This window comes from Danio rerio, chromosome 4, assembly GCF_052040795.2.
Source record: "Danio rerio strain M-AB ecotype USA chromosome 4, GRCz13ab, whole genome shotgun sequence".
Taxonomy (NCBI): Eukaryota; Metazoa; Chordata; class Actinopteri; order Cypriniformes; family Danionidae; genus Danio; species Danio rerio.
Genome location: NC_141024.2, coordinates 61902811 through 62046989, shown reverse-complemented (window position 1 = coordinate 62046989; position 144179 = coordinate 61902811). Strand labels below are relative to the sequence as shown.

At 36.8% G+C, this 144179-nt stretch overlaps 4 protein-coding genes, 2 long non-coding RNA genes and 1 other non-coding gene across 23 annotated transcripts in view; 4 read left to right on the top strand and 3 right to left on the bottom strand.

Annotated features, from left to right (window-relative positions):
- Positions 1 to 6714, bottom strand: part of LOC137491021 (NACHT, LRR and PYD domains-containing protein 3) — a 29608-nt gene extending 22894 nt beyond the window's left edge. For 3 of the 5 annotated variants that reach the window (XR_015483969.1, XR_015483970.1, XR_015483972.1), the window contains exons 1-3: positions 6641 to 6714; positions 5598 to 5692; positions 5239 to 5352 (exon numbers count right to left, since the gene is read on the bottom strand). Coding sequence is in view for 2 of the 5 variants with exons in the window: in XM_088650114.1 (XP_088506240.1) it covers positions 5239 to 5352; positions 5598 to 5692; positions 6466 to 6495 (239 nt within the window). In the remaining 3 variants the exon portion in view is untranslated. Of the gene's footprint in view, positions 1 to 5238; positions 5353 to 5597; positions 5693 to 6465; positions 6579 to 6640 lie in introns of those variants that run through there. The other 2 variants (XM_088650114.1, XM_088650115.1) reach the window with 1 other exon arrangement.
- A 2452-nt stretch (positions 6715 to 9166) lies between these two features.
- Positions 9167 to 39516, bottom strand: LOC147845138 (NACHT, LRR and PYD domains-containing protein 3). 4 transcript variants are annotated; one of them, XM_087249708.2, is made up of 12 exons: positions 39488 to 39516; positions 37123 to 37217; positions 36765 to 36878; positions 35624 to 35737; positions 32940 to 34835; positions 31731 to 31904; positions 31422 to 31595; positions 31062 to 31235; positions 30775 to 30948; positions 27686 to 27859; positions 26812 to 26858; positions 9167 to 22361 (listed from the first exon to the last, which is right to left on the bottom strand). In XM_087249708.2, exons 2-12 carry the CDS (start codon positions 37170 to 37172, stop codon positions 21835 to 21837), a joined length of 3618 nt encoding a protein of 1205 aa, XP_087105834.1. In that variant the 5' UTR covers positions 37173 to 37217; positions 39488 to 39516; the 3' UTR covers positions 9167 to 21834. The 4 variants fall into 4 exon arrangements, with proteins under 4 accessions (XP_087105834.1, XP_087105833.1, XP_088506207.1 ...); XM_087249707.2 differs by lacking the exon at positions 39488 to 39516 and adding an exon at positions 39439 to 39485; XM_088650081.1 differs by lacking the exon at positions 35624 to 35737 and having other exon boundaries at positions 19448 to 22361; positions 39439 to 39516.
- A 10579-nt stretch (positions 39517 to 50095) lies between these two features.
- Positions 50096 to 53690, top strand: LOC148682294 (uncharacterized). Its single transcript, XR_015943003.1, has 4 exons — positions 50096 to 50189; positions 52278 to 52762; positions 52855 to 52954; positions 53124 to 53690. It is a non-coding gene; the product is annotated as an uncharacterized LOC148682294 (long non-coding RNA).
- Positions 53691 to 72701: 19011 nt separating this feature from the next.
- On the top strand, positions 72702 to 104824 carry LOC110439513 (protein NLRC3-like). 8 transcript variants are annotated; one of them, XM_087249757.2, is made up of 13 exons: positions 72715 to 72788; positions 74948 to 75042; positions 76190 to 78127; positions 78267 to 78437; positions 79625 to 79798; positions 79901 to 80074; positions 80713 to 80886; positions 84178 to 84351; positions 86591 to 86637; positions 86930 to 87055; positions 103015 to 103242; positions 103323 to 103412; positions 103555 to 104824. In XM_087249757.2, exons 2-13 carry the CDS (start codon positions 74993 to 74995, stop codon positions 103737 to 103739), a joined length of 3531 nt encoding a protein of 1176 aa, XP_087105883.1. In that variant the 5' UTR covers positions 72715 to 72788; positions 74948 to 74992; the 3' UTR covers positions 103740 to 104824. The 8 variants fall into 8 exon arrangements, with proteins under 8 accessions (XP_087105889.1, XP_087105885.1, XP_088506261.1 ...); XM_087249763.1 differs by lacking the exons at positions 103015 to 103242; positions 103323 to 103412; positions 103555 to 104824 and adding an exon at positions 91514 to 92484 and having other exon boundaries at positions 72702 to 72735; XM_087249762.2 differs by lacking the exons at positions 103015 to 103242; positions 103323 to 103412; positions 103555 to 104824 and adding an exon at positions 91514 to 92484.
- Positions 104825 to 108499: 3675 nt separating this feature from the next.
- On the top strand, positions 108500 to 110053 carry LOC148682293 (uncharacterized). Its single transcript, XR_015942856.1, has 2 exons — positions 108500 to 108542; positions 109656 to 110053. It is a non-coding gene; the product is annotated as an uncharacterized LOC148682293 (long non-coding RNA).
- A 19618-nt stretch (positions 110054 to 129671) lies between these two features.
- Positions 129672 to 129753, top strand: trnas-cga (transfer RNA serine (anticodon CGA)). The gene has a single exon. It is a non-coding gene; the product is annotated as a tRNA-Ser (tRNA).
- Positions 129754 to 136561: 6808 nt separating this feature from the next.
- LOC137491033 (uncharacterized) overlaps positions 136562 to 144179 on the bottom strand; it is an 8352-nt gene continuing 734 nt past the window's right edge. The window contains exons 2-4 of one of the 3 annotated variants that reach the window (XM_087250168.2): positions 143996 to 144147; positions 138481 to 139527; positions 136562 to 138395 (exon numbers count right to left, since the gene is read on the bottom strand). In XM_087250168.2, coding sequence (XP_087106294.1) covers positions 138367 to 138395; positions 138481 to 139527; positions 143996 to 144080 — 1161 coding nt within the window. In that variant the 5' untranslated portion in view covers positions 144081 to 144147 and the 3' untranslated portion in view covers positions 136562 to 138366. Of the gene's footprint in view, positions 139528 to 143995; positions 144151 to 144179 lie in introns of all 3 variants that reach the window. The other 2 variants (XM_087250167.2, XM_087250166.2) reach the window with 2 other exon arrangements.

The window sequence follows — 144179 nt, the reverse complement described above, 5'->3', positions numbered from 1 at the left end:
TCAAAACGGAAAGGACAATATCACAACGAATGCTCAAAGAATGCTCAAAGAATGCTCAAACAGCAAGCATGTTTTTAATTAGATTGTGCCGTCTGTCATGTATAGCCTACCTATAGATCTGTTTTTTTTTTTTTTTTTTTTACTAAAGAAGATATATTATTTGAGTTTAGCACCAAAGCTATAGAAACTGCTCATTTTGGTTAATTTTGCCAACAGACTACCGCCGCTCGGTAAGCGAATGTTAACCGTTAACAGATTAATATTACAATATTATTTAATTAAAAAATGACGTGCATATTTTGTGACACATTAAATATTGCACTTTAAAATACTGATTTATTTTAGCATGCAAACAGCATACAGAACATAAAGCATCTTCACGCACCTGCGTTTCAGCAGCAAAACAAAAACAGAATAAATCAAATAAATCCTGGGGTCCATTCTTCGTACCTCGCTTAAATGATCTAAGATGATTTGGCAGATCCTGGATCTTTTCATCTCGATAACTGATCTCTTGCTAATTTGGTTCTTCAAACAAGTTCGCGAATCAGATTAGAATGTCTGGATAAACTGATCTGAGATCGCTGCGTGTGTTGTGAAGGACAGATCTATCGATCCTCGAAATCATGATCAGCAATGCAACGATTGGCTGATGGCACAGCAGCGTAATGACATCATCTGAATAATATTCATCTGATTAATATTAAGATTAATATTTTGAGCTGCAGGCTTTACACTTTCATGTGTCAAGTGTATTCATCATGTATTTCAATGCAAATCAGTGTATTTAGTTCTACATTTAGAAAAGATTTTCTTTATTATAGTAGCCGTTTTTTTAATCGGTGTGAAGAATAACTGGTTGTTTACAAAAGCATTTTCATATTGGTAAAGGCGTCTGCAACTTTTGTGAAGCATCAAATCACTGGCATATTAACTATCAAAACATGTTTATGACTGCATAAATGTATTATTGCTTTAAAAAAAGTCACATATTGTGCATTTCTATCATACACAATTTGTACTAAAGCGATCTAAAAAGTTCATATTAATAAGTTTTCTCTTTGCACCACCAGGTGACAGTCTTTGTACTTTTATTTCGAGGGTGCAGATTGCATAAGTTTTATTAATATGTATAACTTTATTTATTTTATTAATGACTATAACTTTATGTATGTAGTTAAAAAATATGTACCATTTTCCCAAGTGTATATAACTACTACTGTAAGAAAATATCAGAATTCGGAACATACTTTCAGTATTATCTTTGCTTGAACTGAGCCGATCTAATCCTGTTTATATGAATTGAACCTGCTCCCGATCAGGTTTGACCTAGCAGATCTGTTGCTATGACAACAACTCTCGGATCAGCTTTGAAGAACGAAACGATCCTCGATCGTGTTAAATCGTCAATATCCAAATCCAGCTAACTAATAATAGTAATCCACGTACGAAGAATGGACCCCTAACATCACTGAAATGACACATTTATATTACAAAACTAAAACACTGACTGAATCCTTTTTAAGAAGTGGCATTTGTCCAATTATGTTTTTTCTTTTTTTATATAAAAATAGGCTACCTCGAATAGATCGCTCCACAGAAAATATGCATTTAATTAATGCTCTGCTATTTTAAATGACAAAACCTCTGTAAACATTTTTAATATGAGTCATTAGTTGAAATATTATGTCTTAATTATGATTATGACTTATTTCCTCTGTCTCACTGGTGCTTCACGTGTCCTCGCGCTGCCTGCAATGAAATAAAATGACAATGAACCTTAAGGCTCTATGTTGACTTTTTGTTAAGTATCGGCTACTACATAGCATATAACAATTTTGTTGTTTACATATGAAATTGCATTTATTAATTTGCATACATGTGTTTTAAGCTGTAAAATGAAAGCCTCAGTTTGGTGCGAAGTTCTTATGCAAACATTAATAAAAACTTTGGATTTGTTTGATTGATAGATTAGGCTATGTAGGCTATTTACATTTTTTATTATATAAGAACTATTAATAACTGTAATTTTCCAAATGGAAAAAAGGTTGGTTTGTTGAACACTAAATCGTCGTATTTATTAAGTTTATGACGCGGCTCAGGCAGCACCAGTCAGCATCAGCCGCTGGTTTGTCAGCTCGTCTGTCAAACTGTGACCAGAAATATCCTTATTTCATTTTGCTTCTTTGACAAAAAACATCTAGGCACGTGTGGTTGCACGTCACTGTTCTGCACGCACTTTTCCATTCCAAAAACGGAAACGGTGTGGTGCTCTTTTTTTATGCCACTAGGAAACAACTGAATCAGCTGAGCCGTATGTGCGCGAGTGTTCCTGCCAATGTTGTTATAATTGTAATTTTTAATAGCATTATGATAGTCAAGATTCAATACAGCTTTAAATGACTTGAAACAGCAAAGTCTCTCCTCCATCATTAAAACCTCACTGTAGTCGTCTTGACAACACAAGCTTGACAACTACTGCTGTCACCACAAGGAAAACCCAGCCTCTGCTTTCATTTGATTGAAGACTGAAAAAGACACGACTAACAAGCTTTTTCCACTCGAGTGCACATAGCGCGCAACGGCAAAACGTTACTAGCCTAAACCATTCAGAAGATGCACCTGTCAGTCTCAACGCAAAAAAAAAAACGCTTTCACTGTGATAGGCCAATATATTAAACAATATTGTTTAATAGTTTAACTGATACTATTAAGCGGTTAGAAACCGCTTAGCACCCTTTCGGTTAACACCTAATCGGTTATTTTAAGCATCTCTAGTTGAGGGAAAAAAAACGGCACAGTATTGGATTCGGATACTCAGACTTTTGGTATCGAGATCAGATCGGTTCCAAAAAAATGCTATCGGTGCATCCCTAGTATCCATAACTAGGGCTGTAACGATACACGATATAAAATCGAAATCGCGACACTCAGATCTACGATCCTGTGTCGCGGTGTGATAAGGGAGAATCGCGACACACCCACCCCGTGATACCTTTCCAATAACGTCACCTGTGCCTGCAAAAGTTGAGCTAATTAACACTTTTTTTTGTTCGACATTACAAGCACTGCTCCGTTTAAGCCCTCGCAATATTTAGCCGGGAGAGCTCGCACGGAGCTCTTAGTAAGGGGCCGTCTGAATGTGTCAAGAATATCAAAAACAAAACCAACTTAACCCCGCTTGACAACCGACAACGCCAGAAACATTGCCAATGCTGTCAAAGCGGCCGGATTTTCAGCGCATATACGATGATTTGCTCACACTGTTAATGTGGCTGCGCAGAGAGGGATGGGCGTTCACCAGATGTCAGGTAACAGCGCAAACTTTTCTGTAACCGTGCTGTGCGCTTTCTGTTTGAACCTTTGAGAGTGCTGACTGACAGGTGCGTGAGGTCAGAAAACATGACGAAGCTTTTAGCTAAAATAAACACAGTTTCTATAGTTATACTTTATTTAGAGATAAAGGTATATGGCTCTGCATATAATCACTCTATCTTGCTGGAGTTCATAGCCGTTTCGCTTTACTTCAGGACGCATTAATGCCGCTCTGAAGGTCTAATCGCTGTTTTAAGTTATCCAAAGCTGTATGAATATACAAATCTTGAATATCACAATAGTATTTAATATTACAATTGTAACAACACAGACAGCAACACTTTTGCACAATCGATACCCAGCTGATTCAGTCGTTTCATAAGAGGACCGCGCCTCTTCTTTTTTCCTTGTCAACATAAAGGCAGTGAGGTGCGCCTCGTTTTCGGCCACTTGTTTAACTGCAAAGCATACTTAATTTGCGGGACGATAACGTATAACCCGTGCCTACAGACACATTTGCCAAAGAAGCAAAATGGAAGAAGAATATTGCTGTTTGATACAGACCTGTTGATACTAAACCAGCGCTTATGTTGACCTGGATCTGCGTAATAAACGCAACAAATAGGCTTTACTTTTTATTTTACAGCTTAAAGCATGTACGCAGATTAATGCAATATCATATTTAAACAAACTGTTTACAAAAAGTCTACATATGCACTTGAACCGCGAGGGAGAGAGAGGAAACCATAGGCTATATCAGGACATAATCTTTAAAATAATGATTTCTATAAAAATATAAAAATGTAAAGGTTTTGTGATTATAATAATAACAGCGGGGCATTAAATAAATGCATATTTTCCGTGGAGCAAGCAATTTGAGGAAGTCAGCTATTTTTATTTGACGGAAGAAAAAAACATATGATTGGAAAAAAAGCCTATGCCGGTTATTAAAAAGAATCAGTCAGTATTTTCGTTTTGTAATATAAATTAATTATTTAAGTGAAAATAATTGAGGGCAGTCCTATTTATTTTATTCATTTTATTTAGATTATTCTGCTCTTCTGTGCTAAACACTGCAGGTGCGTGAAGATGCATCTGTTCTTCTGTTCCGCTATTAATATATAAAAATAAATCAGTATTTTAAAATGCAATATTTAATGTGTCAGACACAAAATAGACACGTCAATATGTTTAATATAAAATTAATAGTAATCTGACCAGTTAACCTTTAATAACCGATTAATGAGCGGCGGTTGTCGGTTAGCAACATTAACGAAATGAGCATCCCTAGTAGCTATTTAATTTACTTTTTCTATGTAAGAGAACTTGATTGAAAAATAATTTTCAACATGCTTGAACCATCTACAAAATGGAGTTTAGTTCTGTTTGGTTTTTCAACAATATTTTGTTACAAAGAAAACAGAAGTGATATAGCTTTGGCTATTTATTTATTTTAGATATGGCTATTTATATTAATAATTTGCATAGTTAATATTGTTCTTTGATGTTTAGTTTATAAAGATTTTTCAAATGTTATTTAATTAAAAATAGTTTTAAAAATCTTTTTTTTCCCACCCCACACGAAAAAAATAAAATAAAAAATCGTGATATGAATCGAATCGTGGGTCAAAAATCGTGATACGAACCGAATCGTGGGTTTGGTGTATCGTTACAGCCCTATCCATAACCCTACCCAAAACCTAAACCCACCTTCTACCTCACTAACTATTAATAAAGCGCTGATTGGTTTGTTAACACCATCAATTGTGGCCTGAAGTGTAAAGTGGAGATCTTCAAGCACTATCCTGCAGAGCTCAGATACAACATCTAACATCTGAAACCCAACAGATCCACAACACTAATTACCTGATTCATTTATTATGAAAATACTCATCAGTTGCAGATATTAAAGAGATGATCTACCTGACAGCAGGTCCTGTGTTTCCACTCTTAAATTGTCTTGGTTCATCCATAGACTGGTCACTCTTCATAGACACACAGCTGGGCTCTGCTTCTGCTCTCTTCTGATGAACTGAACTAAAACAGAGAAGATTAAAGTTCAGCGCTGCACAAACTGAAGTCAACACAGCAGATTTACTCAACATTTCATCATTAAAACACTGTTTAAACAGCACTTCATGATACTTTTCATGATGATTTTACACAATCTTGCTGGTTGTGTGTGTTAAATATTCAGACAGATTAAAAACACAACTAACAGAGAGTAAATATAATATCCTGTAGAAAATAATCATATGAAATGTCAAGTGAAGGTCTAATACCTGCATCCTGTAGACAAATCCTGATCTCCAGCAGTGTGTGTGTTACCCATGATGGACCTGAAGAGTTTGATCTCCAGCAGAAACTCTAGAAGAAACTGATAAACAATCACAGATCTCCAGTCATTGATCAGCCTTCATAATTCAGCTGAATGCAGGAATAGATCAGCAGCTGAGACACTCAAATCCTGAAGCTCATCACGAGTAAACTAATGAAGAATAACAGCCTCATCCGTTTGCTTATAATAGCATCATACACACATTCACATAAAGCTTACAGGTTTTGTCCAGACATTAAAGATTTAAAGCTGTTCTGCGTTGGTAAATAATGAATTCTGGTTGTTTAAAACTGCAACACAACTAAACACTTTCACTTTCGTTTCTGAAGGGCGGTGTTGTGCCGCGAAATATTTACTCGGGATAGAGGTAAAGTTGGTTTTATATTCACACATTCGGACTTTCCCCTTAATAATATAATTTCATTAAAGTATTATTTTCAAACTTTAAATAGCGAAATCATATTAGCACTCAATGACTATCAAAGTACAACATTGTTCACAGTCAAATAAACAGTGTTAATGTTGTTTTCAAGCCACACTTGCATGCTAATTCCAATCGAATATTCAAAGTAACATGGTAAACAATATAGAGACTTCTAAATGAACGAATGTGCGAATATAAAACCAACTTTACTTCTATTTACTCGGGAACGCCCTGGCCGCTCATGCACGCGACCGTGAACGCGCAGACACTGAAATCAAGCGATCCGCGTCGAGCGGTGCTGTAAAGCGTGTTTTAAATGCGGGATTCAGCAGACATGATCATATTGAAGATCATAGGAAATATATTGGAGAACTTTGATTTAAGTTACTGAACAGCGACTCCTGATCACAGATTTCATCTCAACTGCGTCACATCAGGAGTTCAGTAATACACCCGCGCAAACACTCTGAACACAGCAGACAGGGACATGCGGGGGCCCAAAAGACATGCGGGGGTTCACATTCAATCACACGACATGCAGAAGGATACATGCAGGACCTTACATGAAGCAGTGTAAACGCTGGACGCGAGGCAGACTGTAAACACGACACACACCGCTTCTTCTTCTGCCTGTGTGTTGAGTCAGAGAGCAGAGCTGCACACCGCCACCTAGCTGTACTATAGATAGAAACATCAGTCCTACTCCAATATCAGAGATATTATGAGGCATATAACTGACAAGCACACAGGAATATATGATAACACATGTAACAGTCATACAAAACTGAGTGATGCAGAACACACAGTAAACAAGAGAAATGAACATATGATATATTTAAATGATTAGACTGTACAGATAATTTTCTTCATTATCAGAGAGGTTTTTAAAGCTTTCTTGTTTCTTGTAATTGAGGTCAAAAATTATAAAATATGTGTAAATCTCTACAGAACAAATTAAACGAGTGAGTAAGAGACTTTGTCTTGTGTCTTTGAAACTTCCCAAGCAAAATGATCAACTTCAGAGCATTATCGAGCGCATCATAGCCAGTTTTACAACTCAGAAAAAGAATCATGCACTCCTCAAAATTAATTACGCTGTAAAATAAAGCAGAAACCAACCCTGAAACCTGTTTCCAGAAATCATCAGAGAATTTACAAGTACAGAATAGCTGTAGAAGACTTTCAGGCTCAGTGTTACAGCAAGAGCATTGTGCTGAAATGTCTGATTAAATGTATTAATAAATATATAGCAGGGGTAACACCTGTCTAATCTTCTGAAATGAACTTCTTTGACCTTATTTGGGAGCAAATGGTATTACTTGTTGACCAAATATCATCTATAAAAGGTAAAGAGAAATATTGTTTCCATTTCAGAATGTCTTTGGGGAAACAGCGACTATTGTGAATGAGACATTTCCTGATGTGGAAGTTTTTACACTTTTGATCTGAGATACTGACACCACCAAGCACAGTGTTTGAGTTTGCTTTGAGACTGAGTTATAAGTCAGATGAGTTTCATTAAGTAAAATCTAAACTAATCTTGTTTTTTCTTTTGACGTAAGATTATTTTGCTTACCCCATTGGCAGATTATTTTGCTTGTTTTAAGGAAAAAGTCACTTAATATTGGCATATTATTTCTCAAAACAAGACAATATGTTTTGCTTGTCTAGAAAATGCTTATTGATTTAGGAATTTTTATATATTTGGACTAGAAACAAGACAAAATATCTAAGTAAGAAAAGCATTTTTTGCAGTGTAATGAAATGTTTTGGCTGTGGAAAATTTGGTGATTTGGTTCATTCTTGCCCTGGCGCGGTTGATCCTGCTCAGAGTGCTGTTTCTGACATTACACCTGCTGCAGAGACTGTGGCATCTCCTGCTGATGCTCCAGTCTCTGAGGTGGCAGTAGACTCTGAATCAAATACATTGACTCTGGCTGAAATTGTTGCAGGCGCTTCTGTTGTACCTGCTTCAGTTAATTCTGAGATAGATGGCATGAATGGTCACATTGTTACACCAGTATTGACAGAAAATATAGCAGTCACTGGAAAAAGCAACGAGGCTGGAAATGAAGCGGAAATGCAAACTGAGGCATTTTTCAAAGCTCCAATAAAGAGGAGAAAAGGCAGAGGTAAGATGACAATAACACAGGCCAAAGAAGACAAGAGCGAGACTGAAAGTGCCGTTTCAGACATTGAGAGCGATTCTTCAGACTCCAATGATTCAGGCTGCTCTTTTCTTCATCACTAAATGAGGATGAAGAGCAGCCAGTGGTGTACAACACTGAACAACTAACTCAGCTTTAAAGGGGAAACAAACAGACTGAAGCTGAAGACTATTGTCCAGATTCATCTGCTCTTATAAGAGATGTAAAGAGGTGCATGAAGGAAGGAGCTTTCTGTGATCAGGAAGTGTACCGTCTTAGAAAATCCCTGATAAAAATGAGAAAACAAATGCGTGAAGATGAAGAACAGGACATGGTGTGATAGCTTCTTCTGTTTTTGACTGCTTCTATCATTTATGAGAGACATTAAGATTGGAGCTCTACACTTGAATGCTGCTAGAAACAGTCAGAAGAGAATGTGTCTGTCTGAGTTTATAAAGATGAAACATATTGATGTGACCTTCATTCAAGAGTCTCAGAGTGCTTTATTTAATGAAATAGACTGGAGAACAGAATGAGATGCTCAAGTGTTCATGAGTCACATGTCCTCTAATAGTGGAGGAGGAGCTCTATTGCTTTCACAGCAGTTTTCACCAATTCTATGTGGAGAGAAAGAAATAGTCAAAGGATGTTTTTTTACAAATTCAAGTAAAACTTGGGAATATTTTAATGACTTCTTTAAATATTTACGCACCTACAAAAGGAGATGAAAGAATAGATTTCTTCAATGCTTTTAGTGCTGTCCTTAAAGATATCAAATCAGAAGAGTTTTTCATTTGAACAGCACAGAGAATGAGAAGAGAGATCCAAATCACTCAGAAACACATCCTGCTTCACTAAAAGTGCTTCCACAATTAGTAAGAGTGTTTGATTTATGCGATGTGTGGAGGAATGATCATCATGAAAATAGACAGCACACTTGGGCACATAGTAAGAATCATTTTATTTCAATGGCAAGGCTTGATAGATTTTACATGTTTCATTTTCAAGCAGATTGTGTCAAAGATTGTAAAATAATTCCTGTTGGGTTTTCAGATCACTCTTCTGTTATTTGTACTGTAATTGTTAATTCTGTGAAGATTAGGAGTGCCTATTGGCATTTTCATACGTTCCTTTTAAAAGATGAGACGTTTATTGAAATCTTTTCTTTATTTTTGGGAATTTTAAAGAAGAAAAACATCTTTATTCTTCACTGCAGCAATGGTGGGATTGTGGCAAGATTCACATTAAACAATTATGCCAAGAATACACTTTTACTGTCACTAAAGGAGTTCCTGAATCCATGAAGAAACTACACTCAAAAAAAATAGCTCATTAGGTTAACTCAATTTAATTGTGTGCAGGTTTTCCATCCAATAAGTATGCGTAGCCCTAACCAAAAGATCATTTACATAACGAAAAGTAATTGAGTTAGTCCAACTCAATTTTATCAAATATAGCCAAGCAAATAAAAATTCATTAAATTAATATAACTGATTTACATTCGTTCAACTAAATATAAATTAATTAATTGGAAATATTTATTTTTCATTTGATCCCCTGTTACTACACACACACACGCCAAACAGATTGTATCTTTTTTTTTATTATTGGAAAAACTTTTAGAAACACTTTTAACAGATCTTGCATCTGGTGTGAAGTAAATGTATCCCATGTTTTCGAAAGCATCAAACACGTTAAGGGAGTAGAGGCACCAGCAAATGATGCAAAATGTAAACATTCCAATAAATCTGAATGCTAGCTTGATCAACATTCAACTTAATTATAACATGGATTAAACGCACAATATATATATATATATACTAGTGACTAATTTGAATTGTAACAGACAGTTTTTAGTATCTGTCTGTTAGAGCCATATCTATTATGCAAATTGTAAAATATTATGTATAGTTATTGTTATTTGTTTATAGCATTTATATTGTCTACCATCAAAATAATGTTTAAATTATTACTGCATGCTTTAATTATGCCTTTGCTTATTGATGACTGATCACGTCATATCCTTGTTGTAAAGAGAGGAAGAGACGGAGTGATACAGTTTTTGACCGTCGTTCCATATTGTATCTTTATATAAAGAAAAATATTGTTCCAGCTTTGAAGAACAAATAAACACAAGAAAAGAATATACCGACTTGGATGAGTTCGTCGCGTCAGACTGGTTACTTAAAAGGATCATATTTCCAGCTTGGATAATGGAGTGCCATTATAACTAGTCAAAAACTTTGCTCCTAAGAAACGAATGCTTAAGAGATCTTACGGAAAGTATTATTTTTTGCTAACGATGTCTGATTGAGGATCGTGAACTTCAAAGGATCAAATGATCGCATGGATGCACTTTAATTATTGCACGACGCACACGGAGCATATGAGACATTGAAAAGTTCTGGCATGTGATTCTGTCAGTTGGAACATATTATCCAGGTAGGCCTACTGATGGAAAATTCTCTGGATACATGTTACATGTCGTGGGAAAGACTTTATGTCTGTTTTCTATTGTTATGGGCTTAAGTTAATGCTCGATGAATCAGCAAAATGGAAGATGATGATGCGTCACATTGCAGTGCCGATTCTCGCCACAGGGTGGCACCAATCGCTTTACAATCGGAGGAAAACCCCGATGCCAGGCCAAAAAGATTAATTCAGCTAACACAGAAGGCGGTTGATCTGAAGCTGCAAAATCTCATAAAGGAAAGAAGATCCAAACTTGGCCAAATTACCAAGTTAATGAATGAAATAGACAGTTTGAAAGATGATGACAAGAATTTGAATGAGGTTGAGGAAAAACTTCAGAAAAACTTTTCAGAGTTAAATAAAGAATTTAATTGCCTCAATACAGAATTGGGAGAGCTCCTGTCTGAGGAGGAAAGGAAAATAGATCATGATAATTGGTTTTGTCAGAAATCTGAATACATTAAAGAGTTTGTGCAACAGACACAAAAATGGATCCTTTCAACCAAAGATAGGATAGAAGCTTTTAACATTGGACCTGAAGACAGCGTTTCAATTGTTTCATCACAAAGACACAAGAAGAATTATGGATCCCTTGTTGGACGAAAGTCAAAAGCATCCAGCCACAGTTCAAGTTCTGTCGCTCACCTTAAACAGGAAGCTGAACATGCAGCATTATTAGCACGTGCTGCAGCTTTAAAAAAGAAACAATTCATTGAACAAGAAGTGGCAAAATTGAAAGCAGAACAAGAGCAGCTGGAGATGGATACTGAAATCGCTGCTTCTTTTGCTAAGCTCAAAGTATTACAAGACTTTGATATTGAAAATAAAAGTGAATGTCAATCTAAAAGTACAGAGATTCATCATAAAAATAAACAAAAAGATTCTTCCCTTGTGGAGGAACGCCAGAGTAAGAGAGACATTACATCACAGCCTTCTCAGCGAACCCACAGTACTAAAAACAAAAAAGAACCTGACAAAGACAGAAGTTCTGGGGAATTGGAAGGTAATTTATACAGAGTGATGCAACGACAGAATGACATTACAGAAATGTTTGTTAAACAGCAAAATTTGTCACATCTGCCCCAAAGAGACATTCCAATTTTCACAGGAAACTTGATGGAATACAGAACTTTTGTCAGGGCATTTGAACATGCTATTGATGTCAAAACAGAGAATGCTAGAGACAAATTGTATTATTTGGAGCAGTACACTGGTGGAGAGGCCAAAGATCTTGTACGTAGCTGTGTTCATATGGAGCCTAATAAAGGCTACAAGAAGGCATGGGATCTGTTGCACAAGGAGTTTGATGACGAGCTGAAAATAGCTAGTGCCTATATAGATAAAGTGCTGAATTGGTCTCAGATAAAAACAGAGACCTGGACGAAATGGATAATCCCACAAATATCAGGGTTATTATTTCAAAGCTTACCTTCAAAACGAAAGAGAAATGGAGGTAAAGCCTTTGAAATTCAAGAAATACGTGGAAGGAGAGCAAGATTTGCAGACCTTGTGGACTTTATAGACAGAGAAGCTAAGGTAGTTACGGACCCATTGTATGGAGAAATTCAAAGCTCATCTGTTGAAGGAAAGGGAAAGAGCACATCTTTCGATATCAAAATTAAGAATAGAATTCCACCAAAGGGTAGCAGCTTTGCCACAGCCATTAATCCTCTTGGAAAGGAAACAACCAACTCTCCTGTAAAAAGAACCCCAGTTGCAACTGCCAGTGCATTTGAGAAACCATGTTTGTTTTGTCAGAAGAACCACCCACTTGAATCCTGTGCGAAGTTTGTAGAATGCTCTTCCAAAGAAAGAATTGACTTTTTAAAGGCAAAAGGCTTATGCTTTGGCTGTCTGACTTTGGGTCATCTTAGCAAAGACTGTAGAAAAAGGATGATATGCCAACAATGTTCACAGAGACAACCAAGTATACTCCACATTGATAAAAAGAATGACGAAGTACACAAGCAAAGAAAAGAAGGTAGCAAGGAAAAAAAGTGCATTTCTGCTCCTCTGTTCTCACTTGAAAAGGAATCATGTGGTTGTACTGGGGCCGGAGAGGGTGAGTCTATTCTTGCAATTGTAGCAGTAAAAGTCAAATCCAAAAAAAGTGAGAAAATTCTGGAAACTTATGCTTTTATGAATCCAGGTAGCTCAGCTACATTTTGCACTGACACGTTGATGAAGCAGTTGAATGTTAGAGGAAGAAAAACAAAAATACTGCTCCGAACGATGGGACAAGAGAAGCTGGTTGATAGCTACATTGTATCTGATTTGGAAGTCTGTGGATTAGAAGAAAAGAAGTTTATAGATCTTCCTAGAGTTTATACACAGAAAAGTATTCCAGTGAAGAAAGAAAACATTCCATCGCAAGAGCTCATAGAGAAATGGCCTTATCTGAGTAAAGTGAGCCTTCCTACTATTAATGCAGATATTGGTTTGTTGATAGGAACCAACATTCCTAAGGCACTGGAACCTTGGGAAGTCAATAATAGTAAAGGAAATGGTCCATATGCATTAAAAACAGCAGTGGGTTGGATAGTAAATGGACTCAGCCAAGAAACAGATCACTGTTGTAGTAGTAAGGAAGGACCATCGGCCATGGCGGTCAATCGAATTTCAGTTGAGAGTTTCGAGCAACTGTTGGTGCAGCAGTATAATACAGAATTTTCTGAACGCTGCAGTGAAGACAAACCGGAGATGTCAAAGGAAGACAAGCAGTTTATGAAGCTTGTTGAAAAGTCAACACAATTAGTGGATGGATGCTACTGCATTGGATTGCCATTGAAAGACGAACAAGTAAAAATGTCAAACAACCACAGTGTAGCAGAGCAGCGTGCTAGTAGTTTGAAAAGAAAGCTGAGTTTGAACCCAGAATTGCATGAGGATTATTAAAGGAGCAACTGAACCGAAATGATGGCAGAGTACGGTATATTCCCCATCATGGGATATACCATCCTAAAAAACACAAGTTTCGTGTAGTCTTTGATTGCAATGCAACTTATAAGGGAACCTCCTTAAACAAGCAACTGCTGCAGGGACCTGATCTTACTAACTCTCTGCTAGGAGTTTTGATTAGGTTCAGACAAGAACCAGTGGCTCTTATGGCAGACATAGAGTCTATGTTTTACAGAGTAAAAGTTCCAGATAAGGATGCTGATCTTTTACGCTTCTTATGGTGGCCAGAGGGTGATTTGGAACAACCCCTCGTAGAGTATAGGATGGTTGTACATTTGTTTGGAGCTACATCTTCACCGAGCTGTGCATCCTATGCACTCAAGAGAACAGCGGAAGATGCCAGACATAACGTTCCCCAAGAACTAGTAGACACAGTATTGCACAACTTTTATGTTGATGATTACTTAAGCTCTGTGCCTACCGAGGATCATGCTATTGTCTTAACAGAGCAGCTCAGGAACTTGTGCTCTAGTGGTGGATTCCGCTTAACAAAGTGGATTAGTAACAGCAGAGCAGTCTTGTCTTGCATTGCCATTGAAGACAGAGCTAAAGCAGTCAAAGACCTGGATTTGGATTACAATATATTGCCAATGGAAAGAGCTCTAGGGGTTCAGTGGTCCACGGAAACTGACATGTTCACATTCAAAGTACAGATACAATCAAAACAACCGACTAGACGAGGAATACTCTCAGTAGTTAGCTCAATATACGACCCTCTTGGATTTTTAGCGCCTGTCGTCTTGCCAGCTAAACAACTACTGAGGAACCTATGTAAAGATAAAAAAAGGCTGGGATGAAGAAATAGATGATGATTAAAATCAAAAATGGAGCAATTGGCTTATGGACTTACAGCAGCTTTCTGAGTTCGCAGTGCCCAGATGTATCAAACCAGTAAATTTTGGATCTACAAAAATGGCTCAACTGCATCACTTTGCTGATGCGAGTGAAGCAGGTTATGGTACTGTGACTTACATCATGATAAAGAATGAAAATGGTGACAGACACTGTTCCTTTTTAATGGCTAAATCAAGGGTGGCACCTTTAAAACAGATTACAATTCCAAGAATGGAATTGACGGCTGCGGTTGTGGCAGTCAAAATCGACAAAATGATGCAGCAAGAACTGTGCTTGAATTCGGAAAAATCTGTGTTTTGGACAGATAGCATGACTGTGTTGAAATACATTGAGAAACAGAACACCCGATTTAAGACTTTTGTTGCTAACCGTTTAGCAGTCATTTAAGAATGCACAACAGCAGATCAGTGGAAGTACGTAAACTCAAAGTTGAATCCTGCAGACAATGCTTCCAGAGGCATGAAAGCAGAAGCATTCATCAGATGTAAAAATTGGATACAAGGACCAAGTTACTTGTTAAAAGACGAAAAGGAATGGCCCGAAAGACCAATTGACATTGGTAAAGTCAATAAAGATGATACTGAAGTTAAAAAATGTGCTTCAGTCAATGCTACAGTCGTGGAAACGAGCAAGGATGCTGTTAACCAACTCATCGACTTCTACTCTAAGTGGCATCAATTAAAAAGAGCAGTAGCCTGGTTTATGCGGTTGAAAAAGGTGTTGCTGTGCAAGCAAAAGAAAAGAAAGGAATTGAAAGATGTAATTCATCAGAAGGAAAGTAATCCGGGTAAACGCAACATCTTGCTTATCCAAAAAATGCAAAACTACAAAGAAAACTGGTGGAGCGATGCTCTTACTGTGGACGAGTTAGAAAGAGCAGAGACTGAATTAATTTGTTTCGCTCAAAGAGAGAAGTTTGCAGAGGAGATTACAACTTTGCTAAGGAATAAACATCCAGTTAAAAGGAAAAGTCATATTTACAAGCTGGATCCAGTGCTTCAGGATGGAGTTTTGAGAGTGGGAGGCAGATTAAATAAATCTGCAATGCCAGAAGAGAATAAGCATCCAGTTATTTTGTCTAAAGACTTACGCATTGCTACTCTGATTCTTCAACACATACATCAAGAGCTTGGACATAGTGGTAGGAACCATATGTTGGCAAAATTGAGACAAAAGTACTGGATTCCAAAATCGAATTCGGCAATTAGAAAAGTCATAGCACAATGCTCGAAATGCAGACGGATGCATGCTAAGCCTCTAATACAAAAGATGGCAGATTTGCCTGAGGATCGAGTTGTAGGGGACAAGCCTCCCTTCACCAACGTCGGCATTGATTTTTTTGGACCCTTGGAAATCAGAAGAGGCCACAGTCTGGTTAAGAGATATGGCGTTATTTTTACATGTCTTGCAGTCCGAGCAATTCATATAGAAGTAGCTCATTCTTTAGACACAGATTCTTGCATAAATGCCTTACGTCGTTTTATCTGTCGGAGAGGACAGGTTGCTGTTATACGTTCAGACCAGGGAACTAACTTTATTAGTGCAGATAAAGAACTGCGAGAAGCAATGGCAGCTCTAAATCAGAACAAAATACAAGATGCAATGAGCAAAAAGGGCATTGACTGGATCTTTAACCCACCTGCAGCATCCCACACGGAGGTGTGTGGGAAAGGCAAATTCGTACAGTACGGAAAGTGCTTAACTCTGTGTTAAAGCAGCAAAACTTAGACGATGAAGGTCTTCAAACAGTCTTATGCGAAGTGGAGGCCATTGTAAATGACAGACCGATCACAAAGTCATCAGATGATCCAAATGATCTGGATGCGCTGACACCAAACCACTTATTGTTGTTAAAAACGCAAGCGATGCTGCCACCAGGCATATTTAGAAAAGAGGATCTTTATGCACGCAGGCGCTGGAAGCAAGTGCAGTATCTCTCAGATCTGTTTTGGACCAGATGGACTGCCGAATATTTGCCTCAATTGCAAGAACGTCAAAAATGGTCTAAGGCCCACAGGAACTTGCAAATAGGAGATGTGGTCCTGATAGTGGATCACTCTGCACCAAGAAACTCATGGTTGATGGGCAGGTTCATAAAGACTAAGCCAGACTCAAAGGGGATAGTCAGACGTGTTGTGGTGCAAACAAGAACCAATATATTAGAAAGACCTATTACTAAGCTTTGTCTGTTAGAAGAGACTATTTGAGTTGATAAATGCAACCACAAGCAAATAAAAAAAAAAAAGAGGGGAATTCAGTATTTATGGCTCTGTAAAGAATAAGTGGTAATTGATATAGTCTCGCTCCTATACAATTTGGGGCCGGAATGTTAGAGCCATATCTATTATGCAAATTGTAAAATATTATGTATAGTTATTGTTATTTGTTTATAGCATTTATATTGTCTACCATCAAAATAATGTTTAAATTATTATTGCATGCTTTAATTATGCCTTTGCTTATTGATGACTGATCACGTCATATCCTTGTTGTAAAGAGAGGAAGAGTTTTTGACCGTCGTTCCATATTGTATCGTTATATAAAGAAAAGTATTGTTTCAGCTTTGAAGAACAAATAAACACAAGAAAAGAATATAACGACTTGGATGAGTTCGTCGCGTCAGACTGGTTACTTAAAAGGATCATATTTCCAGCTTGGATAATGGAGTGCCATTATACTGTCAGACCTTAAAACCAGAAGATATAAAACCAGTCTTGTATGTTTAGGATGCACAAAAAAATAAATGAAATTATACCTAAAACAGAGCACACTTAATAAAATGTGAAGCAGCAAACTTTGTAACGTTTCTTAAAAGGGCATAACCTGAGAACAATAATATGAAAAATGACTGGCTACTCGAGAGGTACAGCATTTTTAATCTGTGTAGTACAAATAGTCAATTCAAACAAAAACACAGTTAAAAAAAGGCTGTGGGGACCAAATTTGGACTATAGGAAGGTAAAAACAGACCAAGACAGTTTGATTATAACAAGGATACCCATTGTCACCAAAACTAGAACAATTTCTGAACATGTGACTTGCTCTGGCCAGTCATAATTCAAAAATCTGAACGTCAAAAACTCAGAAAAAAACAAACCAAAGCATTAGGTCAAGTCCATTTTAACAAGTGTTGCGTCAAGTAATTACCTGACAGGTATGAGAGTAATGGAGACACTTGTTGACACTATACTGTACATGAATGAGCTATGATGTGCAGATGTTGGCATCCCAAAAATAATAAATAAATGAATAAAAAAGTTGCATCGGGAAATCCAAACTTAAAACCTCATCAACCATTAGTTTGTAAGGGGTATCAATTATCACACCAAGTCACTCCATCACCCTGGCTGCATAGAAAACATTTATCATAAAAACATTATTTTGCATTTGTATGTCCAATTTTTTTTTTTTTACTTGTCCACATGCTTCCTTTTTGTAGCTTAGCCACAATATAAAATGTCACATGGAAAACATCCATGAGTTCAGTGTTGTTGGTTTAGTAGATGAAAGATGGCAGAAGATTGAAAAGACAAATGAACCCAAATACGAAAAGCGTAAAGAAACTTCATTTATTTGTCATCTGGTGTTCACTTTAAGAAAACAATTTGATTTTCAGCTGCTGTATCTTTGGATTGAGCTTGTGTCCATCCAGATTCATTATGATTTTCTGGATGAACTCAAAGGTGTACTTGAGGTTTTCTGGAAATCTCAGATCACAACATTTGTGAATCTGTGTGCATCTATTTACACTGACAGTTATTCAGTTTCATATGTGTGTGCCATGGGAGAAATAACGGAATAAAACTACAGTTACACTGTAGAGTTTCACTGTTAGAGACTACATGAGAAACAATCAAACTTACCAAATATGCCTTAAAGAATGAATCAGGATCTTCAGACCATTAAATTGATTGATGGATAAAATACATCGACACAAACAGTCAGACGTTAATTCAATTGAGGTAAAGTTGGTTTTATATTTGCACATTCCTTCATTTAACGTTCCCTATATTATCTACTACGCTAATTTGAATATTGGATCTGAAATCACACGTAAATATGACTTGAAAACTAGCACTATTTAATTGACTAAAAAAATTGTCCTTTGATAGTCATTGGCTGCTAATATGATTTCACTATTTAGAGCTTGCAAATAACACCTTTCTGAAATGATAGCAAGGAAAAAGTCTGAATGTGCGAATATTTAACCAACTTTACCTCAATGTTGATTCAACATCATCCCGAAGACAAAAAATATTAAATCAACGTCGGAACATTATAATAAAAAAACGTTAATGTTAACTCTGTCAGTCTATTTTCTCCTGCATGATGAGCGACTGGCTAGCCAGCTAACGTTAGCCGTCAACTTTACTGAAAACCGAAGCAAAACTTTATCACGCTTGTTGCACACCGTCGAGAATATAACATGCATTCATAGCGAGGTACTCGCTGAAAAAGAAACGAATACTCACCAAAGAAATGACTTCTTGTAATCGGTAGCGTCTCATCAACTCGTCTGCAGCCACAGGTGGAAAATGGTGGACGGAGAAACGCAATGCAGGTGGCAGTGAAAATGCGCGGTCTCACGCATGCGCAAAACGGGGTCACTTTACTGAACTCATTTGATTTGGATTAATAAAGATTATAGGTGAAACGACAAATACATTTTACGTTACATCAATTAAATGTAAATTAATATTTTAAAAATAAAATTATTTAAATAATGGGAACAGTATTTATTTGTGTCACATCTAAGAAGGGCTTGAATCATTTTTTTGAGTGTAGAGGATGAAATAACAGACCTGTTTAACACAACAGCAGCTACAAGCAGTGATCAATCTGAAACCCGGAAATCAAACACAGATTTGCTGGCTGATCTTTGAGGAGTGAAAGCACAAGGAGCATTCATTCATTCAGGTTTAATAAACATTACACAAATGGAGGCTCCTTCTAAGCTTTATTAGTCTAGAACAGAAAAATGGTCTAAGTGGAATTATTCATTCACTAAACAATAATGCAGGAGAGGAACTTTATAATCCAGTGACATACGTAAACATGCAGTTCACTTTTATTCAGAATTATACAGATCATATAGAAGTTAAAGATCTCCCAAACACTGATGAAGACTCTAATGCCATGCTTGAGCTCTCATTGTCACAGAGTGAATTATACACAGCGGTAATGAGAATGGGAAGTGGAAAGACTCCAGCTATTGATGAATCCCAGTAGATTTCTGTAAATCTTTGTGGTCTGTGATAGGTGATGATGTTCTTTTGGTTCTTGATGACAGTTTGAATAAAGGTTTACTCCCATTAAGCTGCAGAAGAGCTGTAATAACTGTGTTAACAATAAAGGAGACTTGCAAAGAGGAAGCAACTGGAGACCTGCATCACTTTACTGCACCCATTATAAAATACTGTCAAAGGCATCAGCTACACGATTGAGTAAGGTAATAGGTCAAGTAATACACCAAGATCAACATTATTATATAGTGAATAGATCAGTTTTTGACAATGTTTATTTGGTTAGAGATGTTTTAGAAGTAATTGGGTATTAATTGTGGACTGATCTCTTTAGAGCAAGAGAAAGCGTTTGACCGTATACAACATGAATATTTAATAAAGCTTTTAGAAATGTTTGGTTTGAGCCCAGCTTCTGTAAATATGATCAATGTTTTGTACAGAGACATTCAAAGTGTATTAAAAGTCGACGGTGGTCTGAGTGCTGCTTTTACAGTACAGAGAGGAGTTAGACAGGGATGTGCTGTGTCGGGGATGTTGTACACACTGCCTATCCAACCTGTGCTGAATAAACTAAGCTCTGAGATAAAGGGTGTGTGTGTTCCTTATTGTGACGTTTCTCTGCATCTTTCTGCTTGTGCTGATGATGTTGTTGTTTCATATCGAATGCGGAAGATATTCAGAAACTGGATTTTATTGTAAGTGATTTTCAGAAGATCTCCTCTGCTAAAGTCAACTGGGGAAAGAGTGAAGCCCTGCTTGTGGGCAGCTGGAGCGGTGTCCCTCCCAAGTTACCTGGAGGTTTGACATGGAAGAAAGGAGGCTTGAAATACCTCGGGTGAAGATGACTGTGTTCAGAAGAACTGGAATGGTACGCTTGAGAAAATCCAAGGTCTTCTACAACAATGGAAATGGTTACTTCCCCAGTTATCGTATAGAGGCCGCACACTTATAGTTAACAGCTTGCTGGATCCTCTATATGGCACAAGCTGGCGTGTGGAGACCCGCTATTGGTTTACTACCGAATCTTCAAAGAGAGATGGTCAATTTGTTCTGGGACAACCTACATTGGATCCCTCAAAGTGTTCTCTTCTCACCAAGAGATGAAGGAGGTCAAGGCTTGGTTGATCTTGTGAGTAGAGGAGCAGCGTATAGACTGCAGGTCATCCAGAGACTATTGTTTGGGCCCAAGAGTCTTGAAGAGCCGGTGGTTTTTGTCAGGAGATGACACTCCAGGATTGATGGACATATCAGTGTCCAAAACAATGCCACGATTGAGAGACATTGTTGATAAAAGCAGGCACTGGACTGAGTGAATCTTGCTAAATGTATGGGAATAGGATCAGTAAGGTTTGCACAGGAACTCTGAGATAAACTGAGTGTGATGTTGAATGAAAAACACTGCTGGAGAGTTCTAGTCGGGATCTTTTTATCCCAGATGACGAGGAGTTTTCCCTGATATCAGAATTGAAGCTGTTGTTGGAGATGTTGGGGATAATAGTCCATCACTGTGTTTTAATGAAAGTGCTGATGTTAGTTCAGCCGAAGGTGAAATATTTGACAGAGATATTGTGGAAATAAATAACGAGCACATTTTAAAAGACAGAACTGACACGGTATGGAGAAACACACTGGCAGTAGAAGAAGTCATGAAAGCAGAATGGAGAATGATCTATAAAGCAGCATTGATGAGAAGAGGAGGACACTTGCAGTGGAGAATATTACATGCTGCTGTAGCTGTGAACACAAATGACACTCTCTCAAACAAACACACAAGCATGCATGTACACACACGAATACAGACTCTCTCACACACACACACATGCACGCACAAACACAGACACACGCACACACTCACGCATACACACACACACTAGCACACGCACGTGTAATATAGAGACACACAGAGCAGTGAACACATGCACACATACACGCACAAACAGATCTCTTTTTTTACTCACATACTGACACACACACTCTCTCTTTCTCTCTCTCTCTCACACATACACACACACACACACACAATCACACACACTGCTGCTGACTGCTCCTGTAGAGGATTCTAGGTAAATCTCTCGTCAGTCTTCAGCTCAGTTTCACTGATGATCCAGGATAAATCCTAAACCCAGGGCAGAGTGGCTCAGTGAATGTGGTCTGGACTGAGTGGATGAGGCTCATTGTGTCTCTATAGATGTTGTAGAAGATCAGAGTTCCTGCACTGTGATCCACAAACACTCCTATTCTCCTGTTGAGCGCCTTCACTGGGAGATCAGTGCGTGTGTTATTGTGTCTGAATGAGAAATTGGAGGAAGAGCAGCTCAAACTCCAGGACTGAGCATTAGATCCAAACCAACACTCAACACCTCCTCTCTTCCTCCTGATGCTCTTATATGACACTGATATACACACACCATCATCTCCACTCCAGTCAATCTCCCAGTAACAGCGTCCACACACACTCTCTCTGCACAACACCTGATAAACACCATCAAATCTGTCTGGATGATCAGGATACGGCTGATTCTCTCTCACATGCTTCACCTCTCTGTTCTCCTCAGACAGAATGAGACGAGTGTTTGCTGTGTTTGGATCCAGAGTGAGGAAACAAACATCTGAACACAAGAACACACACATTTATAACCACAGCTGTGTGCGTGTGCCTGTGTACAGGCGCATGTGTGTGAGAGAGAGAAAGAGAGAGAGAGTGTGTGTGTGTGTGTGTGTGTGTTTGTTAGATTGTATGTGCGCATGCGATTGTATGTGTTCACTGCTGTTTGCGCATGTGTCTGTGTGTGAGAGTGTGTGTGTGTGAGAGAGAAAAAGAGTATGTGTGTGTGAGATAGACTGTTTGTGTGTGTGTGTTCATATTTGTTTGTGTGTGTGTCTGTGTGTGTGTGAAAGAGTGTGTGAGAAAGAATATGTGTGTGCGAGTGTGTCTGTGTGTGTTTTTGTGTGAGAGAGAATGTGTATGTGAGTGCGTGTGTCTGTGTGAGAGAGAGTGTGTGTGTGTATGTGTGTGTGCGTATGTGAGTGAATGTGTGCATGTGTGTGTGAGAGAGTATGTGCGTACGTGTGTGTGTGTGTGTGTGTGTACGTGTTTTTGTGACATATCAGGACACAAATCTGTATAATGACATGGGTATGACACAGGTATTACAAAAAGGAGGTGAAATATGAGGACATTGGTGACGTCCTCATTTCTCAAAATGCTTATAAATCACACTGAATGAGTTTAATCAGAGAGTAAAGCTGCACACAGTCTCCTGTGATGGTTGGGTTTAGGGGTGGGGTGGGGTGAGGGCAATACAATATACAGTTTGGACAGTATAAAATGAATGGAAACCTATGTAATGTCCCCACTTTTCACAAAAACAAACATGTGTGTGTGTGTGTGTGTGTGTGTGTGTGTGTGTGAGAGAGAGAGAGAGTGTGTGTGTGAGAGTGTGTTTGTGTGTTAGATTGTATGTGGGCATGCGTGTGTTCACTGCTGTTTGCGCATGTGTCTGTGTGTGAGAGTTTGTGTGTGTGTGTGAGTGTGTGTGTGTGTGTGTGTGTGTGTGTGTGTGTGTATGGAACAAAATCAATGCCTAAAGTCTTGAATTAAAAAGCTTGTTGAATATCACAAACTGAAAAAAATAATACACCGTATTAACAAGTTCTTGCATTTTAATGACTTGAATTCCAGGGTTTGTATTTTTAGGTCCTGAAATTTAACATATCTGTTTATTTAAGCTGTGAATATTTCAACGAAAAATATTTCAAACACGTTTTCATACTTAAAAATTTAATAATTCATATTCAATTTTCAGATTTCACTTACAAAATATTCAATACCCTTTAAAAATACGATGTATAATATTCAAAAGGTCATTTTCAGTTCATTTTATTTCAGTTCTAATATTCGCTTCCATAAATTCAGTGGATCAAATTCGACTGATAAAATTCAACTTTACATCCGGGAACTGCAGGAGAAGCAATAGATTGCAGAGTGAAGATCGCCAGCTGCTCTAGCTTTCACCAGCAGGTGGAGATGGAATAATGTAAGATTTTTAACCCAGTAAACAGGCGAGAAAAAGGCTAATAAAGGCACAATAGTAGCATTTAATATTAATATCAATGCTTTGGACATTATAAATGATAAAAAGTATGAGTAAAATGAGTAAATGAGGTTTTAGTCATCTATATTTGCCCTTATGTAACGGAAGCCAGCTGGTGATCGCGTAAAGCTCACTCCTTGGATCCAGGGACAGACGTTGTTCTGCAATCTTATCGGAGCTTGTCTCCCATGCTGGCTCGTTACCTGCTCGGACCGGTGCGGTTACTTGCACATAAACCGTCTTTTGATGAATATGATGTTAAGGGCTAAGAACAATTACGAACAAAGATTTTCAAAACCAGGGAGATTTTATGAGAATGTCACTAAACAGTTTACTTGGAAATGTTAAACAGAGTTCAGGTATGATTTAAGGTTGGTTATGGATGGGGCGTCTGATTTAAAATAATTTAATATAATGTGCGAATGCATTAAAGGAGCGTCTTTAGTTGTTCACACAGAACCGTCTAATATGGCATAACTATAAGGAGTAATGTTTGCGCTGTTTAAACGCAGCTATGTCAGGACTGGGATAGGTTATACATTTTCATCATTTAAAAACCTATAGGCGAGAAAAAGGTATGAACGCAAAAGTGGCAATGTCGCAGCCAATGATAAGTAATAAAATGAGTCGTCTGTGGTTTGATAATAGGCAGTTATAACTGACTTTAATTTGTTTTTATTAAATGAGAAAACCGTTATTTATAACTTTGCAGCGAACGTTTGTATTTTATGATTAGCAATGTTGATCTTTTTTGCAGTTATTAAACATATAAACTTATTTAAACTGGTTTAAATTTAATATAGTTGTCACTTGAGCTAGTTTCATAAGATTATGTTTAGAATGCGTGATTTGACATGCGTGGTTGAGGGGTTCCTGCAAAGCAGCTCAATGTTCATCCTCATGGGGTATAACTGAGCTTTGATCGCCATCTACTGGAGAGAATGTATTTGCTCATTTATTCTATTAACTCTTTTTTGCAAGTCTGTTTTATGATTTCACAAAGTCAAACCATTATGTTTTTATTTTATATTTTGAGATGATCATATTTAAATAAACAATTGCTAGGGTAGCTAATAGTTTCTTTTTTATTGTTTAAAAAAAAAATCAGTAGCCTATAAAATCATAATTTTTGCTTGACAAAGTTATTGGTTTAGGATTCTGGATGCATTTTTGCTGTGTTGGAAACTCATAAGCTCACACTAGTTAAATCAATTATATTATCAGAAATGACAGATATAAGAAATCCATTAATATTCATCACTCTTTTTACAATTATACAAGCAATTTCTCGCCGACGTCAGCTCCACTTTCGGACATGGTAAACAGCCAGGTGTTATTCATATAAGCCCAAGCATGACATATGTCATGATTAATATAATAATCGAAACACTCTTGTAGGCTATTCTTATGCTTGGCCAAATGTCATGACTTTCACTTTCATTTTACATTATTATGCACACGCCCAGATGTCATCTGAAACTTTGGAAGAATTCCTATCATATATTGGCAGCCATCCAGCATCTCTTAATCAGTTTGATATGCGGCGCTGGCTCTGACCGGCCACCGGAGCTCGCGGCCACTCGTTCGAATTTGTCGTGAGCAAGTCGCACCGCACATGCATGAAAACGTCAATTATTTCATTAATTCATTAATTCATTCATTTTCCTTCTGCTTTGTCTCTATTTTAGAGGAAAAGCGATAATCTGGACAAACTAAAGACATTTTGCAAACGTTTAACCGTGGCAGAACCACAAAAAATCGAAAAAAAGAAGAGAAAACGATACCAAAGTGATAGCTAAAAAGGATAAATAGAAATATTAATTTAGAATCACGGATGACTTATTTAAGCGCAATAGCCCAAATACATGTCATTAAATAACCTAATAATAATAACAATCATAATTTAAATAATGAAATTATAACCTATCCCAATCCTGACATAGCTGCGTTTAAATAATAACTGAAGACGCTTCTTTAATGCATTTGCATGATAAATTATTTTAAATCAGACGCCCCATCCATAACCAACCTTAAATCATACCTGAACTCTGTTTAACATTTCCAAGTAAACTGTTTAGTGACATTCTCATAAAATCTCCCTGGTTTTGAAAATCTTTGTTCGTAATTGTTCTTAGCCCTTAACATCATATTCATCAAAAGACGGTTTATGTGCAAGTAACCGCACCGGTCCGAGCAGGTAACGAGCCAGCATGGGAGACAAGCTCCGATAAGATTGCAGAACAACGTCTGTCCCTGGATCCAAGGAGTGAGCTTTACGCGATCACCAGCTGGCTTCCGTTACATAAGGGCAAATATAGATGACTAAAACCTCATTTACTCATTTTACTCATACTTTTTATCATTTATAATGTCCAATGCATTGATATTAAAATTAAATGCTACTTTTTTGCCTTTATTAGCCTTTTTCTCACCTGTTTACTGGGTTAAAAATCTTACATTATTCCATCTCCACCTGCTGGTGAAAGCTAGAGCAGCTGGCGATCTTCACTCTGCAATCTATTGCTTCTCCTGCAGTTCCCAGATGTAAAGTTGAATTTTATCAGTCGAATTTGATCCACTGAATTTATGGAAGCGAATATTAGAACTGAAATAAAATGAACTGAAAATGACCTTTTGAATATTATACATCGTATTTTTAAAGGGTATTGAATATTTTGTAAGTGAAATCTGAAAATTGAATATGAATTATTAAATTTTTAAGTATGAAAACGTGTTTGAAATATTTTTCGTTGAAATATTCACAGCTTAAATAAACAGATATGTTAAATTTCAGGACCTAAAAATACAAACCCTGGAATTCAAGTCATTAAAATGCAAGAACTTGTTAATACGGTGTATTATTTTTTTCAGTTTGTGATATTCAACAAGCTTTTTAATTCAAGACTTTAGGCATTGATTTTGTTCCATAGTGTGTGTGTGTGTGTGTGTGTGTGTGTAGTCCTACATTTGCGTGGTCCTGCTGTAATCCTCGTGTGTCCTCCATGATCCAGACTGTAAACACACACAGATGGAGAGAATGAGCTGTTTCGTTTCCCCCTCAGCTAATAAGCTAAAGCTAGCACTGAGCTGCTCAGCTACACGCTCCAAACTCTTGAGCTAAAACACACAACACTTGTTGGTTGAGCCGGGATCCACAATGAATGTAACACAGTGCGTTCTTTTCCTCTGCTGTTGGTGAAGCGAGCGCAGATACTGCTCATGTTGATGGAGACACCCTGCTGCAACATTCATTTATTACAGTGATCACACTTAGCTTTGCCATCGTTCTTCAGCACATGCAGCCTTTGAGCACATGTTGCAGTCCATCTCTAAACTATGTTCAGATTATTAAAGCTGCTCGCCAGCGCCCAAGTTCCTGACAGATTAGCAAGTGAAAAATACACATGTGTGCACAGAGAAGAGGAATCCAGATGTTGATTTTAGAACAAGAGTCTGAACATTAATCCAAGTGTCTGATTCCAGAATCTGAATCCATCTTCAATCCCCAACCCTATTCCTGACCTGATATTGTAGGATTCTTCAGCAGAAATGGAGGAAGAAGTTTCTCTGCTCAGCTCAAATGCTGAAACTGTACAGTGTGTCCTGCTTAATGTCACTGTAACTGAGCCAATACACTCCAACATTTACAGAGGAGATTCATTTCACACTCAATGATTTGCTCTTCATAGACATGACTGGAATACTCTACAAGCTGTATCTTCTGTCTGTCCTCACCCCATAACCCTCACAGAAAACTGAAGCTGATCACAAAAGAGCTTTCTAGTGTCTTTTTAAAGCCATTCAGTGTAAAAGCACACGGCCAGTGATGCTCCACATACTTGAGTTTGTCCAGTGTGTAGTTTGGATCCTCCAGTTGTTCAGAGAGCAGCTTGACTCCTGAATCTCCTGGATGATTGTAGCTCAGATCCAGCTCTCTCAGGTGTGAGGGGTTTGAAGTCAGAGCTGAAGACAGAAAACCACAGCCTTCCTCTGTCACCATACAGCCAGACAATCTACAAACACAGCAATAGTCCACATCACACAGTTGGACAATCACACATCTCTTTGTGTTGTGAAGATGCTGACTGCTGTTTCTGCTCATGTCAACAGCAGTGATGAACACACTCATCCTGATCAGCTCTCCTTATTGATCGAGCCCTCGCATCAGCAAACACACACACTCACACACTCAACAAGGACTCGACATCATCTGTAGAAGGTTACAGAGCATGACATGTTACACGTGTTATTATATATATTTTTAGTTATTTTATTGTAGTTGAACCTGGTAAAGTTTTCAAACAGTGAACTAAGACTGCAACTATTAGTGAAATCTATATTAAAGGTCTTCAAATATGATTTAGATTTACAGTAATTGTTTTTCATGTTTAAATCTGATTTATTCTTGTGTTTAAAGAGTTTGTCATTCCTCTACTTCAGTGTCTCAGACTCATTCAGAAATGATTATTAAATGCTGGAATAATGCACAAGAGAGTTTGGCGAACACGTTTTACACCATTTCAAATATATATTATATGTGCGGCTGTATAAGTCACATACAGCGCTCAGCATAAAGGAGGACAGCCCATTCTGAAAACCAAGACTTTCCTCCATTTCTCAGTCAATATAGGCAGTGTATTCTGCTGCATTTAAACAGAACACATTTATTAAACAGATTTATTCATGAACATCATATTTTAGTCACCAAACATATTCAGAAATTGAAAGAATGCAATTAAATTCAGGCTAAATACTGCAAAAAAAACTACGAATTTTCAGATTTTTCCATTGTTTTGCTTCTCTTAATTTTTCCTCTTTTTAATTTTGTATTTAATATTTTTCTATAGCACATAGATGTGGTTGTACTTGTTTTTAGACTGTTATCATGAGTTATTTTGTTAGATGAGCTCCAGATTTGGCTAATCTATTGTATATGCACAAATATAATACTGTAGAGCTTCCTATTAAAATATGAATGTAAAAGAGAGATTAGTGAGGGGTGTACTTATATATGCTGAGCACTGTATATTGTTCACCCAGAGTGTTTACATGGTCACACAGCAGTAACACAACAAGCATTTAGTTTGGGCTAGCTTCTGCAGATGGACATTGCTGTACACTGCCCTTGATGGGTGAGTGGGGGAGTGTCTGTTGTCTCTCAGGTGTGAATTATTCATGAGCATTGTCACTCACACATACAGCTGAGATCACCCAAAACAAACTTAAAAAAACGTAGATCATTGTAATGTTTTCTCTGAATGAGAGAACAGAATAATTTTCACATAATTGTGCAGTAAATATTCTAGTCTACAAGACTGCTTACTCTAAAGTCTTGTTCAGGCACATTCAGTGTGGTTTTTGCAGGGCTGGATTAACCAATGGGCCTTATAGGCACAGGCCCAGGGGCCCATGCGCACTAGGGGCCCCTGCAAGAGGAGAGAAAAAAAGACAATTTCGGAGTGTCTTTTTTGGCTAATTGCAAATAGCGCATGTAGTTGGATGCCTGATTGATAGAGACAAGATGAGTAAAGAGTTGCTGAACAGTACAGCCGCAGTGGCGCACCTTGTAAGGCGCACAGTTCCATTTTTTGACGCGATTAATTATAAACTCAATTCGAATCCACCATCAGCTGAACTCGTGCTACTTTTTTTTCTCCCCATTACATATCAGATTGGAAATATATTTATTTTTAACAGGAAGGAAACATTTTTTAAAAATAACGCAAATGTGATATAAAGTCACAAGTGTCTTGTGGGTATTTAATAATGTTTAGCCTTATAGGTGCCTCCCTCTCTGCAAAAACTATATTGCTCAGATAACTGTATTTCCTCTGAGCAAAAAAATCGCGATCACATATTAATATTATTATTATATTTAAACTGCTTTTTTTCTTTAACTAAACAGAATACTGTAATTGGTCAAGCGCGGAAACGTCAGTTTTGTAATAACCCGCACTAAACTGAGCGGACTGTAGTGTAACGTTAGTATTGGTCATAGATCAAAAATGAGTGGACAAGTGGATTTAGCAAACGCGAGAGAAAGAGGAGGCATCTTTATTGAGGCATTTTCCATACACACTATCTTTAAACAGCCCCTTGATCAGGAGAATGAGGGTACAGAAGAAGACGTTATGGTAACTTTAAATGATGAGTAGCTAGCATAAACCAGGCGGAGGAGGCTAATGGCAGCGCAGCGCGGACTGGATTCATCGTGTGAGAGAAAGACAGAAAAGGAGAGAGAGAGGGAGAGAGAGAGAGAAAGGCCCAGAATATATATATTTATAGTTTTATTAGTATTTTTATTCAATGCTTTGAAAAATAAGTTAAATCTTTGTAGACTATAAATACATATGTACTATATATCATTTATTTAAATATGTGGGCAACAAATTATAGATTCATTTTATTTAAAAATTATTATATTATTCTTATTTTTTAAATTCAACTATAGGGGTGCGGCCAGTTAGGGTGCCTTACAAGACAATGTGCCCAGGGGCCCCTGAGTTCCTAATCCGGGCCTGGGTTTTTGGGTCTTATTTCAGCTACATTTGTTTCTCCAAAACCTATTAACCACACATAATATTTATTTCTAAAACACAAGCATGTACATCAATACTCTCACATATTATTGTAGCTCAGTTTGTGTTGAATACAAATAAAACACATTTTGGCCAGTTCTGTGTAATAAGTAGCTGAAATCAGCACAGATGTCAGGGCATGTCAAAACATCTCAGGGGTCCCAAAATCACCTCAAACCCCTGAGGGTTAACTACAGGTATAGTATGGGCAGTGTGAAACATAATCACTGATAAACCAGAATTCCTGTTATCTGGGGTTTAGTAACACCCAGGGTTAACATGTTCAAGCATAAAGAGCTCTAATATGAAGCTGTCTGACTGTAGTTATTGTAGAGTGGAGAATCATTTACCTCAGTGTCTCCAGTTTACAGTCCACAGTCTTCAGTCCATCAGAGAGAAGCTTCACTCCTGAATCCTGCAGGTCATTGTTACTCAGGTCCAGCTCTCTCAGCACACAGTTTGAGGATTGTAGAGCTGAAGACAAACTCTCACAGCACTGAACAGTGAGATTACACATGGCCAATCTGAGAAAGAAGAACACATTACTAAAACCACACTGTTAATGTGATCAGTCTGATGTAACAAAACAAAAAAAAATCAATCAATCAATCAATCAATAAGGTGTTTAAACTCAGACCTCAGTGTCTCCAGTTTACAGTGTTGACTCTTCAGTCCATCAGAGAGCTTCTTCACTCCTGAATCCTGCAGGTCATTGTTACTCAGGTCCAGCTCTCTCAGCACACAGTTTGAGGATTGTAGAACTGAAGACAAACTCTCACAGCACTGAACAGTAAGTTTACACCACTGTAGCCTGTGTAGAGGACAAACACAATATTTACTACAGGTATAATATGAGCAGTGTGAAACATAATTACTGATAAACCAGAATTCCTGTTATCTGGGGTTTAGTATCACCCAGGGTTAACATGTTCAAGCATGAAGAGCTCTAATATGATACTGTCTTACTGTAGTTATTGTAGAGTGGAGAATCATTTACCTCAGTGTCTCCAGTTTACAGTGTTGACTCTTCAGTCCATCAGAGAGAAGCTTCACTCCTGAATCCGGCAGGTCATTGTTACTCAGGTCCAGCTCTCTCAGGACACAGTTTGAGGATTGTAGAGCTGAAGACAAACTCTCACAAGAATCGGCAGTGAGTTTACATGTCATCAGTCTGAGAAAGAGCACACATGACTAAAAACACACTGTTAATGTGATCTGTCTGATGTAACGAAACAAAAAAAATCAATCAATCAATCAATCAATCAATCAATCAATCAATCAATCAATCAGGTGTTTGAACTCAAACCTTAGTGTCTCCAGTTTACAGTGTTGACTCTTCAGTCCATCAGAGAGAAGCTTAACTGCTGAATCCTGCAGGTCATTGTTACTCAGGTCCAGCTCTCTCAGCACACAGTTTGAGGATTGTAGAGCTGAAGACAAACTCTCACAGCACTGAACAGTGAGTTCACAGCGCTGTAGCCTGTGTGGAGGACAAAGAGCAACAAAATCAGCAGTAAGAAATGAGTAGTGTTGAGTGTTCATGAGTCCAGTCTACAGTGATAAAAGTAACACTGGAAATAAACTATATATATAAATACTGCTCAAACAATAAAGGGAACACTAAAATAACACATCCTAGATCTGAATGAATGAAATATTCTTATTAAATACTTTGTTCTTTACACAGTTGAATGTGCTGACAACAAAATCACACAGCCATGATCACTGGAAATCAAATGTATTAACCCATGGAGGACTGGATTTGGAGTCAGACTCAAAACTGTAGTGAACTGCAAGAATTGCTGACACACTCCAGACACATGGGCATTTTCAGAACAAGAATATTATTTCATTTAAATCTGCTCTTTTTATTGATTGATTTATTTAAACTACATTTAACTCAACTAAACCTGTATTTCCCCATTCACGTGACTGTAATGAATTATTGAACAGATTATTAATAACTAATCAGAGAGCATTTTACTGAGCTCAGTGTAAAGATTAGTGTTTAGGCCTACAGTAAATGTAATATTACAGGCATGTCTGCAGCGAGACGGCAATACTGTGTCTAAAATTACACTATTTCTCTGATCAAAAAACAAACACAATTATCCAAGGGCAACACTGTGTTAGATTTGAGCAAATACACATCAACAAATGTCCTATTCAGCTGGTGGAGCACAGGGATTTACAGGGATTTGAGTTATTTTCCAGGATAAACTGTAAAGCAAATGAAGTAGATTATTAAATAAGTACAAATGTTGTTTGTGTGAGTAAAAAGTCAAGAAAAGTTTGTTAAATACGTTTAGAAATGCTGAAATAAATGAGCAAATAAGGAAACAGAACACTGCCGCCGCGTCCCCATGCAGTAATATGGTGTATCAGCGATCTTACAGGGGGACGATATGGCCAGCTAAAGATTTTCTGTTAAAGCAGGGCAGTGATTCACTAAACTGATCTGAGTCTTCAGTGCAGACTGATGTGTGTCTTCTGTGATCAATCAATGAATACTCACAGAGCTCTTCTGCAGTTTCTCACAGCTGCTATCAGTCTCCGTCTTCCCACATCTGATGTGTTGAATTTATTAGAGTCTAACTCATCCAGCGGCTCCTCTGACATCTCAATCATGTAGGAGATTGTTGAGCAGTGAGCAGGAGTGAGTTCCTCCTCTGAGTGTTTGTCTGATTTCACAAACTCCTGAATCTCTCTGGCCAGAGTCTGATCTTTCACCTCCAGCAGACAGAGGAACAGATTGATGGATCTTTCAGCTGAGAGATGTTTACCTCTCTTGATCTCGTCTTTAATGTACTGTGTGATTCTCCTGATGTTCTCTGAGCTCTCCTCCGTGTGTGTCAGCAGATCCTGGAAGAGTCTCTGATTGGAATCCAGTGAGACGCCCAGCAGAAACCGCAAGAACAGATCCAGATGACCATTACTACTCCAGACAGCTTTAACTACTGCTGAACTGAGCAGATCATACAGAGACTTCTCAGAGCTGGACTGTAGATATTGATTATATGAATATTCACTGTCATAAATCACCCTCAGCGGTTCTCTGTTCTCTGTTAAATGGCAGTAAAACACAAAGAAAGCAGCCAGAAACTCCTGAAAGCTGAGATGGATGAAGCTGTAGACTTTCCTCTGATGAATCACAGATTCCTCCTTGAAGATCTCAGTGCAGATCCCAGAATACACTGAGGCGTCAGTGACGTCTATGCCGCTCTCAATTAGGTCCTCCTCATAAAACATCACATTGCCCTTCATCAGCTGTCTGAAAGCCACTTCAGCAAGTTTGAGAATCACTCCTCTGTTGGACTGCAGGAGTTTCTCTGGATCTCTCTCTTCATACTTCTGCTTCCTCATGTTGATCTGAATCAGCAGGAAGTGGATGTACATCTCAGTCAGAGTTTGAGGGATTTCTGCACTCACATCTTCTTCCAGGAGCTTCTGAAGCACAGTGGAGGAGATCCAGCAGAAGACGGGTATGTGGCACATGATCTGGAGGCTTCTTGCTCTTCTGATGTGGGAGATGATTCTGCTGGCTTGATGCTCGTCGCTAATTCTCTTCCTGAAATATTCCTCCTTCTGAGGCTCAGTGAATCCCTGAATTTCTGTCAGACGCTTGATGTATGTGGAGGGGATCTGATGGGCTGCTGCTGGTCTGGAGGTGATCCAGATGAGAGCAGAGGGAAGCAGATCTCCTTTCAGGAGGCTCCGCATCAACACAGCCACTGATGAAGGTTCAGTCACAGCACAAACTTTCTCCTCATCTGAAAAGTTGAGTGTGATTCTGCTTTCATCCAGACCATCAAAGATGAACACAACTCTACACTGCTCATAAATCTTGGGCTCCAGATCTTCAAGTTTAGGATGAAAGTCCAGCAGAAGTCTGTGAAGACTGTACTGATGATCTCTGATTAAGTTCAGCTCTCGAAATGGAAGCACAAACATGAAATCTACATCCTGATTGTCTTTTCCCTCGGCCCAGTCCAGAATGAACTTCTGCACAGAGACGGTTTTCCCGATTCCAGCGATGCCTTTAGTGAGAACAGTCTTGATCTGGGCTTTCTCCTTCTTGATCTGTTCCTCATGTCCTGCTCCAGCTGAGGCTTTAAAGATGTCATTGCAGTAGACTGGAGTGTGTTGTGAGGGTTTTGTTCTGGCTCTTTTCTCCATCTGTAAAACCTCATGTTCTTCATTCACTCCTTCACTCTCTCCTTCTATGATGTAGAGCTGTGTGTAGATCCTGTTCAGGAGGGTTTGAGTCTCTCCATGGTTGATTCCCTCAAATAATCTCTCATACTTGTTCTTCATGCTGGTTTTGTGCTGCTCTTTGACTCTCTGAAGTTCATCATGTTCTGGTTGGAGTGAATCCTGCTGCAGGTCTCCAGTCTGACCATCTCTATCCACACTGCAGGAACAACAACAACACAAAGAGTCAATGAGTGCCAGTGTAAAGATCCTCTAGTGAAGCCATGTGTGTTTTCTCTGAACCAGCTGAGACACAATACACAGATTTAATCAGATTTAATTTAAACACCACACACTGATCTCTTGTACTGCTCAAAATGCTGTAAACATTTAATAGTACTTGTCATTTATTAAATGTAACACTTCAATCATTTGATATCCTTTATTCATAATGATGCTGGATGCTCACTGAAGACATTTAAAATCTTTTAGGATGAAAATGTGAGAGAGCACAAGTGTAACACTGCCGGTCCTACACCACCCAACCCGCTCCGAGCAGGGATCCAACCGGCTACCTTCTGCATGGGAGTCGGTTGCTCTACCAAGGAGGCTAAAGACCATGGCCTCTGGCGTCTGTCACTAGAGCAGCTTTAGAGGTCAGAGGAGTGAGGTTTACCTGCACAGCACTTCACTTGCTGGCCTCCGTTACAATAAAGACTGTGTGGTGTGTTTGTCTCACATAACTTGTTCATTCATCTCGTCTAAAATCTTTCTCTTGATTGTCCACACTTTGCTGACTATTGTAAAAGCTGGTAAACTCACTCCTCTAACTCTAACAGTTTGAGTATTAATGCTTTATTAGTACTTCACTAATGATCAGATGTGAGTGTGTGGACATTTAGTTTTAAAGTCTCCTGTAATTGTAACACTTGTTAATGTCTGATCTTCTAGAAACACAGGATCATATAAATGCTGCAGTGTAATCATGTGTGTGTAGAGATGATCTACCTGACAGCAGGTCCTGTGTTTCCACTCTTAAATTCTATTGGTGGATTCATAGACGCGTCACTCTTCATAGACACACAGCTGAGCTCTGCTTCTGCTCTCTTTTGATGAACTGAACTAAAACAGAGAAGATTAAAGTTGAGCGCTGCACACACTGCACAAACCTAATATTATTCATTCTTCATTTACAAAAATACTTAAGTTAATTTCCTTTATATTTGAACAGAAACTGTCTGAATGTGGAAAATATCAGCAAACACAGATCAAGGCTCATTTCTAGTAGAGAAAGCCCAACAGAAATGCAGCACTATTAGAGCAGATTAGAGCTGAAACTAATCATCGAATCACTGAATGAAGTCCACAGTGTAGGTGTGGGAGGAGCTTAATCATTCAGGCGAGTCAATCATCATCACATGACTATATAAGCAGCAGTATAAACTGCACTGTGTCAGCTGACTGTTATTCCCGCCTCCAGCAGCTCCCCTTATCCTCCTCCTCATCACTCAGTCTTCAGAAGGTCACTCATTGGGGGTTTGTCTGCAGAGCTCCAGTCCAGACTTTGAGGACAGCAAGACAAGTTCATTTACCATCATCTATCATGACTGAATGAGCAGGAGAACTCGAGAAATATCAATTCTAGAAACCAAATGTGTTGATCAGCAGCATCTATGAGGCCAACACAACATGATGATGACTACGCTTCAGTGAAAACAGACTCAGATCAGAGGAATGGCTGATCAGTACAGCACAAAAACAGCAGGGGAAAGTGTGCAGGAAAAGCCCTTTATGGCAGGAGATCGGGAACACTTAAGTTTAGCTCACAATTCATACTATTAACTACCGGCTTATTAACTGTGTAATGTGAACATATGAACTGCTCATTAGTAGTCATACAGTATGATCTTACTGTGGACCCAAAACCTAAACCCACCTTCTACCTCACTAACTATTAATAAAGCGCTGATTGGTTTGTTAACACCATCAATTGTGGCCTGAAGTGTAAAGCGGAGATCTTCAAGCACTATCCTGCAGAGCTCAGATACAACATCTAACATCTGAAACCCAACAGATCCACAACACTAATTACCTGATTCATTTATTATGAAAATACTCATCAGTTGCAGATATTAAAGAGATGATCTACCTGACAGCAGGTCCTGTGTTTTCACTCTTAAATGTTATTGGTACACCCATAGACGCGTCACTCTTCATAGAAACACAGCTGGGCTCTGCTTCTGCTCTCTTCTGATGAACTGAACTAAAACAGAGAAGATTAAAGTTCAGCGCTGCACACACTGGAGTCAACACAGCAGATTTACTCAACATTTCATCATTAAAACACTGTTTAAACAGCACTTCATGATACTTTTCATGATGATTGTACACAATCTTGCTGCCTGTATGTGTTAATATTCAGACAGATTAAAAACACAACTAACAGAGAGTAAATATAATATCCTGTAGAAAATAATCATATGAAATGTCAAGTGTAGGTCTAATACCTGCATTCTGTAGACAAATCCTGATCTCCAGCAGCGTGTGTGTTACCCATGATGGATCTGAAGAGTTTGATCTCCAGCAGAAACTCTAGAAGAAACTGATGAACAATCACAGATCTCCAGTCATTGATCAGCCTTCATAATTCAACTGAATGCAGGTGTTACGGTTTAACTGGTGACCGTGTTAACTGGTGTCCCTTTCCAGATGTAAGCTATTCCCGTTTGCAGATTGGCAGATTCGTCACTTTTTCACAGCAACAAAACATGTCCATACCAAATAAAGATTATTATTAGTTGGTGTCAGTGTCATTGTGTGCATTATTGATTTTAATATCTGTGTAGCAGAACAGTATATAACCAAAGTAAATAAAAAAAATTAGAATTTACATGTCTTTAACAGGATTCGAACCCGTGTAGTGAAAAGGTTTCACACACGTATCAATCATCTTATCTAACTGAGCTACTCAGAACTCCAAACGAAGCAGTCTGTTTTAATATCTTTGTCAGTTAAAACATGCCTTGCTGTGGTTGTGGACCCGTGTTAACATGTTTCCATCAATGTTAACATGTTTACATGCTGTTTAGTTACATGTACTCGCGTTAACGTGTTTCTACAAACTCTCCCGCTGATAGAATAGCTCTCTGTGACTAAACGATGCTTCATCAGTTGCTCAAACCATGTTTTTTCTTAGTTCTAGACTCATGTCTACCTGTGCCTTTGGAGTCGTGTTAACTCGTGACCCATGCTCATACATGTAACGTAAATAAAGATTTTATCCAAAAAATGAATACAATGACGATATTATTATGCAACATATTATGTCTAATATATATAATATATATTTCATATATAATATTATGCAACAGAATATTATAATATTATGCAATCAGAATATAATAGTCCCATTGACTCGTGTTAGTCTGTGTCTACAAAGTTAAACGAGCTAATATTTTCTCAGAATAGCTCTAAATGACTACGATGTTCCGCTAAATACGCATACGTTATAAATCGCAGTCCCATTTTAATTTAAAGAGAATTAAAAAAATCAGGCTATACATAAACAAAACTTGTATGTGGATTCGAACCTACTAACAAAAGAGACGCATGAAAGGAACATACGTGCTAACTAATTGAGCTATCAAGCACTGATAAGTTTAACAGCTTTTAATAATTTTATCGTATGTAGCCAAATCATGTTCATAAGTACCTTGATACAGATGTAACCAAGATCATACATTGAAATGTTGCGATTTTCAATTAATATTCTGTTGCATAATATTATATATGAAATATATATTATATATATTAGACATAATATGTTGCATAATAATATCGTCATTGTATTCATTTTTTGGATAAAATCTTTTTTACATGTATGAGCATGGGTCACGAGTTAACACGACTCCAAAGGCACAGGTAGACATGAGTCTAGAACTAAGAAAAAACATGGTTTGAGCAACTGATGAAGCATCGTTTAGTCACAGAGAGCTATTCTATCAGCGGGAGAGTTTGTAGAAACACGTTAACGCGAGTACATGTAACTAAACAGCATGTAAACATGTTAACATTGATGGAAACATGTTAACACGGGTCCACAACCACAGCAAGGCATGTTTTAACTGACAAAGATATTAAAACAGACTGCTTCGTTTGGAGTTCTGAGAAGCTCAGTTAGATAAGTTGATTGATACGTGTGTGAAACACGGGTTCGAATCCTGTTAAAGACATGTAAATTCTAATTTTTTTTATTTACTTTGGTTATATACTGTTCTGCTACACAGATATTAAAATCAATAATGCACACAATGACACTGACACCAACTAATAAGAATCTTTATTTGGTATGGACATGTTTTGTTGCTGTGAAAAAGTGACGAATCTGCCAATCTGCAAACGTGAATAGCTTACATCTGGAAAGGGACACCAGTTAACACGGTCACCAGTTAAACCGTAACACCGGAATAGATCAGCAGCTGAGACACTCAAATCCAGAAGCTCATCACGAGTAAACTAATGAAGAATCACAGCGTCATTCGTTTGATAATAATAACATCATACACACATTCACATAAAGCTTACAGGTTTTGTCAAGACATTAAAGATTTAAAGCTGTTCTGCGTTATAAATGGTGAATTCTGTCTGTTTAAAATGGCGACACAACAACTAAACACTTTCACTTTCGTTTCTGAAGGAGCGGCAAATCATGAGTTCAGTGAAAAACAACAGTCACAAACACTCTAAACAGAGCAGAGAAGAGTCAAACAGCTGCAGGGTTATCAAAGCACCTGCGGAGGTACATTTTTCTAGAGTGATTTTACCTGAAGCAGTATAAACACTGGACACAGAGAAGACAGAACAAACACATACCCGGCCATCCTCCGCCGCCTCCTCTTCTTGTTCTTCTTGTGTTGCGAGTTATAGAAAGCAGCGTAAAGCTGAATACCGCCACCTGCTGTACTGGAGAGTGTATAATAATAATAATAATAATATGTTTACAGTTTGGTCAAATCAGTGTCATAGAGCTCAACGTAGATTTGTAGAAAATAAAATGACTGCTTTCACATATATACTCAAATCTATATACTCTAATCTTTCTTCATGAAGTCTAGCACAGCTTGTAGTATATTCCCCATGTGTGACTGCTCTGATGATTACAGCTCAGGCATTGAGAGGCTCAGGAGTTGTCCTGTTGTGTCGCTGCACTGATAATCCTCTCGTGTGTAACTGCAGATAAAAGCGTGTCTCTGTAGTGGTTTAAAGATCAATATGATCCTTAAAATATACTTTTAAATAAATTTAAATACAAAGAAGAGTTAAAATGGATATGATTTACACAACGATGTGTTGGTCTTTGTATTGAATAACTGCCTGAGAAAATGACTTGGAGTGTCCGCTAGGGGGTGGTCTAGAGCTGCAGATAGTAGGCGTTGTTTAACTGCACTGTGACCTTTTTTGTTTGTTTTTAATTGCATAACTGTCAGGAACAAACACACAACACAACACAAATAATGAAACACACAAAAAAGAATACAACAATGGTAAAAGTCAACAAAAAACAAAACAAATAGATAAAACAGATAGACAAAACAGATAAATAAAATAAAATAAATAAAATTACACAAAGTAGTGTGCAGCATTTCTACATCTGATGATTTTAGTAATTGACAGGGAATTTATAAAAAGTGTCATAATATTTGATGCATATCTCAGATTTTGTTTTTTTTTAACAATTTCACTGTAGAAAAAAAAATTAAATACAAAAAACGGCGGTTAATGTGGGAGAAGATTTAGCAGATTTCTGTTTGTGTATGTAAAACTTTGACAATAAAATAAAGAGGTTAACAATATATTCAAGACATTTATTGCATTTGTTTTCATAATGAAAAATTACATATTTTAATGTAAAATAATAACTAAGTTTTGTCCTTTCACAAATATATTTGGCTGATTTTTCCAGAAATTCTTTACAATGTTGCATTCAAAAAACAAAAGGCAAAGACTCTCTTCATCCACAGATATCCTCCATTTCAATGCGCTTTGATAAAAGAGATTTTACTGGGTAAATTTTATGTAATGTTTTAAAATGGATTTCCTTCATTTTATTATTAATAGAATATTTGAAGGTAGTTAACCAGGCTTTTTTCCAATTAATATTAACTATAATAGAGTCCCAGAAAAATGTGCCTCTAGGAGTGATTTTATTTTGCTTCTGAAAAAATACGAATATGTCTGTTAGTACATTTATTATCAGTCAACTCAACACCTTCTAAATGTAGTTTTGGGTTTACAGCAGATTAAAGCAAATATGATTTTTAACAAGTTGAATCATTTCTACAGGGATAGATTTAATTCAATTCTCTAAACAATATTGGGAAATTGTAAGTAGACATGAAATGTTCATAGGATAGGATATTCCCTGCACTGTCAAACAGTGTTAAAAGAGGATTAATGTCTCTATTAAACCAATTTACTAAGAATCAAGATTTATTTGAAGAGCTTATATTACCATTATTCCAAATAAAGGAGAAACATTGTGACAGTAAGAGATTTTCCAAGCAAGAAGAGCTTGTTGATGGAATTTAGTGAAAGTAGTGTGTGTGTGTGTGTGAATGTGTGTGTGGATGTTTCCCAGAGATGGGTTGTGCCTGGAAGGGCATCCGCTGTGTAAAAATTTGCTGGATAAGTTGGCGGTTCATTCCGCTGTGGCGACCCCAGATTAATAAAGAGACAAGGCCGACAAGAAAATAAATGAATGAATGATTCCAAAAGGAATTGGGGGTAGATAGACATCTCTTAATCCAATTAATCCTGAAGGTCTTATTGATATCTTCAAAATAAAGCATCTCTAGTCCTTCTTCAGCTTTCTTATTAGTGAGAACTCTTTTTTTATACTTTGGGACTTGTTTTTCCAAATAAAAGAAAAGAACAAGTTATTGATATCTTTGCAATTAGAGTCTTTAGGAAATAAAGACAAGGCGGGATAAACAAATGGAGATAAACCTTCAGCTTTACATAACAAGACACCACCACAAATGGAAAGATCACGCTGTAACCAGCAATTTAACACGGCTTTTGTTTTCTTTATTCTAGAAGAAACATTTAAGTCTTGTCTATTAAGTGTATTTTTGTAACAATATTTCCGAGGTATTTGACAGAGGATTTCACTGGGATGTTCATTATGTGTTTATTCCTTAAACTGTGTAAAGGCAGAATTTCACATTTGGAAAGATTTCAAGTTAAACCGGAAGCCTTTGAAAAAGTATTGCTTAAAGAAATAGCATCAGGGATAACAGAAGCGTGTTTGAAGAATAAGGTCGAGTCATCTGTAGATTGAGAAAACTTAAAAACTCTATCAACTTTTTGAGACCTTGAATTTGCTCACTATTGATAATACCAATTGCCAATAATTCAACAACTGATACAAATAAAAATGGGGAAATTGGACAACCTTGACGTACTCCACGATAAATGTTAAATCTCGTAGTTGTAGAAGTATTTATGATTACAGAACTATTAATATTGGTGTAAAAAAAATGATGACTTTTAGAAATTTATTCCCAAAACCAAAACACTCTACAGTTTAAAAATAAAAAAAAAATAAAAAAAAACTGTGTTCAACAGAGTCAAATGCTTTAAATCTAAACAAAGGATAATAGCTTCATCATCTCCATAATCAGCATAATCTAAGAGATCAAGCACTGGCCTAATATTATTAGTTATGTGGCGACCTTTTAGAAAACCTGTTTGGCATTCACTTATAATAATATTTACCTAATCTATTAGCAAATACCAAAGTTATACGTTTATAATCAATTGTTAGAAGTGAGATCGCTCTCCAGTTTTCTATCAATTGTGAATCTTTGTCAGGTTTAGCAATTAACGAGATGACTTCCTGATTCATGGAGGTAGACATTTCACCACTATTAATAAATTCAATAAACATGTTACAGAGGATTTTCAATGTGTTCCCAAAAATTCTACAGTCAACCCATCTATACCAGGAGCTTTACCCTTTTCATTTTAGGTAGTGCATCATTTAATTCAAGAGTGGCTATATTTGAATGACATAAATTATTAAAGTCTTCATCTATTATAGGAATATTTTGATTCATTACTTTAATGAAGTTATCACAATTATTTTCATCAAAATTGGAGGTATATAAGTTTTATAAAAGGAAAAAACATGATTCGAAATTGCTCTGGGATCCATACAAAGGCTTCCATTAATATTTATTGCAGGTAACAAATTTCTTTTAAAGTTTCTTTTTTCTAGAGCAAAGAAATAACTTGTGTTTTTTTTTTTCTCCCTCTTCAAGCCATTTGGCTCTAGAGCGAAGGAAAGCACCTTTAGCAATATCCAGGAACATTAGATCAAGTTTAGATAGAATTTTAGTCAACTCTTCCTCATCTTCCTTAGAACGAATTTCCTTCTGTTCCAGAATATGTCAATTATCCAGTAATTCCATTTCCTTTTGCTTGTTGATTTTTTTAAATTCTTTTCTACGTATTATGGCAATTTTTCTTACATTATATTTAAAAAGTTCCCAGTTACTTTTGAATTTATCTTTTAATCCTGCAAAAGTATTGCTTGCAATATTCTTAACACAGGCATTAAAGTAATTATCGTTAAGAAGATTATTATTACATTTCCAATATCTTCTAAGACTAGAATTTTCTTTTAAACCTTTAAGAGATAAATAAACAAGTTTATGATCTGTTAATGGAGCATGTCTATGATTAATTTCCTGAACATAACGTAAAGCTGTGTTAGAGATCAGAAATAAGTCAATTCTAGATTGTAAAGTCTTGCTTTTGTTAGACCATGTGTACTCTGATTTCACAGGGTTATAAAGGCGCCAAGTATCTGTAAGTAATAATGAGGCACAAAGAGATGCCAGATTGGATTGACCAGCATGTTGGATGGTACGAGAGGGATATCTATCAATCAAACCATCTATACAGTCATTAACATCGCCTGAACATATAATATAATATATGAACTGAAGCATGAACATTGCTCCATTTGTGATTAAGTCTGAAATTTTGGCAAACAAAGTCTTATTCAAGACTACATTACAAATGATAACCGTTGTGTTGTCCAGTCTAATAGTCAGAATCAACCATCTTCCATTTTCATCTGCAACAAAGTCAAGTACATCTCCTTTAAATCGATGCATCAAAACCATTACACCTGCTGATTGTGGAGTTCCATGACTAAAGTAAACAGTTTCCCCATTGTGATTCCCAAAATTTCACATCCAAGACCGAGGAATGAGTCTCTTGACAAAAAACAAAGTCGGCATCAGTTCGTTTCAAAGAAGAAGAAATAAAGAAATAAAGCTTTCCTTTTCGTGTTCTCTCGAATACCCCTTACATTCAAGGATGCTATACACTGTTAACCCTTACCGTAGATTATGCAGTAAATAACTGTAAAATAGCCAGTGTTTAGCTGTAATGAAAAGAAACAGTATTTTACTGTAAAATGAACAGGATTTGTATGAAATTCTGTAGTGCAAAGAATAAATTACAGTAATTTACTCTATATACCATTACAGATATTTACTGTGATAATAAATGGGAAATTACTGTTCAACCATAAACAACATTGCTAAATAACTAGTAAAAATGTTTATAAAATATATATTTATGTATATATCTTAAACAGCACGCACATACATTTTTGCAGAGACGCAATGAATTTGTCTGGAAAACTTCAAATGAAGTAAGTAAAAGTGGCATTAACAGTATAGTATAAAGGCTTTCCTAAATAAATGTATAAATCATGTTATTTGTTGTGTTTTTTATTATTACTACAGATTTGGAGAGACATGAGAATCAGATTATTATTATTATTTATTTTTTTGCTTTGGATAAAGTTTGTATATTTTAATTGTTTTTATTAAACGATATGTGCATAATTGTGATAAATGTAGGAAGTTGCTTTGAAAATATGCTATGTACCAGGGATGTCAAACTCCTGGAGGGCCGCAGCCCAGCAGAATTTAGTTCCAGCCCTGCTTCAACACGTTATCTTTAGATTTAGTTTGATCAGGTGTGTTTAATTAAGGTTAAAGCTTAACTGCACTGTTACCCTGTAGATTATGCAGTAAATGACTGCAAAATAGCCAGTGTTTTTCTGTAATGAAAGAAACAGTATTTTACTGTAAAAGGAGCAGACTTTGTATTAAATTGTGTAGTGCAAATGATAAATTACAGTAACTTACTTTACGTACACATTACAGGTAGTAACTGTGACAATAAATGGCAAATTACTGTTCAACCAGTACTGTCCCATCTACTCTGATGCTTTATGTTGCTATTTATAGAGACGTGCATTTTAAAAGCAGAAAACAATGATGTAGGCATCACCAGACACTCCCATAGGCTGTCTTATTCTTAACTAAAAAGTTTTAGAAAAAGTTTTCAGAAAATGCTGGCCCTTTAAGGGAGCCAGGTGTTTGATTTGTTTACTGCTGAGTGCGCTCTATTCTCTGTCCGTCAATTCAGATGTAGTCTGATATGTTTTAGGCTTTAAATAAGAATCTACAATGAGTAAGTAAAATGTGTTCAAATGTTTTTGAGGGTTTCTAAAATAAGGCTGTGTTTTAAGTTATAATATAGTTATCTTGAAATGTGTTGAAAGCTACATTGTTAGCTAGTTAGCCTCTCCTCATATAACTTCTTACATTACTTTTATTTAAGTATATTTATTTATTGGATATTGCATACTGCCATAATGTACAGATGCTAACATTTCATGTATCTTTCTGGCAAATAAGCAGTTTTAATGCACATAAAAACCATTAAATTCCATCACCTCAGTAAGGTAACATGTGCACAGAAATCATCACAGGGAATCACAAAAACATGATACACATAACCATCCACACACAAAAGCTCCACTGTCCGGTCCCAGGTTGTGAGTTTGTTGCTATTTCAGATTTCAGAGCAGTGTTTCCATCTATGAATTTATATTAGAAACAATATAAAAGTTTGTTGTCATGAGATTTTTAAAGTAAATAATAATTATAACAATAAAAGATTGGATCCTTTGGATATTCTGTGTTGCCAACTTTATTTTTGTTTTTTTAATAATTATTTTAAACTTTTTATTGAGAATTGACAGTATGTGCCTGTGTTTGACAAAAATGTTTCTATCTATATCTCTATCTATGTGTTCTTTTCATATGCCTTTTTTAAATCATTTAAAAAATAAAATGATTATTTTGTGTTTTTTGCTGTTCAGTTTTTTATGCATGGTTCGCATTGAGGAGAGAGTAACACATTTCACTGCAACACACCTGAACCAATTAATTAGGACCTGAACACCACTTGATAATTACAGGCAGGTGTGTTTGATATGGGTAGCAACTGAAATCTGCAGGAAGGTAGATCTCTAGGAACAGGATTGAGCACCCCTGCTATATAACATGGGGGTCAAACTCCAAGTTCTTGGAGAACTGCAGCGCAGCAGAGTTTAGTTCCCACCCTGCTTCAACATTACCTGTAGATTTCTAACAAGCCTTAATTAGTTTGATCAGGTGTGTTTAATTAGAGTTACAGCTTAAAGTCCCGGTCACACTGCACTTTTCTCCCTATAGACTTCCATTCGTACGCATGTGAATGCTGCAGACCTGGAATGCAAGCTCAAGCGACAAGTTTTACAGTTTGCAGCATTGGAAAATTCAAGATTGGAGAACTCTGACCTGCGAAATCACATCATGTGATTGCTTGAGACTAATCAAAGATCAGACCATGACCTCTCTAAACAAAAATTATGGACCAGTCGCTCGCTTTTTCAATCTCTAATTATTTTGTTTAATCCTATTCCTTTTCGCAGTGTCATATGACAGAATTTCACATGCTCAAGCGTTGACCGCAGCCTTACTGTGCAGACCTGTGGCTCTCAGTAATATGTAAGACGATATTTATATCTGCTGATTTCTTAATTTTGTTACACATTTTCTGTTGTATATTTGTTTGCTGCCAAAACAATAAAATATATTTGTCAGAATTTTTATGCCTTCTATTTTAATAACAGGTAAGAATACTAATTAATTTTAGTAACACCTTGACATACTATTAATGTGTGTGCAGTATAATGCTGTGAGTTGTAACACTACAATACAGTAATTAACTGTACACAGTTTCCAGTTAGTCACCACTACTGCTCTATTACAGTAATTAACTGGCAACACTGTTGCCAGCCACTCACTGTATCGGTTCAGTTACAGTAAATAACTGGCAAGTCTGTTGCCAGCCACTCACTGTAATGGTTCAGTTACAGTATTTAACTGTCAACACTGTCGCCAGTCACTTACTGTAACCAAACTTTTACAGTGAGTAGCTGGCAACAGTGTTGCCAGTGTTCTACTGTAAAAAAAGCCTGTTAAGGTCTAACAGTGTATATATTATATATATTCTGGAGAAAGTCTTATTTGTTTTACTTCGGCTAGAAAAAAAAAAAAACAGTTAATAATTTTTTAAACACCATTTTAAGGACAAAATTATTAGCCCCTTTGAGCTGTTTTTTTCCGACTGTCTACAGAACAAACTATCGTTATACAATAACTTGCCTAATTACCCTAACCTGCCTAGTTAACCTAATTAACCTAGTTAAGCCTGTAAATGTCACTTTAAGCTGTATAGAAGTGTCTTAAAAATATCAGGTAAAATATTTTTTACTGTCATCATGGCAAAGATAAAATAAATCAGCTATTAGAAATAAGTCATTAAAACTATTACGTTTAGAAATTTGTTGAAAAAATCCGCTCTCTGCTACACAGAAATTGGGGGAAAAATAAACAGGGAGTCTAATAATTCAGGGTGGCTAATAATTCTGACTTCAACTGTATATATATATATATATATATATATATATATATATATATATATATATATATATATATATATATATAGTCCTTAACATGAATGCAGTTGGTTTAACCCTGATCTGACATCTCAGCTGTTTCACATTTGATCTAAGGTAAATGCATGTTATATAGAGTTTATCAAGAGAAGTTCAGGTTCAGCCAATTGTTGATTTAGTGAGTATTGAAATGTCTCTCTACTAAAGAGGCTATTTGGTTAATGAGTTACTCTGACGGTCAAAGGTTAAATGCAGTGTTGTTTAAGGATCGTCAGCTTGTTGTTTTCAGCAGCTTTTCTTCCTGTTCAACTGAAGGTCTGCTTTAACTTTACTTTTGATTTGGTGACTCTGAATGTTTAGAGTTATATTTAATGCTGAATTATTGGACACTATTGAGTCAGTCTGATATAGAAGAGAACAAACACTGTAAAGGGATTAAAAATAAAGCTTTTAGACACAGTGTTTAAATGAGCGTGTTTGACTCAGTGTTTAATCTGTGTTTGAGGATTTGATCTTCAGGATCAGACATTTAAATCACACTCACACATATAAACCCTTCATCATCTCCACAAATCAGCGTAATGTAGAAGTGTTAAACTCACATGCAGAAGTACAGACGCTCTTGTGCAGCAGGAACACAATTTGAGCTCTTTCACTCTTTCACTTCACTAAAACACACCTGCGTGATCTACTGGTAGATCCTGAAATATTATTGGCTCCACAGAGTGACACTGATATGAATATTCATGAGATTCTCCTGACTGTGGGCATGTCCTCAAGACAACACAAAGCACTGGAACTGAAGATATCTGTGCAGCTTCTCTGAGCTTCTCTGAGTGTGTTGATGGAAGATTTAGAGAAGGTATTTGAGATGAAATCTGAGAGGTCTCTGAAGAATATTTAGAGCAATGTTGAACCTATAAAATAAGATTAGAGATTTATATATATATATAAATGAGTACACCTCATACAGATCTCTCTGTTATATTATTATTATTTTCTATAGGATGCTGTTCAATAATATTCAATAAGTGTGTTTAAACAATAGATTAGTCAGTACCAAAGCCAAAACTGAACTAACTGAACAAAATAACTGAAGATCACAGTGAAGAGAAACAGCACACACAAATGAATAATGTTTAACCAGAGGACAAACCAAGAAAACCATTAAACACTATTACATTCAGTTCAAATGTTGTAGTTTGTCTTTTATTTATTGTTTGCAGCACATAATTTGAATGTACATATGTTATCTCTCTATTTCTGAAGGTGTTTTCAACTCTTATTTTAATCAATATATCTGTTTATCTTCACTTGCTATTAGAAATCCATTTTATATATATATATATATATATATATATATATATATATATATATATATATATATATATATATATATATATATATATATATATAAAAGCTTTTCTAAATTCTTCCAATACAAGAACAGGACAGCTTTAATGAAAGGTTTTGATTATATAATGATCACTCATTTACAATACAGATGTTTAATACTTTTTTTTTTGTCATCATTTCTCAAAATTCAGAATAAAAAGTCAATAAAAATATTAATAATTTTCCTCAGAAACTGGAAGATGGGGTTGACGTCTTGGTTGTGACAAATTATTCATTATTATCAGTAAAAAATCTTACTTAGCAGCTCTAATTTATTTGTTATTTTTATTATTTGTTTAAAGAGAAATAATATAAGTAAATGCATAGTTATACACAAATCATTATAAAAGGGAATTTTACATTAAATACAGATAACTTCATCATCTGAATTGAGCTTAACAATAGCTCTGTATTGAAATCAGGGAATGATTAAAACCTTTAGATCGGTGGAAAAGAGTTGACAGATTCAGGATCAGTTAGCACATTGTGTTCAGTGAATGTGATGTTTTCTAAATAGTGTAAGAGTTTTAGTTCACAATCCATAAACAAGATTATCTTAATCAGTTATAATGATCAATTTACAGAACACTAAAATATAATAATGAGATAACGAGAAACTAGAATAGTTTAGTGTAATCACAACTGAAACAGTCATTTAATAATAGTGTCTGACTCATTTTTACAACAATAAAACATAAATCATTACATGGGTAATATCTATATCTAATATTTTAAAATGGCTTTCATTTACTTTATTAAGAGTATGTGTATATATATTGACAAAATTTCAATGTCATATATTCATAAAGACACTGATGTAGTGTGCAGAGGTAAACTGATATTTACTTATCAAGATATTCTTCATCATTTAAATAACATTTTTATTCATTTTAATGCTTGTGAACCACAAAGAATAAATAGTCAAATTAAATCAGAGGGGATGATTGTGCTATTCTATTAATAATGTATTTAAAATGAACATATTTTCATTTTTTAGCTTTTTACAATTGCTGGACATGTTTTGTTTTGTCCAATATCTTAAGAATCAGTGATATATAAATATATTTTATATTATGTTGTAGTCATAACAGTAGTGATAAGATAATAGTGCCTTCTAATGCTTCTCTAAAAAGTTCTTTACTTTATTTGAGAAACCCCAAACGTCATCATGTATGATTGACCTAAATGTCTTCTGTGTGCTGTGAGGAGTTAGCGATTGATCGGGACTTTTATTTTGGTGTGGTGCTGTGACGTCATTGGCCCGGGCTGCTAACACTCATGCGTCTGTGCCTCCACAGGACAAAGGTTTGTGTTTTTAAAGCTTTTGAGGAGGATAAACTTATGCAAAGCACTCGATTAAAGCTGAATGTCTTTATACGTGACGCTGAGAGATGTGTCATTTAAAACATGATAAGGCTTTATATAGTGCGCTTGAACGCTTTTAACAGTATCGAGTGCTGTTGTTATGATGAGTTTATGCACATGACTAGCAGAAATATGCATCACGACAACTTTTCATAAACCCTGCAAACGTTTATATGAAGATTACAGCAGATATACAGTGAAAAAAGAAGAGTCTGAGGAACAGACAGGTTGGTTTATTAAAGCTCATTTCATTTGTGTTCACTAAACATCTTCAGCTAAAAGTAGCTAAAACTGGTGTTATATTCGCATGTTCAGACTTTCTCCCTAGTAATATCACTTCAGAAAATGATTCTGTGCTAATTCTAACGAGTGAAATCATATGTTGAGGTTGTTTTTATATGCGTACATTTGTTCGTTGTGGTACAGTGATAATTCGTGACAGGCTACTGTAAATATCGGCTCTGAAATCCAGGTAAGAATGACTTCAACACATCATCAGCACTGTTTAATTGACTGAATAATGTTGTACTTAATAGTCATGGGCTGATAATGTGATTTAACTGTATAGAGTTTGCACAGAATACTCTTCTGATTTTCTGTGATATTAAAGAGAAAGTCTGAATGTGTGAATATAAGACCAACTTTACCTCAATAAATCACATTATCAGCCACCGACTCTCACAGCACAACATTGTTCACAGTCAGCTCAACAGTGCTGCTGATGTTGTCATGTTAAAGTCATTCCTACACGTCATTTCAGAGCCAGTATTTAAAGTAGCCAGAATGCAGATTTGGGATCAAATCTTTTAATAATGAAGATGTCAGTCAGGGCTAAATTCAGGAACCCTTAACTTTTGCTCTCAGAGTTTGACAGAACATGTTATCTCTGACACTAGCTTTGGAGGTGAAGTGAGTTTGACATTTCATATCTGTTAAACTTGTTTCTACCAGTTAAACTCATGCGCTTGTTAACTTTTCAGCTCATTACACATAATATATAAACTTGATAAAAACACACCTGTAAACCTAAACATTTACCTTTGCAATGCTCTTGTTTAATGTTATCAGACAGCCATTTTCATCTGGAGAGATTTATATAATAATGGAAAGATTTTAAATATTAAAAATGTTTATTAAAAATATAAAAGTGGTAGAATTTTGATCAAAAGTAAACCTTAAAAAGTGCGTCGACATATAGCACCCAGGTGCTCACGGTGACCTGAGCTCAATTCCTGACTCGAGGTCCTTTATTTTTATCTCTGCTCCGCACGCTTACCTGTCTGTAAATGTCCACTGTCCAATCATCTGTCCATCTGGTTCTGCCATGAAATAGGCAGAAAGTCTCAGAGAGAATAGTCTCACTATCTAAAGACGCTCCAGCAGTCAGGTGAAGATGTTTAGATTTTACTCTTCCTCAAGTGGAGTTTCTGTCTTGTGTTGAAGGACAGAACCCTTTTCCCCATCTTTATGAATATACTTCACTGCATCCAATCAGCTCACAGTAAAAACAACAAGCCACGCCCACTCGTCTCATCTAGTATCCTCTTTCTCCAGGAACTGCGTCACAATACAGAAAAAAACGCAGCTTCCGGTTCATGCAGACTTTAACAGTAGAGTTGATGAAGGGATTTTCAGCAGATGTGCTCTCCAACACACAAGATTAACTCATGGTTTCTCTAGTTAAAGACTCCACACAGTGTTTGTTCTGCACAATTCACACTACTGTAAAACACTCTTTATATTGGACTGTCCTGCTTTTAATGACTGCAGAAGGCTTTTTAGCACATGAACTCGCTCAGCAAACTGTCACCAAGAAAACCTGTAGACTTTTATTATATATTACTGTTAAAACTCTTATCTAATATGGCTATTAATTCGCTATTTATTAAACATTTGCTTTGGTTTTTTACCAAATCAACTCTTTGTACTTGTTATATTTTGAGCTCAAACTATATTAGAGAGACTTAAACAGATGATCTTGTTATCTTGTCACTGTTGTGTAATGTAATGTGTATTTATTGTATATAGCGCATTTATTGTGTATGGCCATACACCCAAAGCACTTCACAATCATGAGGGGGGGTCTCCACACCACCACCAGTGTGCAGCATCCACTTGGATGATGCGACGGCAGCCACAGGACAACGGCACCAGTGCGCTCACCACACACCAGCTATTGATGGAGTAGAGAGACAGTGATAGAGCCAATTCGGTGGAAGGGGATGATTGGGAGGCCATGATCGTATGGGCCAATAGAGGGACTTTGGCCAGGACACCGGGGTTACACCCCTGCTCTTTCACGTGAAGTGCCATGGGATTTTTAATGACCACAGAGAGTCAGGACCTCGGTTTAACGTCTCATCCAAAAGACGGCGCCCATTGACAGTGTAGTGTCCCTTTCACTTTACTGGGGCATTAAGGCTCACATAGACCACAGGTTGAGCGCCCCCTGCTGGCCTCACTAACACCACTTCCAACAGCAACCTAGTGTTCCCTAGTGGTCTCCCATCCAGGTCAGTTTGTGCTGTACAGTTCATCACATCTACTGTAAACAGAATCAGATCCTCTTTGGTTATTATCAGTTTGTCTTCCTTTATCTTGTCAGATTCATTACATGTGCTTCTTCTGTTGGTGTTACTGGTGGAGCTGCTGCTCTTCTCACTGCCTCTGCACAGCAGATTCCTCCTCATGTGTTTACACCCTCTGTATGTAAATGTCATCTCTACATCCCAAACTCCTTTCCATTCTGTCTTAATATGTCCCTTGATAATAGATTTATTTCAGCTTTTCCTCCATCATCTGCCTTCCTCCTCTTCAGCGTCTCCTGTGCAGATTGATCAGCAGTCTGATGTCCATGTGTTCCTCTATGTGCAGGTCTCCAGCAGAACTCGACCGTCCCTCTTTCTCATATGGACCATACAGAAGTGTGAACAGCTCATGTGTTAAAGCTCCTCTAGATGACCTGCGGCTGATTAAAGATGTTCAACTGATGCTGAGTCTGAATACATCAGCCCCAGGGTGAACGCTGGGATGGCAAAATAAAAGTCTCGACTGGAAGAGTTGAAGACGGGTTGGTATATTTCTGCAGATCACATGGAGTGATCAATATTTATTTAATGGAGACAACACCAAAGCAGACACAGTAAATACTAATCAAACACTGAACAGTCTGTGTTCATCTAACAGAAGTTCTAGAATTAATAAAAAAGAGAGAAAAGGAAACGAGAGGGCAGATTTTGTTTTCTGCAAAAACTGCATGACAGAATCAAATCTGTGAATTATTTTAGTTTTATTTCATTTGTTAAGAAACTTTTATGTGGGATCAATGACGACTACATAGTAAAAGTCTGTGAGTTTAAAATGAGCATCTAAATAGGTGATTCAGCTGAACACAGTAAAGGCTCTGAATGAAACAGGTCCACAATAAACCCATGAACACAATCTTTTGTCTTATTTGATTGTTGAAATGTGCACACAGTCATGATACAACTTATAACATCTCAATACATCAATAATCAGAGTGAAAGATCAACAGATGAATGAATAAACACACTAATATAGCTAATTAAACAAGAAATAAAGTCAATAAATGAGCATCTGAGACACAAACAAGTAAATGATTCAGCTGTTTGATATACAGTTAAAGTCAGAATTATTCACCCTGCTTTGAATTTTCTTTTCTTTTTAAAATATTTTTCAAATGACGTTGAACAGATTCAGGAAATGTTCACAGTATGTCTGATAATATCTTTTCTTCTGGAAAAGGTCTTATTTGTTTTATTTCAGCTAGAATAAAAGCAGTTTTTAATAAAAATTAAAAAAACATTTAAAGGTCATCATTATTAGCCCCTTTAAGCTATATGTTTTTTTCCCAATTGTCTACAGAATAAACTGCACGTCTACAGATTTAAAGCCCCGTGCACTGACAACAAACAGAGGAACTCTCGAACGGATGAAACAAAACATTAAGTGCAAGTTCTGCTGAAGTTAACTACTGGATAAAACATGTTTTACTTGCGTATAAAAATAAATCAATAAACAAAATCTCTCAGTGAATCGCCACACTCACTTACAGCTTTTCACAATTGTTTACACACATTTTCTGAAAGAATACAAATCAAAGCACACACACACACACTAAGGCCAATTTACCCAATTCTATAAAGCATGTCTTTGTACTGTGGGAGAAACTGGGGCCTCCACACGAAGGCAAACTCCACACAGAAATGCCAGCTGGGACTCGAACCATAGGTGACAGTGCTAACCACTGAGCCACTGTGCCGCCTGCTGGTTATACACCTGATTTCAATTGAAAATTATTTTGTTTTAAAGGTATTTGGTCTTAAATATGCTAAATAAATTAGTTACAGACTAGTCCATTACTCTGAACCTAAGCAGCCATTGTAAATTACAGTACTACAATAGCATTACAACAGTTAACCATACTGTCCTTGCCTAAAACAACTAAATGTTAAATCATTGACATTTTTGATCCAGTGACTTTTTATTAAAGCTGTTTTTAAATGAGTCTGCACTGTGGAACTATATGAATGTTTGGCTTTAGAAAATGTGCATTTTATAATACATTACATACAGCCCATACAATTATTCTACAAAGCAAATTTTAAGGTGTTGCATTTCTGGTGTAAGCTCATGTAGTGTTTTAGTGTTAAAATCTAAGTGTACATATACTGTTTTTAACGCTGATGTGGGTTAAATTGTGACTTAAATTGTGGGTTAAATTGTAAAAAGTGTGTATTATTGGTGTTGCCTTTCCATACTCCTCATTGGTGTTAATTGCACATACGGGAACTTGAGGTGACTGAGTCAATACGGTCCGCATTTGACGATAAACTTTTCAATAATGGCTGCTCCTGCTGGATAGTTTCCTGCCGGAAACTTGACATAAAAGCAAATGAAAGACACGCGAGTCGGAATTTTTACATTTTAGAATTAAGAAGCCGGTTTAGCAACTTTAAAATCAGGGATTGTGGAACTATACCCGTGAATCATTACAGCATCAGCCACACAAAGCCATCAGGTGTTGAGGTACGTCATTTTCCTTATTTAATAGCACAAACTTAAGTTTTTTTTATTTGTAATGTTATATATACGCCTGGGCTACTTGTTAATTACACAAATTGTCCTAAATACTTTTGTAAAACCTTAATGTCACAAATCATTTTAAATGATTTTTGGCGCAGGATTCTACACCACTTCAGTGTATATTTTACATACAGGACCCCCTCGTGAGTCATCAACACGAAGCGGAGCGATGGCAGCAGCAAGTTTTCCGCTCATTTAATGCCAAAACAGGTGAGTTGTTTTGTACGTTTTATCGAAATTATAACTTAGTCATTTTATTTGAACAAAGAGAGTATTGCAGAGTAGTGTAACGTTACGCTTTCTGCCTGTAACGTTACTGCGAATGCGTCATAAAATGTCACTCATAAATTTAGTTTTAGACAGCTTTCCTATCTTTACACATGCTTAAAATGTTCGTTTGTGCATAAATGGTATGGGTATGTTGTTGAAACTTATTTTAAATGTGATTGAATCAACCAATGCAATCCAATTTATTATTTAACGTCGCAAATTATGTGCTATTGAGCATTTTACACATGGTACACGATATCTGTAAGGGATTCTGATCGGGCATGTGGAGAATGAATTCGTATCCTTACATGTATACCGTTAACAGCATTTCTTTTACGTTTGCCGTCAGCTAGTGCGTATAATTTTGAAAGATTTTAAGGCGGGTTAATGTACACTGATTTAGTGTTCCTTTTTTTAAACGGAGACTCGACGCCTTGCGTGTCACGCTGGAAAAATAACGAACTAAGCATGAAGCAAGTAGAATAAAAAGTAAGTTTTTCCTTTCCATTTTTGCTTGAAAACAAACCCAGATAGCCCTCCGGCTCCGACTCGGCATCAGCTCGCTCGCGCACATGCGGTTGTGATGCGGCTGTAAAGCACTGGCCCGATTCCGGTCAACCATATCCGGGTCTGTCTAAAGCAGGGGTCTCAAACTCGCGGCCCGCGGGCCATTTGCGGCCCTCAGTGCAATATTTTGTGGCCCGCGCCGACCGCTGTACACTGACAGAATCAGCGGAGCGGGGAGAGAGAGCGCTTCCCGCTCCGCTGATTCTATCTGTACACAGCGGTCACTGGCATTCCCCGCCCGCCGTGTAAACAAAGGAGCGGGGATGCCGGTGACGTCACCACGCACCCCGCCCCTTTGTTAGACGCTGTGACGGACGGGAAGAACCTAGGTAAGCCGTTGCATTCACTGCAATCAGCCCAAATGTCCGCTAAAAGTCAAATCTAATTCTGTACATATCATCGCCAAAGGAGCTCGCCTTTACTAAGTTTACACTGAAACTGCGTCTCATAACAAACAGCGGTATTCCGCCGGTGGTCATCGCAAGAATCTTGCGCTGCCTGCTCATAAATTGGGTCAGCTGACTCGCCAGCTTTTCCACTAACACAGAAAAATGAAGATCAGCTCAGACTGAACCTTTAAATTGACACAAACTGAAACCAAATATTTTAAAGAGTGATAGAAGTGAGACTTTACTTACTTTCTTTTGTCTATTCTTTTTTGAGGTGTATATTATTTTTATTTTTTATTTATTTACTGATGACTGTTTTGCAGCTTTCATCAATGAATTGAATGATTTATTATAATCTTTTGTTTGTTTTGTAGCAGAAATATTATTTATTAAATTGACATGCATATAAAAACAGCAGTACAAAATAAATATTTCTTACTGCAATGCTTCATTTTTGTTTGATGCAAACTATACAATTATTTTTCATAAAGTAACAGACTTTTTATAGCAGATAACCTACATTCATGCACATTCAAGGGAGTATCAAAATGAGAAATGTAATTCATTTTTACTATTATTGTCATTTTCATCATCATTAATATTCTATAATTATTAGACATTCATTTTGGAATTATTGCACACAAATATCAATGTCTTCAAAGCATTAGTTAGATAGTTGTTTCTGGTTTTTGTCAGTCCTATTGATGTTGTTTTAAAATACAATAAATCCCTTAAAAAGCAATTTGCAGCGGTGCTCAATCATTTTTGGTGGGTGCTCCTAAATTTTTTCTGGTGCTACTAAATTTATTTTGGTGCTCCTAAATATTTGAAGTTGGGAGCACCGGTGCTACTAAGTAAAAAAGTTAATTTCGAGCCCTGTCTTATATATATTATAGGTAGATACAGACTGGTACAGACTGATGTGACTGGAGTGGGGTGGGGGTGTTTTATTTATACATATATACGCCTTTTTTTTAGGTGAGGGAATGGAAGTTTTGAGTGAGTTCCCCCACTTTTTTCCCTAGGACTTGGCCTTTTTGGGAGCACATATTTGTGTGAGAAGTTATTCTCCACCTTGAACTTCAATAAGTCAAAGTACAGGTCTAGACTTAATGATGATCATCTTCAAGCCATACTGAGGGTCTCAACTGCTTCCGCTCTAAAGCCAAATGTGGTTCAGATTTGTGAGAAGCGCTGTCAAGTCTCTGGCAGTAAGGAGTAGGCAAAAGATGCCATGTTCAGAAGAACTGTTCATAATCTTCACTCAATGTTCTATCAATGTTCAGGACACTTCATGTTCAGAAGAAATAATTAAAACTGTTAATAATGACATTTGAGGACTTTTTTTTGTGAAATCCCTTATGCGGCCCAGCCTCACCAAGACTTTGCCTCCTGCGGCCCCCAGGTAAATTGAGTTTGAGACCCCTGGTCTAAAGAGTCCTGGCCGTTTCTGGCAAGGACTCGGTTGATGGCAACCGATTAAGTTCTTATTTTATCTAGTAATCTGTTAGCTCCACGTTTAATGATAATTTGAGAAAATATTCATGGTACGATAGCAAAAAAAAAAAAAAAAAAAGAATATTTAGTGTGGATGGTCGCAATGTTTAGACGCAAACAAAAAAATATCATTTATAAATAGATTATACATGTCATCTAGAGAAAAACTATGTAAAATTCGCTTATTTTTGAGATAGCACGCTCCTGTGCTGACTGTTTTTTTTTTTAAAGCAGAAGTTGGTTTCATAATAAACACATGCGTTACTAAACTCCTGATCCAAACTCCAATCCAGACGGTGGCGGTAATGCTCCAAAAAGCTGGTTGTCAACCACCATGGCACGAAGATCACAAGAAGAAAAAGTTTGGTTTTTCAAACATTTCATGTCAATTTATTCTATAGAAACAACTGCAATAATAATAGGATTAACATGGGTGGAAGAAATATGCCCTGAGAAGGTAGTTATGTGTTCTGACTCAGCATCAGCATTGTCATCTTTAATTACTTATAGATCAACCAGAGAAGATTTAATTTATGAAATATTCACAATTTTACACCGTATACAAAAGAAAGGAGGGACAGTAGGGTTTTGCTGGATACCTGCGCATAAAGGAATATATGGAAATGAAATGGCTGATAAACTGGCAAAGGAAGCATTGAAAAGTAATATATTAGATATTAGGGTTCCCTTAGGAAAATGTGAAATTAAATCTATTATTAAAGAAAATATTAAGAAAGAATGGCAAGGAATCTGGGATAGAGATAAGAAGAGATGACATCTATATAAAATTAAAAAAATAGTAGAGACAAAAAGAAATGTGTATGGTAGGAACAGAAAGGAAGAAGTTATATTAACTAGACTGAGGCTTGGACACACTGGATTAAAATCAACTATGTCAATACTAGGAGTTACAGAAAATGATTTATGTGATCATTGTGGAGTAAGAGAAACCGTAGAACATATTATGTTTGAATGCAGGAAATATATACAAGAGAGGTGGGAACTAACAGAATATTTAAGCAATAATGGACAGAAAGATAAAAACTTAGAATATATATTAGGGATAAACGTTAATAGGGATAGTTTAGGGTATAAGATATTAATACAATATCTATATAGCACAGGATTGAGCGAAAGACTATAATAAATAATTATAATTAATGCATATGAGGATAATTAATGCATATGAGGAAGCTCGACTCAAACATCCACACGCAACTGTGATTTCTGACTGGCAGACAAATGAGGACGATGATTGCCTGTCATACATCTAAAGACAGAACAGGTTTGTTTGCAATTATTTTAAACACATACTGTCAACATTATGTCATTGATCTATTACAACCTGTGAGTTTTGCCCTGGCACTATACTAAAGTGATGTTTTGTTTTGTAAATGTATCTGATCAAGGGACAGTATAGACACATCTATATCGTGATGAAGAAAAATTACTTGGAACAAAGAGGCTGGATAAAAGGCAGGTATGAAGATTTCAGAAATCAAGGCAGCACCACAAGTACCATCACCATCAATGACTATGGCAGAAATCTTAAGACCACCATCAAGATGCACAGATACTGTACATTCCAGTACACCAGGCGTGTCCAAAAATGTCCAAGAACATTTTTACAGTATGTCTGATAATATTTTTTCTTTTGGAGAAAGACTTATGTTTTATTTCGGCTAGAATAAAAAGCGGTTTAAATTTTTTTTATGAACCATTTTAAGGTCAAAATTATTAGCCCCTTAAGTCTTCAGAACAAACCATTGTTATAAAATAACTTGCCTAATTACCTTAACTTGACTAGTTAACTTGATTAACCTAGTTAAGCCTTTAAATGTCACTTTAAGCTGTATAGAAGTGTCTTAAAAATATCTAGTCAAATATTATTTACTGTCATCATGGCAAAGATAAAATAAATCAGTTATTAGAAATGAGTTACTAAAACTAATATGTTTAGAAATGTGTGGAAAAAATGTTTAACTCTCCGTTAAACAGAAATTGGGAAAAAAATAAACGGTGGCTAATAATTTAGGGGGGCTAACAATTCTGACTTCAACTGTATTTATATATATATATATATATATACACTGTAAAAAATTGCTGTTAAAAAACGGTCAGATTCTATGGTAAAATAATGTTTTTTCACTAAAACAGTAATATTCTGTTAAAAACAGTGCTTTCTGGGTAACATTTTTGTTTTCGAGAAAGTAACCAACTGCAGAAAACTGTGAGCTAACAGAGTTCAGATTCGATGTTTTGAAGTCTGTGTTTGAAATCACACTTTGTGTCCTTGTTCACTATTTCATACACTAGATAACTAATATAGTTCACCTGACAGAGTTAATGATCACTAATGAGTGAATCCAGACACTGATGAACACCTGCTGTTAATAATTACAATTACTGAAGAAAATAAACAAGAAACACAAACAGTGACTTGAGTTACAATTAAATAAAATCAAATAAAATAAAACAGCTTCCGTCTCAGCAGAGGATCATTAAACAACTCCACAAACAACAGCAGACACACACTTATTACTGACTGATTTGACTTCCATACTATTCTCATTGAGATCCAACAGAAATTAAGGTGTTTTTTGTGTCACCGTAATGGAGTGAGGGGCTGGTTTAGTTGGGCTCTTCACCCTTTAACTTATTAATTCAGACTCTCCAATTACTATAATAAAGAGTTAACAAAATGATTGTATTATAGCAATCAAGTTGGAAAGTCAATAAATACAGAAATCTATTTGTCTGAAATTAGTTCTGATAAATGTTTTGGTATAAATCTGGAAGAAGGGCCTCATGCAATAGATTGTATGCTTAGTCGCAGGTACTAATTTAATTAATGAGAAGTGGAAAAAGAAGAGATACCTCCATAATTACTTTACAGTTAAGAAATAACATACAAAACAGTTCAGTTATGACAAATACACACTCAGACCTCATGAATCTGACCTTGTATCTCAACAATGGTAACATCTCAAATGTTTCATGCTGCAATGCATGCTGGGAGTGGCACTGTACAAATATCCCAGCATGCATTGCGGTATAAATAAATGTTGTATATTGGTCTAACAGTTTTCTTTATTTGCGTTTGATTCTGCTGTTGTTTATGTTTAGACTTTCAGTTGCCTGTTTGTGAGTTAAACTGTTAATTTTGTTAGTTGTCACCATTATTGAGGTTCATATGCTGATTATTGATGTCTCTTTGAGTGCGATTTACACTATAGAGCAGTGTTATTGTCCAAGATATTCTTAAAAACTTCCAGAAACCATTACCATATATAGACATATAATGTAAAACAATAGATTTAACATTGAATAGGAGCAGTAAATTTTATTATACTAAATGAGAACAGACTCTGCCGTTTAATAGCATCATGAACATCACCAGATCTTATTTAGGTTTTTGGCTGGCTTGCCACAACAAAGGAGCTTTTTAAACAAAGTTCTTAACAATTGCAGCAGCCAAGATATTTAATTGTTAAAAATGACAGGGCTAAGAGCCCAACTAAAGCAAACTCTGTTCTCCATGATGGTGACGTAAAACTTTCACTTTTTGTTAAGAAGAACTTTAGTAGATGTTATACAAAAATACATGTATTAAGTAATAAGTGTAGCTGGTGATGATGTTTGTAGAGTTGTTTAATCATCCGCTGATCATTTAAATGATTTAATCATTTGTTGTTCTTCAGGTTATTTCATTATAAAGCTGTGACTAAAGTTTTGCATTTTCTGTTCTTGTTTTTTCCCTTCAGTATTCAGTTAATCCTCAATTATCATTTAATTAGTCAGTTAATTAATGAATTTACTTCAGCTTTGCTCCATGTTTCTTGAACACTCAGTAGTGTGGACACTTCAATTAAAACTGAAGTATATGCTCTGGGGTTTAAAGGGTTAAAGGTGTGAGAGGTAAAAACACAGTGTAAAAATGTATTTTAACAGTAATATACTGTTAATTTACACTACGGAAATAGACTGTAAAAAAACAGTATATTGCTGGCAACCACAGCTGCCAGTAGATTACTGTTAAATCAAGGAAAAAACAGTATTTTACTGTAAAACCTGAAGCTAATTTCTTCTGTGTGTCACCGTTGTGGAGGAGAGTAGAGCCAGTGTATGAGTTAAAGATGAACAATGAGCTGCTGATGTTATTCTGCATGTTTCTCTATTTAAAGATAGCGGCTGTTTAGTTGCTGATGCAGTCAGAATCTCTCTGGTGATTCCAGATTTACATGTATGTGTGCTGTTGTGAAAAATAAGACATTAGAGTTAAACCGAACTTTTCTAATTAACTAAAATAAGTTATCATTATAAGTATACTTCTAAGCATATATAGCACATTACTTCATAAACTCATTCAGCAGTTGACCAAGTTGAGGCAGTTGCTTTCAGTGAGCAAAATGAGTTCACTTGAGTATTGTGTAAATCAATGTAGTCCATGTATTTTTACAGCAACATACTGTAAAATAACAGTACATTGCTGGCAACTGCAGCTGCCAGTATTTTACTGTTTTTTAACGCGACAATTTTTAACAGTGTAGATTGTAACTGAATTGGCAGTAACAATTTACAATTTTACAATTTCTTTAGCCAAACATTCTACTTGCTATAAATGCTAAGATCACTTGACACTGAAATCAGGATTAAAATATTTTTTTAATTGTCCAATATGTGATTTTTATTAGCAGTATTATAGTTATATGCATATATATTTTTTTAAATAAAAAAATAATTATAATTCTATATATTCTATATATTCTATTTATATTCTAATATCGTACAAATAATATAAATAAATAAATAAATAATGAGGCTATTTATTATAAAATGAAATGTAATATTTATTATTTTTTAGAAATGAAAAAAATCATACTTTGATAATAATAATAATATGATAATAATAATAATATAAATAATTATGATTATTATTATTTTTATATTATCATTATTATTGTTAATAATAATAATAATATTAATAATAATAATAATAACAATGATAATATTGTTGTTGTTGTTGTTGTATTTGTTATTATTAGGATTTTTTTAAAGTCTATTTTTACAATTTCATACATGTAAACCACTGCAGAAAGTTCTAACCGGCAGGCCCATTTCATATACAGTACATACTTAATAAATAACTTACAATAAATTAAAAGAATTAACGTATGCTTTTTGTTTTCACAAGCTTTGGAGATGTAACATAAATTCCGCTTTTTAATAAAAGGTCACCTATAGCTTTCGCCATGAGGCTGTGTTCAAAATGACATCAGTGTTTTTAAAGTGTACTGCAAAGGGAGCACAATTGTAAACATGAAGATCGCTAAAACTGAGTTGTAAAAATAGTTTGAAAGCAAATTACACCCAAGAAAGATGATCTTAATGCTTTTTTATATTCAATAATTCCAACTTTGAATGTTAGAATGTTCTAAATGAATAGACCGTAGGGAGGATAAGTGGCAATAGAACACAGCCAGGAACTCTTCTGCGCGAGTCAGCGTGACGTGCGTGCGCGGGCTCATCATTTGAATTAAATAATGGACACAAGCAACGGGCGGAACGGTAATCAAAGGTAAGTAAGTTACGATATTCGACGTTTCACATGTTTTATTTGTCGTTTTACTTATAATTTATGTTGAATTGAACTTTAGATGTGTAACGTTTTACATTATAATATTTTTTTAATGAACACTTAACCACTTTATACGTTTTTATGTCGCCCTGTAGTGACGAGGTCATTGACAGCAGCTAATGAATAATAGCTGTTTTGGTTATTTATTTTGCGATTTCAGCAAAATTACTTAATTTTATGTCTTCATTGCTTTCTAACCTGTGTAAAAATATAAGATGATCTGTTAAATCGACTTGGAATGAGCATAAAATATTGCTCCGGCTATAACGTTAAAGGCTAACTTAACGTTATAAGAATTAAGCACTTCGCAAATAGCATTAATGGTGCTTATCATCGAGCTAACATTTAACATGTAATAATCCTAACAAAGTGAATCGCTGTCGGTTCACGGTTTTGTTGCTCTGTTTGTAAATTAAGTGATGGTCTCCTCGCCAGAGAAGCTAGCAGCATTCAATGGGGAAGCTTTGCTATTTCATAAGTTGTCTAACGTTACCCTATCGCTAGTCAAGTTAATTCTTTGTGGTTTCATTCTTTTCTGATTTCCTTTGTTAACAAACCATGCTTGTCTGTTTTTTTCTGATTGCTGTGCTATGTTCTGGTGTAAGTTTTTTTTCCTGTTTATTAAAAATTATTTTGTCTACATCCTTCTCTTTCGATTCACGTTAATGCAGTTTACTCATAAAAGTATCTTTAAAAATGTTTGTAAACGCATTAATTTTTTTTTATTATATCATGAAGCATTTTATAATTTCACAAGGAAATGCAATCCAAACAAGATCATTGGATTTCTCACAAAATACCATGCAACTTAATATACTGAGTGAGGAGTCAAAATTGTGGCTAGTTTATGGTACAGATACTGTGGATTGGACATTCATATTAATGGAATTGTACTTTGTAATAGTAGATACCAGGTGAGATGTCATACTGATTAACATGTTATTTTTCTTATAACTTTTTAATGGCAGTTTCGCTGGAATCTCCAATTGAAAACATCGTGTGCGCTTAGACTTCTGTTCCAGTTCTGACTACACCACACTCTGCTTATGTTGATCACTGACTACTATGTTCTCTGAAGGTATTCATTCATTCATATTTTCTTTTCGGCTTAGTGCCTTTATTAATCTGGGGTCACCACAGCGGAATGAACCGCTAACTTATCCAGCACGTTTTTATGCAGCAGATGCCCTTCCAGCCTCAATCCATCTCTGGGAAACATCCACACTCATTCACTACGGACAATTTTAGCCTACCCAATTTACTTGTACCGCATATCTTTGGACAGTGGGGGAAACCGGAGCACCTGGAGGAAACCCACGCAAACTCCACACAGAGACGCCAAATGACCCAGCCAATGCTCGAACCAACGACCTTCTTGCTGTGAGGCGCCACTGCAGCGCAGAATCTGAAGGTATTACTGTAGTAAAACTACAGCACCCATGACGGTAACGCTTTCTTTTACAATCCGCAAAGTACCGCGTAAGTACAGTGAAGTAACGGCGTGCTTTTCTGTACATATAGTGTACCTACGCAAACGTTAATTTTATGTACAGAAAAGTACACCGTTATTTCACATACTTACGCGGTAGATTTCATGCTGAATATCTGGTTGTTACCCCCTTATTACCCAAGCATTACAGTTTGTTCCCTTACCTACACATACCTACACATACGTTCATTATACTTATACAATACGTACAGAAAAGTACACGGTAATTTCACTGTACTTATGCGGTACTTTGCGGGTTGTAAAAGAAAGTTTTAACTACATTATAAACATTATATATATATATATATATATATATATATATATATATATATATATATAATCCAAAGTAATTGTCTTAAAACCATGCACATTTGAATTTTAATGAGAATGAGAATTAGATTTTTACTTGTCCTGCCAACTTTTTCTCTGGCCTACCAAAAAAATATAAGATAATTTTTAGCCATTAATTAAGATAAGTTTTTAACCACATGTTTAAAATTGTGTATCAAAAGAAGACAAATGTATACTAGTTGTCCATATATTAACTTTTTTTTATTCAGTAATATAACTTTTTTAACAATTTAGATTTTAATGAAGGTTGAAGGTTCCAGGTTACCAGTTAACTATTCATAAATTGGGAGTCTTATTCAATTATACTTGAACCGTATTAGTAAAAAGAGTGTCACTGAACAGTACTTATTTTTTACCTTTACAAATTGTCAGTAGCCAGCACATGCTCTATTAGGGAGATTGTTAGTTGTATAAATCAAAAGCATCATGTTTTTTAGCACTGTGGTATGAGCTTGGTGAAATGATCTTTAATTAGATATTAATAATCTGTTATTGACTTATTAAAGTGAATGCTTGCAAAAAAAAAAATTTATCAGCAGAACTTTGGGTGTAATCAAGAGATTCTGGTGACTCATAAAATTAAGATGGAGAGCAGGAAATAAAAAATATGAATGTGAGACATAAAGGAAATCTGCATTTTTTTAATTGATACTATAATACAAAGGAGAAATAAGTTTTCTACTGAACAGAAATATATTTTCTGCCATTGACGTAACAACTGTAAGCTACTCGCATGAAAAAACTATAGTAAAAATATGTTTTTGAACCATACTACAGTTTATTGCTAATATATATATATATATATATATATATATATATATATATATATATATATATATATATATATAATTTGTTTTTCACGCTAATAATGTTATCTTTCAGACATCATCATCCTCATCATGATCATCATTGGTATTATTAATATTAGGATTAAATTAGGATTTTTTTTATTTACTAATATATAATAAAAATACATTTTATAATAAATAGCCTCATTATTCATTTATTCATATGATTAATATATGAATATAGAATACGTGTTAGCTTTTGTAAGTGATTTGATTTAGTATATGTCACATTCTCAATATTGTTAGTAAAGGAAACATTGGATCTATATGTGGCATTAATATATATGTCAGTTAATATGGAAAGCGAGTGCATGTTTTTGGCAAAACTAATATTTTTAGTATTTTATTTTAAATGCGTGCTTGTAAAACAATATTATTTGCACAAATAAATGATGAGGTTCTTCTTTAAAAAAGTAGTTTCTCCCCGTTTAAAACATATGGGCCTTTTACGCTATAACTAACGTGGTTCAAGAGATGGGTAAGTGACAGAGAATTTTGGGAAACATTCGTCACTACATAGTTCTTTCCCCAAACAATGCATCGTATGATAGTGCAGTGGTGAGTTGATTGAGAAACGCAGCCCTGCTGGTGTGTTATGAATTGCATGTTTTAAATGACAGTGAGACATTTATTGGCGGTGTAACCATTAAGCTTAAATAGGCTGAGCATATTTTTATTAATATTAAAACACATTAATAAAAACTAGCCACCCTTTGATTTTTTTTCGTTTCTGTATATTTTTATCAAACAAAAAATGCAATGAATTGTTTATTTTGGTTTTCATTTTATTAGAATAAATATAATTATTATGCGACACAACTTCTACACTGGCTCTTGCGTTTTTACATATCCTACAGAAAGACTTTTTTTGGCTCAAAGACATATGCCTGTTAATTTAAGCGCTGTATTTTGACAGATTTCGCAAAGGCTTCAGCTACTCTACCTGTCAGCTGGTACCGTTTTGGGACTGTGTGGCGTCTGTATCAAGTGTCTGGATGACAGTGAGAGAGAACGAGATGAGATCAGACCCCAGATTCGATGTGTGGCCTCATGTCAAAGTTACTTTACTGCATTTTTAAAAAAATACTGGCTCATCTAAATTAACTTTTCATTCCATTAAAAGCCGAAATATTGCCAGACAGACAAAGCAACTCTGTTCAGTGATAACATACGCACACACACAGAATACACTCTTGTCGGCCTATTCATTATTGATTTTTTAACAATAAACGCATAATAAACAAGTGCAAAAAAGAAGAGCTGAACTTCGGAAAAAGTAATCACTGCGGATGCCGCAATGGTTGCTTTGTTTCTCTGCAGGCTTATTAATGGCGCTGCATTGCTTCATCACTCGTTTTAATAAATAAGATTATTTATTATTTAAAATTGTAAGATGCTGGTCACGTGATTTTTAAAATGAGAGTATGCATTGCTGATTTATGGCTATTGATCTTATCTACCTGCGACCCACCCAGAGTTAAACATCAAGTAGGTGCGTTAAAGGTGCATGTATAAATTAGTTGTGTTGCCCCCAGATTCTGCAAATAAATCATATGAATAAATAAATACTAGGCGATTTATTATAAAATGAAATTTAATATTTATTATATATTAGGAAATTAAAAATAATAATTTAATAATAATAATAATAATAATGATCATGATGATAATAACTATTATTTTTATTTTTGTGTATTAGAAATTAAAATTTTTAAATAATACTATTAATGATGATGATGGAGATTCTTGTTGTTGTTGTTGTTGTTATTATTATTATTATTATTACTATTATTAATAATAATAATAATAAGTAGGGTATTGTTTATTTATTTTTTGAAAAGTCTACTTTTACAATTTGACACTTGTAAACCAGAGCAGAAAGTTCTAACCGGCAGGCCCGTGTCATACAGATATTTAATAAATAACCTATATAAATCAAAAGAATTCACGTATGCTTTTTGTTTTCACAAGCTTTGGAGATGTAACATAAATTCCGCTTTTAAATAATAGGTCACCTATAGCTTTAACTTAAGGCTGTGTTCAAAATGACATCAGTGTTTTTAAAGTGCGCTGCAAAGGGAGCACAACTGTAAACATGATAAAGGGGCTGCTAAAACTAAACTGTAAAAATAGGTAAAAAGCAAATTACACCATAGAGAGATGATCTTAATGCTTTTTTATTTTTAATCATTCAATGTTTGAATGTTATATTGTTCTAAATGAATAGGGCATAGGGGGATAAGTAAAAACTTAAAATTATTTCTGTCATTAATTACAAACTCTCCCGTCGTTCCAACCTTTAGAACACACATTTAAATATTTTAAAATATATGATATATATATATATAGCAATTAAATTATGAAAATTGTGAGATTAAAGCTAGTCCTATAGTCCAGAGATCCGGTCCCCGCGTCAGGTCAGGTGCGCCCGAAAATAAAACGTGGACACGGCGATGGAGGCGCACTCAACTCACAAGGGAGAAAAGTGGGTGACATGAGATGATCAGCTTAATTAATTACATGTTTTGGTCAACTAAATCTTTACACAACTCTCTTGAGCTCTAAAAGGAAGAAACGCAGAAGAAATTTGCTGTTAAATAAATTTTAGCAGAGACTCAACTGCCAGTCATTTTCACATTAGTTGTTCGGGAAGATGTAGCCTAATAAAATGTTTTAATAAAAATAAATAGTTCACTGCACAGTCCCACAGTAGGCTACACTATAAATAATATTTTAATTTATTCATTAATATTATTATTACTATGATTACAATTAAGCTAAAATTGACAACGCATAGCCCTTTGAATGTTTGCTTTCATTTTGACATTGCTAAAAAGCGCACTTTTACAGTTGTGTAGAGAAACATCCCATATGCAGCAGCAGTCTAGGTATAATAAATGCCTTTTGCATTTAAAGATGACCAGCCTGCGAAGTCAAGTTTGCAGTGTTATAAATGGAATAGGTATATAGTGTTTAAGTGCAATTACAGCGGATCAACCGAGAAACCTCTCACAATCTTTTAAAAATGTGTAATTAAGGCTATACTGCTATTTGCTTATGCAAAATTAAACAACATTAAATATATTACAGCATATCGAATTTGTTTTGACTTGTAGCTCATGGCCCTAAAATAAAAATAACCTGAAAACAAGTTATTAAAATTTAAATAACTAAAAATGTTAATTTATTATAAATTAATAAATAAAATGACGGGTAGGCCTAGTAACCTAATGGTTAATGATGGTTTACAAATGACAAGCAGACAATATCACGAAAAAAAAAATACACTTACGATAGCCTAAGATAAATCTTTATTTTTAGATTTAAAATGATGAAAAAAGTTTTATAGCCTATTAAGTTCCCTGTTATCCGTGCCAAACAAATTTTCACGGTAATAACTGAATTTAGGCATATTTTTTAGGTATTTTTCTGGCTACACTAATGCCTTAAAATGTAACGAAGTAATTGTTTTGAATGACATTAGGGTAACATTTAGCTTTTTCCTAACACTGATGTTGGTTGGATAATAGGCTCCGCAAAGCGGGATGACTCGGTTAAGCTGATTTATATTTATTTACCGGTTATACGAATAGTCTGATCGTGGGTCAGCTTGCATGTGTGGGCATAATTTGACGTCTTTACCTTAAACTTTAAACATTCATATGCCTGCTATTTGAAATAAAATTGAAATAAATAAGGAGAAAAAAATATGATTTAAAGCACTCGTTTGGCACTGAAGCCATGATCCGTCTGCATTAATAAGCGGTATCGTTGCATTACCATCATTAATAAAATCAGTAATAGCGACAATGTGCATATTAATATTACTATTAAAACGTATAATACTGCCTTAGGTCAGTAACAAAGTAAAGTAATAATAAATGTGAATAAATAGCCTAAATGAAAGGAACAAGAGAGACCAAAATCAGCCACCAGGTCTAGTGCCCCCCTATGGATTAAAATTGCCCCCTCAGTTCTGATTCCTGGCGCCGGGCCTGGATGTGAGTCTAGTTACCTGCATGAAAAACAGGTAGTAATAGAAACTTTTTTTTATTACGTGTTTGAGGCCATATTTGACTACAAAAGTGCAGTCAGTAGGCTACTTCAACTTTTACCAGAATTGTTTTAGGCATCAGTATCACTTTTTCTTGAGTAGGATGTGTGTATTTTGCCATCTCTTTCCATTTCTTAAAAATAAATAATAATACAATAAAAAGTATGGTTAAATTAACTGAAATGTGTCCTTAAACAAAAACGTGTGTATCATGCAGTCAAAATAGCATTTATTATTTGAATGTCACATTAATTTTCTTAAAATAACACATAAGGATGTGCATTATATCAACTAAAACAGAGTTTTTCTTTGTTATAGCAGGTGCAGCCAAACTGCGACACAACAACCACGGAATTTACAGGGCCGTGAGAGATCACCTGTACGGACTGGCGGTGGCAGACGCAGAGCTGAAAACACTATCTGATGCTTTTGTTGTTGTTAATGTTAAATTGACCAATACATGTTTTGTCATTACTTTTGTCTGCAAATATTAGGCTAATAAATAATATTTTTTTTCAACAAAATGTTGAAATTTCTGAATCATGTGAATTTTCTAAAACGTTTATAAAGGTATTTCTCACAACCAAATTTCGACTTAAAATTGACGTATTTTCGACGACATGAAAAAGACGTCTTTTCACCTTTCACTTTCCCACCTGTTTTCCACGTTGTTTGGACGTCTTACAATTACGTCTTTTCGACGACGTTAAAAAGACGTAGTTTCGTCTTTCACTTTCCCACCTGTTTTCCACGTTGTTTGGACGTCTGACAATGTCGTCTTTTCGACGTCTTTTCGACGAACTATTGCTGGGTGGGTAAGGGGTTCGGGGGAGAAGAGACTTTCCTGAGGTACATTTAAAGTGCTTTTAAAACTTATAAAATGGCAAGAAATGTAATAATAATAAATAATAATAATAATCTCACAATTATTAAGAGAGGAAATAGCTATGAAAGGAAAATAGTTTATTGTAGCCACAACTGTTTGTTTTGTGTCTACACAAATCCATTTTGTCAAATACTACATTAGTCATATTAACTTAAAATATTGTAATTATTATACGTGTATAAAATAGACCTATACGTTATTGGCAGCAATGTATAATCTTATTTCAAGTTTGCATTTTATTTAAAATGTTTAAGAAATGTTCATATTAATTTACTAATTCAATTTACTCTAACATTACAGAAAACACATTATGTTTACCAATCGCACTAACAATAACACTAAGCTGCTTCTTTTTAAAGGATAAAAATTGAGTAAAAAGTGTACTTAAAAAAGAGGCACCAGTTCTAGCTGCCACAAAAAGGCAATGGACACAGAATAAAATAGCTTGCTTATGTCAAAAAGACAGAGAATCAGGGATAACAGCAACAAACATTTTAAAAGAAGAAGGGATAGACCTTGTTGAACTCATGAAATGCACAGACATACGTTCAACATGAGTCTACCTCAAGGACCAGTCTTGCAGTTTTTTTGTTTTTGTTTTTTGCATCCAACGAAACAGATAGGAGTTGAATTAAAATAGATAGCTGGATTGACATTTTAAAAAATGATACAAAAAAAGTATAGAAATAAAAAGTAAAATGCAAATGCATAATTTAAATGGTGTAATGGTTGATTTCTATAATTGTCTATAATGTATTCATATACTTTTATTTATTTCTGTATTTATTAAGTTTTTGTATGTTTGTTGTTTTGTTTATCTTTTAGAACTCATACTGTATTGCTAACAGCAAGTGACAGAATTTCTTTCTTTCATTCCAATTACAGCAAATAACTCCTGCAGGAATTATAAAATCCTGCAGGATTTGTCACTTGCTTGGATCCACTGTGAAACCTGTAAGAAATTCCTGCACATATCGTCAATGTGTCCTACAGGATTTTATAATTCCTGCAGTACTGCAGCTGTCCTGCAGGGGGAAAAATAGATCCTTCAGGATTCCTGTAAAAAGTACTGCATGATTCTAAAACCTGTAGAGTTGCCTGCACATATTGTCATTTTGTCCTACAGGATTTCATAATTCCTACAGGATACCAGCAGGTTCCTGCAGAAAAAAATGAAGAAAACACAAGAACAGAATAAACTCAATGAATGTATCCTTACATTATGTAGGAACTGAAATACCTTAGGTAATTTGAGAAGGCAGTGAAAGCAGTCATTTTATATTCAGGGAAATCCACATTGAAGGACTGATGTTACTTTCTCCAATACAGCAGGTGGCGGTGTGCAGTTTTACTCTGCACTCTGACTCTACGCACAGCCAGAAGAAGAAGAGGTGCGTAGCGTCTAAACTTTCTTCTCCACATCCAGCAGTTAATACTGCTTTAGGTAAAGTCACGCATGTAACCCTTTGCATGTCATTTGATTGAATGTAAATCCCGCATGTCCTTTGGGCCCCTGCATGTCCTTATCTACTCTGTTCTGAGTGTTTGTGACGGATGTTTTTACTGAACTCGTGTGACCGTAGACTGTATAGGGTGTGACCATTAAGATGAAATCTGTGAGTCATAGTTCAGTAAATCAAAGTTCTCCAATATATTTCATATGTTTTTCAATATGAACATGTTTGCTGAATCCAGCTTTTTAACATGCTTTACAGCACTGCTCGACGTTGATCACTTGTAATGTCTGCGCGAGTGCGCGTTAACGATCGCGTGCATGAGCGACCTGGGCGTTCCCGAGAGAGTATTTCACGGAACAGCGCCCCCTGGTCACAATTTTCGCCACAACATAACCCTTCAGAAACGAAAGTGAAAAAGCTTGTTGAATCCATCATTTACCTACACTGAATAGCTTTATATCTTTAATGTCCTGACAGAACCTGTATTGCTGAGTTCACTGCATGATTTTCAAAGTAGTCGTGTCACCGATGTTTTGGTAAAGTTAGTTTTATATTCGCACATTTGTTTATTTAGAAGTCTCTATATTGTTTACCATGTTACTTTGAATATTCGATCGGATTTAGCATGCAAGTATGACTTGAAAACAACATTACACTGATTATTTGACTGTGAATAATGTTGTACTTTGATAGTCATTGGCGGCTAATATGATTTCACTGTTTAGAGTTTCCAAATAATTATTTCATGAAATTATATTATTAAGGGCAAAGTCCGAATGTGCAAATATAAAACCAACTTTACCTCTATTGTTTTCACACTGCATGACAGTCTGGGCTAGCGTTTTGTTGCTGCTTTGTTTACACAGCCATATGGACAGGGGCTTTCACACTGTATCACAGACAACTTTGTTTTAACCGAAACAACCAAAAACACGTAGTATATATTTGTTTATTAACTACATAACAAGTAAAAGCATAATAGAGTAGAAAATATACATATTTGTTCACCTGGATTTGAGGGGAATTAGCAATTTATCCTCAATTTTTTATTTATTTTTTGACCAGATTGTAATATTGCTCACATGACACGTCAAACAGACACAGGTGCTCCTGCCAAATTTACATTCGTTTTTCCTACAATTCTTGGGTCCAAATAAACTGAAAATGAGCGCATTTAACTTCTCTCTGATGTAATTTTCAGTCAAAACTCATTTCACAATGACAACTCCGACAACTCCATCCAAACTACGTCTCACAGCCAAAAACATGTAGTATATCTTTTGTTATTAACTACATAATGAGAAAGAAGCCTTTAATGGGGTTGAACATGTCCATGTTTGCTCACCTGGGTTTAAAGGGAATTAGCCATTTCTCCTCAACGTTGATGATAAACTACTTTCTTTCTGTATGAAACGTCAAACAGACACGGTTGCTCCTGAGTCCTGTCAAACCTCCTCTAGTTTCCCCTCCATTTCGTGGGTCCAAATAAACCGAAAAAGAGCGCTTTTAACTTCTCCCGCTGGCCTGCAGCAGGTATACACACACGCACACACAAGTGAATGCTGCTCTCTCATTGGCTGTAGGCGATCGCTAATATTAATTTCAGTCAAAACTCAATTCACACGGCATGATTTGAATCGCCGACAGCTCTAGGTATTTAGCATGCCAAATATCTCACAGGCATCGGCGACTCATTTGCGATTCTCTCAGATCGCGTCTTTGAAAGTTCATACTGTGTGATTGTCACTCACGTGCACGAGCACTGATTTGCCTGTGATTTCAGGCATTTGTCGGCGATTTCTTAAAACCTGTCGGCGAGCCAAAATCGGGGCTAAAATCACGCAGTCTGAACTAGGCATTACTTGCGTGCACAAGTACTGATTTGCCTGTGATTTCAGGCATTTGTCTGCGATTTCTCCAAACCTGTCGGCAAGTCAGAATCGGGGCTAAAATCATACAGTCTGAACTTGGCATAAGGTTTATGTGAATCTGTATGTATAATTATAATTTAATCCTAATCAAACGGATGATGGCTGTGATTATTTTGTTTGTTTACTCATGATGTGTCTCAGCTGCTGATCTATTCCTGCATTTAGCTGAATTTTGAAGGCTGATCAATGACTGGAGATCTGTGATTGTTCATCAGTTTCCTCTAGAGTTTCTGCTGGAGATCAAACTTTTCAGATCCATCATGGAGGACACGCACACTTCTGGAGATCTGGATTTGTTTGCATCATGGAGGTATTTCGTCTACACAATACATTTCATATGATTATTTTTTACAAGATATTATATTTACTCTCTATTAGTTGTGGATTTAATATATAAAATATATTTTATGTCAGAATATATATATATATATATATATATATATATATATATATATATATATATATATATATCACTTCTTACCTGGTGTTTTAAACAATGGATTGTCTACGTGTTTGCAAAATGGAAGTCGTGCGACATCTTCCCTATCCACCTTACTCTGAGGAAATGAGTGAACTTGAAATCTCTCAATACTGTCAGGTAAGAGCTGGCCAGAAAGTATCAAACAAAAACAATATCAAACAAAAACAATCGAAAGAAAGATGTACAAATATCACAAAGTAGCTCAACATGGGCAAAAGTAATACAAAATAATTTTACCGAAACAAAAGTTAAGCAAAAACAACAAAAAACAAAATCATGTCAGCAAAAACAAAATCAAAGGAAAAGCGTTTTCCTCTGCTTTTCCTGGCATCCTTTTATATGACCACGCCTTGCGCCCAATGATGATCGACTGATCTCCTCACCAATCGGCTCTCGCAAAGGCAGACCTAAAGGAAATGACAGGCTGGGAGAAAGCGAAAGAGAGACAAAACAAAGAGAGAAAACAGAAGGCAAAAATACTACAAATATATGGCAACCGTAACACTCACATTTGATCATTAGTGAAGTACTGAAGTAGTAGTAAGTAACTAAAGTATTGAAACTCAAAATGTAAAGAGTTAGTAAAGTGAATGGAAAAGGATACTTGTTTAAAATGAAACTGTTTAAATCTTCTCTGTTTATTATCTTAATAAAGTGGAGCAATGTTACAGTGTTGTTACTGAAATCCTGATCCTGAATTTAATAATTGACAAACACTGTTACACGTTTAAAGCATTTTGAGCATTAGACGTGATCAGTGTGTGGTGTGTAAAGTGCTTTACAATAGAGCTATGAGAGACATTTGAAGACTGGCCGGTTCTTGCTGATCTGGAACAGTTTCTGCATTACTATAGTTTGCTTCTGGATTAAATCTGTGTAATGTGTCTAAGCTGTTTCAGAGAAAACACACATGGCTTTACTAAAGGATCTTTACACTCATACTCATTCATTCTTTGTGTCGTTGTTGTTCCTGCAGTGTGGATGGAGATGATCAGACTGGAGACCTGCAGCAGGATTCACTCCAACCAGAACATGATGAACTGCAGAGAGTCAAAGAGCAGCACAAAACCAGCATGAAGAACAAGTATGAGAGATTATTTGAGGGAATCAACCATGGAGAGACTCAAAAATTCCTGAACAGGATTTACACACAGCTCTACATTATAGAAGGAGAGAGTGAAGGAGTGAATAGAGAGCATGACGTTTTACAGATAGAGAAAAGAGTCAGAACAAAACCCTCACAACACACTCCAGTCTACTGCAATGACATCTTTAAAGCCTCAGCTGGAGCAGGACATGAGGAGAAGATCAAGAAGGAGAAAGCCCAGATCAAGACTGTTCTCACTAAAGGCATCGCTGGAATCGGGAAAACCGTCTCTGTGCAGAAGTTCATTCTGGACTGGGCAGAGGGAAAAGACCATCAGGATGTAGATTTCATGTTTGTGCTTCCATTTCGAGAGCTGAACTTGATCAGAGATCATCAGTACAGTCTTCACAGCCTTCTGCTGGACTTTCATCCTGAACTTGAAGATCTGGAGCCCAAGATTTATGAGCAGTGTAGAGTTGTGTTCATCTTTGATGGTCTGGATGAAAGCAGAATCACACTCTACTTTTCAGATGAGGAGAAAGTTTGTGCTGTGACTGAATCTTCTTCAGTGGCTGTGTTGATGTGGAGTCTCCTGAAAGGAGATCTGCTTCCCTCTGCTCTCATCTGGATCACCTCCAGACCAGCTGCAGCCCATCAGATCCCCTCCACATACATCAACCGTCTGACAGAGATTCAGGGATTCACTGAGCCTCAGAAGGAGGAATATTTCAGGAAGAGAATCAGCGACGAGCATCAAGCCAGCAGAATCATCTCCCACATCAGAAGAGCAAGAAGCCTCCAGATCATGTGCCACATACCCGTCTTCTGCTGGATCTCCTCCACTGTGCTTCAGAAGCTCCTGGAAGAAGATGTGAGTGCAGAAATCCCTCAAACTCTGACTGAGATGTACATCCACTTCCTGCTGATTCAGATCAACATGAGGAAGCAGAAGTATGAAGAGAGAGATCCAGAGAAACTCCTGCAGTCCAACAGAGGAGTGATCCTCAAACTTGCTGAAGTGGCTTTCAGACAGCTGATGAAGGGCAATGTGATGTTCTATGAGGAGGACCTGATTGAGAGCGGCATAGACGTCACTGACGCCTCAGTGTATTCTGGGATCTGCACTGAGATCTTCAAGGAGGAATCTGTGATTCATCAGAGGAAAGTCTACAGCTTCATCCATCTCAGCTTTCAGGAGTTTCTGGCTGCTTTCTTTGTGTTTCACTGCTATTTAACAGATAAAAGAGAACCACTGATGTTGCTTTATGAGAGTAAATATTCAGATGATGAAGATGTGTCAGATGGTTATGAAGATGAAGATTCAGATGTTCAATTTTTACAGTCCAGCTCTGAGTTCTCTCTGTGCCATCTGCTCAGTTTAGCAATATATAAAGCTGTCAGCAGTAGTAATGGTCATCTGGATCTGTTCCTGTGGTTCCTGCTGGGCGTCTCACTGGAGTCTAATCAGAGACTCTTCCAGGATCTGCTGACACACACAGAGGAGAGCTCAGAGAGCATCAGGATAATTACACAGGACATTAAAGACATGATCAAGACAAATGATGATCTCTCAGCTGAAAGATCCATCAATCTGTTCCTCTGTCTGCTGGAGGTGAAAGATCAGACTCTGGCCAAAGAGGTTCAGGAGTTTGTGAAATCAGACAAACACTCAGAGGAGTATCTCTCTCTTGCTCACTGCTCAACAATCTCCTACATGATTGAGATGTCAGAGGAGCCGCTGGATGAGTTAGACTTTAATAAATTGAACACATCAGATATGGGAAGATGGAGACTGATACCAGCTGTGAGAAACTGCAGAAGAGCTCTGTGAGTATTCATTGATTGATCAATGTATACTTATTAGTTTATTTCCAGTGTTAATTTTATCACTGTAGACTGGACTCATGAACACTCAACACTGCTCATTTCTTACTGCTGATTTTGTTGTTCTTTGTCCTCTACACAGGCTACAGTGGAGTTATCTCGATGTTCAGCATTGTGAGAGTTTGTTTTCAGCTCTACAATCCTCAAACTGTGTGCTGAGAGAGCTGGACCTGAGTAACATTGACCTGCAGGATTCAGTGAAGCTTCTCTCTGATAGGCTGAAGAGTCCAAACTGTAAACTGGAGACACTGAGGTAAAATAGAAGAAAGTTTACCTAAAATAAATGCTGCCACAAATGACTTTTACATTGTGCAAAAAAAAAAAAAAATTGATAAAGTAACGAGCATATGCTGTAATGCATTTTATTTTTCGTTTATTTAGTGTGAATATTTCATGTTTCAGATGTAAAGTCAAGTATGAGAAAACTTTTTATACTAGTTATGATATTGCTCTTAAGTGTAATTTCTGCTGAAATTATCATTGATTCATGTTCGACTTGTGAATTTGTATGTGTTGTATTAGTGTTGTGTGTGTGGAAATTGAGTCGGTTCTGGTTAGAGTGGAATGATCTCACTGATGTTGTTTTCTTCATTCCATCTATTTTGACCTTCTCTATGCTGATAATGATCAGGTGACAGTCATCTGTGTCCCTGATAAAACTGTCATTGCCTTCTGATTAGAGTAGTCCACTAGTGTAGTGGTGTTTACTATAAAGCTGGTTAGTTGCTCTCCTGTATTCTTCTTTAAATCTAGTGATTCTTTTATTATTCTTATTTTTGCTTTTTTTGTTATATATTGTGAAGTCTGAAAATAGCAAATGCTAATGATGATTATGAATCTCACAGGAATTCACTAAACAAGAATGAGTTCAGCCAGCTGGAGGTGTTACAGTGGAGAAGGGTGATGGGCGAAAGGCAGGTTAATGAAACCATGACAGGGTACTGGATAAGGCAGGTGGACAGGGAGGAGGGCAAAGCCAAGGCAGGGACTACTGGACAGTAAACCTGAGCAGATCCTGTAGATAAGGATAAACAGCTGGTGGACAGAGCTTTAGTGGAGCTGGTAAAACCCTCCATGATGATTTAGATGTTGCAGAAGCCCACTTTTTGTAGAGGTTTTTGGCCATAGATCCTCAATAGCTGGAGGCCCTGATGTGGCCACCATAATAGCTGGGGTCATGGCATCCATCTTGTGTAACCCACTTTTTAACTTACACGCTTTGAGCAGAGAGTTCCCTCTATCAAAATCACTGATATCATGTATTTATTTGGACTCAGAAAGTGAAAGCCAGAGCCCTGTGTTCAGTGTTTCCAGTGCTCCTATGTGTGTTGTTATGACCATTAAAGACATTCAGAGAAGTAATCACTCCTAATAGGCACTTCAATAATTACATGCACACTTACACAAAATAAAACAATCTTCTTTTTGTCCTCTACACAGGCTAAAGTGCTGTAATCTCACCGCTCAGTCTTGTGAGAGTTTGTCTTCAGCTCTACAATCCTCAAACTGTGTGCTGAGAGAGCTGGACCTGAGTAACAATGACCTGCAGGATTCAGGAGTGAAGCTTCTCTCTGATGGACTGAAGACTGTAAACTGTAAACTGGAGACACTGAGGTCTGAGTTCAAACACTTGATTGATTGATTGTAATTATTTATTACATTAAACAAATTACTAAAAAATTTAAGTGTAATTTTTATTATTATTATTATTTTCAGACTGGTGATGTGTAAACTCACTGTTCAGAATTGTGAGAGTTTGTCTTCAGCTCTACAATCCTCAAACTGTGTGCTGAGAGAGCTGGAGCTGAGTAACAATGACCTGCAGGATTCAGGAGTGAAGCTTCTCTCTGATGGACTGAAGAGTCAACACTGTAAACTGGACACACTGAGGTAGATGATTCTCCACTCAACAACATTAAAAGTGTTTTGATTTAGATGGAAATGTCCAGATATATTTAAGAGCATTAGTGGATAAACTGCAAAATGCTGCTTTTCAAATTAAAGTTTTTCTAATACAGTTCAAGAAATCAGTTTATGTTAAAGATAATTTTAATTAATTACATCTGAAATCTTTATTTATATTTTATTTAAACAAATTTACAGTTTATCTTTGGATTGGTTTATTGGAAAGATATATTCAGTATTTTGTCAGATGTTTTGGTCATTCTGACCAAAAAACAGAAACAACAGAAGCAGAACAGAATGTGGATAATGTCTGAGGAGGTGTCTGGACCCTGCAGCAGGTTTGACAGGCTCTGATCATTTGCATTTTGCATGTTCATAAATATAAAAAGTCTCATGGTCCTCGTGTCTAAGCTGACATTTAGCAGTTTTCTTAACATTTCAAAATATTCAAGAATATATTAGTTGGCATTTAATATTCAGTTTTATTAAATAACAATATCAATATTTCTAAATAGCACAAAATCAAATAGTTTTGTCATATTATTAACCTCATAGTTAGTTTTTTACATCAGATGAATTACTAAAATCACACTGTTAATGTAATCTGTGTTCTTCTTTCTTAGATTGGTCATGTGTAATCTCACTGTTCAGCATTGTGAGAGTTTGTCTTCAGCTCTACAATCCTCAAACTGTGTGCTGAGAGAGCTGGACCTGAGTAACAATGACCTGCAGGATTCAGGAGTGAAGAAGCTCTCTGATGGACTGAAGAGTCCAAACTGTAAACTGGAGACACTGAGGTAAATTATATTACACTAAACAGATACAGTTTCATATTGGGTTACCGAATATGGAGCCCCGTTCACACTTACAGGGATGTGATTTCAATTGTAACTATACTAATGTAGGTTTATAAAAATACATTTAAAAGCATTACTGAGTAAACCGCAATGTTGCACTTTTCAGAGCTTCTCTTTTTCCAATATGCCCAAATATGACTTAAAGTTAAAGGAATCAGTTTATTTTGAGGATTATTTATTCATATTTTATATTATTATATTTATATTTTTGTGCCCTGGTAAAGTTTAGACATGCTCTGCTTTTTGTTCAGTTTGCAGTTTCTTGTAAAAACACATACACACACACACACACACACACACACACACACACACACTATTGAACCGTTGTCTGTGGCATTGCGACCTCAGTATTTCCCTCGCGAGTTCCCACAAGTGTTTGTCACAGTTGTTTACATCCACCCTCGTGCAAATGAGGATAGTGCGGCAAAAGGAGATAGAATGCATTTTGTACAAACTACAGTCTGTGTCTCCTGATGCACCTAGTTTTATCCTTAGAGATTTTAATAATTGTAGATTGGAGAAATCGCTGAGCCACTTCAACCAGTATGTAACTTGCCCGTAAACGCGCAAGGATAAAATTTTGGACTTATGCTTTGGGCCGATTAAAGGGGCATACAAATCTTTAAATAAGCCACCTTTAGGAACCTCAAACCATAATATGATTTTATTGAGTCTCTGTGCAACAAAAAATCGAATAAACAATTATATTTCGAATTTCAATAAATTTTGTCTAGCGTTTACATAAATCTTACAGTTGAATAGCCAAAATGACATGTTTCAGTATTTTAAATGTGATTAATCGCGATTAATATTTTTTAAAAGTGCGATTAAGTAGTTACATTTTTTTTATTGATTGACAGCACTAGTTAGAATCCTTGTGAAATACAGCCATACTTTAGAATGCTTAGTTTAAGCAAATTTGATGAACGCTGCAATCATGAGTGTTGAATCTGAAGGGAGTCGCTTTGCCTGCCCTGTCCTGCGCGCGGTGTGCGTTTCTGTGCGCACACACGCGTGTTTCTTAGCAACAAACCTGCATAATTGTCTGTATCAACTAAATCAAAAAGTTTGGGTTGCATTGCACTTTCAGCTCACAACATGCAAAAGAAAAGGTCCACATTCTCCCCCGATAATGTCACCATACTGGATTGTTTTAGCAAATGTCTGAATGTAAATTAGGACTAAGCAAAATTGTTTCTACTTTAACATTCTCAACTCACAGCAATACAACTTTACAATGAGTGCAATTGTTTTTATTCAATACTTTGTTATTATAGTTTTCCATATCTGTAATGCCTGTATTTTGGCTTTTTATTTCAGTACACTTAGAATCCAACTTGGAAATCATTTTTTTTCTTTATTGGCATTGATTGTTTTGAAATTCAAATGTCATTAACATGCCTGTGTTTTTATTTCTGTAATAAGTATGGCTGTCAAGCCAGGATCTTGATGGTTTATTGTGGGTATGTTGTTTACATGAAGAAATCTGTTACAAGTTGAACAAAAATTCTAATAAACAATTATATTTTGAATTGAAATAGTTTTTGTCTTGCGTTTACATTAATTTTACATTTGAATAGCCAAAATTACAAATTTCAGTCTTTTAATGTGATTAAAAAGTGTGATTGATTAGTTAGTTTATTTAATCGATAGACAGCACTAGTATATTTATATTTATATATATAAGCAATATCACACTCGTAGCATGGCGATATGGCTGTATATCGGCACTGGGGGGAGGTGTGCGATGGCACGAGGCCGCAGGCCACATATATACAATGTGGACCTTTTCTTTTGTATGTTGTGAGCTGAAAGTGCAATGCAACGCAATCTTTTTGATTTAGTTGCTACAGACGTTTATGCAGGTTTGTTGCTAAGAAACACATGCGTGTGTGCGCACAGACACACAGACAGACGCATACACCGCGTGCAGGACAGGGCAGGCAAAGCGACTCCCTTCAGATTCAACACGCATGATCGCAGCGTTCATCAAATTTGCTTAAACTAAGCGTTCTAAAGTATGGCTGTATTTCACAAGGATTCTAACTAGTGCTGTCAATCAATAAAAAAATGTAACTAATTAATCGCACTTTAAAAAAATATTAATCGCGATTAATCACATTTAAAATACTGATACTCTGTCCTTGACAGAGACAGAATTGACATTGCACCAGTAATAAATATGGCATGTGACGTTTCTGTAATAAATATGGCTGTCAAGCCATGATCTTGATGGTTTATTGTGGGTATGTTCTTTACATGAAGAAATCTGTCACAAGTTAAACAAAAGTTCTATTAAACAATTATATTTTGAATTTAAATATTTTTTTGTCTTGCGTTTACATTAATTTTATATTTGAATGGCCAAAATTACAAGTTTCAGTTATTTAAATGCGATTAATCGTGATTACATTTTAAAAAAGTGTGATTAATTAGTTAATTTTTTTAATCGATTGACAGCACTAATATATATATATATATATATATATATATATATATATATATATATATATATATATGTATGTGTGTGTGTGTGTAGGCGCTGTTTGCATTTAATTCAAAGGTCAAGCTCAATGCCTACACTTTGCGTTTACATAGTAGCCTGAGTTTGCTGTTATATCAACTCAAATGGTTGTAATAATGGTAATAAAGGTGAGGTTTTATAAAATGAAGATTCAGTTGCGCCAGCTTCGGGCCGCAGCGCACATAATCACAGGCCAATTCTGGCTCGGATACGGCAGCGTCGGCTCGCTAACGGCCACCGCATCTGGACCCGATTGACTCGGGCAGCAAAGTAGACTACTGTCAGAGTCAAGGTAAGTCTCTGGCAGGCGACAATCTAGCCGGAACTGGCCCGAGTGTATTTTGCTATCTGGTTAGGCGTGTATCAGTAAACAATAAACGATGAAATTCCCATCATTAAATTACTGCTAAAAACAAACTCTTTACAAAATTAAAGATCTGCACCTATATCAGCACGATAATCAGTGCTTTAATTGATCAAAACCATCTTTCGGGACTACTCTGGATTATTTGGGCTAAAGTCTCATTTATTAACACGGAAGAGGCAGCCAGCCCACAGGGTGGGATCTAACGACCGGGATCTTTACTCAAACGCAGGCTTGTGGTACTTTTGCATTTAACACACACGATAATGTGTGTGTGCAGGCTGGCAATGGCGTGATGTGTGATTGTCCAACTGTGTGATGTGGACTATTGCTGTGTTTGTAGATTGTCTGGCTGTATGGTGACAGAGGAAGGCTGTGGTTTTCTGTCTTCAGCTCTGACTTCAAACCCCTCACACCTGAGAGAGCTGGATCTGAGCTACAATCATCCAGGAGATTCAGGAGTCAAGCTGCTCTCTGAACAACTGGAGGATCCAAACTACACACTGGACAAACTCAAGTATGTGGAGCAGCACTGGCCTTGTGCTTTTACATTGAATGGCTTTAAAAAGACACTAGAAAGCTCTTTTGTGATCAGCTTCAGTTTTCTGTGAGGGTTATGGGGTGAGGACAGACAGAAGATACAGCTTGTAGAGTATTCCAGTCATGTCTATGAAGAGCAAATCATTGAGTGTGAAATGAATCTCCTCTGTAAATGTTGGAGTGTATTGGCTCAGTTACAGTGACATTAAGCGGGACACACTGTACAGTTTCAGCATTTGAGCTGAGCAGAGAAACTTCTTCCTCCATTTCTGCTGAAGAATCCTACAATATCAGGTCAGGAATAGGGTTGGGGATTGAAGATGGATTCAGATTCTGGAATCAGACACTTGGATTAATGTTCAGACTCTTGTTCTAAAATCAACATCTGGATTCCTCTTCTCTGTGCACACGTGTATTTTTCACTTGCTAATCTGTCAGGAACTTGGGCGCTGGCGAGCAGCTTTAATAATCTGAACATAGTTTAGAGATGGACTGCAACATGTGCTCAAAGGCTGCATGTGCTGAAGAACGATGGCAAAGCTAAGTGTGATCACTGTCTAGGGGTTTAACCCACGTTTTAAGATTGATCAGGAATTAATTAGCTCATTTCAATGAATCGGATCCTAAAGATTCGAATCATTGATTCGACTCAATTGAGTCAGACTGAATCAGATTAAAAGATTCACACTTTATCTACAATTTGTCCCGCAAACAGAAGACGTATCTTACCAATCTTGTTAATATTATTTACGTGGCCAACGATAATAACATAACACAGTATTGGGTTAACTTTTAGCAAGGTAACAAGATCTACAGCTCGAGGCAATGACTTCGAAGCACATAAACAAGAACACAGTTCTTACAAAATGAGAACAAAGATTTATTGAGCTACACTACGATACATGAAACTAACTATGTAATAAACAAACAACAAACAAACACACACACACACACACACACACACACACACACACACAAAGGCAGTTCATGCTCATGAATGGCTGTTGTCCTGGGTCACCACCGAGTGACAGACTGCTGAAAGTCAGTTTGTGGAAGTTCGTGCAGCTTCGGCGATCCTAAAACTTAAAAGAAGTTTGTGGTGACCCAATCGGGCAGGTGAGAGGGGGCAGAGAGCAAAAGCATGCGCAAGCCAGCTAATGCAAAAAGCAAAGTTTCTTTGTTGCAGGGAGTTTAAAGTGACCTGGTTCGGTCTGCCCCCATGGCACTGTCTGCCAATGAGCAGTTGCAACGAAGGGCGGGGCCACGCCCCATACTGACATAGGAAGGTTCAATCATTAACAGACTGCATATTGATTTCATATGGAAGAACTCTTGCAAGATTGAAATGATCTTACATCAAATGTTACAAGATGAATACTGTTTGTACTACTAGTTTTTCATTTACACCAAAAGATTGCAAATGTTACTAGCTTTCATTCAATACCAGACATACATTTTAGACACATACAGATCATTTTAATCTGCTTTAAGGGTTAAAACAACACATTGTTTAACCTGGTTGGTTGGAATAAACAGCATATGAGGAGCATTATGGCATATTATTCAAAGATACATCTGCCTTAGTTCTAACATTTTAAGAGATTGTCTTGCATTCACATGCATTCATTTCTCTTTGTCTCTACAAAATTGTCATCTGGCAGGATGTACCACATTACTAACGCATGACTGGGAGTCATTCAAAAGTCTCGTGAGGCGGTTTACGCTGAAAATCCTTTAAAGCCCCTTTGTTCAATTTAAATCGTTTACTAATTTCGCTGAAGGGTACTTGGAACAACTGTGGCCGAAGTGCTGGTCAGAGTAGCCCAAAATCAATTAGTGCTTTGTTATCATGATGGTTTAAGCCCTCAAGCTGGTTCAATGACTACAGACAATTTGGCTACCAGTTTCCGAGCCTTATTCGAACTGGTTTTGAGATCTGCAACATCCTTTGCATAGAGTTCCAACAACTGTAATAAATGAATATTGCAGCAGGGTGTCTCCATCAACATGAGCAGTATCTGTGCTCGCTTCACCAACAGCAGAGGAAAAGAACGCACTGTGTTACATTCATTGTGCATCCTGGCTGAACCAACAAGTGTTGTGTGTTTTAGCTCAAGAGTTTGGAGCGTGTAGCTGAGCAGCTCAGTGCTAGCTTTAGCCTATTAGCTGAGGGGGAAACTAAACAGCTCATTCTCTCCATCTGTGTGTGTTTACAGTCTGGATCATGGAGGACACACGAGGATTACAGCAGGACCACGCAAATGTAGGACTACACACACACATACACACACACAAACACACTCTCTCTCTCTCTCTCTCTCTCTCAATCACACACACACACACACACACTCTCTCTCTTTCACCCACACACACACTCTGTCTCTCTCAATCACACACACACACACACTCTCTCTCTCACACACACACACACACACACACACTTTCTTTCTCCCACACACAAACACACATACACTCTCTCTCTATCTCTCTCTCTCACACACACACACACACACACACAGAGCTGTGGTTATACATGTGTGTGTTCTTGTGTTCAGATGCCTGTTTCCTCACTCTGGATCCAAACACAACATACGCTTTTCTCATTCTGTCTGAGGAGAACAGAGAGGTGAAGCGTGTGAGAGAGTATCAGCGGTATCCTGATCATCCAGACAGATTTGATGGTATTTATTCTCAGGTGTTGTGCAGAGAGAGTGTGTGTGGACGCTGTTATTGGGAGATTGACTGGAGTGGAGATGATGTGTGGATATCAGTGTCATATAAGAGCATCAGGAGTAAGGGAGTAGATCCTGAGTATTTGTTCGGATGTAATGCTCAGTCCTGGAGTTTGCGCTGCTCTTCCTCCAGTTATATATTTTGGCAAAATGACACACGCACTGATCTCCCAGTGAAACCGCTCAGCAGGAGAATAGGAGTGTTTGTGGATCACAGTGTAGGAACTCTGATCTTCTACAACATCTATAGAGACACAATGAGCCTCATCCACTCAGTCCAGACCACATTCACTGAGCCGCTCTATCCTGGGTTTACTATTTGGTGTCAATCATCAGTCAAACTGTGCTGAAGACTGAGAAGGAGCAGTCAGTAGCAGTGTGTGTGTGTGTGTGTGAGAGAGAGAGAGAGTGTTTGTTTGTGTATGTGTGAAAGAGCATGTGTGTGCGAGTGTGTGTGTGTGTTTGAGTGTGTGCATGAGTGTATGTTTGTCTGTGTGGGATTTTTTTTTCTACAAAAATACTTTCTTACATCACTTTTTTTTTTGACACATTGTAACTCCACATCAGATGTAACAGCAGCTCTCCTACCTCCACACTGCAGACAGCGTCCTTATAACAGCACTGTTGTTCAAAGGTTTCAGCATCATTTATGGCCTTGTAATACATTAAATATATTTTAATTCTGGACCTGACGAACGCTTTAAAACTCCCAATCTCTTGACCATGTACATCAGGGGTGTCAAACTCAATTCCTGGAGGGCCGAAGCCCTGTACAGTTTAGTTCCAACCCTGCTCCAACACACTTACCTGTAGATTTCAAACAAGCCTGAAGGACTAAATTAGTTTGATCAGGTGTGTTTAATTAGGGTTGGAACTAAACTGTGCAGAGCTGCGGCCCTTTTGGAACTGAGTTTGACACCTGTGATGTACATCATCTATTTAGTTTCTTCTTGTGATAAGTAGAGCAAGTTTTGCTTGAGCAACTAAACAGTGAATGAACTGCTATTTCAGTTTGTGTTTCTGACTATAGCCAGCTCCAGAAGAAACTTACATTGAGTCAAATTCTCTCCACATTTCAGGAAAACTCTGCTCAACATATCAAACTATTGTGTTAAACGTGTACAGTCTCTCTATGTCCACAGAAGAGACACTCGTCATGGACACTAGAGTGAACAACACGTATGAAATCATTCACTGCCACAATCCCCTGCAGAATCCTCCATTGTAAATCCCCAACACATTTTGTCAAAGTTGGTTTATACAAAACTCTCCACACTGGTTTTCCCCCTAAAGTATCATGAAATGTCCGTTATTTCTGTTAATCTGCCTTTGTCACCTCTCTGATCCGTAATAATAATAATAATAATCATAATATTAGACATTTGTTTGGACATGATGTGCTCTCTTCAACAAGCAGCTTTTCTCTTCATTCTGCAGGCTGTTCGCTCTGGCAGTTGGTCAGATATTTGTAAGCAAGCCTATAATAAAAAGCAGAGTTATTCTGCAGTCAGGTGATGTGCTCCATCAGGCACAACAATCTTGATAGTATCTTGTAGTGTGCTGTGCCGCAGTTTTCATATCTTGTAGTAAAATATTTTTAAAAGTGTACTGATTATATTTTTAAATATAGCCTACATAATTAGGCACAATTTAAACTTTCAAAACATCATGTTTTTCCCACCTCGGGCATTAAAGCCTTTATATTATTTTCTCTTTTATTCTTAATTGGGCAGCCATTATTCTCAACCCTGTAATAGATTAAACTGAGTTGGTAATAGTATTTTACAAAGCTTTTGCTATAAAACCAACATTTCCCTGTTGCTCATATGTCCCTCAAATCAGTTTAATGGCTAAAATATCACATTTTTAATGAGTTTTAGATTCATATGTGATTTAAGTTACAATTATTCATACTTGCGCATTCTGTGGTCTCTTAATTTTTAAAAAGTTTTACATTTAGATGTCTTACCCCACCCACATAATTACAACGTTAGGCCTTAACATGCTGGTTGGTTCTCAGCAATATTTTTTTCTATATTTAATTGTTTTCCTTTAAAAATATGAATCTCACAGGGTGGAGAATACAGTGACGGGTTTAAGACCATAACAGGGTTAAGAGGACACTTAAATTTCAGTTTTAATTTGTTTTAGTTCATTTGAAATTACATCTAACACTTACTTAAAATTTATTTCAGTAAAATATTTAGCAAAGGCATTAATGAGATAAAGGCAAACCGGGATGAAATGAAACTTCATTAAACCAAACCACAATCAGAATTCAAAAAATTGAAGTGCTGCAGGTAACTGGACTGTTAGTAACCTTTAAAAATGCTGATAAAGGCCTGTGTTACCCAATCTATTGCTGAACAGAACCTACAGTAAACAGAAGCAACAGGTAAAGTCTTGTCTAAAACTTTATTTCCTGGAACATAAATAAAAACTGCAGCAGAAAAGTTCTTAATGAAATTGTTAATGAAAATACTTAATAATGTTAATAAAAAAATAAAATTATATAGCCAGATAGACTGGTCTGCTTATTTCAGAAACTGCTGATCTATTGGGATTTTCACACACAACAATCTCTAGGAGAAAAAATTATATAGTGAGCAACAGTAACTGAAATAACCACTCGTTACAACCGAGGACTGCAGAGGAGCATCTCTGAACACACAAAACTTCCAACCCTGAGGTGGATGGGCAGCAGGAGGGGATTCAATCAGGGATTCCAAAACCTTTTGTTAGCCTAACCCTCTGTATCTATAATATTAATATGAGTTATGCCCTCAATGACCCCCTCTCTAAAGTTGGGTAATTGTCACATGACATAGAGATAAACAAATGAACTATTACATAATTTAAGTATTTTTTTGTTCTGATTTTATTAGCTTTACATAAACTCATGATGAAACTCGTGACACTCAATATAAAATCTGTACGGGTGCCGTGTGTCTGACATTAAATAGTGTCAAAGTTTAAGTAAAACACAGCTTCAAATATTCTATCAGTAACAACATTTTGTTTTTATGTTTTTTAATGAATATTCTTGATTAATTAGGTGAATATACCCAAAACAATGACATGTGTGATGGGGTTGAGTTTTTAAAGCAGAATGTCCTCTGCTCCTTGTGTGGTTTAAAAGAGAATGCCCACATGGCAGCAATTAAACAAGAATATGTTATATTGTTTGGAAATAAAAAAAAACAATCATATTCCATCTTAGTTTTACGTTACGGGGTTGAATTGTTAAGCTTGACCGCATCCTTCCTAACTATAATAAAATCAAAAAATGTAAATAAATGAAAATATAGCTTCTTTTGCACCATGCTGAGAAAGAGAGCTGAATGATGTCACTTTCCGTCTGGATGTCATATAAGAGTAGACTCTGAATTGCTGGTGTGACAGGGTTGAGTTTATATTGAGGGACATAACTTTGTAGCCTGTTTTTTATTAAAAAATCGTATTTATTGTTTATCACAAGTAAATAACACAAATAAATAGTTGTAATACTAAAAAAAAAATAAACACTGTGTCTACATGCAATTTCAAAGAAGTGCCTCGGGGGCATGACAAATAGCTTGGTTTGTGACAGACATATTATATTTTTTATGCTAAAGCTGCATTTAATGTATTTTTTTATTCATTATAATGTACAAAGTAGATCAATGAAAAATGCTTTTAACATGTAAGTTAAGTCGACAACCACTATAAAAAAATATGGGGGACTGAAATATTACAGAACGCCAGGAATGACTTAATTATATCTAAGATAATTTTGTAAAACAATATGTTTTGTTAAATGTATAATGTATAAATAGTTCCATCACATCAGCTGAGGCAAAAAGCAATAATGCAGCCATTTCTTCTTGTAGTGTTGATATGGCTGTTTTGAAAGAATTTGTGTGAAAGGCATCAGGAACTTCTGGGAACTGCACAACTCTGTGTAATGTTTTCACACTTGCATGTGTCGATTTTATTTCTCAATCATTTTTACATTCATTAATTTTATCAGCCTTCATTGTGATCATTTTCTCTTTATTGGTTATACCTCACAATCACAAACACTCACAACTGGTTCCATTCTTTTGAATTGTGTGGGTTATTGAGCCAGGCCTCCATTCGATTCCTGATTTTGCTCCGCGAGCAAAGAGCAGGAGTGGGCGTGTCCAGCAGGGGAGAAGGAGGGCAGTGAACAACTGTTGTCAGTTAGCTCACAGAATGAAACACGTGATTTTATAGTTTATAAAGTTAAAATGCAAAGAAATAAACAGTAATGTAATGCCCTGCTACATTTGTTATTCGTAATTTCATATACACATAACCACAATTTATATCATTATAAAGATAATCATGTTCATATAAACTCTATAATTGAAGACTTTTCCCTTAATCCCCTTGTCTGAACCATAGGTCTGAATGCAGGCTCAGTGCAGCAGGCCTCTTGCCCTGTCTATTTCAACCATTAGCCCTGTTGGTAATCTAGAGGATTTAGGCGAACACAACAGCACGGCGATGTGTCTAAATGTGAACAAACTCCTGATAAAAGACAATGTCCGCCATTCTCCAATTCTCGTACTGCTCTTCCGTCAAAAATGCTTGCTGCACACACAGCTTTGCTGTATTGGCCCTGACAGGATCTTAGGGAAAAACATGCAACAAACACTGTGGATCATGATAACAAACACATACGAGCCTTCATAAACGGTGTGATGGTTGATGGGTCAGATGACATTAATCATGTGAGACACAAAAAAATCACTGATGTATTCTGATATTCATATGCGTAAAAGTACAACTCTTAACGATGAAATGAAACGTAAGAGAAAGAAAGGCGACTCCGACAGAGGGCGCGCCGAGCCAACAAATCAGCTGGACGAACTCTCTGTGAACCCCTTGCTACTTCATATGACCCTCTTGCTAGTAGTCGAACTCTGAATGAACTCCCAACTTGTACTTTTGCTGAACTTTCTACCGAGTTCACGCACCTGAATTTAAGTGCATAACTATATAGCACATTATAAATTAAGGCTTATATTAAAATGCCTAAATGTTGATTTATATGATACAATGTACTCTTAATGACTATATATCTGTCTTTTTACTGTTCAAGTGATTTAGCATGCTCCTTGAATGTATGATTTAAGTAGTCTGTGCACCTGTGTTTAGGGTTGATGTATGAATACTGTCACTGAGACACTGAGTATAAAAGCTGACATGTACTCTTCAGCTTTGCGCTTCCTGACTTCTGTTCATTGAGGTTGGTTGCCCTTTGTCTCTAACGGGAGGCAAAGTAAGGATTTCTTGTTTTCTGTTTGTTTTTTGTTTATTCTACTTTTTCACTGGATTTTGTTTTATTAATAAAAGTGTATTTTATTACTTTTCTTCACTGGAGTGGACATTAAATTCATTTTCCAGAACCCATCTAAGTTACCCTGTGTGGTAAAGTATGCTCTAATTTATTCTTTTGCAAAATACATTCTTTAAAGACGATCCTTTAACTAAACTCTAGCTAAGAAATATAGCGAAGGGAGGATCCTGATCTTAACTTTGTTTAATTAGGGTGATTAAATAAAGGGAAATCAGCACATGGAGGCCCCAGGCGAGGAACGTTAATATTTTTGCGAAAAGAGAATTAGATTAAGAGAGAAAGTAGGGGACGCCCGAAAAAGAAATCTCTCAAACAAGTATAGAATAAAGTGCACATAGACCTAAAGAAGGATCTATATTCTATACGAACAAAAACATGACTGAAGCTTCGGGTATTCAAATCCATCTTATCTCAAATGAGGAGTTGAAAACGCGTAAAAAGGAGAATCCTTTACATGTTTCGCCTCAATCTTGTACAATAGGTAATTGTGTTTACATAGGCGTAAACGATCGAGAAAATAACTGGCTGGAATTGTTCGACGCTATTGATAAAGCTACGGGTTCAGGTGAACAGGTAGAATTAATTCTACATAACCATAAAGGTCCCGTACAATTCCCAGAGCGATTCAGAGGACAGATAAAAGTGTTAAAGAATAACACAACCGTTAGCCCTGAATTCCATGCTGAATCAGAAGATGAGAGAGCTGGTTCAATTCTGGGCGAGCAGGCTCATGCCGCCGCTCCATACAGGTCGGAAGTTACCTTTTTGCCTTTGCAAAGAGACAAAGAACCTGAGACTGATCGACAGATTCAGTGGGGTCCATCTACTAGTACATCGTATGATGAAACCCTAATGAGAAAAGCGAGAGCGAAAACAAAACATAGCCCTTTAATTCCTTTAAAAGCTGCAACAAGTAGGATTCACAAAATGAGTCCTTTAAGAAAAGACAGCTCGAGCGACTCGTCATCAGAAGAAGACAGAGTTCTCCAAATAAGGGGTAGGATCAGGCAAAAGAATGCCAGGCCGAGCTCAAAAGACAGAAAAACGTCAGCTCATGTTGATGGGCGCTTTATTGAAACAGGGAACAGGAGAGTTACCATTCCCAAGGGGTTTAAAATACAGCTGAAAAAGGTTGAGGGCAACACGCGTTCAGAGCAAAAAGATAACGCTGACATGATTTACCTGGCGACAGCATGTACCGCGGATGAGATCCTTGAACGCACAGATATAAATCAAAAAGCCAAATTAGACATGGTATGCGAGCTTGCCGACGCGCTTCAAGCTTTAATCAGCGGAATAATCTGGTCCGGGATGACCGAAGACGAGAACACCTCGAGCAAATACGATCCTAAATTAGGAACAGTGCATAAGATAAGAAAGCACTTTGCTAAAAGTGACTACCAGACAATCACCGGGGGAAATAGGAGACAGGACACCCCACTCCCGAGTGAATCAAGCTCAAGAAATTGTTAGAATGGGCGAACTTTATAAAGCCGATGACGATCTAATAGAAGCTATGATCATGCATCACAAGCGCAAAAGAATTGCACCCGCTACTGTAAGGTTGCAGCTAGGCACAATATTGGGCAAAAGCCCAGAAGATGAAAGAAACGATCGGGCTGAAATGATCAGAGCGATTGGAGTTTACCCGTATTGTATTGATAGTCAGGGTAAAGTCGAATCAGTGTATGCACTGATAAGAGAACTCCAAGAGGTGACAGATTTAGTCCCTGGCTTAGCTGAAGCGAAGCTTTTAGGACCAGAAACCACCTGGGTAGAATTATCTAATTTTGCCATCAGATGGGAGAGGAAGAGAAAGTTAATCTCGGAGAAGCAGAGAGTTCAGCCTCCGAGAGCTGCAACTCAGAGAGCACAAAGAGCCCCGCCCGCACGAAAAGGCAGGCAGCAGAGACACAGAGTAGACGCTGCTGCTACTGAGAGACATCAGAAGTCTATGCAGGAAAAACCAAAGAGCAGAAATAAATTCCAAAAATCAGATTTCAAGCAGAAACCTGCAGAAAGTGATTATGTCTCAAAAGAGAACTGGGAAAGAATGACCCCAGAGCAGAGACAGGAATTAATAGATAAAAGAAATAAAAATAAGCAGTCAAAATCAAAAAATAAAACTAGAGAAGTTAAGAGCAACGAGAGAGTCGTGAATAGTAACCGAAAAACGCCCCAAAATCAAGAGGAATAGGGTTGCCTGACTCCAGGAAAAAAGGCCATAATGTCTAAACAGGTTACAGAAACGGCAGATATGAATTTAAACATAAATTACGAGGGAATATTATTTGATCTTGATACAGGAGCAGATGTTACGGTAGTAAGTCAGCTGCCTAAAGAAGCAAAAGAAACAAAAAACTTGTTTAATGTCAAAGACTTTAGGGGCAATATAGAAACGCACAAAGTTTATGATTGGAAAAACTTGCAAATTATCAAAGGTGTTAATAATTTAATGACACTAAAAGATGCCAGTTCAATAATAGAAAGCAAACAAATAGGCTGGTTAAAACAAATAAACCTGGAGCAGGAAATAAAAAGAATGGCCGAAACCAGCAAAGCCAACCGTACTAAAGTTACAGAGATATTAAGAAAATATCAAACTCACGCCGCAAGAAGTAAAAATGATTGCGGAAAATTATCTGATAAATGGCAGTATGAAATAAAAGGTGGTATTCCACCACCACAAAGGCAATATCCGATTAACAAAAGCGCGTTGCCTGAAATTAAAATCACAATTGAAGAATTAAAACGAAAAGGGATAATTAAAGAAGTTGAAATTATTGTCTAAGATAGATCTTGCAAATGGATTTTGGTCTGTGCCGGAGAGCAGAGCGCGCACCGCATTTACTTTTGAGAATAAACAATATGTATATAATGTTTTACCACAAGGATTTAAGAATTCTCCAAATGCTTTTCAAGCCATAATGATGGAAATTCTTAAAGGCCTTCCTATTGTAGTATACATAGATGACATTTTGAGATGACGAAACCACTCTGTTAGTAGCAAAGATAGATAATACAGAGGATGAAATTGAGATAATTATTTACAATGCGTCAAATGAAAAACACCCTGTTAGTTTCATTTCCTACAGCAAGCCAGCAAACCAGAGAAAGCTGCAGAACATGAGTGGCGGCGACCTTTTGGCCACATTCGCTAAATCCTTACTAACTCTGAAAGCCCTCGCACTAGACCAGCAGATACTGGTTAAAGCCAAAGGTGAAGGCATAAATCAAATAGTGAGAGAAGCTAAAAACTTAATTAGTGAGAACAAACGTGTGCACTGCCATACGTGGGCGAAATGGTTGTTAATTTTAAACGATACTCAGTTCAGCTTTCACTCTGACAAAATTCATAAAGCCGAAAAGACTACCAAGGTCCCCATAGACAAAGTCTGTTATAATACTGACGGTACAACCGAGCAAGGAATAACTAGATGGGGATGGATTCGAAAGAAAGGCCGCAAAGTCACTGAGTCAGATAAAGGTAGTTTAGAGCCAGGGCTAAGCGCGCAAGCTGCTGAAGTAAAAGCATTTAGAAAAGCTTTAGAGAAAGCCAAACAGCTGAATGACCTTAAATGTTTTATAGTAACTGATAGTGATTATATCTATCAAGCTGTAGAGGAACATTTAGGTACATGGAAAAATAATGATTTTAATACTTCCAAAGGGAAGTCATTAAAACAAGCCGACGACTGGAGGGTAATAGATGAGCTTATCACAGAAATTACACCAACAGTGTTGCATCAAACCAGCCATACGTCACAGAATACGACGGCTGCTATAGGGAATAAAGAAGTAGACAATTATGTACGTAGAGTACGGGCTGTTACCAAGGAAAGTCAAAAAGACTTACTTGGAAAATTACATATAGAATTAAAGCACCCTACCACAAAATATTTAGCGCTGTATTGTCATGCTTTAGGCCTAAATATACAAAACTTAAAGTCTGAGTACTATAAGATAAAAGTGAACTGTCCAAATTACAGAAAAGCAATTGATTCACGTTATAATGATAACGGATCTATAAAAACAGATCACGAGAACGAAGAAATTAGCATAGATTTTGCTGGACCTATTAGACCGCAAACGAAAAAGAAAAATTGTTATTTTCTTTTAATCACAGACAATGCGAGTGAATATACGCAGATTTTTCCTTGTAAACGAGCTACGGAAGAAGTAGTAATTGAAAGTTTACAACAATGGTTCAAATTTAGAGGAATACCGAATCGAGTCAGAGCCGACGGAGCGTATTCGATTTCAGGTCAAAAGGTCGAATAGTTTATAAAAGATTCAGGGGCTAAATTAATTAAATCCGTGAAATATCAACTCGCTAGTAACGGAATCGCCGAGAGACGAATAAAAGAAGTTAAAAATTGGTATTGTAAAAATTCTAATTTACCTTGGGACGAACAAATTATTGATTGCTTAAAATTTGTAAATTACAGAGTCCCTATACCTGAAAAGGAGGAAAATCGACCAAGAAACAGGGCCAAAATAAAGGTAGGCGACATAGTCTACATACAGAAAAGAGTCCGAGGGCATAGATTTAAAGAAAATCTAGGCACGGAAGATAAAGTTAAATCAATACCATCCAATACTACCGTGGAATTAGAAGCCAACGGTATTTGGAGTCTCAGAGACATAATAAAGAAGCCGGAATAATGGCAGACACAAACTTGACCTGTGACCTCAAAGCTTGTAAAGGCCTTTATAAGCAAAAAGGCTTCATCAGAGTTATTAGAGGTTTTTCTGGACACTTAACCATTGAAAAATGGCTTAAACCAGAATATGATAGAGCACTGGGAAGAAAATCTGTTAGTGTACCAGGAACACCAGCTACCAGTTATAGGATCGAAGACTGCGTCGTATGTGGAAAACCTAATGTAGCGTTTAAACTAGCTGAAGGCTTATACGCAAATAGGCCGAATAAAGCAGAGTTGCTAATTCAGCATGGTTTAGGAGCTCATTTCCCGTGGTGGAATGAGTTAGGAGATATCGATGCGTGTGCTTTGCATGATGTCACCATTTGTGGTGATTGCAGAGAGTCACACCAGAAGGTCGAAATCGAACAATATGAGATAAAGCAGGATGGATGCTTATGCCGAAACTGTCAGTCATGTAAACAACGGTTTATTGCCCTAGGAAGGGAATGCCGATGTGTGTATGATGGGGAAGAATTTACATCGTGTGAAAGATGTAAGAGTCTATTCAGTTGCAAGTGCTTAAAGCTAATAAGCAAAAAGCAGATATGGATGACTCGTAAATCCAGAAAGGCCCTAGGGGCCTTAGTTGAAAATAGAATAATGACAATGTGGGACATAAACCCAGTGTCCCTAATGACAAATGCAGATTCAAAATGGATGGCCCAAAGACTCAGAGAACTGTCCTTTTGCCCTGGAGGATTGCCAGGCGGACAGGAGTCTTTGAACGGAAACGAGAGTTTTCGGAATGGCCTGATATATCTCACTCACTTAGGTGGATGGGAGACCGCTGTCAGAATGCAGTTGCACAAACATGTCAGCCACAAGAGAGGTGGCTTAGGAGCATGTGTATGGCTTTTGCATGACAGTGAGTGGTTTAAATGTGAACTTTCTGACGCTATAATAATTAAAGCAAAAGAAATGACATTTAATCAATGCATCAAAGTATGCGAACCGAAAGACGAACCCAGTTATTTCACTGAAACAAACATCTCAGTTTATGGATCTTCACAATCCTTTAGAGAAGGGACAGCAAAACTCAAAATAATCAGATCCACACAACCATATCATTTAATGACTCGTGAACCGAGTGATGAGGATAAATCTAGGATAGAAATTCTGGATTTAACTGTTCTGTTAAATTTAACAGGAAGTTACCTGGGTATTGGTGAATGTATTCAGGGAATAAATGTTTATCTGAATAGATCAAAAGATAACTTGGATATGGAATCAGGAAATAAATTAGCAATATTAAAAAAGTGGATCTCTAAAAAATTCAGTCGAGGGACAGATTAGGATATGAAACGAGTTTGTCTCTGTTCTCTGTTACAGGAAGCATGGAGAAAGGGGAGCCGGAGCAGAGAGGAAGGGCCAGCAGGAAGTGTACGGAGTCACAGATTAAAGATGCTGTGATGAGTATACTAATAACTAGCTCTTTACTCCTAATCGTATTAGGCTTAATTTTCAGAGGACTTGAGATACAAACTCAAAGCACAGAAGAAACCCGACATGTATGTAGACATGTTGAGAAAACAGAAAAATGGGTATGTCCAAATCAGGAAATAACTGTGAAAAATAAAACCTACAATAGTAGTGATTTTGTAACAATGATGAAATCGTACATCAGAAATATTGACGACAAATTTTGGGTATGTAATCATTCGAACCCAAGTGCTTTATTCATACCATCCAAATATAATGGTCTGATTAATAATAAGGTACGGTATAAATGGGATAGGCTTATAGTTTTAAATGCATCCCATGTAAAACTGATTGGGCTTGAAATCCTAAATAAAAACCAGACTATGTGGACTAACAAAAGCAGCCTAAGCGTCTGGAGTTTGGAATTAGGAGTTGAAGTAAGCAAATCAGTAGGACATTGTTGGCCGAATTTGACAGACGCTAAACAATGGATAATGTCCGACTCCATTTCTGTACCCAGAAATGACAAAATACTTAGAGGCCTACACACTAGCCGAATAAGTAGAGAGGGTATATTGTCAGAAACAGGTAATGACAGCTCGAGAAAACGCAGGTTAACAAATTGGTTAATGGCGGGAGCTAAAGGACATGTGACATATTGGCCTGACGATTTGAACAGTAGTCACCTAATATTAGGTGTGTATAAGACAAAACCAGTAATCCCTTATGAGGAGTTAGAATGGGTAACATGTAAAAAGCATTTCACCCAAGGAAAATATTGCGATAGTGAAAGAGATTGCATTTATAAATTAGGAATGAGGCCTTTTGGCGCTACGGGGGCTAAATTTCTTATTAAACGATACGGATCATTAAAACCAGATTCATGGGCATCCTTTTTCCAACACAATATGGTAAAATATTGTACAGATCTGACTAAAGCCAGTTATTGGTATTGCTACATAGAGGGTCAGTCACTCTATGATGAAGATCAGATGGATCAATATGAAAGTGTAATATTTGATAAATGGAAAGATTATGTCAGATATATGGGCCTTAGAGAAGAAAGGGTTCTAAATGAAACCTGTCAAACCATAAAATGTTTCATTGACAAAAATTGGCTAGAAAATCGAGGAATACACCCCTTGCTGTTAGATAGCAGTCATGGTATGCCAGAAGATTTGGCTAATAAAAGTGGAATAACAGATTTTATTAAATCTATTCCGGATCAACAATATGGAATGGCTCTAGCTTTATATGTATATAAATGGGAAATGATGTCAGTAACGCAATATAAAACTAGGCCAAGCCCGGTCCATATAGGTTTGGTGGACAGTGTGCACGGCCTATGGCATAATAAGTTCTACATTAAATTCGATTTTAGCCATAAGCTCATGGGAGCTTATCGCCATCAATTTAATAAGTTAGGATTCTTTTATACAAATTTTAGAAAAACAATTTTCACCAGAAATTTGGTTGATGTTTCATATGGAAACTCTACTAATGAACCCTGGAAGGGCGAATCTACCTTAAATATGGGTTTTAGTGGATTCAAATGGAATTTGTATAAAGACAATGAACTAAACAATACTGCAAGCCTAATAGGGGCTGAGTTACAAGAGTGTGATCCAGATATCTTTAATAATTGGACTTATAAATATATTTCACCGTATGCTCGACAAGGAGAAGAGATACGATTATTAAAGGGAGAAAATAACTTCTGCTCTTGGGAAAAATATTCTATCATAACTGGAAAGATTAGGGATAAGTGTGACAAAATTAACTGCTCCATCCCTTGGCATGCAATGTTTGTGTCAGTACTCCCTCTAGTGGCGAAGTACGAAAACCAAGTTAAAAAACATTGTGCTTCAATTGGGCTGGAACCATATAACCCTAAAAGAAAAATTGTTCAATTAATCGATGATTATATTGAAGGAGTAAGTTTGGGTCCTAATTGGCATTTTGTGCACAATTGGATATCAGCATTAGACATCGAAGACTATGAGGTTCCAACAATTGTAAAGATTAAAAAGACTTTGCAAAATGCAGGCATAATATTTAGCCTGGGTGCAGGAACAACAGTTGAAATTATTAAACGAACCATAGTGAGCTGGTGGAGATGGGTAAAACTAGTTCTGATTATCATAGGATGTATAATCGCAGTGATATTACTCATTTCTATCTCCCTGAAGCTAGTAAAATTGTGTGGCTCATTAGGAGCTCTCAGCTGTCTGTGCACAAGGAGAAAATATATGAAGCTGAGGTCAAACTAGCAAGCTGACAAAGGCATACTGCGAGGCCGTCCTCTATGATATAAACTCACCATCCTGTAGCTTAGATGCAAACTTAAGACGGCAGAGCTGAGGAAAAGTCTTTTGACCTAACTCCTGATTTTGAAGCTGAAAAACTTCTAAGATGGCATCTCAAAACAACAATTATGGACCTACTGGTATCGTTGTGTCGGGAGCAGACTATGCACAGGTAAATTGAATTCTGATCCACTAAAACTCCTACAGAATGAGTCCTGACTGCGACCATCAGAGACGAGCAGCATGCAAGATATATTGGCACCTAAACGGTGTTAGGAAATTTTGTTGTATTGACTGTTTCATATTTGGGGGGCAGGATTTCAACAAGATCCATTATATACTTTGTTGGAGTGATAGCTATTTACAGCCTTTACTAAGAACTTTAACAAGTGCAGTGGGTACGTCAATTATGCCATGGAAACCCGTTATTACTTACAAGGGGCGAGGAAGGGCAAAGTATTTTGTCCACCCCTATTGGGTTAATGGAGAAGTGTTAATGGGAGTTAAATCATCAGCTGGTGTTTTATATGTGAAATTCTCAGATCGAAGTTCTGGCTTGGAAGCAGGATCAATGGATTTGTTCCAAGTTGGAGGACATTCTGTTGACGGATCGTCTGATTCTCAGACTGCCCTGGGACCAATTGCCGAACTTGACTTCATCTGCTCGACCCTTCTCAAGGATGAGGATGATTGGCAGGAGACTACTGACCTCCCTGGGACAGAGTAACTTACTAACTGTCCAACTTTCATACCAAAAAAGGGAAAAGAAATTTAATCTTTGGTCAATTGGCTTTGATGGATGGGCTATACCTCTAGAACAGTGTATATATGGATCTTGTGTACTAGATGAATTGGATAATGATTATTTTATGTCTCAATTGAGAATGTCAAGAGGGGGTGTGATGGTTGATGGGTCAGATGACATTAATCATGTGAGACACAAAAGATCACTGATGTATTCTGATATTCCTATGCGTAAAAGCACAACTCTTAGTGATAAAGTGAAACGTAAGAGACAGAACAGGCGGCTCCGGCAGAGGGCGCGCTGAATCAACAAACCAGCTGGACGAACTCTCTGTGAACCCTTAGGTACCTCAGGCTACCCCCTCCCTTGTACTTTAAATGAACCCCCTCCTCGTACCTCTACCGAGCTCTCTACCCAGCTCCTTGCAGAGCTCGAACACCTAAATCTGGGGCATAACTGAGGGAAGTGAGGCTGATATTAAAGAGGCCCATGTATTGATTTCTATGTACTCATATATCTGTCTTCGTATTGTTCAAGTGATTTAGCATGCTCCTTGAATGTATGAGTTAAGCAGTTTTTGCAGGTTTTATGAACACTTTTATATGAGACATTGAGTATAAAAGCTGACTTGTACTCTTCAGCTTTGCGCTTTCTGACTTCTGTATACTGGGAGTTGTAGGCCCTTTATTCTCACCGGAGAATAAAGTAAGGATTTTGTTTCTATTATTTGTCTTTTGTTTTCTACTTTTTCACTGGATTTTGTTTTATTAATAAAAGTGTATTTTATTACTTTTCTTCACTGGAGTGGACATTGAATTCATTTTCCAGAACCCATCAAAGTTACCCTGTGTGGTAAAGTATGATCTAATTTATTCTTTTGCAAAATACATTCTTTAAAGACGATCCTTTAACTAAACTCTAGCTAAGAAATATAGCGAAGGGAGGATCCTGATTTTAACTTTATTTAATTAGGGTAATTAAATAAAGGCGAATCAGCACAATAGTCATTAGCATATTTATACGGGGGAGGAGGCAGGGAGGGGTTTTGTGCTCGTGCATGTTGCGCTCAGTTTCACGTTCATTCGGATGTACAAAAGAATATGCGTGAGATTCGGCGTACGCAGTGTTTCATACATCTGAATTTTTTCTGCGTACGCACATTTACAGCTTTGTGCGTACGCAATGTTTTAGTAAGATTTCCACGCAAGTCTTCGTACATGAGGCCCCTGGTGTTGAGAGAAGCTTCGGTCTCCGGTCGAATGCGCTATGCATAGGCCACTGCACTGACAAATGTGGGATCACTATTTTTTACTGTAGGAATGAGTAATAACTTGTATTTATTTATTTTTGTCATTCTCCTATTTTAGCGACAATTGAAGTTATCGACTTGACGGTGGAAGAAGAAGAAGAAAAGATTGCAGAGCAACAAGAATCATTGCGAGAAGAAAAGTTTGATGCAGCGCCGGGGACTTCTGTCCCTAAGAGACCAAGAATTGTTTACATACCATATGTAAATAAAAGGCAAAAAATTTCTGAAACTGTTGTGCAAGAAGAATACGATGCCGATGAGGATGATGATGAAGACGCAGAATCAGGTAATATCCTATTTTTGTTTGTTTGTTTCAATCACTTAATAACACCCGTAATGATATTATTTTCATATTTTCACACACAGATCCATGGACACCTCTTGCTAGCCCACTAAGTCCTTATGCCAGTCCATCAGAACCAAATCCTTCTGTTATTAATTTTAATTTATCTGAAGGTTAGTGATCCATTTATTTAATTGATTATGACAATATAATGTCCTTTAAGTGGTTTATATTAAAATTTCAAATGAATATTTTATTGTTAAGTATTATTTGTCGCTCAAGACTAAACAATATTTTGATTTATTTTTAATACAGATCCATGGTGCGAACAAGATGCTTCCAACAGTAGTCATCATGAATCAAGTCAGGGAGGCGCACATCATCCGATTTACCCTTTTCAAGCACCAGTAGAAGAAGAAGAAGACCCGGAAGACATCGAAAGAAGACCCGGAAGACGTCGAAAGACCACAGTGGCCCCAGCAGAATCAGGAGGCCGGTAGCGACAGCAATCACAACAATAACAAAGACTTTTTCGAGTCGCCTGCTTATTGTCTAATTCGTGAATATCTGGACGGATATGGGGTAAAAATTAATGCTCTATCGTATTCTATTGGCCAGCAGCAGCGTGTGATAGAAAATGTCAAGGATTTCTTGTCTAAACAACAGCGACGTATGGATGAAAAAATTGCCGAGCTTCAGCAATTGATGGGTAAAAGTGAACGGGAACATCTGTTAATAACGACACTACTCATTTTTATTAGCCATTCATTGATGGATGAATAATTCCTAAAAGGAATATTCTCATCATCTGTACGATCGTTCATCATTGTACTACTTAAAAGACCATATTTTATACTCTGATAAATGTTATACTTGACTTACGTTTCTTATTTTAATCGACTTTAGTTGTTGGTCTATATTCAATTTGTACTCCTTTGGCTTTCTTTTTATTACGAACTTAGTCATTTGTTTAGTGTTTGAGCTTTTAAAATTGGTGTAATACCGATGTATTTTGATTCAGTTTAACATTTTGATGTGCTCTAAATTGATTTAACTGCTAGTGTTTTAACTTTTGATGTAATACAAAACCATTTTCAAGTTTTATTCTGCTTAATATTTTGATGTACTCCAAATTGCCTTAAATGTTTAGTGTTTTAACTTTAGCTGTTGATCTATATTAAATGTTTATTCATTTGTGATTGTGTTATTCAGAACTTAGTCAATTGTTTAGTGTTTGAGTTTAAATTTGATGTAATACCGATGTATTTTAATTCAGTTTAACATTTTGATGAACTTTATATTGATTCAGCTTTTTAGTGTTTTAACTTTTGATGTTGATCTATATTAAAATTTGTATTCCTTTGAGTTTGTTTTTTATTGTGAACTTTGTTTAATGTTTGAGCTTTTAAATTTGATGTAATAACATTTCATTGTGTTTTATTCTAGCTAGTCATATACATTACTTCATAGTTGTATTCCTGTTATTGACACACATGCATTTCTAATAACATGGTTAAATATGTATACATATTCATGTATAAATAAAGATTGAATTGTATAAACACTGCAATTATTAAAGCTAAAATAAGCTAAAAAATATAAATATAAAAATATAAATATAAAAATATAAATATATAAAAATATAAATAAAATGAAAAACTTAAGCAATCAAATAAGCGATAAAAGTAAATAAAGTAATAAAAACAGAAGAAAAAAGTTAAAGAATAAAATAAAGCTAATAACAATAAAATAATTCTAAAATAACCAATAAAACTAATTTAAACATAAAAGTCAGAAATAAAATAAACATTAACAAAATTAAATAAAAAATAATAATGAAATAAACCAATTAGGGCTGCACGATATATCGTTTCAGCATCGAAATCGCGATGTGCGCATCCGCGATAGTCATATCGCAGGAGGGTGCGATGCAAAAAATAAAAAATAAAATAAAAATTATATGGGTGGAGCCGAACCGGAATACGGTATTCGGAAAAGCAGGAATAGCGTGTTTTTACGAATACTTATTTCAAACAATACTTGATAAATTATTTGTATTTGGGAACAAGAAAAACATTATATCAAAAAGCTGCGTTTCCTCATGAGACGGCAGTGCATGCCCGCGTGACTGAGTGAGTTAGTGAGTGAGACGTTCAGGAGTCGGTGGGCGGGGTGGGGCCGGGGTAAGGAGACTGAGCAGGCTGCTTCTCTATACAGCAACAGAGAAGGCTTGGCAGAGCGAAAAATACTTTTCTGCATTACTATTTTTGTTTATTTTATCATACTAAAATAACACGTGACAGAAGTACACTCAAAAGTGAAAGTTCTTTCTGTTATTAATTACTAACACTCCCGTCATTCCTACTACTTTCAGAACATAAATTTTGATATTTTACCATATGAAAATGCAATGCAGTTATGAAAATTGAGAAATTAAAGCAATACAGAGATCTGGTCCCGGCGTCAGGTCAGCGTGCACCTGTAACCTTAAAAACGCAGACGCGGCGGAGGCGCACTACACTCACACGGGAAAGAACTGGCCATTCAATTCATGTTTTAGTGAAATAATTCTTTAAATACAGCTCTTTTGATCTCTAAAGGGGAAAAAAGCTAAAGAAATTTGTCATTAAATTAATTTTAGCAAAGACGCAACTGCCTGTCATTTTCACATTCGTTTTTCAGTTACGGATTTGGTCTATTAGAGTAACCTAATAAAATTGTTTTGTTAAACACTGTAGTCTACACAATAATCGATATTATAATTTATTATATACATTAGCTATTATTAAAACTAAACTATACAATTGATAAAACAAAACCCTTTTTAATGTTTGCTTTCATTTTGACACCACTAACAGTTGTAATAAGAAACATCACATTATGCAGAAGCATGCAGTCTCAAGTTAAAAACACCTTTTGAGTTTAAAGATGATCAGCCTGCCAAGTCAAGTTTACAGTGTAATAAATGAAATGGGTAGCATGAGTAAAGGGGATTTGCTTTTACAAATATAGGCTATGCAATACAAAACTTTAAACATTTATTTATTTTTTAATGAAAAGAAATCAGGAGAGTAAAATATAATTTAAACCACTGGTCTAGCGCTGATACTTTATTGTTTTTATCCAGAAGAAGGGGAAAAAAGCAGGCTGGGGAGACGGCGATAACATATCAGTTCTTCAGCAAAGATCACGACATCATTGTGATGCGTTTATCATACAACGCAGTTCGTGTTTATAATCATTAATATTAACTAGTATTAATTCTCTCTCTAGATTTAGTTTTAGGGCTTGTTCTTGTCAGCGCAATATAGCCTCGGCTTTTTGCACGTACGAATCCGATTGTGAAGAATGATTAAGCGCTTGCATTTTTTATTGCATCCTTTTCGCAAGTTATTTATTTGTTTTGTCTTTTAAGTGGTGCGAACATTATTTACTGGCAAACATGTTCCTCAATCTCGTACATCAACAAATAATGTAGCCTACTTCAGTTAATTTACCTTTTATGTAAAAATTAAGGAATAACCGAATTTAATATTAATAAATAAAACATCTGTATAAACGTACATGTTTATTTGTGAACTTTCGTTAATAAAACAACACAAAACTGTTATTAAATATTGTAGTTAAATATTAAATTACTTTAACTGCTTGAAACTGTATAATAACAATTAAACGTTACATTTTTAAGAACTTAACAAATAGTCTAAATGGCACTTTACTAATCAGTGTAATAATAATATAAATATTCATAATTATAAGTAAAAAGAAAATATTAACCTAGTAACAATATAAGTCAGATGTTTAAAAAAAACATAGTTTCTCTCCACCTTTTGTAGTCATAGCCTATTTTAAATTATTTGTCAGAAAAACTAACATGTTGACTTTGTCCGGTTTAAGTGAAGAATGGGGTTATAATGTTTCCAGCAATACACTGTCAGACGGTGTGCTTGTAGCGACAATGCACAGACAGGCTACTTTTTCACAACCATGCCAGAGAGGGCTTCTCCTTCTGTTCTGCCGCCCGCATTTCTCGCAACGCAGGTTTCTCTACGCTGCGGAGCGGCGCGTTCTTAAGTAGTTACCAAATAGCCTATGCTCAATTTCTCGTCAATGTCTTCCATTTATCACTTTCTCTTTTGTATCTGGCCATTTTTGCAAATGCCTCTGCCATACCTGGCTGAGCTGGGCTTCTGCGTTTAGAAGACAGGAGTTGATTAAGCCTACATGGCTTTTTTTCCCCTCGCCGTCAATCGCCACTAGCTTGCATGGTTCGGGACCCATGGATCTGCGTATCGATGGATTTGCTCCTCAGTGTTTGGACTCTCAGCACTCAGCAGTGAATATTAAAACACACTTTACTTAAAACCCCCATACAAAAAGCTTAATCCAAATTGATTCGTTCACCTTTCTCGGTCGGCACGAATCCAAAATGTTCCCAGATGTAAGAGTTAGTTTTCTAACAAGATTCATGGTTGAACTTGAACTTGCTGAATCGCGCCTAATGTTATATTCTAACAGATATGTAATACTTGGCAACATAACAGTAATTTGTGTTTTAAAGTGCGTGACGTCACGTATTACGGCCGGCGGCAATGGACAACCGAGGTGGCAATGACCACCGCGGTGACGTGGTTGTCATGGTGACCGTCACAGCCCTAGTTTTAAGTATATATATATATATATATATATATATATATATATATATATATATATATATATATATATTTATATATATATATATATATATATATATATATATATATATATATATATATCAATATATATTGCAGGGGGAAAAAAAAAAAAAAAAAAAAAAAAAAAAAAAAAAAAAAAAATCGCAATGTCAATTTTTTCCAATATCGTGCAGCCCTAAAACCAATAATTACAATGGATGATGAAAATCGTACAGATGATACATACAATATTCAACCAGACCATGCTCTATCTGTTAGACTGCAAAGAGCTATCGAAATGCATGCAGACAGAGATGAAGACATATTTACATCTCTTCAACATATGACAGATATGTATCCAAATTCTAGAGACATAACTTTTAACAATATTCCTATTTTACAAATTACAAATCTGGATGAATTGGAAATGTATATAGAACAGGAATTGAATTTAAATTTGACTGAAGATGTGGAATCTTTTTTAAACAGTGAACAGAGCGGTGGTGCACTCACTCAGGAAACTATTTCTTCTGCTACTGTTAACAGCCAACTGACAGATGGTGGTTTTGACGATGATGATGACGGTGGGTTTCAAGTTGTATGCATCTTCCTACCTGTGCAATTATGAAGGTAAGTTCAGCTAGCCTGAAGGCTAACTTTAGCGTTAATACTCTTACGATCCGTCCATCTGCAGCTTTATCACGCAAGTAAAAATAATCATATGTGTACGTAATTCTGTCTCAAAGTGTCAGGTAAAAACAGGGCAGGAATAAGATCTCAGTGAGAGCTCATTACTACCGATAGATCTATGAAGAAATCGAAGTCTCCTCACCAGCTGAGAGTAGGACAGCATACATATGAAATTCTGTCCCATTCATACTTTTACTGTTCTAAAGTGACCACCACTGTTCAGTTCGGATAATTACAGAAACACAGATGCTGTCATAGCTTGTAAGCATGATTATTGAGCAAGATATATTAGGAATAAAATAATACAATGCCGTTCCATTCACAACAGACAAATTGCACTGTATCACTGCTGATATTTATTGCTGAAACAGTGGAGATGACAGATGCAGTGTAACAGTGTAGATAGCATGCTTTCTATTTAGTCGATAACATTGTAATTAAATGGGAGGGTGACCCAAAACAATAAGGTGTCATTAGTTAATTTCACATCAACAATTTGTCTATTTCAATATTTATTAGTTTTTTTACGTTTTTGAACAAATGCTTATTCATTGTGCTTGTTAACTCACAATGTAATAGCTAATGTTAACAAGCATGACTTTGGATTTTTATTCATTAGTAAATTAGTTTAATAATGTTAACTATTAAATATTAAATAGTTATTTTAATAGTGAGCAAATACATTAATTAATGAAACCTTATTTTAAAGTGTGACTAAAGGGAGCTACTTTTAAATCATTTAAATTAATGATTTACTGTGTAGTTTAATCTGATGATATTGCTGCAGATGCCTTTCAAAAGAAGATATTTTGAAGAAAGCTGAAAACCTGTAACCATTGACTTCCATAGTATGAAAAAGAACTACTATGAATATCAGTGGTTGCAAGTTTCCAGCTTTCTTCAAAGTATTTTTGTTTGTGTTAAACATCAGAAAGAAACTCAAACAGGTTTGGAACAAGTGAAGGATGAGGAAATAGAATTTTCAGTTTTGAGTGAACTGCCTTTGATGACTCTCTTTAAAAACCTAATAATATTCTTGTTTCTGTTTTCTAGGTAACATTATGAGATTCAGAGCTAGAAAATTTTATGTGTTACTTCATCCTGGAGCGGACATCCGTCAGAAGATCCATGCCATCGTCTGCTAGTTAATAGCTCCTGCTCTTGTTTGGCTGAGAGTGGGATATGCAAACATTTGGTTGCTTTGCTTTTCCAGACAGCCCATTACTCTGAAATGTGTAATGTGAGTTGTCACATGAACAATTGTTTGGAATGGATCAATTATGTGTTAAGTTCCATGAAACAGATGGGTGATTTATTTATTTATTTAATACGTATAAGCCCAAATACCTCTCTATGCACAAGTTACAGAAGAAGCACCTGATTCAAGAAAACAACTGATTCAATGTCATTTTTTCTGTTCATCTGAATAAAATATTTTTTTCAAAATGTTACATTTTTTTGACAATTTTTATTTCAAATTACATACAGTGAATTATATTTTATATGTACAGTGAATAAAATAAAGGTCTTTATTCTGAATTAAAAAATTGCACTTAGTAGCTTAAGAAATGTTTATGTATATTAATGTTCAGTGTTTTTTTACTTCAAAGGCAATGAAAACAAACTATTATTTGCCATAAAAGCTCCTTTCTTTAAATGTCTGCATCCGGTTGGCACTCGAGCCTCGATCAGTTTTCTAGACTGAAATTATCAGCTACACTCTTGTTTTTTTCTGTTTCTGTAAAATTCTCACGTTTAATATCAACAACCCACCTCTTCTGCACGACTTTCTTTTGGAAACGTGTGGAAACTAAGGTAAGAGTTCAATTTTTGACGCTGTGCATTGCTGAACACAGCAGTGGTATCTGCAAGTACTGTTCTCACGTCTTTGAAATGACACTTTTAAACGTTTAGATGTCATATTTATGTAGCTGACATAAACATATATAAGTGGGCTATAATGGCATAAAACATTAAGACAACTGTCCAAAACATTACTCATTTTTATCAGTAGCGCTCCTGTTGTGGCACTGTACTGTACGATCGGCGGAAGTAGACTCGGGGTCTTAAATTTTACCGGAAATGCGTCACGCGCCGCCGTGCATAGAGCCCATTGAAACAACACAGCAGTCAAATGTCGATGATGAACAACCATCAACCTCTAATGTTGAGGGACCTTTACGGCCCAGGCCAACAAGTCAGATAGACATTGAAACATTGTTGAGAGATGGCGGTAATGTAAACGAATATCATGTTTTACCAAGGCCTCGTTTCAATAGTGTGTCGTTGCGTAGGACATTGAATATGAGTGAAATAAGATCTCAGGATTTAGCATCGTACCACATACGTTTACATGATACCATGGATGACATTGTGTCATTCGCTAGACAGATTGGTGGCGATGGTAGCATCATCAATTTATGCCTTCGAACCCCCTCTCTGAAATCGGATGTAAATGCAGTTTTAACACCGGGTAATAATTACGACGTTAATCTTTTTACAGATCAAATTGAAAAAATTTTGCAGAGTGATGATTGGTTATCAGTTAACAAAACTGTTGAGATTGAAGCAGAGGTTGTAATGAACAAACTAGGAGGAGGTCGTCGTAAACTTACGGATTTGGCGTTTGATCAGGTAATCAAAAGAAAAAAGACGAGCTTGTTTATACCTACAAATATTTCAAACAAATTATGTTTCTCTATCTGTATAACACATTTTCTAGAGCCTCAATTACCAGAGTGTGAATTAGAAAACCGTGCATCAATCATACACAATAAAGCGGGTCTTGCTATCCAAGACAAGGTCGGTTTTCACGACATAGCAAAATTTGAAAACATGCTAGACATCAAAATTGTTGTTTTTTTATAGGACAAACACTGGTGTGTTACAAACCTACGTAAATAACACAGAGCCTCACAACAAAACGGTGTTCCTTTATTTACAAGACCAACATTACTACACGATTCTCAATTTGAAATCATTCATAGGTGCTAGCTATGTATGTGAATTCTGCTATAAAAGGTTCACAGACCCTAGGCATCATCAATGCAAGCATGTCTGTAACGTCTGCTTCGACATTGAATGTTACAAGCACCCTAAAAAAATCATTCATTGTACCGATTGTTTGCGCTACTGCAAATCGTCTTACTGCTACGATGCTCATAAGAAACCTGTGCTTGAAGGAGAAAAAGTACCTTGCGACGTTATAAAATACTGCAAAAAATGTTATAGACGGTACGATAAGAAAAAGTCTAAACACATATGTGCACCAACCCAATGTGGTGCATGTCGTGAAGAACTTGTCCCTGGTGGAGAACATGAGTGTTTCATTAACACAGTACCACTCAAAGACCCTCAGAATAAATACATTTTTTACGATTTCAAGACTCGTTATGAAAATGGGAGACACGTAGCAAATTTTGTGTGTGCAATAACGTTTTGTGGTGAAAGACTTGTAGCCGGAGGGTCTGACTGTGTGAAAAAAATGATCGATCATTTCAGAAAACCCAAATACGAAGGCTATTGTTTCATAGCTCATAACGCATCCGGATTTGACTCCTTTCTAATTCTTGAATATTTTTGTAAAGCAGGTCTTCAAATGGACATCATCATGCAAGGTTGTAAATGAATCTTCATGTTCGATGTTTCATTTAAGCAACGCTACATAGATAGCATATCCTTCATACCGATGGCTCTGTCTAAGATGCCGGCAGCATTAAATCTCACCACAACAGAAAAAGGCTACTTTCCGCATCATTTCAATAGATTAGAAAATGAGAACTATGTAGGACCTTATCCTGACAAAAAGTATTATGGTTATGAAAACCTATCGGAAAAATATCAGGCAAAGTTCGATGCATGGTACGCTACTACTTCAGGGGAGGTTTTCGACTTCAAGGAACAGTTGTGCCAATATGGTGTACCCTTTGGTGTTCTCAGACGACAAGTTGACGAAAAAATTGAAATTCTACAAAACGCTTATGGCTTGAAAGTAGAGTTTATTTGGGAATGCGAATGGTCTAAAATGGAACAAACAGATCCTTCAGTGATAGAATTTATGAGGACTCATTCAGCCCCTGAAAGACTGAAACCAAGAGATGCGCTTTTCGGAGGTCGTACCAATGCTTATAAGTTGTATCACAAAGTGGGGGAGGGGGAGACCATTTCTTATCTCGATTTTACATCTTTATATCCCTTTGTAAATGTCTACAAAGACCCATCCAATAGGGCACCCCGAAATAATTTTCAACGACTTTCAGCCGATCGAAAATTATTACGGTCTTAAGGCAACTATGTATCCACCCCGAAAATTACTACATCCGGTCCTCCCTTACAGATGCGGCGGTAAACTCATGTTCCCGTTATGCAGAACATGCGCACACGCTGAAAACCAAACATCGAGATGTAATCATATGGATGATGAGAGGGCTCTTAGTGGGTGCTGGGTCAGTGTTGAACTTTTAAAAGCGATTGAGAAAGGTTATGTCGTGGTCAAAGTCGACGAAGTTTGGCATTTTCCTGAAAGGTCGGAAAAGTTGTTTAGCGAATACGTTGAAACGTTTTTACGTTTAAAACAACAAGCACCCTTCAAACGTTACCACTGATGCTGAAAAAGAGACATACATCCGCAAATACTATGAGAGAGAGGGAATTCAACTTGACCTTTCACAGATCAGTCATAACCCCGCCCAGAGGACCATAAACAAGCAAATTTTGAATCCCCTGTGGGGGAGGTTCGCGATGAAATCTCAGCATCCGGTTACGCAGCTTGTACGAGACCCTGAAGAATTCACCACGATTGTTTTCGGTAAAACTGATGCATTGAAATATTTTACTTTCATCTCAGATGATGTAGCGCTAGTCCAATTTCACCCTACCGAAGATAGTCATCGCATTACATGTGACATTAACGTATTCGTAGGCGCGTACACATCGGCTTGCGGGAGGTTAGAATTGTACAAATTGATGGACAAACTTGGCGATCGTTTATTATACTCTGACACAGATGGCGTTATTTTTGTATCCAAGGACGGTGACTGGATGCCACCTCTGGGGGATTATTTGGGGGACTTGACAGATGAAATAGACGTCGATGATTATATTACCGAGTTTTGTTCCAGCGGGCCTAAGTCGTATGGTTATCGTACCGCTTCTGGTAAAGTCTGCATGAAAGCTAAGGGTATAACTTTGAATGCTAAAAATTCCCAAAAGATAAGATTAGACACATTGATTGGTCTGGTTGATGGGTATGTGACATCAGGCGATGACTCGATACATTTTAGCTCAAGCTGACAACACTGTCAGGAATATAAAACACCTCACACTCCACAACAAATCAGTCGTTAAAAAGTTCAAGGTGGTGTATAACAAGCGAAGACTTTTACCCGACTACACAACTCTGCCTTATGGCTTTTAATTCAGTGTATAGAGGAATGCGTGAAATGGTTGATTTTGATTGCAGACTTCAACATCCATTTTCATGTGTCATAAGCGGACCATCCAATTCTGGTAAGTCCTTTTTTGTAAAAATGCTTTTGGAAAATGCTGTAAATATGATTTCTAAAAAAATGTATAATGTTGTTTTCCTGTATGACTGTTGGCAACCTTTGTATGACGAATTGCTTAAATTGTATGACATTAAATTCATTGAAGGTATACCTCAGAGTCTGAATGATGATAATCTACTACCCCGTGATAAAACTAATTTGTTGATTATCGACGATATGATGAAAGAAGCAAGCGATAATTCTGAAATTGAAAAAGTCTTCACGCAATACGTTCATCATCGTATTCTCTCTGCAATTCTTATCGTACAAAATTTGTTTGTTCAAGGTAAATCCAGCAGAACCATCAGTTTGAACTCAAATTATTTAATATTGTTTAAAAAAACCCCGCGATGCTAATCAAGTAGCAGTGTTGGGCCTCAAATGTATTCTGGTAACACAAAATATTTTATGGCATGTTATCAAGATGCCGTCAAGAGTCCTTTCGGTTATCTCATGATCGACTATAAAGCTAAAACACCTGAACAATTTCGACAATTTCGAAACTTTACTCAAACGTCTTAACCAGATATTTAACAATTGTTAAACTAGGCGATGGTGAGAGTAGTTTTTTAACGCTATCGCTACCAAGCCCTGAACACGATCATAAAGTTAACTCTGTCGAAGCACATGCTGAAGACAAGTCAAAAGATGATGTGACGTCTGAAGTTCTAAAGAACGTAACGATAAAACGTGTGAAAAACAGCAAGTATATATTGGACAAAATGTCTAAAGCTAAATATCTCAGCTCCTGGTCCGAGTCTGGTGAGTTTGTGCTTAAGGGTAAAACCATACCTGGTTCACACATGCTCGATTTAATAAACAACGTTACAGCTCCGCAACAAGTACGAGATGACCGAAGACCTAAAGGCTGGACGTAGTTTCTTCAAGCATGCGCGGAATTAAACATACCTTTTTCGACTGTACCAAACCAACAAGTTAGGAGTAAGATTATTAGTTTAAAAAACACCCCTATTGACGATGATCAGGAGATTCTGTCTACTAAAAAAACTACTCGTAAAAAAAGAAAAAACCAGCAAAGGACACAAACTACTAGTTCGTTTCACCTACTCGTGATAAGTCGATGGATGCATTTTTAATGTCAATATGTTTCATATTTTTTATGTTTTGTGTATCACTATCTTGAAATAAAATTCAACAAAACAGATGATGATTGTTAGGTTTTTTTATTACTCATTAAATTCATTTATGCATCATGGAAGAATTACAGGTCTGAACACAATGGGTACACAAATACATGTTATCACTGCAAACATTAGCTTTTAGTTTTTTCACAAAAAGTTCTACCATTTTGTCATTTTTAACATCATTTTCACTCTACAGATTCATCACATAGTTGTAGTCAAGACCCCTAGACATATGATACAAGAAAAAAACAGTGCTGACCACACACATTTGACAAAGTCCTGGACACGTTTTGTAGAATATCTTGTCACTGTACTATTTCTCATTAAAAAGTTTTTGATAGCTATTGGAAATCCATCACTGTCCGGTTTGTTACCGAAACTGTCAAAGAAACATCCGACACCATCTTCCGATAAATAAACAGCTAGCCAGTGTTCGCCCGGTAGTTCTGAAGGGTGTGTGTTAATAATCACCATCGATGGTAAGTTTGTTAATGGTCTTTCAGGTAGTTGATGAGATGCCAGAGTTCCGAGAAAATGGGTGTTACATGTAATTTTGTCCATGATTGCGTTTAGCTGAATGGTGTTCATTTCCGATTAATAGTAATCAACCAGAATCTGTCTTCGGTTAGACACCTCGATGATACTGTCAAACACAGAGTAGATGATGAGGTTTATGGTATTTGGCAATGGCTGTCTGAAACGGGCTTCAAGTCTGATATTTCCAGACTTTATAAGTGAAACGTGTTGACCACAGTCTTCGTCCGGTGTAAGGTTGAATGCATAAATTCAGATCTGCTGATAGACTGTGCATGATTTTTAAGATGTCTGCCGGTAGCTGTTACGAGTTGATAAAATTCTCGTACCACGGAGCCGTCTGTAAAATTTGGCTGTAGAGGTTTAGCCGGAATTTGTTGTCCGTCGACGTAGATGGCTAGGAACTCCAAATCGTAATGTTTGAACGCAAATGGGTTTTTATCATAAGAACTGGTAAATGCATCGTGATCGGTCATCCTCAAGACGATTGATTTCGGTAAAGTCCCCAAAAATAGATTTTCCTGATTTGAAACTCTGGCTCCTTCTGGTATGGAGAAATTTTTCAGACATACCCTGTCAATCGGATACTTTGCGTTGGTCGACAGCAAAGCCTGAGCATGGGCCAGTCGAACGTTCGGTGTGACTGATACTTTCTTGACAAATAGCGATGCAGACACAATCTTTAATTTATATGGTACGTCATCACTCCTCATCAGACAGAACTCTTCTTTACCTCTGATCATGCGTATTTTTATATTGACGCCATTGAGCATTAATTTTTCTTGAAAGAAAATATTGCTGTGAATAGGACCCATCAGCTCGACAATCTTACTCTTGCTTGTGTATGTTGACCTTTTCAGGAGACCCTGATTATTGCCTAAGGGGTCTTTGTCATCCATATGACCAGCCGTGTCTTTGAAGAAGAGACCGGCGCTGAATGTTGATTCCAGCGTGTCTTTGCCGTGGTTGATGAGACTCTCGATGATACATCGGTACGGGTGGGTGCTTGAGCTTTGAGAGATTAGTCGATCTCCGAGACTCACGTCGACTTGTGAGAAAATGGTGGCGGTGGGGTAATTGATTAAACCGACTTTTGCAGGATCTGCTATTTCACCACCATTAGGCTTTGTGATTTTAAGTCTTAGATGCAACAATGTGTTATTTAGATCGATGTATTCCTCACCGGAGTCTGCTATAAAAAACTCCAAAGGCGACGAATCCGAGATGGCCGATAGAGGAGGTACCTCAACATACGTATTTTATTCTATAGCCGTCTGTGTTAAAGGTACTGTAAATAAGTCAAGCTCTGACTTGATACACTCTCCGGACATACGATGGAGTAGAGCCATGTTAGAAAATGGTGTTTATGTTTCTCTTAGGTAGGTATTTCGAAGGTATTTCGTCTCACAGTCTTCTTACGCTTCCTGCGTGTAAGTGACGTTTTCTTGACGGTGCGCTTTTTCTTTATAGCACGACCACGCCTCCTGACCCCTGGTGGTTTAGATATTTTCTTACGGACCTTTTATTTCTATGTTTATGTCCGTGATGATCGATTTGTTGACCGATGCGTGATGCGGTTTGTCGTATCTGACACTGACGATATCGTTGTTTTCACCGGTTATATGTATGCATCTTAAAAGTGGTACGTATGAATCACCGACTGATTGGTAGTCGTTGATATCGGTGTAGACATATGAGTAGAATCCACCTTTGATGTCGGCTTGATGAGGTGCATATGTGGTGACGGTCCTGGTAAAATCAGCTTTTTCATGGTAGGCCGAAAGTCCTAGTCCCTCTTCAGGTCTCACTCCTAATATAGCACCTAGTTTCTCATAAAAACCTATAAAAATGTTAGGTTTTGCAATCAGATTAATTTTATTTTTTAATTCATCGTAAAACAATATCCCTGATGGTTTGATTGCATCGTTTATCATTTTGATCACAGCCGGTATATCCTTGTAGTATCCTCCGGGTATTTGATAACGCCTCGAAACAAAGAAACCATGTAGATCTGGAAGTACATTTGTTTCTAGTTTTTTCTCTTCATTATCACGGGTTGGGTACATGTTTAGGTTAAAGATACCATTATCGTCTGTAATATTATACCAACTTCTAGGATATTCAATTTCAGCGAGACCTACTTCCCATTCCCCTTTCAGGTGTATAGTTTGACAAATTAGTCTTATAACTAGATATACGATTTTCTGGATAAACGGATAAAGAAGCGTTACACGGGAGCGTAACGTAGAACCCGTTGTTGTCCATAGCTTGATTTGTATAATAATAAATAGCCATGAAAAGAAATGTGAAATTTAAGGTTTTTGCAAGTCTACCAGGGTTTTTTTGTCGATATAGCTATTAAATTTCGATGGCCATCCTAACCATTTCACTAAAACAAGTGTAGACCTCCCTTGCTTTTTCTCGCCTAAAATCTTTTCCACTTTGAACGATTTGTTTTTATTTACAAATATTTTCTGTATCTCTTGCTCATAAAAAAACTCCTTCGATAACATCGCCGTCATAATCTTTGAGCCTGTAGACGGGTGGTTAACGTGGAATACACTCAGAAACTGTAAAAAATTCTTCGGTATAGTTTTGTTCGTAACCTTTGGCAAAGGGGCCTCTCACTTTAGAAATCCTAACCACGTCACAGACTTTAAATTTGAATACTGGTTTCTGAATCTTTGTTACCGTAAGAGTTTTGAAACACCGTAGCTTCATTTTCTTTACAGACGTCAAAGGGTCTCATCTTAATAGTCTTGTGATAGCTGTTGTTGTATCCTGTCATAATGTCTGGTAAGACATTGATGTAACGCCGTGAATTAGTGGCCGTTAGAAACCGCCACATTCTACTTTTTAATGTTCTATTAAAACGATCCACAACGCTTGCCTTTATATCAGTAGCGGTTGCAAAATGATATCATGTTTTTTCATAAGTTCTTGAAAATGCTTGTTGAAAAATTCCATTTCCTGATCAGTCTGTAATTTCCGGGGTACGCGACCCTCGTCAAGTATAGACTCGACCGCTTTAGTAACTTCGAGTCCACTCTTATTCTTCAACACCTGACTTCATGCATACTTGCTGAATACATCGATACAAGTTAGCATAAATTTATTACCGTCGTTTTCCGTAGAATAGGCCATAATATCGACGAGATCGGCTTAAAATTGGGTATTCATACCATATACCACAACTCTATTTTGTTTGTATTTTATGGGTGCTGTTTTATGTAAAGTGTAAGCGTCTTCCCCGGCCAACCATCCCGATACCTGTTTATCGCTTAGATAAACTCTTTAATGTTCACTTCCTCTACTAAATGTTCCACTATCCACCCAAAACTGTTACATTCACTTTTTCCATACTCCCAGCATTTCTGTAAAACCTTAGTTGTAGGGTGAGACTCCTCCTGCTCCATTAGATTAACCCAATATACTGCCGTTAACTGTTTCCTCAAACTAAGAGGCATTTCTCCCACTTCAACTTAAAGTGCTGACACAGGTGATGATCAGATCGCCCCACAACAAATCCTTAATGCTTGAGCCTGTATTCTTTCTAACATCTCTAGATGAGTCTTTGCTGCTGAACTGTACATAGCCGTAATCCAACACTGATCTAATCAGTGTAATATATATATAGTTTTTAAAGCCAATCTGTCTGCCCCCAAACCTGCCCAGCTACACATCTCATTATGTTCAGAACCTCTTTGCATTTATCTTCCATCCTTTTAATATGTTCATTCAAGTCTATGATCTAGCCACATAACTAAAAATCTTATTTTTGATACCTGTTCTAGCTGTTGATTATATAACCTTAACTTCAAATTTGTTCCTTTACTTTTTTTTTGTAAACAAGACCACTTGCGTTTTTTTCCATTGAAAACTTGAAACCCCATTTAAATGACCACTCTTCAACCTTATTTAATGCCTCTTGCATTTTCCTCATAATATAATCTATATTTCTTCCGCTAAACTACAAAGCTCCATCATCCGCAAACAATGACCTAATTATCCCCCTATCTACTTTCTCAAATACATCATTAATCAATATAATGAAAAGCAACGGGCTTATCACACTCCCTTGAGAAGTACCATTCTCTGTCAATTGTTTTGGTGTTATAAATTCTCCTACTTTTACCTTAATTGATCTCTCTTGCAAAACATCTTTAACCCAATTAAACATTCTCCCTTCTACTCTCATTTTATCCAGTTTATTAACAGTCCATCACGCCATACCACATCATAGGCCTTTTCAATATAAAAAAAATACTGCTCCCACTGATTCTGTATTCATTAATGCATTTCTTGTATCTGTCTTCAAACATACCACTGGATCCATAGTCCCTCTTCCCCCCCACTCTGATTTGGTGATAATTTCTTACCCTTTTCCAAATGACACATTAATCTGTCAGTTATGACTTTTTCCATTATTTTACCTAAATGAGATGCAAGTGCTTTTGGTCTGCAGCTGTTTGGATTACTATAATCTTTTGCTGGTTTCTTAATTGGAATTGTTAAAGTTCTTTCTAACTCTTTGGCAAAATTCCTTCTCTCCGTACCTTTTTGCAAAAAGCTAACATAATATTCAAAGCCTTGTCACTTAAATGTTTAATCATAGTGTAACGTTATCTAATTCAGGGGAAGATTCTTTTACTCTGTTTAAAACTCTTTTTAGTTCTGTCATTTCCAACAGAACATCCAAAACACTGCCCGTTTCTTCTTTCCATTGCTTTATCATAGGATTACCTGATAACACCTCCTCCCTGATCCTTACTCTATCCTCACACAAATTTCTAGAGTTTACTTTGGTGAATGTTTCTTTTAGCATCATAGCCTTTTCTCTGTCATTCACCGCCATCACGTTTCCTTCTTTGAGCACAGGAATTTCCACATCTTTTCTAATTCCTCATTTTTTTAATCATATTCCATATTTCTTCTTCTGGTGTACTTCTTCCCATTTCGTTACAAAATTCCCTCTAGTATTCTTTTTTTTGTTTTCTTTAATACTCTCCTAACTTCTGCTTGAACAGCTTTATATTCCATTAAATTTTGAAAGTTATGTGAATTTCTAATTTTTTTAAATGCCTTCCTTTTTCTTTTTATGACTTCTCTGCATTTCTCATTCCACCAAGGCACTATCTTCCTCTCCCTTCTCCCTTTACTCTTTAGAATATATTGTTCAGCTGCCTCCATAGTTACTGCTACTATACTGTTGTTTATTTCATCATTGTCAGATATCTCCATTTTATCCAGTGTTTTTAACCCTTCTTCACTAACTGACATAAATTCTTCCCAGTTTGCTTTTACATAAATCTATCTCCCACTAATCTTTGCACAAGACTGAGTGTGTGAGCTGCTTTTATGAGTGAGTGTGGTTCATCAGTGTGATGTGCTGCAGGTGTGTGTGGCAATTAGTGTTTGTGCATGACGTCATGGTTAGAAGTCCGGTGATGGTGACCTCTGCTGGCCAGCGAGGGGAATGACTGGGACCGAGACAGTGACATTACAGGTCAGCTGCATCTTGTGTTAACCATACTCCTAAGTATTTAAGGGAAGTTAGTTTCCAATTAATATTTAATTTATGTTGAAGTTTATTGTTTGGGTTGTAGCCAAATTATAAAATTTGAGTTTTTTGTATATTTAATTTGTACCCAGAGAGTTGTCCAAACCTTTTAAGAACAAGAAGCAGACTAGAAAGTGATTCACGTGTATTGGAGAGATATAGTAGCACATCATCCGCATATAGAGCAATTTTATGGTCTACCTTATTAATGTTAATCCCCCCAATTGATTTTTCTTCTCTAATTGCCTGGGCTAGAGGTTCAATGTACATGGCAAACATCAGGGGAGAGAGGAGACAACCCTGCCTAGTTCCTTTTTCTAGTTTTATCTTTTTTGAAAGACAATCGTTTATTTTTATCCTAGCCTTTTGGTTTGAATATAAACATTGAAAGCTTCTAACTGTATTTTCTGTAAATCCAAATCTATTTTAAACATTAAATAAATATTCCCAATTTACACAGTCTAAAGCTTTCTCTGCATCTAGGCTAACTAAAATTGCTTTAATGTGATCTTTTTTAATTTGTCGTATTGCATGAAGTGTCTATGTCTATCAAATCAGGTAAAAATGTTTCAAGTCTCTTGGCTAAAATAGAGGCAAATAATTTATAGTCTACATTTAAAACAGACACAGGTCTACATGAACTACAACTAGTTTTATCCTTCTCCTCTTTAGGTATGACTGAGATAATTGCTTCCCTCCAAGAAGGGGGAATTTCTGCCTCTTTAAGTGTCTAATTAAAAGATGATATAAGAAGAGGTGAGATCTCTTTTTTAAATGTTTTGAACCATTCAGAAGTTAGACCATCATTGCCGGGTGTTTTATTATTTTTAAGATTATTAATAGCTTTATCTAATTCATCCTCTGTAATTTCTTTTGTTAGGAGACTATTTTGTTCCCATTTAATACAGGGAAGATCAAGAGAATCAAAAAAAAAAAAGCTTTAATTGATGTATTATTTACCTGTGTCTGTTGTGAGTATAAAGATTTATAATAGGTTTCAAATGCCTCTTTAATTTTATCCAGACTATACAATATTTTTCCTGAGTTGGGGTCTTTTTATCTTATGTATTAAAACCTTTTGTTGTTGCTTTTTAAGTTTCCATGCTAGTCTTTTTGTTGCTTTTGGTCCCGATTCATAAAAGGCTTGCCTTAGGAATTTTTATTTTTTTTCTCTATGTCCTCTTTATACATCTCATCAATTTTATTTTTTATATTTTTGATCTATTTCAAAATCTGGGTATCTTTACTAGTTGCATGTTGTTAATTGCTTTAAATTATCTTTAAGAATCCTAAATTGAAGTTCTTTTATCTTCTTAAGGGTTGCTGTAATAGAAATGATCTTGCCTCGTAATACAGCTTTAGCTGCATCCCATAAGATTATAGGACTTACTTCCCCGTTATCACTATTCCCTACGTATAATTCAATTTCTGATTTAATTTGGGCCACTACTTCTGTTTTCCCTAGTATACTTGTATTTAGCCTCCATATTTTATCAGATTTTCTGTCATTAAAATTTAAAGTGAGGTACAATGTTGCATGATCTGATACATCGGCTGCTTTCAGTTCACATTCTTTTACCCTGTGTCTGTCCCTGCTAAACATAAAAAAATATTCAATTCCACTGTAAACTGCATGGGGTGAAGAATAATAGGAGTATTCTCGTTTTGAGGGGTGAAGATCTCTCTAAACATCTAATACTCCAACTCTTTTAATGAATTCTAAACTTCTTAACTGAGTCGTTTTAATTCTTTTATTATTGGAAGTGTCCTTTTGTTGGTTAAGAACTATATTGAAATCACCTCCTCATATTGTTATTCCCTTAGTCTCCATAGCCAAAAGGTTGATAATTGTATTGAACAGCGTTTTACTGCCAGGGGCTGCATATACATTTACTAAAGTGATTAATTGTTCATTTAGTTTTCCCTGAAGCAAAATATATCTGCTTTCTTTATCTGATATCTCTTTTAGCAACTCAAAATTATGTATTGATATTGAAACTCCCCTTTTATTATTTTTCCAAAAAGAACTATAAAAAGTTTGTGTATATCCAAATTTTTAAAGTTTATCATGTTCAGATGGGGAAAGGTGTGTTTCTTGCAAGTATATGATTTGTTTTTTTTTTACGTTTCATTTTGGCCATAACCTTACTCCTCTTAATTTGATTATTTAACCCATTTACATTTAAATATGCAATTTTATTTTATTTTATTTTACATATCTCTGCATGGTAATTTCGGAAAGTTAAGTAGGCAACCTTTAGAACTAACAAAAATGATAATAAAACTAAACAAAAAAACAAAGAACATTGGCTTCCAAAGTTGTGGGCCATGTTTGACCCCGCAAAACCCAGCTCCAGTCCTGGGGAGAGGCATTTATTCCTGCCTCTTACAGGGGTCCCTCATTCAGATAAGAAAAATTCTCTTCTAACATACCAATCTAATCACTTGTCCCCGGTCTTTTTTCTTTTTAACTCAGATTATTAACTTAAGTAAATATTATTTTAAACAAAATGATTTCTATAGCCACTCGAGGATTCCAACCAACTAGGAATCATGAGGATTGTTCAAATACAAAATGAAACATATTCAGTCCAGAACGACGTAGTTTTTACCTTTTAAATGACTCTATCGAGAAGAACATATATTCAAACAAATTGTAAAATGGTTAGAGTTCAAGTATTTCAGCCGAAGTCAGTTCGCACTCATAAAGTAGTTTGAAATAGCGTTATTTGTAAGTTGTGTATCGTAACAGTGCCTCCGCATACCTCTTTAACGTTAACAGTCAGCGGTGTTTATCAACAGTTAATCTTCATTCGGTGTTTGTCTCTGAAAGCTCTTCAATCTTTCCCGAACACGATCAGAAGCGATCCGTCCAGCTCTTAGCCACTGGGTACGGCGTGTCAGTCTTTCTTACCATCCACACCGGGGGTCTTCGGATACCTGCTGCGTCATCGTCAGATCCACCGTTTATCCTCTCTTATTCAAGTCTTTCGTAGCTTCAGCCGCGCTTTCGTAAAGTTGTGGTCCTGTCTCCCAGTGTATTCGCATCTTGGCTGGGTATGGCGTCTGTAATCGGATTTTGTTCTTGTTGAGGACTTTTTTCACTTCTTTATATTCCTTCAGTTTTGCATTAATCTCCATGGGGAAATCATGCGCAAAGAAAATCGGCTTGCCATCGTGTTGCGGTTCTTTTGCCCAGGCAGCTTGCAAGATCTTATCTTTAGTGCTGTACTGCAGGAAATTGACTATAATCGATCTTGAAGTATTATTATTTTGAGGTCTAGGACCGAGATATCAGTGTGCTCTCTGTACCTGCAGGTCTAAATCGGAGTCCAGTGAGAGCTTAGTTTTTAGCAAAGACGTGATAAAATTAATCATGGACGTCCCTTCTGCTCCTTCTTTAATACTGTATTTTCGGATATTATTTCGTTGTGATCGGCCCTCGAGATCTGTGACCTTATTCTGCATCATTTTTTGCTCTTTCAAGGTGTGCAGTAAGGCGTCTTTTAGTTCAAGGTTTGCCGACTCGAGTTCAGTTTATTCGCTCCTCTGCTTCATTCAGTCTTGTGCCATGTGACTGAATATCTTCAGAGATGCCTTCTAGCTTCTAGTTTATGTCGCTTTTCAGTTTGTCCACTTCTGTTTTTATATCCTTTTTGAACTCTTCTTTGAATTGGCTGAATTCTTTTCTTAAATCCGTCTTCAGTTCGGAGATATCTCTGCTGAGTGCTTTCACTGCTCGCAAAATTTTGGCGCCATGTTCTTTCTCAGGTAGGCCTAATTTGTCGTTATCATTCCTCGTCTCCTTTTCCTCCTTGCTTAATTTTGGCTTTGAATTCCCCTTTTAAGGTTTTGCCCTATTCATTTTGAAGTCGTCTAGCGCAAAGCGCACTTGAATTGGTAAAAGTATAAGGGCTTTTTCAACACATTGACCAGGAGAGTACGTTCTATGCTGCCATCTTACCGCTCACCCAACTATGGCATTTCTGTATGTATTTGCAGCTATTTTCAGTAAAGGTGACATTAAATTTTGCAACAACATCCTTCAAAATGCTAAGAGGGTGCGATTAAAAAAAATTCCAAGGAAGCACCAGGCTCTCTCAAATGCCAGAGCACATGAGCGACAAGGATGGGATTCGAACCCACGCTTGCAGAGCACAATGGATTAGCAGTCCAACGCCTTAACCACTCGGCCACCTCGTCACATATTTTCCTTTCTTGTATGATGGAGGCTGGACTGTGGCACATATTTGTATATGTACATTTCTGCAACTATTTTCGGTAAGATGAATTTCAGTTTTGCCATATGAACGACAGCATATGAACGACAAGAATGGGATTCGATGGACTCAGCCACCTCATCATGTATGTACTCACTTTCCTGATGTGGGCTGAAAGCACCAGCCTCTTACAAACATCAGAACATATGAGAAACGAGGATGGGATTCAAACCCACGCATGCAGAGCGCAATGGATTAGCAGTCCATCGCCTTAACCACTCGGCCAACTTGTCATGCATAATCCACTTTCCTGATGGGGACTGGACTATGGCATTTATGTATGTATTTGCAGGTATTTTCAGTAAAGATGACATTAAATTTTGCAACAACATCCTTTAAAACAACTTCCACGGAAGCACCAGGCTCTCTCAAATGCCAGATCATATGAGCGACGAGGACGGGATTCGAACCCACACGTGCAGAGCACAATGGATAAGCAGTCCATTGGCTTAAAGGGTCATGAAACACCAAAACACATTTTTTGAGCTGTTGACAGTCGTATATGTGCCCCACACTGCTAAAAACACTATTAGGACACCTATATTTTACTAAAAAGTGTAAATTGGTTGTTTTTGCGTTATTTCAAGCAAATTCGTACTTCCGGTTTGAAACTAATTTTTGAAGCTGCGTCACGGCCATGACATAATAGCGTGTATTCCAGCGTGCAGACTGGACGTCTGTGCCAGAGTGAGTCTTTTTACTTCTTACAGTGTGATGCATTAATGCATGAGTAAGGCTTGGTTCAAACCAATCAGCGCGCTCTATTGTGCAACTTCATTAATATTCATTACTATCACCGTGTTTACACGACAAAGACGCCACGTTGTGTTGGCAAAACAAGCGTGAAGTGTTGCTTTTATAGTTTGCTGCAGTTAAGTTTCGTTTTCATTTTCTCTCTGTGAGAGCTCAGAGTCACGTGTGGATTAACAGTGTACGCCACACTCGACAACAATAACTTACGTGTCTAAGGAGGATTATTGCTTACCTGAGAGCTGTTCTCATCTGCAAACGCTGAGATCCGGATTCGCTTGTAGTATTCTCTTCATAAAGACGCGGCTCTAGTTGCTGGTGATTGTTCTGTCTCTACAGATTTGGTAAGTGAGCGACCAGTGGTCTTTGTTTATTTAGTTTGTTCGTATCTAACAAACTATTGCATCGAGTGTAAACATGTTTGCACCACAACCAAACTTTAACCTCGTGTAGGGTTTTTACCGCATTTAGTGACCGGAATAACACACGCGGCTTTCTGACGCTACCTGCCGTGTGCATCTAAGTTTCCGGGAAATGCGGAGGGTTTTTTTTTTCTCTCATTCGCCGTGCGGTATCAAACATTGCATGAAAAATACACGCTAAGAGCAGTTCCTCGATTCAAATATCTCGTTTGTCGCGAAGGGCATGAATGAATTCCCTGAATGAAAGAGCCAAACTGCAGTTAAAGTCCAACATTTAATAATTTGGCAAATAATTCGACTACAGATGTCCATGTAGGTTAAACATCATCACTTTCTACTGTGTGTGTGAATTTTGACTCTGAAACTCGTGCGTGCCCAAATAGACACTCCCACACCATCCCACTTTTCTTCCTCCGACACTCCCCCCTAAACAGAGCTGGACACGCCCACTTTTGTGACTTTTTCCAAAGTAGAGGTGTGAAAACACCCTGCTAAAACGAGGGGGTTTCATGGCCCTTTAACCGCTCAGCCATCTTGTCACACATTTGCCTTTTTCTCTGGTGGAGGTCGATTTGTGGCACATATTTGTATACGTGTTTGTGCAACTATTCTCGGTAAGATGACTTTCAGTTTTGATATATGAACGACAGAGCATATGAACGACAAAAATGGGATTCGATGGACTCGGCCACCCTGTCATGTATGTACTCACTTTCCTGATGGGGGCTGGACTATGGCATTTCTGTATGTATTTGCAGCTATTTTCAGTAAAGGTGACATTAAATTTTGCAACAACATCCTTCAAAACGCTAAGACGATTCAAGTAAAAGAACTTCCAAAGAAGCACCAGGCTCTCTCAAATGCCAGAGAATACAAGCGACAAGGATGGGATTCAAACCCGCGTGTGCAGAGCACTATGGATTAGCAGTCCATCCCCTTAACCACTCGGCCACCTCATCAAGTATATTCCCCCTTCTCTGGTGGAGGCACGACTGTGGCACATATTTGTATATGTATGTTTCTGGAACTATTTTTCGGTAAGATGACTTTCAGTTTTTCCATATGAACGACGGAGCATATGAACAGTAAGAAAGGGATTCAATGGACTCGGCCACCTCGTCATGTATGTACTCACTTTCCTGATGGGGGCTGGACTATGGCATTTCTGTATGTATTGGCTGCTATTTTCAGTAAAGATGACATAAAATTTTGCAACAACATCCTTCGAAACGATAAGAGTGTGCGAGTAAAACACCTTCCACGGAAGCACGCGTCACCAAAATTGAAATGATATGTTACATTTTATATTGTTGAAAAAGATATCAATATTAAAAAATGTCTATATTAAATGTGAAATATATTTATTTGTTTACATATAGTCAGTGAAACACTTTTCAGTGTTTATTAAACTCATCTGGTCATTGTCTGTTTCTTTTAAAGTCTTTCAATTTAATATTAAGCCTTGAAGGGCAAATACTTAATTTAATTCACAGGCCATATCATTCAATAAATACAATTCAGTAATTCATATAAAGCATAAAATGTCATAAATATTAACATATTAATTAGATAAAACTAACATCTGCACTGGAAAAAAATATTTAGCCCAGCTTTGTAAGCTCAATTTAAACAAGAAAAATATTCATCCTAAAACATGAAATAAATGTTATAGAAACCAAAATTTAACTTTCTCAAGTATCAACATATTGTTACAACACCAACTTATACATTTTTTGATTGTATTTCTTGAAAAGTAAAGCTTCAATGAATGATCTGGCAGATAGAACCTCATAATTCCAAGCGGAAAATGACTTGTGTTTTTTACTTCAATTCGCAAGTGCAAAGTAACTGACATGACAGAGACCTTAAGGGTTCTCTAAATGCAAATGATCAATGTATGAAAGAGAAATGCTACACACATATTGTTTGATATATGGAATGCAAAAACTTTTAAGCTCAATATCTCAAAATCATTCAGAACGCAGATAGAACCTTATAATTCTAAAATGACAATTTGCCAAACCTTTTTTACACAATCTAATTTCACTTAATAAACAGTTTTGTCTTAAAATGTAATCAAAATTCTCTAAAACTGGACTTTTCCAACAAGCTCTCAAATTTTGCCATATTTCCTTCTTTTCAATATTGGGATATAATCTTTTCCAGTACTCTTCTGCTTTGGGTGTAACAAACACTTCTTTAGATAAGCAAAAATAAAACATTTTTAGTATACCATCTTTGAAAGCATATTGATTTTCTTTATAGTTAATCACCCTTCCTTCATCGCTGTGCATTTCCAATTTATTCTCTATCTTTGACAAGAGTTATTGAAAATCAATTTACTAACTTGAAAAAATAGACCGAAAGAATGGAAAGAAATTATAGGAAACAACAGAAAGACCTTCTGCAGTTGCTATTGATCTATTTAATGTCTCCTACATGACAGAGTCAAAACTATTGTGTTGTACTGATGTCTACACCTACAACAACCAAAAACCCAACCTCACAGTAACCTGTCGTGTTTTAGCAACATCTACACCAACCACAAGCCTAAACCCCACGTCATGGTAAACTTTAATGTACCCTAAAGGTCTGCACCGACCACAACCCTAAACCTTGCCTACTTAAAAAGCTTAGCCATGGAGCCTGGATGGCTGAGTCAGTAGAGCATCAGACTTTTAATCTGAGGGTCCAGGGTTCAAGTCCCAGTTTGGGCATATAAGACCCTTTTTGTGGAGCCACAGCTTTTGCAGTTGAGCTATTGCTTGCTGAAAGTTTGATCTCGATGCACCACACCACACGTGTGGTAGCCATGAGGACATGGCAGTACATGTAGTTGTGGCCGAGTGGTTAAGGCGATGGACTCGAAATCCATTGGGGTCTCCCCGCGCAGGTTCGAGTCCTGCCGACTACGTGCTGGCAGGGCGCAGTATTTTAATTTGCGACCTTCCTTGATTGTTAACAACTCCATTGTTTCTTGTGAAAAGGGATGTGATGGTAGGCAAAAGCCACAAAAATAAATCGGCAGCCATGGTACCTAACTCATCTGGAGGCCCTTCATTTTCAAAGACATTTGACAGAGAGTGAAGGTCCAGTGGTTGTCTCGTAGCTTGCCGTGATCGTATAATGGTTAGTACTCTGCGTTGTGGCCGCAGCAACTCCAGTTTGAATCTGGGTCACAGCAGATTTTTCAAGGTGATATTGTCGTTGGACTCTGTCTTGCCATCCGTAATCTCCAGCCTCCTTTTAGTGCAGGTTGTGCTAATGGCACGTCCTGAATGTTTATGTTTCCTAAAGTGTGGAAGACTAGTGGTACGATATGAGCAACGGGACCTTTGATGCCAGCATGCTGTGAAGATAAACATTGATCAAGTCACGCTTCTAAGGCATGGAAGGAATTTTTTCAATTGTTGAGTCTCCATTCATTGCCACAACAACAGTAACCCCTTCTGCAGTTGCTATTGATCCATTTATTGTCTCCTACATGACATGGAGTAAAACTTTTATTTTACTGATGTCTACCCCTACAACAACCATAGACCCAACCTCACAGTAACCTGTTGTGTTTTAGCAACATCTACAACAACCACAAGCCTAAACCCCACGTCACGGTAAATTTTTGTGTACCGTAAAGGTCTGCGCCGACCACAACTCTAAACCTTGTCTACTTAAAATCATTGCCATGGAGCCCGGATGGCTCAGTCAGTAGAGCATCAGACTTTCAATCTAAGGGTACAGGGTTCAAGTCCCCGTTTGGACCCTTATAAGAACCTTTTTGTGGAGCCACAGCTTTTGCGGTTGAGCAATCGCTTGCCGAAAGTTTCATCTGGATGCACAACACATGTACTAGCCATGAGGAAATGGCAGTACATGTAGTCGTAGCTGAGTTGTTTAGGCGATGGAAACCTGTTGGGGACTCCCCGCTTAAAGCAAGAAGCTTCTTCTCAACCATTTACCCCAGTATGCAGAAATTTTATAGGCTTGTTGTCTCAAGTTAAATGTCAGTACTTCCATGTCATACACCTCTTTAACAATATCATACCATTCGCCTACAGATGGAGGATCTTCCTTTAGCAATTTTTTTTGTAATGGCATTGTTGCTAGTTGTTAGTATTGTGTTAAGAAGATACACATCATTTTATGGTATTTCTGCAGAGTAAATTCCCAGGTACATAGTTTTAAAATTACATACCAGATTCAATCTCATTATTGCATTTATCTCTTTATTTAAATCTTGTGTATAATATTACAGTCCCTAAATATGTGGAAATGATCTGCCAATACAATTTCACATTTTCTCCAGCATTCACCATTTTTTGATCTCTACTTTGAAACTATTTTATTTTAGGTGATATAAAGAACCTGATAACATTTCTCCAAATAAATCCCCTCCATTAATCGGAATTAATTGTGATCATTTGTGTTTCCCAAAGAGTTAACCATTCCTCATTTGTTAGTATTAATTTGGCTACCCTTTCCCATTTATGTTTTGTATACATTATTGAGTGTTTCTTTGTTAATGTCAGACAGGAATAAAGTCTTGATACTAGTTTTTTTATTAACCTTCTTTTTGTAAGCATCTATAAATACCTGCACTACTGTTGTTTTTATGTCTTCAGAATCTCTTATGCTTTTATTGAGGTAGTGTCTAACTTGAAGGTAACGGAAAAAAGTCTTGTTTATCTTATATATTGGAAAGTTGTTGAAAACTTTCTAATTCATTATCAGTAGTGTTGAGACAGAAGGATGTTATGGCCTACAAACTCCATTGTTTAAATCTTAGATCTAGTTTTGCTGGTTTAAATTGAATATCATGTTCAACCCATCTTAATATCTTAGCTTGTTTTTCACATTTAGGATTCTTTAATTCTTTGTACCAAATTTCTAAAGAGCTCTTTGTCAGGGAATTCAATTTATACAATACTGTATGTTAGAAGTTTCTATCTCCTAATAATTATTGGAGAGGTAAGTGGATTAGTAATTGTTCAAATTCTTTCCACTTTGCACAGTATTTGTAATTGCACCAACAAACTATGTGTCTAAGCTGTGCTGCCTTACAATAAACATCTAATGATGTTTTCTGTTCCAAATGAAGCGAGACACTAGTTTTTTCCATTCATCAAATTTGCTTTTTGGTTTCTCCGCTGGTAAAGCTTTAAAGAGAAAAAGTGGGCATGGTAATATATTCATCTTTATTATCTCTATTCGATTATATAGATCTAAAGATAGAAGGGGCCATCTTTTCAAAGTTATTATAGTTTCTGTAATGGGAAAGTCATTTATTTTTATAGATATCTGATAGGTCTGCAGAGATTTGAACTCCCAAGATATCTGATAGAAGGTATGTTCCATTTAAATGCATAATCCTTGTGTATTTTATCATCTGGGTTATAGTTGCATTAAAGAGTTTGTGTTTTAAGTAAATTTAATCTATATCCTAAATGTAATCCAAATTTGTCAAGAGAATACATCACCTTAAGTGAACTAAATTCTGGGTATGTAAGAAACAGAAACACATCATCACAATATAAACAAATTTTATGTTCTACATCTTTAATTTTCACTCCCCTTATTTCTGTATAATCTCTGATTAGTTGTGCCAATGGTATAACAAATAATGCAAATAAGGAAGGACTTAATGGGCACCTTTATCGACATCCTCTAATATAATATGTTCTGAAAATATCCACAGTTATTTTAATTCTAGCTGTAGGAGTTTAATATAAAGATTTTAAAAATGTATAGTGTCATTCTCAAATCCAAATCGTTGCAGAACTAAATATAAAAAATCCCAACTCATCGAATCGAAAGCTTCTTCTGCGTCTAGGCTACTTAGAAGAGTGCTAATCTTGTTTTGAGCTATATAATCTATTACGTGAAGGGCTCGCCATATATTATCATATGTTTGTCTTTGTTTTATAAAACCTGTTTGATAAGTATCTATTAGGTCTGAAAGAATGTCCTATAATCGTTTAGCTAATATAGATGCATAGGGCCCTATCATACACCCGGCGCAATGTGGCACAAGACGCAAAGCAATTGCTATTTGCTACTTTCACCTCGGCGCAAGGGTCATTTTGAGGCATTGCGCCAAACTGTTTAAATAGCAAATGCATTTGCGCTCGTATGTGCGCCTATAGGCATTCTGGTCTAAAAAAGCAGGCGTGTTTTGGCGCGTTGCTATTTTGAGAAACTGTAAATAGTCTGTTCTTTAGACCAGAACAAAGTCGGTCTATTGCCTGGCGCAAAGTGCGCCTGGCTTACACACTACACACAAGATGCAGAGCAATACGCAAATATCATTACATACGAAAAAGATATAATATGTTAAGGATATATATAATAAGGATATATATATATAGGATATAAATATAAATGATTAAATTATTACAAAACATATTAATTTTTAGCCTACATGAATTTTAAAACCACAGTCTTCATACTTTCTTCATCTCGGGAGGCTTTTTCAGGTCATTTAATTTGCTTTTGTATAATGTTGTTATTATTAGTAATATTATTTATTATATCCATGTTTATATTTGTTTGATTAAAAACAAGCTTAGATTTGTCCACCTGTCAGGTTTTAGACCATATGGGGCACAGCAGGTGTATTTGGAAAAAACTCAGTTTTTTGAACACACTTGATTATCAATGTTAAAATTATTTGTTTGCTGGAAATTAGAACTGAGTTATTAAACTGAGTTATAGAGTTTTAAAACAAATTTTTGCGCTTAACAAACAAAATTAATTATTTATAGGCTAATTGATGTCTGAGCGTAAAGGTTTCCCTATCCACGAGAGCAAAATCGAAAGTGAACTTACTTTACGTCATGTAAATAGCAAATGCAAATGCGCTCATGACGCGACGCAACTGGCTCTTAAAGGTAATGGGAGATGAGTCGCTGATTGGTTTATTCTCAAAACACACCTATAACTCATTAACAAAATAAACTCAACCCTTTTAGACCATGCGCCATGGCGCAAAACGGATTTTCCCGTCCTTAAATTAGAAAGTATGGATTCTGACACGCCCTCAAATATTTTATTGAGTTCCACTTTAACTTCTTTGATATTATTAAAAATATCTGGATATTTACCATATTTAGTCTCTAAATCTTCAAGTTGTATATTTAGATTATTTATGTAATTCCATTTTTTTTTCTTGATCACCACATAATAAGTTTACCTCGCATAACAGCTTTAGCTGCGTCCCATCGATACTAGGTGACACCTCTGCATTATTATTATTATGTTTTAAATATTCTAATAGTTCTTTTTTAACATATTCTACACACGTTAAATCATTCAAATGATTACGTTTAAATCGCCAAAATGTCTTACTTGGTTTATTGTCCAGGTACACTCTTAAACATACTCCTGCATGGTCTGAGATGTCCCTTGTTCCAATTTTACAGTCTTTTATTTTATGTTGATCTGACCCAAACATAAAAAAAAAAAACAATTCTAGAATGAGACATGTGGGCAGAAGAGAAAAATGTATATTCTTTTTTTAAGAGGGTATATGTCTCTTCATACATCTATCGAGCCTAATTATTTCATCAAATATCTTATTTGTCTAGTTTCTTGACTAATTTGCTTATTAGAAGATGAGTCCAATTTAGGCTGAAGTTGTACATTCCAGTCTCCCTCACAGATCAACGTACCTGATGTCTCCTTGGCTATAACACTTACTATTTTTTGGAGAAATGCTTTGTCTTTTTCAGGTGGTCTATATATACTAACTAATGTAACTTTGTATTGGTCGATAGTTTCTTTAATTAGGTTATATCGTCCTTCTTTATCAGTAATCTTAGAAATTAATTGGAAGTTGATTTTATTTGAGATCAATGTCATTACTCCTCGTTTACGACCATTATTATATGAGGAAAAGAAAACCCTAAATACCATTGTTTCTGATTTCCTATGTTCTGTATCAGAAAGATGTGTCTCTTGCCAAAAGATTATCTGTTGGTTTTCTCTTTTAATTTTAGCCACAAGTTTGCTTCTTTTAATCGGATTTAGTAACCCATTAATATTCAAAGTAATTACTCTATATTTGTTTTTGCATAATCAGATGTTTTTGCGAAGATCACTGTGAGCGGAACATGAAAAACACAAACATGAATATCTTGAACCACATAAAAAAACATTAAGAAAAAGATCTCCAAACCTTGAAGTCTTAAATAACTTCTTAACGTGAGGGGAAAGCCTTCCTACTCTAAAAAGCCCTTCCTTGCTGTGCCTATTGTTATTTAAATATGGTTTAGGTTATCATATATGATGTACACAGGAGGATTAATACCAGTGTGTATAGGAGCTCTCTTTCTCAGCTTCTTAAGCTGCCCCGAATGAGTGAAACTCTAGGGTTGGGTATCATTTGGTTTTTCGATACCGGTGCTAAATTGATACTTTTAAAACAATACCGGTGCCAAAACGGTGCCTGAATCGAATCTTTTTAGCCACAAAATGATGGTGGACGACTCTTCAAAAATATTTTATTTGACAAATGATTTTTTTCAAAATAATTTTAATAGAACATTATAATTACAGTTTAAAGTAAACATCAGTTAATATTGTATTACATTAATACATTTCATTTGATCATTTGTTGGTTAGCATGAATTTAAGATTTGCATTATGAAATTACATTAGCTTACTATTAACCTGTGGGGGGCGGGCAGGGGCCACATACTTTTAGGAGCACATTTTAACATATATATCACAAAATACTTAAAACATTATTGGAAGTCATTTGTTTTCATCCATCACTCTGCAGTCTTCATAAACAAGATAATTAAATAACTTAAACTCAAAATAATCTTCCTTGTTCATTTATTTGACAAGTAACATTGTACTGGTGTAGGAGAACACATTTCTAACACTCAAGTACATCAAGGCACATTGCTGCAACTGTAAACTTTAACAGGCCTACAGTTGAAGTCATTTTATTTTGCCCTCCCATTCATTTAAAATAATGTTTCTGAAATATTTACAGTGTTTCCTAAAACATAATTATTCTTGAGTCATAATAAGTCCTATTTCTTATTGTTTATTTCATGAATAAAAGCCGTTTTTAATAAAAAAAAATATAATAAGGTCAGTAATATTAGCCTCCTTAAGAAATATTTACAGTATATTTTTGATTTACACAACAAATCAGTTACAAAATAATTTGACTAATTATTTTAACTTTCGTAGTGAACTGATTAAAGGGGTGGTCCAGAATGTAATTTTAAGGCTTGGTTGTGTAAATAAGATGCAAAGCAATGTGCGCTCATGTTTCACTTGAAGGAAATCATGTTATTTTTTCATATATCTCACTTTGATTATACACAGCTACTCAGCTAACATGAAAACGACTGTCATATTGCCTAGTTCCTCTAAAAGGCCCACCCTCAAGTGACTCTGATTGGTCATCATCATAATGTGCTGTGATTCGCCGATCGGCTCCACGTCACGCCCACGTTGTGTGTAAACAGTCAGTCAGTTAACACGTGTCTGTAACGAGTGAAAATGGGATGTGGCTCCTTTAAATGTGTTTCTGTGCCATTTAGTGTGTTTATGTGTGTGCGTGTATATACTATGAAGTGTCTGTAACATGAGAAGTGCATGTGCGCGGGATATTTATTGTTCTTTTTCTCTCATGCTCGGATTAAGTTATTTTCTGTGGTGACAGATTAAATCACAAGATGTGAGATGAGACCCGTGTGAGCCTGGATTGATTTGTTTTTGCTGTTACACTCCAGTTGGGAGAGCATTGCTGTATTTTTTATTTTTTTTAATCAATGTGTTACAGGATGTCTTTCACGCATATCCGGAATATGCCTGTGTAAGTAACATGATTCGTTCACATATCTTTTGCGACTTTATTGTCTTGAGTTGAACGCATGGAAAAGCTGCCTGAAGACAATCAGTGCAGTCGTGCACACACATAAGAGACACACTGCCATCTCACACAGAGAGACGCAGGTGCTGGCCAAGAGTGCGTGTATGTATGTTTGTGTATGTGTGTGTGTTTACAGCCGTTTGACTGATAAGTATGGATTTGTAGCTAAGTCGTTAGCGATGAATATAATTTCCCGTTATTTACATTTATGCTAAAACACACCGTTAAGGCTAGACGCTGTACATGTCATGATCAATTTTAACAAATAAAAACACTTACAGGTCATGACTCAGAGTTCACAGCGTCTCCTTGCTCCATCTTTGAGGAGATTTTAGCCGAATCCAGCACTGAACTGGGAGAGATTCTGGAAGCTGCGTTTTGTCAAATCATGCTTGCTGTGTATTTTATAGTTCTCTGGAATATAATTAATATTGAACTGTAAGCACTTCTGTGCTTCTGTCGTGTCATTTGGAAGCCCAACAACAGAAACAGAGAAGTTCTGTGGAAACAGCAGGATGGCATTTCTCCCTCTGCAATGCAGTAACGTTACAGCGCCTCTGGCAATGGCCATTACCTGTGCAGTGTGGGACGCGCAATAATGAACTTTTGTGATCTCACAGTATTTTTTGGAAGTATTTTTTGTAGTCCCCAAAATTCGTTCATTGTAGGCTTTGCTAAGCTAACTCTGTAAAAATCAAGGTCTCCCTTTGCATTGAACTTTGAGCATTTTACATTCAGAGATGCTGTTTATGTTCGCACAGCTACATTACACATCAACTAAAGTTTAAAATATGAGATCATAGTGGACCACCCCTTTAAGTCTAAATTACACTTCAATCTGAATAAAAGACTATAAAATACTTAAAGGGACTTTGTCTGAATACTGTCTTGCAAAATAACTAGTAAAATGTTCTGCACTGACTGTCAGCATAAAAAAGTAAAGTTAAATATTAGAAACGAGTCAGTTAAACTATTAAATTTAAAAATGTGTTGTAAATAAATCATGTGTTCAAGACGGAAATCAAAAATGAATAAAGTCAAAACTAAACGAGTTGAATATGACTTACATGAGCGTGACTGAAAACTACATTTGATCAATGTGTTACATCTGTTCTACATGTGTCATTAAATTTGACATGTTACCCCCTTAACATTACACGCACTTTTGTGAAGACAGTTGCTGTGTAAGAATCCTTGCTTGTAAAATATGCTTTAGAATGCTTAGTTTAAGCAAATTGGATGAACGTGATCACACATGTTGATCTGTAGAGTGTCGCTCTCGCTCACCGAAAACCACTGGTTCCAGGCTAAATGCTCTGTACTCTGCACGTTGCGTGCGTCTGTTCCCTAGCGACAATAACAATTGCTTGATATCGCTTGTCCGTATTCCTCAAAGTTGTTTAGAATTAAATGTTTAGTGATGCTGTGACACAACGCCTATATGTGCCTTTTTTCATGCACCCCTCACGTTCATGTTGCAGCACCGAAATTAAGCACCGAAATTCATATGCTGATTTAATACCGATACATACCAGTTACCAAGGTAGCGGTGCTAAAATGGCACCGGGTTTCGGTAACCAACCCTAATACACACTGATCACGTCTACAGTTTATCTCCAGTGTGAATCCTCTGATGTGCTTTCAGGGTTCCTGAGTGAGCAAACCTCTTACTGCAGTGTGAACACTTGTACAGTTTCTCTCCAGTGTGAATCCTCTCATGTGTTTTCAGGGTTCCTGAGTGAGTAAACCTCTTACTGCACTGTGAACACTTGTACGGTTTTTCTCCAGTGTGTATCCTCTTGTGCCGTTTCAATTCTGCAGCTGTAATAAAAGTCTTCTCACACTCCAAGCACATATACTCTCTCACACCAGTGTGAATCTTCATGTGTTTTTTAAGGTATGATTGGCTAAAACTCTTCCCACACTGAGTGCATTTGAATGGCTTCTCTCCAGTGTGGATCATGAGGTGTTGATTAAGGTGTGATGAGTGGATGAAACTCTTCCCACACTGAGTGCATGTGAAAGGTTTCTCTCCAGTGTGGATCCTCATGTGTACATTAAGGCATGATGATTGGATGAAACTCTTCCCACACTCAGTGCAAGTGAATGGTTTTTCTCCGGTGTGGATCTTCATGTGTGTATAAAGCGATGATGATTTACTGAAACTGTTCCCACACTCAGTGCATGTGAATGGTTTCTCTCCAGTGTGGATCCTCATGTGTAGATTAAGGGATGATGATTGGCTGAAACTCTTCCTACACTCAGTGCAAGTGAATGGTTTTTCTCCAGTGTGGATCCTCATGTGTCTATAAAGCGACGATGATTTGCTAAAACTCTTCCCACACTGAGTGCAAGGGAATGGTTTCTCTCCAGTGTGGATCATCATGTGTTCATTAAGGTGTGATGAGCAGTTAAAACTCTTCCCACACTGAGTGCATCTGAATGGTTTCTCTCCAGTGTGGATCCTGATGTGTTGATTAAGGTGTGATGAGCAGTTAAAACTCTTCCCACACTGAGTGCAAGTAAATGTTTTTTTACCGGTGTGGATCTTCTTGTGTCTATAAAGTGATGATTTGCTGAAACTTTTCCCATATTGATAGCATGAGAATGGTTTCTCTCCAGTGTGGATCCTCATGTGAGTCTTTAGTTTGCTTTTGCTTGCCAAACTCTTTCCACACTGAGTGCAGGTTAAACAACTCTTGTCTCTCACTTTTAACAGACCATCAGTCTCTAAATGAGTTTTGTCCTCAATTTTGACATGATGTTCCTCCTCTTTACTCTCATCGTAATCTTTAATTAGGTCTGAAATAAAAATAAGTTTACTTTTTAGTAAATCATTAAAACTCTCAGTGAAAAGGCACTTAAAAAAATTCCCATTAGAACAACTTTAATTTATCACACCAACTTCAAGTTCTCTAGCCACACCCAGACCTGATTACTACCACACACGTTCACAATCAAGAAATCACCTAAATAGGACCAGTCTGACAAAGTGAAGTAGACCAAAAGAGCTTCAAAAGCTAGACATCATGCCAAAATCGAAAGACCTTTAAACACAAATGAGAAAGAAAATACTTATGTCACTAGTTAAAAAAAGAGTGAAGGGCTTTTCCCACAGCTGGTGGAGGAGACGAGAGTACGGTTGGAGTTCACTGTAGTGCATACATTTGTTTTTACTGTAAAATCCTCACCGCATGCGCAGATTTAGGAGACATTTATGCAGAATGCATCTTTGCACCTAAAAGCGCCAAACGCAGCACTCAGGAACAGATTAAAACAGTTGTTATGTGAACTTGAAGTAAAAAAGCCTGCAATGCTTGCCCCGCCTTTGTGCTCTATTTATTGGCTCACTGCTCTACAACTGAATGCAAATGATTGGTTAATATCAGCTGTCAGTCACTCAGTGAATGCCTTCTGCCTTCAGATGATGGGAGCTACAGCTGCGAAAATGTGAGGCACTGAAGATGAGAGAATGAAAATAACAGACAGGTTTACCTTAAGTTATTAATAATGGCGCATCTTATTAGTAATCATGTGCTGAATGTTAATCCACCATTTACACTTTAACAAGAGTGGATAAAAGACTTCTAGTGGCTTTAAGTCCGCTGGTAACCGTGTTTGGCACTGAATCTACACATTTAAGCGCGAGAGGTATTGTATAACCCTTCATTTAATCCTCACGATGCTGTCAGCCATGCAAGCAGCAGCTATAAGTAACATTTAACACAGCTCATAAAAAGACTGTTATTGCTATTAAGATGACATGCAAATAATAAGTTATATATCAATATAAATGTGGGGCGGGGCGATGGATCGTGATGCAGGCCCAGCATCGTGAAGTTTGTCGGCCATCGGCAATGGCATCTAAAAAATTAATACAATTGATCAGCTACACTCAACATCATCTTCTAAAGAGCTTCTTAAAAAAATACTTATTCTGCAAGCGGAATGACTCATTGAGGATCTCCACATAAGATCACGCCAGATTCATTATGAACATGGTGAACGAGCTGGCAGGTTATTGTGTTACCAACTGAAACAATCCTCAGCAGCTGGCGTTATAGTAGCAGTTAGTAAGGATGATGGCAGTATTATTACTGATTAACAGGGTATTAGTGATCAATTTAAAAACTTCTATAAAACTCTTTACAGCTCTGAGGTAAAGGAAATTGAACGCATTGAGAGCTTTTTTAATTATTAAGAATTACCATCCCTCTGTGATTTAGATCAGTTGACAAAAGAAGGAATTTTAACACCTTCTAAAATTAAAAATACAAAAAAAAAAAAAAAATCAGAAAAGTACCAGGCCCTGATGCCGTCCCGGCTGAGTTTTATAAGAAGTTTTGTGCCAAGTTAACACCCCTGTTGTGCAAGGTATTTGCTAAAGCTCTTGTATCGGAATCACTCCCCCCTTCATGACATCGGCTGTTATAACAGTACTTCTTCAAAAGAGTAAGGATCCACTTAAATGTGAACCTTATCGTCCGATCAGCTCACTCTGCTGTATAAAATCCTGCCAAAAGTGCTGGCAATCAGAGTGGAGTCAGTCATGAGAAATATAATTCACCCAGATCAAACTGGTTTTATTGTTGGGAGACAGTTATCTTACACCCTTTGTTGCATATTTAATATTATTTATTTACCTGAAATAATACCAATCCAAAGGACTTAATTTCTTTAGATGCCCATAAGGCATTTGAAAGAATTGAGTATATCTATTCATTTACAGTGCTTAAAAATTTGGTTTTGACCCTGGACCAAATGGCTTGTTTCCACTGACTGGTACAGTATGGTACAGTTCGGGTCGGTACGGGTCACCTTTACCAGGCTTGCGTTTCCACTACCAAGGGTACCCTTTTAGTGGGCGTGGTGTATGACAAAGTTTCAGTCGACGTCATTTTCGCTCGAGAAAATGTCTACAATAAAGCTGCACAGGTCGTTCACATATCATATGAAAAGCACTTCTCACAAAACAGATGCTTTACACACATAAATACTTGTGTATAAATGTTTATTACTAACTTTTCTATGAACATTAGTTGATTATAACTGCAGATCAATGACGGTGCGAAATAGCCTACTGTAACGTCTGTAATTATATAAAGTAAATAAATAAATGAAGATATATATGAACACATACAGACCCTTATAGTCTCTGATATGTTACCAACTACAGAAGAACTACACAAAGCAGACATTTCGTCCTTAATTAAGTTCAAAACAACACAAAGTATAGCCAGGGCCGGAGCAAGCTGAACTGCCGCCCTCAACCCTAATGTGAAAATGAAAGTGACCGGTTATGAAAATGAAGTGAGGTGTCGCAGACCTCTTAATCAGCACACTATGCGCGGATATAACTGAGGACGCGCGGGTGCTGAAGGAGGGAGGGAGGTGTCGCGGACACTGCGCTCTCTATTCTGCCGCCCTATGCGCGGTTGTAACTAAGGACGTGCGGGTGTAGCGGACCTCAATTCTGCCGCCCTATGCACGGATATAACTGAGGACACACGGGTGCTGATGGAGGTGTCGCTGAGACCGCCCTCTCTATTCTGTCGTCTATGGGCGAATATATCTGAGGACGCGGGTGGTGAGGGAGGTGTCGCAGACATAACTGAGGACGCGGGTGGTAAGGGAGGTGTCGCGGATGCCGCCCTCTCTATACTGCCGCCCTAGGTCGCCTCTATGGACGCGCCGGCCCTGAGTATAGCCTCCAGTCAGTGAAAACCTCTCATCTGTGTCTGTAATATTCAGTAGCACATGTAGCCTCTGTTAGAGAGTCATTCCATCATTCCCAGTTCATATTAGTCTAAAAGGTGATAATAAAGATTAAGACAAGGCAGTTTGTTCACGTTTGCTGAAGAAATAACGTGCTCCTTGGCTTCGCCTTTTTTCCGCGCTCCACTCCCGCATTTGTCCTTTTCTTTCTGATTGTGTCACAGAATGTGTCCCGCGTTTGTCAGCTTCTCAAAGGACCGGGTTTCCAAAGCTTGTCAATAATCAAGCGCATATATTATTATCAGCTCAAGAAGTTTGTTATTTCAGATAGAGACGAGCGGCGAGCACAAGGAAGAATGCGAAACCACTCAGGCTTCAGACCGGCTCGTAAAAAACTACGCGGCACAGGGTAAATCCGCTCTTCTCCATGACTTTGTGGCTGTTTATCTAGATGACGACAGGGTTTGTTTGATCCCGGATCGACCATGGCTACATATGTATATAATTCCGCTGTAATCTCTCGCTGTGTATTTTAAACATGGCGGGTCCTTTGTTTGCATTCTGGCTTGTTGTGTCTACGAATGACGTATCTCTGTAAACCAATAGCGTTCAGCTGCGCGTCTAGCTCTGCCTTTTAGGGCCTACTCACACTATGCCATCCGTACCGTGCCCAGGCCCCTTTCCCGGATCGTTTGAGAAGTGTGAGTGCGCTGAATCAGGCTCAAGCACGGTTCACTTGGCTGGCCCTGGCCCGGTTGGAAGAGGTGGGCCTGAGCGCGGTTCACTTGGGCTTTGGGTGTGAGTACAAAACGCGCCAAAGCCCAAAACTGAAAGCAAGACGTGACTTTTAAGGGACTGTTTCATATGGATTTATTAATCATTCTTACTGTTCTGTAAACGCAAACTGCCGTAGTTTATTAAAGACACAAACTCCTCACAGCACGACAGCTGCGCGGCTTCAGCAGACCTCCTCATACCTGCAGCACGAGAGCTTTATGATTGTTTATGAGCGCCAAAAGTGGCGGATCTGTTCGGCGAAATATCTGACTGCGTGTCACCGCATCCCTAAGGACTGTTTGGCGAAATATTTGACTGCATGTCACTGCATATCAAACGACTGAAACGATATAACTAGAGAAATCTCCACTGTGCTGCTGAGAGAGCGCTTCTCACTGAACAGCGCAGCAGTGATGACGTAAGCGTGCCGAGGCCCGTTTGTGGTGTGAGTGCGGGCCGTCGGGGCAGACAGGATGGGGGACAAGCGTGCTTTGGCCCGGTTCGAGGCAACTTTACCTAGTGTGAGTACGGCCTTAGTGTTTGGGACCCTTTCAAAAGGGTGCCAAAAAAGTGGTACGGTACGGTTTGGTTCGGTACGCCTTTTAACAGTGGAAGCGGCCATAAAAGCGTACCAAACCGAACCACTTAGTGGAAACGGTCCATAAGAGCTTGATTAACATGGTAAACAATATAGAGACTTCTAAATGAATGAATGTGCGAATATAAAACCAACTTTACCTCTATATGACTGAGTTGGTGTTTGAGAATGAAAACCAACCTGTTTGTTCCTGCGTATCTTCCTGTTTGACTGTGAATGTTTCTTCAATCTTCACATCTTCACTCTCCTCTTTAATAAACGCCATCTTTATAACAGTGTGGAGATCAGTCGCTTCAGCAGGATTTTTTTTCTCTGTGTTTGGACACTTTATCCTGCTTAAAATTAACAAAACAATAAAAATGTC

Excerpts from the sequence above, each read along its gene's own strand:
- LOC147845138 (XM_087249708.2), bottom strand. The coding sequence starts at position 37,172 with ATGGGTAACACACACGCTGCTGGAGATCAGGATTTGTCTACAGAATGC. Across the intron at positions 26,859-27,685 it reads TACACACTGGACAAACTCAA|TCTGGATCATGGAGGACACA; the intron begins GTATGTGGAGCA and ends GTGTGTTTACAG. Across the intron at positions 22,362-26,811 it reads TACAGCAGGACCACGCAAAT|ATGTTTGTTTCCTCACTCTG; the intron begins GTAGGACTACAC and ends TCTTGTGTTCAG.
- LOC110439513 (XM_087249757.2), top strand. The coding sequence starts at position 74,993 with ATGGAGGACACGCACACTTCTGGAGATCTGGATTTGTTTGCATCATGG. Across the intron at positions 84,352-86,590 it reads TACACACTGGACAAACTCAA|TCTGGATCATGGAGGACACA; the intron begins GTATGTGGAGCA and ends GTGTGTTTACAG. Across the intron at positions 86,638-86,929 it reads TACAGCAGGACCACGCAAAT|ATGCCTGTTTCCTCACTCTG; the intron begins GTAGGACTACAC and ends TCTTGTGTTCAG.